Source organism: Tripterygium wilfordii, chromosome 21 (assembly GCF_013401445.1).
Source record: "Tripterygium wilfordii isolate XIE 37 chromosome 21, ASM1340144v1, whole genome shotgun sequence".
Taxonomy (NCBI): domain Eukaryota; kingdom Viridiplantae; phylum Streptophyta; class Magnoliopsida; order Celastrales; family Celastraceae; genus Tripterygium; species Tripterygium wilfordii.
Genome location: NC_052252.1, coordinates 9,528,892 through 9,655,458, shown reverse-complemented (window position 1 = coordinate 9,655,458; position 126,567 = coordinate 9,528,892). Strand labels below are relative to the sequence as shown.

The window sequence follows — 126,567 nt, the reverse complement described above, 5'->3', positions numbered from 1 at the left end:
AATTTGTATGCTTGGTATGGAAAAATTATACCGAACGGAGGAATTCTTAAAGGTGTATCAAACTTGGCATTATAAGAGTTGCGGCTACTAATTTTTGTGTTCGAATTTGGGAGGATGATGGAAGTGGAAGTTTTAAATGCTTGAATAATAGCACATAGCTCGTGCTATTATTCAAAAAAAAATGGGATAAGTATCTAAAAAAGTTCATGTATTTTTAAAAAAAGTTCAACTAAGCAGTTTTACTTGTTTCGGGATAAAAAAAGTCCATATTTTTAATGTTACTCATTTTCCTTATAACGATGCCATTAATGTCACTGACATGGTTTTTAAATTATTATATACTTGTCGACGACGACAGGGGAGGGAGGTCAAAGTAGTCGGCCTTGCGATCACCAACTGCGACGTCGACTATCTGCCTGTTTGGCAGGGCGGCTCCACAAGCGGAGCCGCCCACGGAGCCGCTTTGCGGCTCCGTCATGCCAAACAGGCGAAAAGCGCCAGCGGATCCGCTGGAAATTTCCAGCGGATCCATTGGGAGCTTCTTTTGCACAGCGGTTTTGCCGCTGTAGCTTTTTGGCGTGGGTCCCATGTCAAAAAGCTGCAGCTTTTTTTTAAAAAATTTTAATGTGTGGGTCCCACACTTTTTAGATAAAAGTATTATTATTTTATTAATGGGACCCACTTAATTGTGTTTAATGGTTTAAATAAAACTATTTTTTAATAAATTAATTATATTTATGCATTTATAACTATTATAACAGTAAATTTAATATTAAAATAAAATTAATTTAATTTAAAAAATACAAATAAAATATTTATATTTAAGACTTTTAATTTTATAGGTGTTTAATTTTAATACATAATGATAAATTAAAAAATACAATAAATATAAGAAAATTAATTGATTACTTAAATATAAATTAAAAAATACAATAAATGTAAGAAAATTAAGTTGATTAATTAAAAATTACTTCAAATTAATTTTAAATATAAATTATATTTGATTAATTAAATGAATACTTAAAATTAATTTTAATAAGAATTATATTTATTAGATTACTTTTAATATAAATATAAAAAACTAATATTATAATACTTTAATTCAACAGTTTTTCCGCTAGCGTCAGTTTTTATTTCACCAAACACCTCACAGCATATTTCACAGCTTTAAGCCCAACATATTTTTCACAGCATTTCCGCTAGCATTGAAAATCAATTTTTCCGCTGTGCCAAACGGAGCCTATAACTTTACTATAACTCTGGTGATTGGCACTACACCTACTGCAACTCCAGCAAAAGGCCCAGCCAACGTATGCCTTCTGCCACTGCAACTCATACATTCGCATCATCGGCTACAACTCCGGCCATTTCTCCTTCAAAGTAGGCCGTTCATGCTTCTGTATAGACACCATAAACAACATCCCCCATCATCAAAACTTTTATCAAAATCTAAAAATGAAAACCAAATAATTGGAAATTAATTCGGTTCATTCAACTCAGATAGAAACAAATAAATTATATGTAAAAGAATATAGAGATAATTAAATAGAGGACTTACTGAAGAGTGAGAACAATGCAAGACGGATGCTTGTTCTTCACCCTCAAATAAAACACTAGAAAACTTAAATTTTATTAATGGGTTCCTCAAACATCCCTTCTACAAAAACCCACCAAAAATATTTTACTTATTACAAAAATCATATGAAATCGCTAAAAGGTACTTTCCTTGATGAGAAGAAGAGAGTAGTCCTTCCCCTTGAGAGACAAAGGCTCGACTATTGATTTGACGGAGTGGCCCCAGCCACCATCGATTTGACAATTTCCTCATCGGCCAAAGAAGCATGCACGATAATTGATTCGACGATCTTGGGCTTGACGACGATAAAGGAGGGAGGAGGAGGAGGAAGAAGAGAGTGGTGGAGGGCCTAACCCACAAGATCATTTAGGGTTTTTTTTTTTTAATTTTTTAATTAGTTTATGATTTTTACGTGCTTGTTTGATTTCTAATTTAAGTAGTTATGTTTGGTTTTTGGTTTTTTTTTTGTCGTGAGGCATGTCACATTTTACACCTTATTTGCATTTTTTTCTTCAAATCATTTCACATATTAATTGACACACCAACATTTTTAATGTCGGTTTGCTATAAGAGTTTATGGAGATGAACATTTAAAGCAGAGTGACTTCTATAGTCAAGACAAAATAGAGGGACTTGTTTGAACTTTTTTTGAAAATACATAGACTTTTTGGATACTTATCCCAAAAAATTAATTTTTTTGGATACTCATCACCAAAAAGATTGATCTTTTTAAAAAAGGGTTTAAACTCATTATAGACCCGAAAGTATGCAATCAATGTGTAATGTCGAAACAAGACCTTCAATAGTCCTACAAGATCACACGAAACTCAACTGTGAAACTTAGACACTAGTGTGGTGCCTGTCGGGGAAGATCTGACGGTCAAGTCAGTGATGAAAAGGTAATTTATAGTGAGAGAAGTGAAATGTTATTTTAGAGAGAGATGGAGAATGAGGAGGGGTATTCACTTATTTATAGTGCTTTGGATCACGTGACAACTGCATGGATGGACATTGGCCCTTGATTGGGCCTAAGGCTTGTGAGAAGCTTCCTGGAGTTATGGGCTCAAAGCCTTTGAGGATGCGAATGGGCCTTGCTATAGTCCAATTTTTAAGGACCAATGACTTGGACCCTTGTGGGCTTGATGCCAAACGGGTATGGGCCCTTGGGCTTGTTTGACTTAGACTTTTCCATGATCGAATACCTGATTATAAGAGCTTTATTTAAGTGGGTGATTTTTGACCCATATAATTTGTCACCCACTCTCAAAGTCAAGTCCCTTGTCTTTGAGAGTAGTATTTTATTGAGATGTCACCTTGCTCGAACACGTTTTGAGCCATGGCTTGTTTCGCTTGACTTAGAGCATGATGGTGGGTCGGAGCCTATTTTCGTTTGACTTAGAGCTGAATGGTGGGCTGCAGCCTATTTTTGCTCGATTTAGAGCTGAATGGTGGGCTGTAGTTGACTTGCGCACCTATCATTTTCGAGATATTCGTTAGTTAGAAGGGTATGTTAAGTGTTGTATGTGACTGACGATCAAAATAGTAGATGGCCAGTCTTGGTATACGACGAATGTAGCTTCGTTCGACATATTGTATCTCGTAGTCGTAGGAATATGATTGGTGTCGAAATATCACCTCGTGTCGACCATCCTTGGTGATCTTCGACGTTCTGATTTCTCGTGCCACGTGTCAGGTGTATCTCAGAAGATATTTGCATTAAATGATTGCCAACTGTAGCACTAGATCATTAAATGTGCCTTTTGATTTTTCGAGGCGAGTCTTTTAGGGTTCTTCATTAAATTTCTCCTACGCTTGTCTCTAGGGCTTCCTCGTGTACTACGAATATCACCTATAGTAGTTAATGTGTGATAATGATTGTTTTCGGGATTTGTGTTTTTCTTTCTTTAAAATTGATTTTCCTTCCTCATTCTCTCCACTTCCCTTCTTTTTGTCAAAGAGCTTTCTTTGCACTCTCTTATGTCGGGGCTGTTCATCGCTTATTTTCAGGAGATTTTTTGATCTTTTCTTGTGTTTCTATTTGAAGCAATTCTAAGTTTTCTGGTGGGTTTTTTGTTACTTTCCCATGAGTTCCATAATTATTGCATGTTCTTTGGGCTATAATTGGTAGCGTCGTCTTTTTTGGAAGAAATTACAACTCTAAAAGAGTCAGATTTAGATGATGAGTTTAGGGAGGACAGAAGGTCTAGTAGTGTTGATAACGACATCATTGATCGACAGGGGGAAGAGGAGGTGGACAAAACTATTTCTTTGATTGGAGATATTGACGCTCAAGTAAAAACAAGCCTGCGACAAGTCGCTCGACACTGCTAAGAGTCATACGGCATGCTAAAAAAGACTCATGCCCTAGTAGGTCAACGATATGTTGAGATTGTCGACCTGTTTGGACCGAGTGGTAGGCAAGCCCTTCCCCTTCTGAGTGACAGGCCTGAAGACTTTATTGCTGATGAGAAACCTCCAAACTTCTTTTTTATAGCTCATGCATCGTCATTGAAAGGGAACAATGTTATGAGGTTAAACTACTCATTCAAGTTTTCACCCAAAGTGGAGGTGAAGGCGAAGGCGACGGTCGACTATCATCAGATTGATTAGGATATGCGGAGCTGGGTTGCTATGTACGAGGCGTCTTTCAAACTTGGTTTGCATCTACCTATACCCAAGCTTATTTAGGATGTATTGAGAAACTTTGGCATTGCCCCGAGCCAATTTATGCTGAATGGATGGAGGCTCCTACTTGTTGTGAAGTGCCTTAGTGAGCGATTGGGGCGTCCATTCGAATATCGCAAGTTTCGAAATTGCTACTATTTGAAGGAACATTATGGGGAGCATGGTCGAAATACCTTCAATCTTTTATGGAATAAGGAGCATCCGATATTGGAATTGACTACGAGCAATAGAGGTTAGAAGGAAAAGTTTTTCTGGGTTCGAGGAGATATGATTTTTGGTCCTGGGGTGCAGACGAAATTCCCTTATCTTGGAGATCTGCTAGTGAGTATCTTTCTTGCATTCGACTTTTAGACTAGTTGAGACTTATATTCCTCTTTTGGTAGGTCGTTTGAGAGAGATTTTGATCTGTGAGGGCTTCGACAAAACTTTTTATAAATTTATCGAGGGATTGTCGAAGGAGGAGCGTGATTGAAAGACGATTTGAGCAAAGTTAACCTCCATCGAAGCACAATGTGATCGAGTGTCGAGGAACTTCACCAAGGTATCCCCATACTCAAATGAAAAGATCTTGGTGTTGTTTTAACTGCTACCAAGTCATTCGAAATATTGGAAAATCAATTTTATTTTCTACGACATTGGACCCTAGAGGAAAAAGGCTTAGTGGACGATACAATGGCTGGTCCAGTCGTGTCAAGGATGCCAAGGCACCTTTTGAGAAGAGGAAAAAAGAAGCTTTGGAGAAGCGGAAAAATGGTGCTGGAAAGAAATTCTTAAAGAAGGTTGGTTCTTCCGAGGCCTTTGAGGTCATTGAGTCGGCCGATGTGGCTACTGTTGAAGCGGGGCCTTCTCCCTCTCCAAAGGAGAAAAAGAATAAAAGGAAGGGTAAAGATGCAGAAGAGTTGGCTGACCATGCTGTGTTTTCTTTCCCATAGGGGACAACAACGTTCGTTGAGCCAGCGTAATTTATGATTGTGGCGAGTGACCTTATCTTTTCGGCAAACTTGGAGCAGTCTACTAACTCTAGTACTGAGAGTGTTGCTGATTTCAACGCTGATCAAGCTTTTCAAGTAATTTTATTATGTGTTGTTATGTCATTAGGATAATTGTTATATGTGTATTCTATTTGTTGACTAGACTTCCACATGTTAGTTGTCAAACTGATTTTGCTAACATTTTTAAGCAATAACTTCAACTTCTTTTTTTTCTTTATCATACTCTTCCATGCAATCACTTTGTGCAGTGATACGAGTATATGGTATATACTTAGGAGAACTATTCTGCAAGATAAGATAGAATCCCTCGTGCTCCACTATAGAGAATGGATGCTCATGCATGAGAATAAAATATGTAATACTATTTCTGACCTTCTTATAATCATATATAAAAGTAGTAAGAGGAGATGTCTCACTAGTGATTTTACCTGAGCGGGAGTCCAATATCTTTTGAGACTTTTGATTTATCATCCTTCTTGTACATCCCTTTAAATGTATCCTGAAATGAGATGTCGTGCCACCACTAATTTGAAGTTGAGCCTTGCAATGTTTGCATTGCATTTTGTTTGTTCCTTTTACTTCATCGAACTCATCCCAAACCGCGGATCTCCTTCTCTCTTTTTTTATCAATCAGACTTTCAACGTTTTCGTTATCTCCTCCTCCTTCATCTCCCTCTTCAACTCGCTCTTCATCTTCATTTTCCATGTCCACTTCCTCATGCTCTTGTTGCTGCTTTTGTTCTTGCTCCACATCCATAGTCATATCCAGATGAATACAAAGTGTAGAGTAGAAAGCTTTTTTGTTAATAAAATCCGAAGGTACTACCTGAAGCACAATCTAGTTCTAGATGGTTGAATTCATACATTCACTATTTAGAACTCCAATTCTTAATACAATCAAGTAGCAAGACTATGCATCAGCTACTTTTTTTGACACAATACCAAATTCAAAAACTCAGAAAAGCATTATGGTAAATGCCTCCAAACAACCATTCAAGGGAAATAAAATCAGAACTGATATTTAAACAAAAAACAAAGTTCTTAGGCGTGTGACACCAATGAAAGAACAAAAGACTTGGGGCAACATTTAGTTTTATCTCAAATACCCAGCTATACAAAACCAAGATAATGCATTGGAATATTCATTTTTTCGCACCTTGCTAGCACAATACTCTCCATTCAAGAATAACAACCAACTTGTTTGTTGTTCCTCATTTTATCTTTTATTTCTCCATGAATACTATCTATTTTCATAAATCTCTCAATCTTTGAACCTTTTAAGAAAACTTAATCAAATAATAAACAGTTTTCTTATACTAATTATGTCTTTAACTTCATCCCAAAAGTCTTCAATGCTAATAGTTTCAGCAACTAAATTAAAGTACCCTTTTTTTTTGTATGTCATCTCCTTGTTTCACCTATTCCTTCCATGTTCTAGGCACAGTAATAGTAATTAAAGCCTCTCTACAATTAACCAGTCTTTTCAACAATATATAATGTGAGGCAAACCTTGTCTTTTCACTTTCAACAAGTCTAATTTTGATTGACCTCTAAATACTGATAAGGCATGGGTAAGGTTGACAAAGTACTTAACTATATTTTTATTTCTATATATATCTCTCAACAAGTCAAATGCTTGAAGAATATTTGATGGTCCCACTTCATCAATTGATACACATTGAGTGTGCTAAGTGTTTTTTGTTACAATTAGATCCTTTTCAACACTCCTTTTGCACTCATCTAATGACCTAATGCAAAGAATGATGTACACGGAAGCACTTAAAAAAAAGTTTGATATCAAAACAACCTAATTGGACATATTTAACCTAAGTGATCACAAATATACCACAACACACACAATATAGGTCCCTAAGTGATCAACCTAGTCAATATTCAAGCAATGCACACTTTGTATGCAAGTTAATACCCCTGGACCACTGCCTACTTTTAATACTCCCCTCCCCCAAATGAATTCTTGGCTCCGTCCTTGTCTCAAGGTTAGCACACGTTGAGAGCAATAATTTTTCTTTCTTAACAATGGGTTCTCCGAGTTTGCAATGAGAAAGAGACCCCTTCTAAGAGATACACTTTCCTTCATTCTTGACCATTGAATCAAAACAACTTTCAATCTTGGCCTTTAGCTCAACTTCTAATCTTGACCTTTGAATATTTTAACTTCATTAAATCTTGTCCATAGGAGTTCTAGCCATTGGGCCACATAGACTTCAAGATGCCATCTTACAACTTTAATAACAACCAATGGATCAAAAACCTTCTCCAAATATGGTCCATTAAAAATTCTTTAGTTTGTAGTCGTGAGATCATATGTACTTTCGAATCTTATCCATTGAGACTTCCCTCCAACCTTTGAGACATCTTTTCTAGAAGCAGCGTTCTTGATTAATTCTCAACCAAGGTCGGAGTCAAGAATTGAGGTTAGAAGGGGCTACTAGAAGTTGACGGGGGGATCCGGGGGCAGCGCCCCCATAATTTTTTTTAGGACTATTTACAACATTATACCTATATAAAATGATATTATTGATGTACATTCATCTTGATATTTGGAGGCATAAAATAACTCAAAATATTAGCATAAATATATATTAAATTGATGAAATTTAATCAAAGACCATGTAAGATTAAATAATATGTAAATGTATAATTAGAACATGTAAGTATTGTTATGTATTGTTGTTTAATATTAACAATTATAGAATGGATCATTTCAAGGTTTCTATTGTTATGTATTATTTCCTTATTATTCGATAATAAGTAAAATGAAACTTTTTAAACATTATAGTCTAAATATTCAAACACATATATACACTCCCTAAAGAATAAATATAAAAAGATATGTATACATAATAAATAAATATATATATATATAAACATATACATACATATACATATATATAGATATAGATATAGATATATGTTGTAGTGGTCATTTTTTTCAAAACAAATGGGAGGACTACAACCTAGTGTAGTCCCCTTCCCTCCGCCCTTCTCAACTACATATAGTTTCATACACCCGGTCACATATAATTATTTCATGCATAAAATACCAATGTTGCACAACATAGATCAATCGGGTCCAAAACATAGAACACATGGCCTAGCTGATTTCTTCACTGAATCATATGATCATGCAGCTCCAAATATCCAGAATTAATAGCTCTAAGGCTGGTTCAAATAATCTCATAGAATTCCTCAGTGGAAGTTACTGAACATAACTTTTCTTAATAGCGCCAATGCTCATAACTGAATGCTGGACCTGAAATCACTTTCCAAGATGATACTTGAATCATATAAGTTGACAATAATGATTACCTACAATGAAATAGGAGACGAAACTCCCAAATCGCATGTAAGCTCTAAGAGTTTCATTTAAGATCACTTAGGTTGATCATATCTAAAAAAGATTCAATAAATCATGAAAATTATGTGATAAATAATTTTAGACATAATTTGATGTGCATACAAAGTTTCAAGTCATTTGGACATCATTTGATAAAGTAATGAGACAAATAATTCAATATATGTAAAACCGATAAATCATTAAGTGTAGAACCTACTACCCTTGGACAGAACCTATGTGAAGTGAAAAAAACTTGTCTTTTAAGGATTAAACTCAAATATCATGTCAAATATAATTCTCATACGAAATTTCAAGTCAATTGGATCACAAATGAGCAAGTTATGGCTTAACCAAGTTAACTAGTCAATTTGGTTCACATATTGTGCTAGAGTGCTAGGGCACGGAAAAACTCAGCCAAGATGTCATATTTTCTTGAACCATCCTTAGTCAAATCTACTCATAATGAGTAAATTAAGGTGCACACAAAATTTCATTTCCATCGGAGTTGATTTGATTCATCACGTTCGCAAAGACACATATACACAAAACTTAGAGTTTACGCAAACATCTAGATTTTGGCGGAATTTAAATATATCTTCAAATCAGATTGTAATAACACTCAACTTCACTTGATTCTTCTTCTATATCGTAGATTAGACAATATATGAGTCTATGGTTCAAGTTTCAAGTCATTTGGACTTAAGTCGGTTAAGATGCGATCATTCAAAGTCCAAAACCCTAATAGTGCAAACAAATATGGTCATTTCCTAAGGCTTATTTTCAGCACTTTGGAAGGTGTCAAATAAGGTCAATTTCAAGTACGTGACACATGACAAACACTTAGCATAATAGGCACAATCTATCACTTAGCACATAAGGCCTTTGCCCACACTTCACTCAAGTGTATAAGATCAATGACTTGGCATATTTAAACATTTAAGCATAAACATTTAACACATGACTCAGTTAGAGAAGATATAGTGCACATATATGATCATAAATCCAAGGCATGTTATGCACAATTAAGATTAAACAATCAACATGTAGTTTGGCGAACAATCATTTAAGCGTTTTCTCTAGCATTTTAGGATATGTTTAAGTCAAGCATGCTCACACACATTTTGGCATACAATCATACACAAATCATCAAAAGCACAATGTTGACCAAGACACTAAGTCTTGGTCCAATAGTTAGTAGAAATCTAAGGATTCGCAGCTCTCCAAAGGTAGGTTAATCAGTCTATCCCTATTCTCATATCAGGTAACTAGGCGAAAGGGGCCACCATTCTCTTTCTTTCTTCAATCGTTCCGATTAGGACAAGTGGGTTGGTTTGTTTCGTCCTCCTATCTACGCAATTTTCTGTCTTCGTTCGTGATCATGTTGGGCTAAATGGGTGTCTAATATTGCATTCCTAAGCATCCTAGGTCACTAGTGTATCATATTTTGGGACACAAAGTTTGGTTCTGTGAGAGGCTAGTATGACTACATATATCAGTTCTTCGCCTTGGAACATCACTTTGATATAAAAGATTTGACCATCATTCTTTTGAAAAACTACTCAAGCAGGAACCAAAAAAAAAACCCAACATTATCGAATAGAAGCTATCTCGACAAAAAAAGAGGGCTTTGTTGGGTTATCCACTAAATGATTGAAAGAGATCTCATTGGGAGAATTGGTAAGAGAGAAGGCCAGCCTCCCACTATACGAAAGAAGAGATTTTCTCTCATATTCACTTCCATAGAATATTCACTTTAGATCTTGTTGGACTCCTCATTATAAAAAGAATTGCGAAGACTAGTTGTACATCAAGGCTTTCTTCAAAGAATGGGAAGGAGCATTTTGACTGGAGCCATAGACCAAAATCGAGTCTTTTCACTCTTTTAGGACATCTAGCTACGTCAGAATCTTACTTCGGTACCTGTGCTATAGGCCAACTTAGATCTCGACCGAGGTCAAATGCATTTCACTTTGGCTACGTCATAGAGAAAAGGTTCTTACCTCATTCCTATCATGTTTATAGTAATCTATGCTTATTATTATCAACTAGGGAGAAACTAGAGAGTGAGCATAGGGCAATAATTTCATATTGATCTAAACCAACCCATATTCTCCCATTTTAATAAGATTCCGGTTAGAGGCATACAAGTGCTATAATGTGCCTCTCCATGAGTATCTATAGTCACCATGTACGTAAGGGTATAATTGGTAATTTGATAGTCAAAGCAATAAGAAGTCCAATATACAATATTATTTTAAGCACTAACGGATATGGTAATGTTTCAAAACATGGTAGTACTTATTGTACATGGCCAAACATCCATAAGTCTCCATAATCCATGTGGCATCAGCAGAGTGACATGGCAAATTCAAAACAAAATACAATTTCGAATAAAAAAGGGCGCGTTGGTTGAAATGGATTCCAACAAAAAAGAAAACCCCAAAACCAAAGAGAGAATCTCTCAAAAAAGTCAAAGATTCGGGAAGACCAGAGAATCACGACCTTCGATCGTCTGTTCGTGGTGGTCGTCATAGTTCAATCATCTGTGCGTACCCATCTCGAGCTTTTATGCCTTTGTTGTCTTCATTTGGGAGTCACATTGAGAGGATTAAAGAGATATTTAATTTCGCAATTTCTACTGTTCTTGGGAATCTCTTCTCTGTGATCTTGACCTTCTACTTTGCTTTAGGTGGGTTTCTCTCTTTCTCTTCCCATTTGATTTCAACATTGTTTCTCGCTTTTTTAGATGCATGGAAATTTATCTTTGATATGTTTGTATTCTCTTAAGTGGGTTATTGATTGGTATTGGGTTTCTTGCAATTATACACATCTACATAATTACATTGTTATGCAATGTAAGTAATTTACGGGCCCATTTATTTTACTTCTACATTTGATAATTATACATTATGTTTGTTTGTTATTTTCAGGATGGAAAAAATTAGGGCGATAAAGAGCCATATGATACTACAACAGCACTATGGCTTGAAGATGAACCCGTAAAAATGTGCATTTGGCGTAACACGTAACAGCAGGAAACTGACTGAAGTTCTTAGTGCACAACAGAGGGGTTTAAATTGACAAGAAGAAATCCAAGGAAATCAAGGAATTAAAACCTCAATAAGCAAAAAGGAGTTGCGGCGCTTGATCGGACAGATCCATTTCCCTGGCGATTCAATGTTGTTAGTAAATGATCTCAAAGAAAAAATTATATACCATATACAAATTATATATGATTTAACCTTACAAATTATATACCATATACAATCTAAAAACTACAGAGCATCAGTTCATAATTACATTGTTAAAATCAATAATTACACATTAACACACTCTGAAAGATCTTCAAACCCTATAAAATCAAAAAGTACATCTAAAATTGAAGAACTAACATAGAACAATTAATCGCACTATGAAAAACTTATATGACTATCATCTTCAACTAAATAATGAGGACATCGGACATGACAGGACTGTACCACAACAACCAAATCGAGACACAATATTGCCTCCGTGAAATCGTTAACAGACCACTGCGTTGTCTGGGCAAAATCTTGTTGTGTGGGTAGGCGAAAGAAAAACTTAAATCGCTTGACATGATTTTAGAGATTTGGGGTTGAAGTTGCGCCTGAAGACGAAAAACAAGAGAGAGAAAAAAAAGTAAATCAATCAGAGTTGAAGATAAAAAGGAGAGACGTAAAACAAGAGAGAGAGAAGTAAATCAGATTTGAAGATAAGTAGGATAGAGACAAAAAACAAGAGAGAGAAAAAAGCAAATCATAGTTGAACATAAGTTTGAAGATAAGCAGGAGAGAGAAACGAGGTAGGTGAGTGAGAAACCTGATTTTCATTGATTTATTTTTTTAAATATCTAATTGGCATGTTAACATGTCTTGACAGCTAGATTATGTACAATTATGGAGGAATATTCCATATAAGTTTAGCATTTTCGTTCAAAATATAATGTTGACGCCTTAACCCTAAAACTCTAAACACTAATTCCAAAGGTCTAAACTCTAATATTGTATTTCCAAAAATAAAATCTTGATTTAACATAATGCTTGAGAGGGAATTAGAGCGTCTCCCATCCCCTTTTATAGTGACAACTGAGAAGAACAGGATTTAGCCCAACCCTAAGCCCTAAACTACCCTGTACGTCTTCTTGTTCATTGAAAATTCAGGTATCACAATCACGGTCAGCTCTTAGAAGTTAGAATAAAATTGTAAATTCTGAGCTAAAGCAAAAAAACTACAGATCAGAATCCAACCTTAGTGCGCAATTTAGACCTAAATACATTTTTCAAACAGAGACTAAATAGTACATGAATAAGTAAATCGTAAATTCACAATATTGTTGGTACAAGAAGGAAGATCCACCAATTCTCAAAATCTAATCCTGCATTTATAAGCAAAACTACTTCATTTTGACGCAGAGCTACATCTGAAACTTATATATATATATATTAAAACTATAACCTGAAACAAGTTACAGGAGTATAGCAAGACAATGTGACATAAACAAAAGAATGCTAAATAGTTTGTTTATATACATAAAAGAAAGGAAGCAGGACAAGCTTCTTAAGGAAAATAACTAAAAAATGAATGTATTCCAACCATAAATACCGTAACGTACACTTGCACAGAAAAACTGAAATTCTTTTATACAAACATCGATTTAGAGATTAACAAATCTAGATCAAAATGTACAAAGCATTTGTCTGTGCACATAGCAACCCTTGTTCTGAATCCCTCCCTCTTCGTTCCCTTTGGAGATGACTAGTAGAAGCATCATCAAACTATACCGAATATTTATTTACTACCAATGTTAATAGGGCCTCCATATTTAAGAATACAAAAAAATGAAAAAGAATTTTTTTTGAAATTTTTTTTCTTGGGGGGGAGGAGGGTTCGAAGGAAATAAACTGTGAATAGTTATCTGTACATATAAGATACATCGAGTTTTCTTAGCATCCAGCGGCTTTCAAGAATTTGTCATATGGGCTTGACGGTGGTAATCTGAAAGAATTTTGCCCATATTCAAGTGAACAGAGGGCAAGTCGATCCCGCGCAGGTATTTGCTCCTCTCTATGTACCTTCGGATCACCTTCTGAAAACTCGATTTTCTGAAACGAAACGGAATAGTGTACAAATATGTCAAGCATTACTTATACAATCCCTTAATTCACGTTACAGATAGCTGCCAACTTTCGTGCCAATTACACTCAAGGATCCTAGAACCAGAAAAGTATTTCTCAAAAAAAAAAGGCAAAGAAAACTTCCAGGTGGTTCATTCTAAATAACATATTAGACAGGAGTCCATGATGGCAACGGATCCAATATCAATTGATGGATAAAAAAGTTAAAAACAACTACTGTGCACAAGGCTCCCTTAGCGGAGGCGGAGGCGGAGTCGGAGAAAGGTAACATGTATGAAATCTTATCCATCTCATCATGCAGAATTTTTTACAATTTGAATATTAAAAGTTGGAAAAAGATTTTAAATTATCTGACCAAGTTTTGGAATGTGAAAGACATTATGTATGGCTATGATTTTTCTTTATATGTGAAAGTTGGACATCTTTGACATGTGGTCAACTCAATAACGTATAAATAAAAATTGGTGATAAAAACAGTAAGTGCCAGCACTTTCCTGTTGGAGAATTTGATGTTTGCTAACATCAAGATGAAACTGAGACAAGTGACATAAAAAGACAATCGGAGATGTCACGTATAACAACATTAATTGCAATTTTAGAAATTATTTAAATTAATATCTATTGTCATCTATTTGTAGAATCTGTTAAGGAATGATGCCTAAATTATGCTTTTGTTTTAAGAGAGTGAAATACCAATGGCACAAACATTCCATCTTCCTTGAGAAAATTAAATCCAAGGAGGAATGATCCCATGCACGAGAAATATATTTAACTCACCATGTTTGGCGACAAGGGGTCTTTGCTTTCACTTCCAGCTTCACTAAAAGGAAGTACTGCTTTCATTTCTTGTTGCTGCTTAAAACTGTGAAGCACAGACATCTTCTGCTGTTTACCCGTAACAAGGGCTTCACACTGACTCTTCATTTGGTCATAAGGTATGGGTGTTGAGGAAACTTGAGGGCTAGCAACTTGTCTCGCTGTTTCAAAAACCTTATTGGCAACATAAAACCATGCATATAATTAGAAAAGAACTATCGACAAAAGTTCTTATAATGATATAAGTAACACAAAAATCATGCAGAGTCTGTATAAGTAGAAAAAGAAAGAAAAAAATGCCAAAAGAATGAATACACAAACAGAAAATGTTATTTATACAAATGCTGGTTATACGTAATTTTTATTTGTGGAAAGTACATTGATAAAAACTCTGTCATCCATTCCTTTAAAATGCACCTGATAAGTGGAGATTTAAACCAGGAAAAATGCTGATGAAGGGTTTTGAAGCAAGAAGTTGATGTAGGACTTTTTGTCCTGTGTCATTTAATTTTTATGATTCCTATAAGTCTAAAGAAGGCAATATGGAGGTGGAAGATTGCATCTGGGATATAGTGTGAAAGTCTGTTATACACCTGATACTAGTGTATGGTACAGAATATAGAGCTGTTAAAATACAACATGCTAAAGCAATGGAAATAAGAATGTTGATGATGCACATCAACACAGGGAATCATAGGATAACACAGAGCTTGTAGTGCACCTATGTGAAAAGATAAAAATTCAAAGATGGAGATGGTGCAAGAAGAGATGGAGCCAAGTAGTGAAGAGGGGCATGGGTATTGTAGGATACTAGGATGAGGGAAAATTACGAAGTGCATTCAAAGTGCATTGTCGAAGGGATTTAAAAAGTTGACTCCAAAATGTTTAGGAATAGCCTTAAATAATGACAATGAGGATTTTAATTTGTACCATCATTCATTATTTTATAGCAGCTTTTAAGGCTTTTCACCGTTCTTTTTTAAGTTTTTAATCAATTTATGGTCTTTTACGATTTCAAGTACTGGGTCCTACTAGAATGACGAAAGCAAGTTTTGGTCTAATTAAAATTAGGGGTGAACAAAAATTTTATACTTCACTTATTGCAAAAGATATAGACAATAAAATCTAGAATATTTGGTTTATTTAGGGTTTAGGGATATAATATCAGTTTCTCATTCTCTCTCAACTTCCATTTTTAACTCATTCTGCACTCCAACCTGCCCTTCCTCCGCTTACCATTGTGATCTCAGGTCATCATTTACTTTTAGTACCTCATGCTAGTGGTCATGCCACTATCCATCACAACATCAAGTGCCAAAAATTCTTGAACTTTAAATTTAGCATTAGACTATAACCTCACGCATACTATTATTTCCCATAGACTAAAATTTTTCTGGTGCTTGTTCTATCCTAATTTTCCCTACGTAGATCACAGAAATTACATGTCAGAAATTACAAATAATGTCTTGCATCAACCTGCCTTTGTCTATTTCAACTGCTATATATACATTTTACTACCAATCTTATACAGTTGCTTGTTCTTTATTAAGAGTGAATGATAAATCCCCTTCCTTCCCAGCACCGGAACATACCTAATCCTATTTCACTCTTTTTTTTTGTAACATTAACCAGCTTAATTACCAAATGGACCAAAAACATAAACATACTGAACTTTCTTTTGCCAGGGCTATGTAATTCTTATTGCATATCTTTTGCATTCGGAGAAAGAAAGAAAGGAAAAAATAAAAAAAAAAGAGTTTCTCACTCCCTAAAATTCTCCAAATTTTCCTCCTCGGAGCATGCTCTTTTGTTTCCATTCACATCCACTTGAAACAATATTTAGGAATCCCCCACCCCAAAAGAACATGAAAAAAAATAATGGGAATGCAAGAGCTTAAAACAGAGAAAATGAAAATCCATGCAATTAGTAGATTCAACGCATTGGAACCCATTGATAAATTAAGCAACGAGAAAAAGTTTGAAATTTCAAACTAAAAATGCTCCTGTTACCGATTCCAAAAGCTCGTTGACACTTAGAACGTCAAGTGTATTGATGGATATAGAACTTTTACGATCTGAGTGGCTTCCATTAGGTTCAGTGAAGGTGTCTTCATCTGTCAAGGCACCTGAAGGCATGACCTGAAAGAAAAACATGGTAATAAAAAATTCTATCACCACAGCCTCGAGAGTCACAGAATTGAGATATTATCTCAGACAATATTTTACCTCATCATTATCAAAAGCCTGAAATGCCATTTGGGCGAGAGGAGAACATGGCCGTGGCGTCTCCATAAACAGTGAAGTTCCTGGGTATGCATCATCAGGCGAAAAGCTCTCTAGAAGTTGCTTCTTTATGCCTGATAATTCATCCTAAAGGAAGAATTTACAAGACTCATTACAAATCTTCGATAAGAACACTTTAAATGCCATAAAACATATAAAAAAAAGGCATGTTTTTCAGTCAATCGCTTGTCTGCACTCTGCAGAACTCGACAACTGAATGGGATACATCCAGATTGGCCCAGGCAACATTATTTTTCATGATTTCCCAACAATAACATAAATAGAAACTACAGTCTCTCCAAAATTAATTGCATTTTACTGTGTTAACACGATGAAATTTCTTACCAGCATCAAATTCAAGTTCTCTCCAGCATAGTTCATCACTAAAATTAGTATGTTGTGTAATGCTAATGTGAAATCATTACACAAGTTGAATTTCAACAGTTTCTTTGTACGAGACTCAAAAAGTAAACATCGGGAAATCACCTCTGACAAACTCCCAAATTCAGTCATTAAGTGTGATATTATCGTTTCCTTCAAATGATGTCCATCTGACTCTATCGCTGAGAGGGACCGCAATGCAGCAACTTCATCTTCCTGTGATCCATACACTATCTTTTCCTTGTCAGATTTTACGCAGACAGCCTGCAGTCTGATATCGTCTACTAACTCAAGATAAGGATCAACCTGTCAATAAAAGTCCAATGATCAAAGGAAATAATAAGAATACGAAAGAAAATATTCTTTACCAATTGAAAAAGTGGAGCAGCCTCTTGACATATGAACAAGAAACCTACTATTTCATCTGTTAGCGATTCTTTGATAATGGGAACCAGCTGTGGAAGACGGCCTGCCCTTGCTGAAAAAATAAGCATGTACATTGCCAATGTAAAGATAGACCTTCTCTGAGATGGTTGCAGGCCTCCTTCAAAATTCAAGCATGAAACATATGTCAGAAGAAATCTTCGCAAAAATAATAATAAAGAAAAATAAAGACAATGTCATTTGATAAGTCTCACTTTTTAAGGACAAAAAAAATAGAAGCTAACACATGATCATATAGATTTATATCAGGCATGTTATATAAAAATCACTCCACAAATGCACTGGACAGGAGAAAAGCACGATGTTTAATGTTCTAGTGGTATCAACTCATTGTTCATCTCAAAATTTCAGGTAAAAAAGGAAACAACACCCAGTACACAAGATTCCAGCAGTGGTGCAGGGTTGAAGAAAAGGAAGATGAGCCAAGGATTAACATTGAATTGTGGATTTGAATCTGTGACCCCACAGTTGCAAGAAAGCAACTGTACCATGGTGGCTGAGGTTTCCTCTTTTCATTTTAATTTAAGGATTAGACAAACTAAGGAATAATTTATATTCTAAATATAAAAGGTCAAATAGATATCTGGGGCCTGTCTCATATTTATGATACATGCATTTAAAATAAATTTCATTTGAAATATTAGGAAATCAATTGTAATTTTACATGCTCCCAACTAAACTCCATTAAATTTCAAGAAAATAACCATCAGAAATCATTAGCATATTCAAATTGCACCATAAGTCAATTAAAATAAATCATACAAAGTTCAGCAATGTAGATGGAGTATTCATCAATTGCTCATCTTGCTTTATAACATTAAGCTGGTGATGGACTGTCAATATTTTACAGATATAACACTCCATATCATGGGTATTACCTTCTCTTGAGTGCAAATATCATGGGTATTACTCGGTTAATCATCAGTACAGAAATGAACTCAAAGCATAGAACTTCAACTTTGGCAACAAAGGCTGGAATGATTTGTAAAACCATTAACTCTTTGACAATTTGATGAATATTATAGCGAGAAAGAGAAAAGGGGGGTGTATGGAGAGGCATATGTAACATTTGGTCAAACAACTTTTGTTTCTTGAATATTAGGCATTGCCATTAACACAAGTTTATATGTAATGGATGTTCACTCTTGTTGAACCCTTCAAGATTTATCGCTACAAGAGGGTGGCACCGCTAGGTACCTTTTTTCCATTGCAATTAGGCTTTTTAGCTTATGAACAAACTTGTATATTTATTCTTGATCAAGTTTAATTCTGTTGTTCACGAATAGGCATAGTTAAATGATCATTTTATTTACAAGCCTAGGAATGAGCAATAATCATAATTTAATGCTCCAAAAAACACACTTGTATAAGAACTCCATAGAAATATCACTAACAATCTACATGACTTTGTCCATTAGCTTGGGAATAACATTATTAAGAAGCTCGCTAAGAGCTCATGAACTAGCCTGAGCTTGATAATTCACTTAACAAAGCAGCTAAAATTAGATTTTTAGAACTTGGTACGAGCTTGGGCTCGGCTTGAGCTCGATAATTATTTTAACAACCAAGCTTGAATATAGTAGAGCTAGACTCAGCTTGGCCAATTAAAAAGAAAAGGAAAAGCTAACCTTCTTGATCCATAGAGATACTCCTAAGGGAGAATGCTAGCTGAAAACAACGCACCAGGGCCACGTGACTTGAGCTCTGTAAAACACAATCTATTATCATGCAGACTAAGAATAGCCAAATCTCATAGATAGACAGTATTTTTATGCCATTCAAGGGCTTTTTGCGCCATCAACATTCAAACAAAATGACGAGGCAACAAAAAGTTATCTTATAAATGTGGCAATACATGAATAAGAATTCCTTTTTCCAAGTTCCATGTCAATCAGATTAGTGTGTTGAAAGTTGTTAGAATATGTATAACTGATGTGAAACGCCCCAACCCATTCAAGCCAACTAGTTAGATCCAACATCTCCTATCTTCATCTGCCTATTCTTCTGGTCATCCCTAAACCCCACTTAACACAGTATCTTTTCCAGCTTAGAAAAGCAATCCAAAGAATGAAAAACACAAAATTTGTTGGCCCAAAGTTGAATTCAAAGCCCCAAAACATCCACTATGACCAACTGCTCATCAGTTGCTAGAATTGTCTAATGTCTAACCACAACAATATATGCCACAGCAGGCTCAAGCAGATATCACAGTAACAATTTTAGAATTAAAATTACTCCCATGTTGCTTGCTTGCTTTCTTTCCACAAACACGATGGGAAAAGATGGAGTATAAAAAGCAATCACCATAAAAATGATTCAAAGACTTGAAAAGAACGAAAGGAGATTAGAGCAACTGCAAACAATGATGGTACACGGTGTGAGCATGGACTGACCTTAGATCTGGTAAATAATAAGGCAATAGTATAAGTGTGAGCCATAGCTTCAAAATTTTCTGGGGTGTTCTCTGCAGAGGTTGCCTGAACCCATATTGATGAAAGCAGAAGACTAACTTGGTGACTGCTCAATCGGAAGGAAGCTAGCTGTTGTCAAAAAATTAGATGCAAAGGAGATTCAAATTCCATTTAAAGTTAATGTTACTCTTAACAACTAAACTAGGGGTATTGTTGCCTCCTAACAACTAAACTGGGGGAGTTTAAAAAATCCATACCATTTTTCCATTGGACATAGCATGCTTGAAGCTGTACAAATGACTATGAGATTGACTAACCGCAAGTTGCTTTACATTCATATCCAATACTTGACTTTCCTCCCTCAGCCCTCCATTATTTTTTTCTGCATTTCTCATGTGATCATCATCATCCTCAAAGCAGAAACTTTCATTCCTTATTTTCTGCGACTTAGCAATGAAAGGATGCCCAAGAACATCTTGTGCGGTTTTTTTGTTCTGTTCTGACCAAGGAGAAAGCATGGATGGCATAAGCACAATAGAGAAAATACTGTGCACCCCAACTCTTGTTTCATGGTCTGGGTGGGCCATCGCAAGAAGCAACTGGTGAAAAAGAGCATCAGGAAAAGCCTGAAACATAATATAACTGCAAACATTATATGGTTTGCAAAATATAAGAAGGCATCAGTATTTGTTGCAATCTAGTCTAAGCACTCGCCTTCTTGTAATATGAAATATTAGGGATGGTTGCAACAATATTTGCTGTTCGATGAATGGCAGATATCGTTGTCCTAGCAACAACAGTACTGGTTGAAATATTCTCTAGGACTACAGCCATTGTATCAAGAATGGGTCCAACATCTCCAACCTGTTTACAGATAGCATGTGGTCAGTGAAAATTAAAAATCTGAAAGAAAATCGAAGAATGGCACATAAATGAAACTAATAAAAAAAATATCACCAGCAAAGCATTATATGAGAATCTGATTCCTTGTTTTTAGTTTATTTTGTAAAGAAGCACATGAAGATTAGTTAATATCAATCAAAATTAGGTGCAAGTTGATTGAAATGGTTTTGACATGTGGGACAAAGTTACGGTGTGGCAGAGGCAAGGAGGAATTCAGTGCCAGTCAAAAGATGTGAAAGTTATGTTTTTAAGATTTTTTGTCCGGATGACTTTGGGATTTTCCGAGATGACTAAACAAGCGAACATCCTTCACGAGGTTGTCTTGTATCATAAATGGATGCTACAAATGACAGCGAAAATGAATCAATGAAACACATTCTACTTGAAGATATTAAGTTTAGAACATAAGTTTCTCTATGGCCTTGTTGTGAACCAAACTCCTAATAGGAACCCTGCAGGTCCTACAGTTCTTTCCCTTAGATTCAAGCTAAAGGTTAAGAGAGAACTAGAAGATCCACTAACCTTATTTGAGAGCTTTGAAATGCATTTTTCTAAGACAGACTGAAGATCTGCATTCCTCTTATCCAGTCCATCCATACGGCTGGATGATTCAGCCGAAGTATGCAAGCATTTACGCAGATGTTTTATCAAGTCAGATATTGCACCCAGAATAGCAACCGATGCCTGCTGCCTTGCACTATTGGCGAGTTGTATGATAACATTAACAATATCTATCTGTAGAAGAGGTTTTTTAGCAACATTCTTATGATCCAAGTGCTTCACCAAGACTGATAATAACAAATGGGAGTTTTCTCCTGGCACAAAGAATAAAATGCCAATTCTATGAACAACAAACATTAACTTATTGTGAGGAAAAATAGTTACTGAAGTTTCATTCTAACCTGATTCTTCCAAAAGCAATTGCAAGAACATCAATACAGAGGAAGCAACTCCTTTTTCTGGGGACCAATGATTTTCAGTATCAAAAATGTGAAATACGGGCTCAAGAACACGCCGTATTGTTGTAGCCTCCTTAGCCAATTTCGCAATATTGTGCAGGCAAACCCTAGACCAATAAGAAGGGCTCTTAGAAGTATCCCTGCAATAGTGGCACATGAGAAAGATGTTAGGTATTTACCAAAATAATGATTCCATAATCGGGCCGTCCATAAATGAAGCCTTACACTCTGGGATCGTGGAGGTCTTGTATGGAAGAAACCTTTTTACTAATATCTGGGAAAGATGAGCCATTCCCGTCAGGCATAGACACTTTTTGAACCCGTTGAACTTGAGGTTGAGAGTATTGTCCATCCTCTTTGGTGTTATCTGGGTCCATATGAAGATCCATGTAGTTCTCCAAAGTCACTGATATTATCTAGTTAAATATATAGAAAAGGAAGGGGCAAAAACTGAATCAATATTGCGAGCACTAACTGCTGTATGTAGTTTAAAATTCAGCCTTCAATATTATAAATTCCTCTCTTTTCTGTTAACTGATGAGAAATTCCAAGGTAAGTCAACTCACATTGTCAAAGTCCATTGATATGTGGGACTGCTCCCCCATGAAAGATACCTAGAGAGAACACATACAGAAAATCATATCAAAAAGAATGAAAAGAGCATGCACAAAACTGTAGATAAGACAAAAAGTTTGGGCTATAGATACTGGCGAAAGGAAATAGAAGTCATCAAAATCATATCAGTCCAAAGGGTTGAATAATTGGGGTATGAAACAATTAAAAAAAAAAAAGGTTACAAAAGATTACTCCTGTATAGCTTCCAAAACAAAAAAAGACAAATAAAATAAGTTGTCTCCCCAAAAGGGATACCAAACCATAATCCATATATCAATATGTCCAGGACCGTCGATAAATCAAATCACATTCCAATTTCAGTAAGTAGTGAAGATATACTTTCAGAAGAAAAAGTTAAGACTTTTAAAAAAAAAAGGAAAGAGAGAATATTCTTAGAGAGCAACTGCAATGGTTCTATTTTGTTGGGCCATGGGTGGTGTTTTTTCAAAATTTGTTGGGCCACGGATGTAAAATGTGGGCACAACAAAGTCAATTTGATGGCTTTGTTTTGTTGGGCCAAGCATGGCGGCATGGACTTTGGCTTGCTTTATGAAAGACCAAGGGCCCACTTGTCTCCATATTTGCTTGGCTCCAAATTTTTTTTTTAAAAAATTTTACTTGGCATTGGCTCCAAATTTCTTGGCAATCCAAGCAAGTAAATATGTATCGTTGTATGATCTTCATCTCCATTCATATGCCACATAAGCAAAACACACATCCCAATAATTCTAATGGCCCCAATGGCAGTTGCACCATTGCAATCGCTCTTAGTACTTAATATTTCAATTGTACATAATTGTTCACAGTATTTTCTAGTTAAAGTGGCATTTGAAACTGGAAGAAAAAAAATATACCATGACAGCCAGAGCTTGCATTCCAGCAGACTGCAAATGGAGACCTCTTTCATCATCACCTGATTCTTGAGCCATTTGACAAAATTTGGGAATCAAGCCTTCCAAGTTGAACATGTATGTGCTATCCACCTACATTCAATTAAATATCTTAGTATCACTTTTACAGTGGCAAAAGTAACACCGTGGTCTAGCTTTTGGTTTATGTGATATAAAATCTCAAGATTATGTGTAGCTGGCCAACAATACACAAGTCATAAGCCAAAAAGTGCACAAAAGCTCTCTGCAGGTCCTCTGACATCATCTAGCATGCAGAGCAAGTCCCTTCATCTCTCTCACTATTTTCACAGTTAAATCTCCAGAAAATTATGGAGGGTGTCTAATTCCAACAACTAAATTTTTTTTAATGATCGGCTGATCATTCTAGGTTCCAATCAAAAAAATGAATATAAAAATGACCCATATCTGTATCCAAGCTAACAATAGTCATATTGAAATTAATCCCACAACTCAGCTTTATGTCCTATTGATTATGCACCTGACTATTTATAAAGTCAACAAGAGTACTGCAACCCAGAATCCGCAGCTCATCCTGCCGAGTTTGCTCCAAAAGAATTCGAACAATCCCTATTAAACTACCTGCAAACAGTGGCCTGCAATTATCCAGTAGATGTTATCATTATTAATGAAAGTGCAATTCTCATGATCTGAATCAAGGAGGAACTTTAAAGCAGCAATAAAGCAAACAAAAGAAATTAATGGAACTTATCTAGAGTACTTCAAAAAAAGATTAGCTCTATCTGCATCTTTTTGGAAAGGAAAGCCCTATCAAAATCTTTGTGGCATTATGGCAAGGAAGTGAACACTTGATACTGATGACAAAGCACAATACTCATCAATTTGTCTCTATCCCAACTAAAATACAAAGTTCTCAACAAACTCATTTTTGTGTGTAAATGATGATGTAATCCCTGCCACGGTCCCTCAAAAGATATATTGAGGGAAAAAGAACAGACAACCTAAAAATAAAAGAAACATAGACAACTAGAAGGATGTTAAGAAAAGCAGAGAGAAGAGGGAGGATCTAGGAGGGTCTGGGAGATCCATTCCCCAACCCAGAGTCTTGCCAAACAGGTACCCAAAACCTACCCCAACAGTAATTTACCAACTCTAGAGTTTTTAAATTTTTTAGTCATGATATTAAACCTTCTACTTTTCGGTGAACTAATAGAGCATCTTCACTTTCTTATTTGATTATTGTTTAGCAGTGCTGTTAAGAATCATCTCCTATAGCATCAGAGGTAATTGTTCATGGAAGTGAGACAGAAATTCTAGAATCCCCTTTTTTGGGGAAGGTTGTGCATGTGTGTCAGATACCAGTGCTTATCGCACATCCATGACTACTATGGAAGAAAGAGGTAGAATAGACACTATACGATAATCACTAGTCACTACGAACTATGACCTTTATGTGACTCCAATCTGTGATGTCACCTTTCAATTTCCAGCCTTTTCTATCTCCATTCATCCTTCCAAAACACACATTGTGCTGCTCTATTCCTCTGCTTGCTTGCAGTGTTTTAACTTTAGATAATTCAGATGATCTTCCTGACTGGCTGTACATATTTTTAGCATTACTAAACTATATCTTACTTCATATGTGTGTATTTATTTTACACAGGGAAAATAGTACGTGATAAAACAACGGCCAAGCCAGAATTCCAGAGGCTGTATCATTTAAAAGTAAGGAGAACACATACCCATTTCGAAATAACTCATTTGAGATTGTCATATTAATTTGAAACTACCATCATCAATTAATTAGCACAAATTTACCAAAAAACAGAACTAATGAAATGCAAGAATAAATTACAGAAATAGCATATATAAAAGTATTCGCCAACTATCACCAAATTAGCCTGAACTTTCTAGTATTTAAAAGAATGCTAATTGCTCCTATTTAATTAGATGAACATAAATACCTCAGAAGAAAGTTAAACTTAACTCTAACAGCATATCTGGGTAAACACAATATGAAGGCGACAAATTAATCGACTGAGTCATGAATCATGACACATTTTAATTTATCATTCGATCTTTGTACAATGCATGAAAGTTTAAATGCCATAAAGAATTGCTCAGAACAATTAGGTTAGAAGATAAATAGTATGGCGAACTTACATCTGCTTCTTGCAAGAAGATAAAAGTTTCCTATATATGCATAACACAACTTTAACAGATCCTAAGTTCTCATGCCGGAGCTCCTTGTAACATCTTTGCTCTAAATTGCTGGTGATCTGTCCACGTACAACATCCAAAGAAATGAGAGTGAAACTAACCGAAAATAAAACAACCACCTGTAATTATTACAGGACAGTTAAACTATGAAAACTTCATATTTGAGCTTGCCCTTTCTCAAAATTAGAACCTCGATATTGTTGCTATTTGAATTTGGAACCACATCTTACAGTTTGCTTAAAGAATTTGCAACGAATCATCAGAAACAACGTTTATTTATGTCTTATCAATTCAAAAATGGAAAACCAATCATATAACAACTAGCAATCAACCACTTAACCTAAAAATTCTCGTGAAGAAAAGCATTTTAACAAAAGAAGATAGGGGGCTTACTCCAAAAAACTTTCCGTTACTCAAAATTATTGTCAATGGAACATGTTTCTCGGGGAAAAACTTGTTTTCAAGTCATTCCTAATATCCACAAGCATCGAAATTTACATCCCCTTCATTGATGATAAGTAGTCGACAATGATGACTAATAAGAATACAAAGTCAATAATGGTTGCCTAAACTGAAAGGAAGATTTTTGACACAGGTGGTACTACTCAGTGAAGGACAAGTGCAGTCCCCAATGATGGTAAGTCATCTTCCTATCATCATCACATCAAGCCTTTATCCCAATCATCTTTCAATCTTAAGCATTATTTTTCATTGACCACAAGAAAGTGCTTGCTACTGAACGTATTTTTGTTAAGGCACCAACTGCTCGAGAATGCACAATTATTTTCCACATAGCATACACAACCTTAAATAAATCAAATTAGAATTTCATTATTTCATTACTGCAACCAATCTGCTGAGTGGTGGCTTCTCAACAATGCAAAAGACAAACCTCACCTTAGGAATTCGTAATGGGTTCTTTGAAACATATTCACAAAGCTTCCCAATTTTCCTGTCATTTGGTTCAGCATCCTGTCAAATGCAATTAAAAAACAAGAAACACATACACATATAAGATTTCTTACTTGAAAAGAAACCAGAGTGAAATATCCGAGAACTAATCGAGCATATAGCAAGAAGTTCCTTAGTAGAAGCAAGGAAATATCACCATACTACTGAACTACCTCCATTCCATTTACTGAAAAATAAGCACAAGATTAAGAATAACAACAACAGGAAATATGATTGATGACCGTGGTTACAGCAACAATACCAACGAACCTCATAGTGACTGCTTCTTCATCCACATTTTCCAGACCTGAATATGATTTGTAAGCTGCATGCTTTTACATGAATTAGCACTAATTACAAAACTATACTTTGATAATGTTGATCCAGGGTATCAATCAGTGCTTAACTATTTCTCTATTATACTAACCTACTAATTTGTACCAAACAACCAAAACTCTGTTGTTTCAAAGACCAACTACAATAGACCTGAAAATCCTATCTATGTAAATTTTCCATTCAGAACCAAGACTCAAATATCATCAAAAGCAATAGACCAAAAAAAACACTTTGTAAACACATTATTCAAAGTATAGTTGCATTAAAAAAGCTCAAAATTCACCTGATTACGAGGGAAGATTTCAGCAAGTAGCTTCTTATATCGTTTTACAGGTTGTCTGGATCTGGCACGCAATGAAGGACAGAAGAAACAGAGGTTACCGCAGACAGGGACAACCCGCCTCGACAAAACCCCCATTTCTCAGGAAATTCAGAGGGCACTCTGTAAATCAAACCAAAATTCATTAACACTTCATTGAACCAGATGGTCAAAGCAGCTAATCTGCACAGAAATTTTGTGTCCCTGGAGTTGTATGAAGAAAATGAGAACCTAATTTGATTTTAGGGTTTTCGTAAAACCTAACGCACAATTACTGATCTTAAGATTGAAACTAATAAAATTCTCTAAAAGCACATACAATTTTCCATAAATTGAGCTACTAATATACAATTACAAGAGATTGAAAGCCAATTCTGAAGAATTAAAAGACATACCCACCAACTCATGTAACCGAAACTCCAATTTATGAAACAATTCAGCTGTTGAAACCACGATCTGGAGTAGCCAGTACGGGAGCCTAAATGAGAGAAGAATGAATTGGTTCAACAAATCATTGAAAATTATTTCCAAAAACGTCCGTATTACTTTTAGTCAGTTATTGAAATAAATAGCAATTGGGATTCAATTCGATCTCCAATTGAAGAATCAACAAACCCTACCTCAGGAAAATACCGAATGTAGGGGGAAGAACTGGCTTGATGTCGTCTTCCCCAGACGTCTTCTTTCTTTCTCTACAAACCTTTTTTATTTTTTCTGTTAAACTTTATTTTCACATATTTTTGAAAACTTTATGCTATATTAACAGTTTGTGTGTTTCCTTCATCGTCACAGCTTCATGATCCCCAATAGACAGAGGGTGGGCCCACGCAGTAATATCAAACTGTGAAGGAAAGGAACGGTAATGCATGGCCTGTGACGAAGGGTTTGGTAGTGTTCTGTCAGTGTAACCTTAAATCTATTAATTCCAGTTGTTATGAGTAGGAATACAATTGATTACCTAAAGCCCCCAACGGTCCCGCGAATTAAGGGAGGTCAGCTGCTTTTTTCTTTTTCTTTTTTTTGTTGTTTGCTTTACATGACAAAAGACTCCCTCAACTATTTACCTTTTGACTTCTTTGTCACTTTGTTTGGTTGAATTTCCAAACATTATTATTTACTTAAAATTAATATTTTATCATAAATCCGAACTCTCACACATGTCAATAATATTGTCCGCTTTAAATTATCGATTCCCTAGATATATCAGACTCGCACAGTTTTGTTCTTCCTAAGCCCAACTATCATAGGTCAAAACTCAACTCACTGGGTATAAAACTCAACTATTATAAGTCAAAGTCTAACTCATTTGGATTAAGAAAAAACATTGTTGTATGTAGGGAATGGGTTTTACCCATATATACTACTTGGTTGACTTTTTGTGTCATAACACATTTCACAAAGTTTCGTGAAGTGAAAAACATAAATTTTATTTGATAAAAAAAAGTGTTTTTTTCCATAAAATATTGGTCTTAAACCAAAGCAAAACAAGGAAAAAAACCTACACAGACTTTAATCACACAAAATACCATTCAGCCAAGAAATATTAAAAATGTTTTTTATTTTCTAGAAGCAAAATATGTACTTTTATCTTTTGATAAAAACCATGAAACCAAAGATGTGTTCTTGTGTTATGAGCAAATAGAAGGAGAGAAATGTCATTTAGAAGCAGTACAATAGGCCTGCTTTGACTAATAAATATTGGAAGAAACAGGTTGGATTTTGTCATGTTTTTGTGTCGTTTATTTTTTATTTAATTTTTTTAGGTTGAATTTTGTCTTATCACTAGCATATTTTTATCTTTTAATTGGCTTTTATTTATTGATTCACGAAATTATGGCAAAGGCCTCTTTTGACACCTTTAAATTATGGCAAAGGCCTCTTTAGAAAGACATCGAGCCACATTGAAACTAAAATTCTTTTTAGTCGATTCATCCATTGTCATATCCTCAATCATCAATCAATATCAATCAACACTAATACATAAAGTTGGTGGATTTGGGGGTGTTTTAGGTGGGGAGTTGGCATGTTTTATATGTACTATGCACAATTTTTTTGACATCTATGTTGACAAAATGGCGTTGTTTCATGGTTTGTATTGTCATGTGAATGGCCGAAACGGCGTCATCTGTCCTCGATCGAGTTTCCCTTTAGTTTGTGTATCACTGGGTGCATGCATCTCCACAGTTCCCTCACATCATGGTACTCTTCGATGGAGGTAAGGGGCGGACCCACCCACATCCAAGAGGATAGCTAAACCCATTTAAAAAAATTTAATACTAAATTATATGTAAAATTTATTTTTATATGTACATCCTCCTACATGTTCCCTTTAACCCATATGAGTTAAATATGTGGCCCGAATGATTTGGGTCTTTTACTAAGTATGTCCAAAAGTTCATATGAGTTAAATATGTGACCTAGATGAGTTGGGTTGTTGTTCGTGCCAATTTAGAATGCTTTCTCATGACAATATGAAAATACCTCTTTTGTTTCTATTCAACGAGAGGAGCATGAGATATTCCGTTTGATATTGTCTTCTTTTGTCGGCTCTCACACCTCTAGAAAGTCTCTTCTTCATCAATGACAGGTATTCTTGTGTGAGTTCTACTAAGGATATGAATTCCTCACCAATTTCTTACTTTTAAGGTGAAGGGAGTAACTCATAAGAGTACCTATTTGTAGGATGTGGATGGAATCAAAAAATTTCAACTACAAGCAGTCGTTGGTGCAACAATTAGAATATACTTTATACGTAATTCATTTCAAATATTTACATGACAGGTGAAACTTTGGAATTAGTTTTATTTTATGTCTATATATTGTTGTACTACAATTTTTAATCATGCTACTGGAACCAATGTACCTCGATCTCAATTTCTTCTAGTGAAGGCAATTTTGGATATGCTCCTTATTATGTTACATTCTTCTCTAGGAGCATATTAAATATACTCATTTGTTTTGTGTGATTGAAGGGTTTTGGAAAGCCTCAAAGAGAAAGGGTCAACCATTGACTCCTCCTCATTCATTGGTGCTACATATGTCGTCGCTAAGGAAAATATTAAATGGCCCAACTTTTTTTAACCCAAGTTATCCCAAGTCTTTGTGGCATTGCCACATAGGCATGATGACATGGAATAGATGTTGACATGACATATTTTTTGAAAATCAAATTTCCCTCTTCTCTTTCCCTCTTCTATTTTGTTCAAAATTTGAAAATTAAACACTCACTTTTTATCTCCCACTTCTCTTTTTCACTCCACTTTCATGATTTCATCATACCACAAATAGACAAATAAATCATTTATATTACATGTGATTGCATTGTTATTTTTATATAGACATGCAATTGCATTGTTTTTTTTAGCACAGACATGCGATTGCATTGTTTTTTACCAAACAAACCTGTGATTAAATTGTTTTGAAGGAATAATAATACTTTTTTTTTGCATACAGGTATGCAATCGCATTGTTTTTTTGCCAAACAGACCCGTGATTACATTGTTTTCAAAACAATGTAATTTTCAAAATGGACAAACATAAGTTGCAGGAAAAATAGTCCAAAAACCAATTAAGAATTATAAGGTAGATACATTGTTTCAGAAGCAATGTAATTTGTAAATAGTCCAAATGGTTGTAAACACAATGTTACACTGTTTTCAATACAATGTAACTTCCAAATATGCAAAAAAAAGGAGAAAAAAATTTACATTGTTGCTACAGGTGGCTGGTAATGTTGTTGAAGGTGGGTGGATGATAGGATCGACAAATTTCATTGTTTCTAAAACAATGTAATTTGCTCAGATCGTCGGAATCCGGTAGTTACTTGGCTGGAAAATGGATGGGTAAGGTGCATCTCGATGCCTGGAGTCCAAATATGAGGTTGGTTGTTGAAGACGTCGTCGGAGATGGCCGAATCGATGCATTTTGTGTCATGGTGTCTTCCTCCTTTGGGTGTTTTTTTCCGACGAAACGAGTTACGATAGGTGATGTGGTGGGTCTAAAAATGATGGTGGTGGTCGAGCGCTTCCATTCGATGGGTCGATGGCTCCGATCAGTGGCCGGACGATGATGCTACATTGGTGGTGGTGGTTGTTGTGAGAGGGAGAAAATGAGAGAGAAAGAGGGAAAGAGAGAAAAGGAGAGAGATGGTGCTTATATAGAGACAAATTGCTGAGGTGGAATCCTATATGTAATGCCACCTAGGATTGGGCTGAGTTGGGACAAAAAACCTTGGGCCATTTAGCACTACCGTAACACATTTTTAACTTTAAATCAATATTGGGTCTCACCTCTATTACACAAAAATCAAGTCAGCAAATTTACACCATTGAGCAAATGCAATAGGACATTTTTGTTGGGCCAACAAAAATCTCACTTCTATTATACAAAAAGTCAAGCTAAACACTTATTCCAATATATTCACATCAGCAAAACACATCTTCCAATACAGCCACATCTACAAAACACAAATTCCTATAAATTATCCATTCCCACCCAACATAGAGGCCAACAACATTCCATGTTTCTATGTTGTCCCCAACAAAACTACACCAAAACACAAAATCTCAATACAACCACATCAGCAAAACATGTCTGCCAATACAACCACATCAACAAAACATGTCTTCTAATACAACCACATGAACAAAACACAAAATCCAATACATTTTTGTTGGCCTAGCAAAATTTTACCATTGTGGTTGCTCCATGCCAATATATTTTGTTGACCCAGTCACATCAGCAAAACACATTCCCTAATACAGTCACATCAACAAAACACAAATCCCCATACATTACCCATGCCCCAGCAAAAAACTACCATTGTGATTACTCTTATAGTAAAGGTAAACAATACCCATGGACAAGAATCTGGCAAGGGGTGGGTCGGGGACAAGTGAGATATATGCAAACCTTATCTTTACATAATATGTGGAAGGATTGTTTCTAAGAATTGAACCCGTGGCCTATAGTTTGCACCCCTACAACTCCACCCGTGGGCGTCTGGATAGCATGAGGAGGGTGTCCGAACATCCAGAAAAGGATGTATAGACACAAATAGCAGGCTAAATCCCAATTCGAAATCTTCAAATCCACATACAATTATACAAATATACAATCCCTAACCCTAAATCAGTAAAACCTAATCCCTAATTCTTACTCGCAAAACAAAATCATAGAGAGTTAAAGAATAGAGATTAGAGACTACATAGATAGAATCATAGATAAGCGCCTAAGCCTTACGGATTACGGTTACCTGAGTTGAGTCACAAAAGATATTCGAAACTGAGGCCCTGAGACTGAGAGTGAACTGAGGACTGAGAAGCTTCCTTGTTGCCTTGCGGGATGAAGACAGACAAAGTCGAGACTGAGAGACTTCTCTGCCGTTTTGATTCTAGGGTTCGTCAGAGTTGAAACGATGAGAATGAGAGACAGTGAGAGTGTGAGACTGACTGAGTGAGTATGTGAGTGAAATCGTGATTCGTGAATATCCTTTGAAAATTGAAACTTTGATTCTTCGACAATTTGACCGATAATTTCAAGTTTTAAAGAGTTAAAGTCTTTGAGAGTTGAGACTTTAAGAAATGGGCTTGGGCCATTTAAGTTAGATGTTTGTGTTATTATTAGTTGGGCCATTTAAGTTGTTAACTAATTTAAAGGCTTTTGGCCCAATTTCATTAAATTGTCAGTTGGCCGATAATATCAGCCAACCGACATTTGAGTATTATTGAAACCATCAACCGACCCACAAATGAATAGGTCGGTGGCCATTACCAGCCCGACTCTATGGGTCGATTAACGATATAATACCGACTGGCCGATAATGGGTCGGCTAACCGATAATGGTAGATAATTCCGACCCAGTCCCAGCCCTAAGTGTCCTCAGGGTGGCAGAGCTTCAAGGCAATCACAGACACCGAGTTTACCACCACCAGCTCTTCTTTCTATTGTTTTGTCAGGAGGGAGGGGGCGAGGTGGGGTTAAGCAGCAGACAGCATTGACTCATGGGAGAACATTTGCATTAGGACACCAAGAGGCACTTGAGCATCCTAACTTTATTGGAGGTACCTTCTCATTTCAAATTGTTGGGCAAAGGTGTTATTTGATTCAAGAGCTACGACATCATTCATTTCTGCGTCCCTTGCACGTGCATTAAGTTTGAAAATCTCTCCAATGAGGCGAATGTTTACAGTAGACATCCCTTTTGGGCATTTCACCTCTTTGGAGGGTGTAGTTCTTGATTGTGTGTGCCGGTTTGGTAGCATAGCCCTAAAGGCTGATTTGTATGTCTTAGACTTCAAGGATTTTGATGTAATCCTTGGAGTAGATTGGTTAACAAAGCATCATGCGTTGATAGAATTTTGAGATAGAAAGGTCACTCTCAATGTACCAAAAGGAGCGGAGATACAGTTACACGGATCGAAGGGGGTCTCATGTCCTCACTTCATCGACAACCCTTCATATCAAAATTGTAGGATCACGAGTTTGATTACATCGACACCTAGGGGTGATGTAGCTACTCCGACACGTGTGGTAGAAGAGTATATGGATGTATTTCCAGATGAGTTACCCGGATTACCACCGAAGAGGGAGATTGACTTTACCATTGAATTGCATCTGAATGTTAAGCCAATTTCGATTCCAACATATCGGATGGCTCCGGCAGAATTAAAGGGATTGATGACTCAGTTGGAAGAGTTGCAAGACTTGGGATTTATTAGACTGAGTGTGTCCCCGTGGGGAGCACCGGTATTGTTCGTAAAGAAGAAAGATGGCTCATTGAGGATGTGTATAGACTATTGACAATTAAACAAGGTTACGGTAAAGAACAAGTATCCCTTGCCACGGATAAATGATTTGTTTGATCAGTTGAGAGGTGCAAAGCATTTCTCTAAGATCGACTTACGTTCAAGGTACCACCAATTGAGGATTAGAAATGAGGATATTTTAAAGACGACATTTTGGACACGATATGGGCACTATGAGTTTTTAGTGATGCCATTTGGGTTGACAAATGCTCTGATGGTGTTTATGGATTTGATGCAAAGGGTCCTTCGCCCATTTTTGGATAGATTTGTGGTTGTGTTCATTGATAATATTTTGATTTATTCTCCGACGATAGAGGAGCATGAGGAACACTTGAGGTTAGTGTTGCAAACGTTGAGAGAGAATCAATTATATGCTAAGTTGAGTAAATGTGAGTTTTGGGCTACGGAGGTGAAATTCCTAGGTCATGTGATTAAGCAAGAGAGCATTGCGGGAGAGACCTAAGAATGTTTCAGAGATTAGGAGTTTCTTGGGATTAGCGGGGTATTATAGGAGGTTCATCCAAAACTTTTCACTTGTTGCCACACCTATGATGCAACTCACGCGAAAAGGTACACCGTTTGTGTGGTCGGATGAGTGTGAGAAAGCTTTTAAGGATTTGAAGGGTAGGTTGACTTCCCCACCGGTATTAGTGGTTCCGGAGAGGAGTGTAGGATACCAAGTGTATTGTGATGCTTCTGGAGTGGGGTTGGGTTGTGTGTTGATACAAAGAGATAGGGTAGTGGAGTATGGTTCTAGATTGTTGAAAACACGTGAGAAAAATTATCCGATTCATGATTTGGATTTAGCGGCAATTGTAGTTGCTTTAAAGCAATGGAGGTATTATCTGTATGGAGAGAAATTTGAGGTATTTTCGGATCATAAAAGTCTTAAGTATTTATTCACCCAAAGAGAGTTGAATTTGCGACAAAGGAGGTGGATGGAATATTTAGAGGACTATGACTTTAATTTACAATGTCACCCAAGTAAAGCAAATGTGGTTGCGGATGCATTGAGTAGAAAGCATAGAGTTGCTAGTTTATTTATACATGAGTGGGGAATTGTAGAGACAATAAATCAATTTGGTTTGGAGTTGCAAAGTGTAGAGGAAATGGTGTATTTGGGTAGTATGACTTCTAGACCAATGTTGATTCAAAAGGTGATGGATGCACAAAATGGGGACCCGATTTTTGATACATTTGAGGAGGACTCCGAATGGGTTGGGGTGATGATGGAGGTGTGAGGTTTGCGGGAAGATTGATAGTATTTGATGACAAGGAGCTACAAGAGGAGATCTTGAAAGAAGCACACCATTCTCGATTTGCTATGCATCCCGGAGGCACGAAGATGTACCAAGATTTGAGAAGAAACTTTTGGTGGAGAGACGTGAAGGCCGATGTAGCTAGATTTGTGGCAAGATGCTTGACATGTCAACAAGTGAAGGGGGAACACTAAAGGCCGGCGGGTTTGCTACAACCCCTATCGGTTGCACAATGGAAATGGGAGATGATCACTATGGACTTTGTGACAGCATTGCTGATAACACCTAAGCAAAATGATAGCGTTTGGGTGATAGTCGATAGATTAACCAAATCAGCTCACTTTCTACCGATGAACAAGATGGACACCTTAGAGTCATTGAGCACATTGTACGTGCAGGAGATAGTGCGACTCCACGGAGTGCCACTATCCATTATGTAGGATCGAGACCCGCAATGCACGGGTAAATTTTGGGGCAGTTTGCAAGAGGCCTTAGGGATACAGCTAGATTTCACTACGTTGTATCACCCGCAGAGTGATGGGTAGAGTGAGAGGACTATCCAGATTTTAGAGGATATGTTACGTGCTTGTGTGGTAGATTTTGGGGGTAATTGGGAGAAATACTTGCGTTTGACAGAGTTTGTGTACAACAACTCATACCAGAGTAGCATTGGGATGACACCATTTGAAGCACTTTATGGGAGGCCTTGTAGGTCACCATTGTGTTAGGCAGAGGTTGGAGAGAAAGCAGTATCGGGACCCGAAATGGTGAAGGACTCGAGAGACGAAATTGAAAAGATTAAAAAAAGGTTGATCACAACTCAAAGTAGGTAAAAGTAATAGGAGAAGGCTATTGGAATTTGCGGTTGGAGATAAGGTATTTTTGAAGGTTAGTCAACGACGTGGCATTCAAATGTACAGCAAGCAAGGGAAGTTGGCACCGTGATTTGTGGGTCCTTTTGAAATCCTTGAGCTAGTTAGACCGGTAGCCTATCATTTGGCGCTTCCACCAAAATTGGCTAAAGTTCATAATGTGTTTCATGTTTCTATGCTACGAAAATATGAGCCGGATCCATCACATGTTTTAGATTGGACCACATTGAAAGTGGAGGAAGATGGAAGCTACACTCTTCAACCGATGAGGATTTTGGATCGAAAGGACAAGGTCACACGATCAAGTGCTATACCATTCGTTAAAGTCTTGTGGATGCATCACGACACGGAAGAGGCGACTTGGGAGCTTGAGTCGAAGATGAAGGAGAAATATCCGCATTTATTCGCAAGTCTAGGTACGTACATATAGGTATTGAAAACATTATCAAACAAGTTCTTCTTAATATGCATGACATCGAGGTTATGTCGTACGATATTGTTGCGCCAATAAGACAGATTTCAGAAGATGCACCCTTTTGTCCAATTATGTTCTTGGTCATATCCAGGCAAGGATAATGGCCATTGTAAAGTCTCACATCGTTAAAAGATGTGGTGATAATGCCCTTTATAAGGGCTAAGCCCACCCCTTACCTATAACAATACCTTTTCCTAGGATTGAGCAAGTTGGGCCTAGCCCACTTGCTTAAGCCTATGGAGAAACAAAGCCATGCGGGCCCGATGTATCCACAGGAACCTGACAACCCAAAACGGATAATATTGTTGGTGTGTATGGGGGTGTGGATTTACAACATGGTATCAAAGTAATTCAGTCCAATTGGACATGACCTCTACTCCACTTGTTGGGTCTAGCATAACCCAGCTCACAAGTACGGGGAAGTGTAAAGTCCCACATCGTTAAAAGATGTGGTGACAATGCCCTTTATAAGGACTAAGCCCACCCCTTACCTACAACAATGCATTTTCCTAGGCTTGAGCAAGTTAGGCCTAGCCCACTTGCTTAAGCCTAAAGAGAAACAAAGTCGTGCGTGCCCGATGTATCCACGGGAACCGAACAATCCAAAGTTATTGTTGGTGTGTATGGAGGTGTGGATTTACAACAGCCATGTCCCAGTAATCTTTGAAAATTTCCAAACTCGTGTCAAGATTGCTTCTCTAGACAAACATGGAGGAGGTTGTGACTTCTCCAATCTATTCTTGAAAATTGCATCATTGTTTCGCCTAAATGGATATGTCGTAGACAAAAATTGTCTGTGACAGTCAAACTAAGAATTTTTCCTATCATTCTTCAAGGTAAACGCCTTCGAACACTCAATACAGTAAGGACATGTGAACTTTCCCTATGTCATCCATCCAGAAAGCATGCCATAGGCAGAAAAGCCGTTGATAGTCCACATCAATGCAGCTCTCATAACAAAATTTTCTTTCATGTACATATCGTATGTTATGGCACTTTCGCACCATAATTGATTTAACTCATCATCAAGGGTCAAATATAGACATCGATTCTGCTCTTCCGATTTTGACGACCCAAAATAATTATTGTCAGGAACATAAACTCTCTTTTCATGCACATCCCAGGTGATCAGTTATAAGGAGTCAAAATGATATGCCAACATGAGTAGTTCTTGTCAGATTGTTCAAAAGGAGTGAAATCATCTGCGCTCAAACCTAATCTTATATTACATGGGTTTGAAGCGAATCTCTATATGTTCTGTCAAAATATTTTCATGCTTCTCCATCAGATGGATGACACAAGATGTCTAACCCTCTTTGATTCTCATAATGCCACATCATCTCCTCTGTTGTAATTGTTGAACTAAATAGCCTCTAAAGCCTGGAAATTAATGGCAGGTATCACATACGTTTAACCGAAATCTCTTTGAAATTTTCATATCCAGTTTTTTGAGGCTTATAACGGTTTGCCCCACAAGATTTACAGTACGTCAAATTCACGTCGTCCTACAGTATATCATACAATCGTCTGTACAACAATCGATTCTCTGACACCCAAGTCGAAGTTTAGATACTGACTTCTTGGCTTGATAAAAAGTTTCAGGCATCCTATTATTCGCGGGCATCGTCTCTTTAATGCTTAAAAGCCTCATCGCAGCTGAGAACTCCGAGTGTGACTCGTATGCATTCTGCAGTGGAGCTTGGGCAGTAGTCAATATGTCAAAGAAACATTGCACCTTAGGATTATGTGGTTTTGACATGAACTGCTGGTTGTAATTATCTTCTTATAAGAGCTCATCCTCAACTGGCGGTCCAACAACATCCATTACCATATGCTCTCGTATGGATTGAAATTATCCCGTTCACTACTTTATCAGTAATAATGTGCAACATCTGCTTGCACATCGACATCCGCCACATGGAGAATATTCAACATTTCTTCACCATGCCTAGTCCAGTAGTGATATCTAGGCTAAAGATCTTTTTGGTATAAGTGCATCCTTATATCATCCAACCCCCAATATTTTGTACATTTGCACCTAACACATGGATACCTTATTGTTTATGTATTTTGAAAATTTGAACTATTCTGACAAGCATAATCAATGATATCCTCAACCCCTTCAAGAACTCTTCAGTGATTCCAACTCAATTGGGTCCAACTCTTTTGTACATCCACGTTTGAGACTCAGACGCTTCCATGATGAATATAAAACAAATGTGAATGGAAGAAGTAGAAAGAGGTAGCAAGGAAGATGAAGTAGAGAAATGCGAGAATAAACGAGAGAGAAGGAAGCAAATGTGACTGGAGGTAAAAAGAAAGGTCTGTCAAAAAACTTTTTCTTCTTTAGCCACGGAATTAGCAATGGAGAACCATAATCCATTGCAAAAACTAAGGCTCTGACACCATTTGGAAAGTCTTTTTTTTAGGCCGATTAGTGGCAGAATGAGTGAGGAAAAAACATTTTCGTCACAGAAAAACTCTCTCTGACACATTGTTCTGATACCTGCTTTTTCATACAGATTTAGTGAGGGAATTAATGACATAACATATTTCCGTTACTGAATTTAGTGATGACAAATTACATCTGTTGCAAAAATTGTCAATTGGTGAACCTGTTGGGAAGACTTTTTTTCGATGGATTAGTGACGATATTTGAGACAAAAATACTTCCATCACTAATAATAGCGATGGAATTTATTTTGTCTTTAACATTAGTAACGGAATATTTTGTGACTAAATTCGTCACAAAATGGTCATGATTTTGCATTGACTTTTGCTACGGGAAATTGAAGATATTTCATCGCTAATTAAATTTTTTGCGACAGAAATATTTCTGACACAAAAACACAATTTCTTGTAGTGGATAATGCTAAATATTTAACACCATATATATGTCTACGGTATTTTGAAGGAAAGTTGATGTGTTGCATATTAAGAAGAAGTTGAACTAAGAGATGAGCACGTAAGAGCAAGAAATGAAAACAACTATTTAGCCTCACTACTTGAAGAAATGAGAATTAGGGGAGTCCAAGTATAGGCCTACTACACTTTCGGCTGAACTGAAAATAAAACTCGAGTTGGCCTAAATAGCCAAGTAGCTTCATGTCTCAACAAAGTCTTTAATGTTGGACCAAAGGTCCTACATTTTAATTTTGATGATCCAATATTATTGTGCTATTTGATTACATGCACTATGTGATGAATTTAAGATTGAATTTGAAATTGGTTTTTATCGATAAGGTTTAAACCTACTTGTGAACTCACTGATCGTTTTTATATCAAATAAATTCGGATTAAGCTGAAATTTGGTAGAGACATTATTTACATCATAATAAACATTTTTCATGAAGACATGATTAAGAAATTCTAACTTTTTCTTGCTCAAAATCGTTGCCCAAATATCTGTCCAAAATTGCTGCGTAATGTTATTATCCGATTGATTTATGTGACCTATTATATGACTATATGATATTTATTTGAGCTGGAAACTTACATGCACATTAGTCTATATATGTTATGATATTATATGCTTAGATTTTAATTATTTAACCTCAATTAACCTATAGTTCAAGCATGAAACTCAAATGAGTTTACAAGCAAATTTTCAGGAAAGTCGAGAGGGACTTCATCAAGAGTTCATTATAAAAATTTTTGTTACATATGCAAGATCTATATTAAAGAGGATGATTCAGTTTCCATGAGGAATTTTTTGACTTGGTGATATTTTGGAGATTAAAAGCAGAAGGTCTACTTTCCTTACTTGTTGTCCGAAATCGTGGAGAGCGGGAGGTCAACCTCTCATAAAGGAAATCTCCTACTTGTGCTGCCAAATTACAGAGACTAAATGGAAAGAGAGTTGGCTGACATTTGATTTCAAATGAAGAAAGACTTATCATATTTGAAGCCATTAAGCCAAGAATTATGGAGAATGATATCAAGTCTTATATGGTGCATGTCAAGTCTGATCTAAGAAGGAAACAAATCAAGAAGTTTCCTAATCTACATGGAGGTGAATTAGTCTTCGACAAAAAGAAAGATCTTTGAAGCATATACTCTTTGAGGAGTCAAGTTTCTATGTTAAGAAGGAGAATCAGACTTTGGTTATTAAAGGAAGTAAATCAAGAAAGGTTTCCTATTCTCTATGGTACACAATCAAAGTAAAAGTGAAGATTATCATTTCCTATTTGAAAGAGCTAAACGTGGGGTTACTTGTTGAATCAAATGGAAGTGATTGAAGGAGCAAATCAAAGCTATTATTTCAAGAATTAAATCACCGACGATCAAGAGGCAATCAAGGAGTCCTTGTGAACTATAAAATGAGCACTCGGGACATCACCAATTACGCAAGAAAGTGTTAGAATTATCAAAGCTATTTGCTCTCAATTTCTCACCCAAGCTCATATAATATTCTTCTATCTTGCTTCACCGTTTGCTTAGTGCAAACACAGGTGTGAAGAACTAAATCTTTATTGTTCATCTTCACCGATTGCTATTGCAATTCCAGGTGTGAAGAATCTTCTCTTCTTGTGAGCTCTTCTAAACTCAAATCCGATTTTCTATCCGTGAGCCTCACTTTAAAATCTCTTGAGATTTCCTCCTAGTTTGTTGAGTCCAAACACTGAGTGAGTGAATCATTGAGCCTATCCTTGTAAAACCCAAACCGGATACTATATTTGTGAGATTGTGGAAGAGTTGGGGTAATTTTGAAACCCTTGTGTAAGAGTTTTGTGGAGCTCTTGAAAAGCCACACCTTAGTGGAGGTTGAAAAATCCTAGGTGGTGAACCTAGGTAGTAGACGTAGGAGAAGGGTCTCCGAACTACTATAAATTACTTGTGTGCTCTTTACTTGATTTACTTTTACAGCTTTCATTAACTCTTCTAACCTAACATAACTTGCTTTATTTTATTTACTTCATATTATTGTTTATTCTGTTCATATTGTTATTGTCCTGTAAAATTGCACGTTAAGTACTTTCTAGTGTTTATCTTGTTAGAAGCTTTGCTTCAATTGGTTCCTATTGTGCAATTTATACATATTGCTCATATAGGTCCACTTGTGTGCAATTATACTTTGCCATTGATTAAATTGATAAGATTTTGCATCTAGACGCATTATATACGTAAGTTACAAGTCTAAATATAAGATTTGATTTGCTTGGAAATAAATTAGGGCAATTTTATTAGTAAGGCTCACTTTGTGTGCTTGGTGTGGTGCTTGATTTGTGAAATTGATATAAGGGGATTCCTATTCGGAATTTGGGGCCACAATTCCCCCCCTCTTGTGTAACCTAGGTCCAACATTTAATGGGTCACGAGTCCATGCAGCTGATGATTTTTGTGTTCTTTTTAGATAAAGAAATGAGAATCACGAGAGGTTTGCAGAGTATGTGACGGAAGCCTCCAAAAATTTTTTAGGACATCTAGACTTAGAAATTAAGGTTTTAGGACTAAATCTATATTGAATGGGTGTGGTTTTAACTTTTGAGGGAGCTTCCGCTTGAATGATCCACTCTTCAACTAAAATATAATTATTTATAAAAACTATTTTTTTTTAAATATTTTTCCCCTTTCATTGTTGTGGATCCACCACTGCGTATAAGTAGTTGTGATTCAACGATTGTGGAGGAGTTGATTTCCTCTGTGTTTAAGGTTCTGTTTGAAATCGTTATCGTGCTACATCAGTTGGTAGCAAAAAATGATTCGAGTATTGTTGCATTCTTTGTCTAAGTCCTATGAGAGATTTGTGAACATCTTCAAAGCAGCTAAAGCTAGGGCTTTGGGCACTAGCTAGCTCAAGACACCAATTTTACTAAAAAAAATTTTAGTATACTTTAAAAGGCCCAACCCAACATATTGGCCAATCTCCCTCATATATTCTCCCTCAAATAGGGCCTCATCTCATTTATAAGAAAGTTACCTTATCCAAGTTTTTTCTCTTTGAAAGTTCTTATGGGAAGAAAAGTCTTCTCTCTAAAAGTTCTCATGTGAGGAAAAGTGACAAATCTCTCTTTGGATTAATGTCATAGGGAAGTCTGATTTTGTTCGTTTTGATATGGAAGAAATCACAACAAGTAAAAGAATTTTGCCCTAACCGAGTATGAAAATCTGCTTTGATATATGGAAGAAATCACAACTCAGTGGAAGAATTTTCCATTGTAATCGTATTGTATATGGATTGGAGCATCTATTCTTTTGTGCATCTCATCCACCACGGGCAACTCCTATAGATTCGGCAAGCACTACCGAGGATAGACAGCCGTCAATCGACACTATTGTGGAAAAACTGCTTTCCTCTAAAGCGGAATTTCAAGAGATAACTGTTATTGATAACTGTTCTAAGGGATCAGGCAGTTGTGACCAGCAAAGAGATTCATTTAACACAAGTAACTCACAGCAAGTTGTAACAAATAAGGAGATTCATTTAACACAAATAACTGTCAGCAATATATTGATGGGTCTTACGTGGTTTTAATCAAGTGCTTAATTACTGGTTGATATATTTGTGTGTTGTTAGTGAACAGTTGAGTTCACTAGACATGTTTGTTTGTCAAGTTTTATCTTCAATGAAGTTTATGGCTATTATCCTTTCAAAAAAAAATTTACCATATCCACTCCTCTACTTTATCGATATGGGATTTAACTTTTTTTTAGTACTTCTTTGACTTTTTCTCAGCAAATTCACCGATGCCACAACACTCTATATATATATATATATAGACACACACACCCATACACACACACGTACTTTCTTATTTTGTGTTGATTCAGTGCGTGGATGACATATGATATTTACATTTCTTTCTTTTTATATTTGATTTTATTTTCCTATCTTCTTTTAAGTTTTAACTATTTATTTATCATTATTATTATATATATTTATAGAATTATTTTCTACGTATTAAGCATTGTTTTATCTAATCCTTATTTTTAAGTATTAATTATTATTGTTTATACTATTCTTATTATTATTATAAATAAATAATTTATTTAAAAACATGTGGTTCAACCTTCAACCCTTTCGAAATAAACGATTGAACCTTTGAAATTCATGTGAAGTGGATTGTGCTACTTATAAAACACAAAGACCAGATTTTATATTTATGTTTTATACTTAAATTTTGATGTAAGCTTATTGATCACTTTTGATATAAAAATTATGTGAGTACCGTCTCATTTAGTGATTTTTTTATAATAAAACACCACTATACCATGCCATTTTGAGCACCACAATAGCTAGGCCCGACGTTGATTATCGACCATCATAAATGGGTTGATAATGGGTAGGTTGGCGGATAAAACCAACCTATTCCTAGCCCTAGATAATTGCCAAAAACATTTTTATAGATATTTTTTATGAGATCATACCAATTCTTTTACATATATAAATAAGTATTGAAAATTTTAATTATTTGAGAACTCTTTAAGAATTGTTAAAGTCTTACCCTAAACTTGAAAATTATCATATTAATTATATACCAATTAGAGGTTTGAATCTATTTAATTATTAGTTTTTAAATTAAAATACAAATACTTAAAATATAAAAGCACTATGTGTCACATTCAGTGTAATACCTGGACCCTGAAGGATACTGATATTTTTTTATTAAATTTAGCTGGCACGTTCTTTGGGGCATTTGGGTACTGAATTACTGAAAATTTAGTTTGAAGAATGAGACATGCGAGGGTAAGAAGCATATTTAAATCGGAACTGAATTAAAAAAAATTATACTAGAATTAATTGATCGAAATTGTAGTGGCGAAGTTGTTAATAAGTCAATGGTAACTCTGTAAATTTGACTGTCGACAGGGGCATATTTGAACAAGTCATTTAGGTGGCAGATTGTAAATAGAGCTTGGTAAAATTGTAATTGATAGAAATGGTAAGGCAAAAATGGTATTATCTTATAATTTGGAAAATTTCATGAAATGCCATTTTTTAGAAATCACAAAAACAACCCAAAACTCATCTCTCCCGCCCACGACACTCTCTCTCTCTCACACGCACGGCCAGTGATGGATCTCTGCCATTCAACCACCGTTCCGGCCGCCACCACCCACAAAAGGACCGTTAGACCCTCTTAAGTGTAACCAAACCACCATACGACGTTGACAGCCACCCAATTGGTCGAAAAACCTCCGTGAAGCTGCGGTTATCTGCCACAAAAACAACCCAATGATAAATTCTGACTGGTTCGACATCCCTAACACAATTCCAATGATTTTGACCTCCGACGGACAACTCGGACAATTTGTCAAAAAAATTGGCGTCATCTGTACCTAACTTCCTATGGAATCAGGTATAAAAATGAACCAATACGATTTCAACTCTTAACTAATATTGTTGAGTATAACAATTGAGATAGGTTGGTAGGCTTCGACTCGTGACCCACATATTTTGGTGAAGGGTGAGTGTGAGGTATATTGGATAGTATTGCGTATAAATCGATTAATGTAGAAAATACTTAAAAATTGAATTAGTGTAAATTGGAGGATTGATTATTTTAAATAAATAATGATAATAATGGTATTAAATAATATTTAGTTAATATATGTTTGTATATTTAGATAGGTTGACTAAAGTAAACCCATTGACCAAAGTTGACCCAGGGTAATTTGGTACTTTTACTATAAGTGCAAAATAGTAATTTTAACCAGAGGGTAAAATGGTCATTTGGACTAGTTGAACATCTTGGATGTTTACTAATCGGTATTATGTTGGTATGTTGGTATAGATTATCGAAGAGTTGGACTTGATGTTTTGGACGCATAGGTATTTGTGCACAACTATTGAGGTATGGATTTTCCCCCTTTGTTAAATCATATTCATTCACTTGACTTGGTAAATTTATTTGGGTTACTCTCTATTTGTTCCAAAGAGGATCATAACCCCTATTACATATTCCATTATTGTTAAATTATAATTGCTTATTGACTGTGCATTAAACTCTGGAGATGTCGAGCTTGATTGACATATTGGAAATGCTCTTCATAAAACTTTGACGTATGTAGATATTACATTCTTTTTCAATTGTGCATTATTAGTAACATGGTGGATCACCGGTTCCGTACTCCTACTACTTATTTGGGCCACTCACTGAGTAACCCAAATAAATTAATTATTTTCATTCTCAATCAATCACTTATGAGATGCCACCAAATACCCATAAATTGTCATTATTTTCAATAATTTTTTAGAAACCCCACATTGTATCGTGTATCATAATCACAATAAATTCCGGACTCCTACTAATTATTAGTAACATGGTGGATCACCGATTCCGGACTCCTTCTATCTATGGGCAGAGAGACAGTAAATATGTTCCGGTGAATGAGGCAACATCATGAATGCCTAGGAACCAGAGACACGCAATCGGACACTCTACTTCGCCGTCGTCACGTCTTGAAAAGGGTGAAACCCTTGAGTGCTTTTGATTTTTCATAGGAGCCCAGTACAAAGAAAAGAAAAGGCAAAGACCCAGATCTAGAGCCAACCACCTCAAGTAAGTATACCCTTCCCAATAAACATGTAGATCTCATTGCAAACATGAGGAAAAAAAACTCTGATGATCGCCAATCATCATAAAGGTGGAAGTCAAATGATATCTTGCATTCTTGCATCTCATATAATGCATCCATTACCCGTCCATATCACGTATGCTTTCACACCATGATAGACGATTCGAATTAACTTCATATGCCAATGTCCTCTATTCATCAATTACGAAATAAGCAATGTTTCACGTCCAACATCTTTTCATGTTTTCTCTATCATTCATATCGCCACACCATACATTTATATCCCACTTACATCACATTTGCATAATCATATTACGATGGACATCACCTAAGGCGTATCATGAACACCCATGTCCCTTATTCATCCACTCGAAAATATGCGACGCATCACGGGTCTAGCATTCACCTAGGGTTTCTCTATCATCATCGCATCCAACACATAGCCATATCTCTACACACATACTCGCACCCAGGTAGAAGATTCTTGACAAGGATCGCATGCCATCCGTGTCCCCTATTCACCCACTCGGGTATAGGCAATGCCTCATAGATGCAGAATTCTTTCATGACACCGCTATCCTACCCAGAAAGACATTATTGCCAAATTCTTGCCCAAGTATATTATCGATCTAACAGACAGAGATTTTGCCAAAATATTGCCCAGGCCACTTGTCGTGGGCTAGTCAAATTTCTTTCCTAATGAATCATATGTGTGGCTCTCGAACACTATCCTTCTCCTTCACTTTTTACACTTTTCATAATATTGTTTTTCTTCATACTAGTGACTGAAATACGTTGTTTGTTTCATAGTTTTTTTTTAGACCCAACCATCATTCATCAATTCCTAGAAATAGTCTAGGAAAAATTGGGCCCAATGGATAGAGAGAAAAAAGAGCGGAAAAGGATCCTAAAAAGAGGCAGGAAAAGAGAAAGATAAAGCACAATGCATCACAAAGGAAGTAGGTGGTTTTAGCGACAAAGAGCCCAGAATAGAGAAAAGAAGTGACGAAGACCCAGATCTAGAGCCAACCACCTTAGGTAAGTATATCCTTACCAATAAACATGTAGATTTGGTTGCATAAAGGGGGAATAACTTTGATAACCCCCGGATTCATCATGAAGGTGGAATTCAAACAATATCTTACATTCCTTCATCTCACATCATGCATCCATTATCTATCAATCTCACATGTGCTTTCAAACCTTGATAGATGATTCGTATGAACTGCATATGTTTGTGTCCCCTGTTCATCAATTCCGAAACAGTTAGTGTTTCATGTCCGGACAACCTTTCATGTCTTCTCTATCATTCTTGTTGTCATACCATACATTCATAACCCACTCACATCAGATATGCATATTCATATTATGATGAACGCCACCTATGGGCATTGTGAACACCCATGTTTCCTATTCATCAACTCGGAAATAGGCAGCGTATCACGAGTCTAGCAATCTCTTGGGGTTTCCCCATCGACATCGCATCCAACACTTAGTCATATCTCTACATACATACTCGCACCCAGGCAAATGATACGTGACAAGGATCACATGCCATCCATGTCCCCTATTCACCCACTCGCCTCATAGACGTAGCATTCTTTCATGACACCTCTGCCATCCGTGCATCATCTTTTCACCCCTTATCATCATTTTCATCATGCATACATCGCACCTCATCAGATAGCAAAACATTCTCCAATAGCAAAGGCTTTTTCGCCACCACTTGGAAGGCACGTGCACTCTCTACATAGAGTTTTATAAGCTACGAATGAAATATCGGTCTGACCAACTCCCAAACACTCTCTCTCAATGTACTACTCGGACAGATGTCGTGGGGTGCTTAACACATTCCCCACACATAATTAGACCCCCAAACCCTTTTAAATTTCTGGTGTATTCATGGACCAAGCCACGATTGTCAAACGTCCAATTGCGTCTATAAACAAAAATGTTAGGGATCCCAGTCATCCCAGCGATTCATCTTGTCCCTTAATTGAAGTGTTGGGGTCTACAAAAGCTTGTGATTGAACTAGAGGATAAGACTTTGTATAGTATAAAATTATCCTTTCATTAAATGATCAGGTGTTTGATAATTTTTTTAAAAAATAAGGATGGTATAACTTCATTCAAAATGAGGCTATTATACGGTGCACGCTGTATAATATTAAAACACCTCTAACACATTTTAATTTTATACGGAGCGGTTCGCATAAGAGGTAACACATCAAATGACAAAAAAAAATACCCTTCAAAAAATAAACTCTAGCCACTTGTCATTTTAAATATTGTCTGTATTCTAAAAAAATAATGATTTTTTATCTTTAAATTTCCATAAAAACCTTATACGAGTAAAATGATTTTAAAATAGTAATTGTTTTAGATGAGGTTAGGAGTGTCCATTCGATTTTTAACCATAATTGAAATGTCCGAATCGATTCGATTATGATATTTTAGAATCCATAACCGAACCATATATGTTCGGATAACCAAACCGAAATAACCATATTTTTTGGATCGGATCGGTTTTCGGTTTTTGAAGAAATGGAAAAAGTATGAATAAATCTCAAATAGAGTGAGAAAATAGCTCATGATCGACTACAACTCCATCTAACAAAGTTTGATAAAAATTCAAGATAATGATAATAAATATATTATCTCATCACAATTAAAGAAAAATAAATTTACAAGACCGAGAGAAATAATATGATCAAGAAAAAAAAAACATACATGAAGATGTCTCCCCACTTTCGCTTTAGCAATAATCAATCTTAATTTATATAAATTTTAAAATGATAAAGCCACCATGAGTTTCAACTAATCAATCTTAATTTACAACTAATCAATCTTAATTTATAATTTGTGTAATGATTAGGTTAATTGGTATCTAAATTTATAATTTGTTACGAAGATATAACCAGAGTTTTACAAATACTACTTGACCTCCCATAATCCCATATCCCAATATGTAACTTATATATATATATATTATTTGGATAACCGAAATAATCATAACCGCAAAATATCCAAACATTTACTAAAATCATACCCTTATCCAAAACCATAACCGAAAATCGAATAACCACAGTTACGAATTGGTTGTGAACTAGTTGAGGTAGTTCAGATATACTATCACAAATTTTATAATATCATTTTGTGTGACAACAGACCAAACTATGTATTGTATAAGAATTATACTATACTAACAAGCCTAATATCAAATTTTTTCCAAACACTAGATAAGATTAAAATGCATTAATTTATCCAATGATTAACTTATAAATAGGATAGTAAAATTATACTATCCTATACGGAGCACCAAATAGAGCCTAAGAGTGTTTGGATTAAGGGATCGAGAGATTTGGGAGGAAGGAAAGAGAAGGAAAATAGAATTTTCTTCCAATTCTCTTATTTTGATAGTTTAAAACAAATTAAGGAGGAGATTTGAAGAAAATTATTACCAACATATTCCTCTTGAAAATGAGGTCATACATTTCGGAGGGAAGGAATCAGTGTTATTAAATCGACTCGGCTCATTGGTTGGCCCAAGTTGAACCAACTTTTTGATTGAAGATGGGGTCGAGTCAGTTGTCAGCCCGTTTATGCATAAGGCCCACTTAAAAACGAAAGGTTACGGAATTACCCACAACTCATGAGGCGTGTCGGATGAGCGGGTCTCATTCTTACACATAAACATGGTGTAAACCCAATTCTTACACCCAATTCATATCAGTTGACTGTTAGGGTTGTAGACGGTCCGGTTAACCGGACCGTGGAGGCCAAACCATCACCAATTCAGAAATTATATATTTGTATTTTCTGAAACCAAAACCATCAAAACCCATTACTACGGTTAACGGACTAACCGGTTCGGTTTCGGCCCGATTATGGTTTTTAGTAAAATATCCATTTTGTAAGTAAATCTTAAAGGATTGATAAAAATGTTTCAAAAAAAATCTCAAGGAAAGATATTTCTTTAATTCTTTTCAAACAATTGCACGTTCGCTTGAGTCATTTCAACTCAAAAACAAACACAAATAAAAATCATAAAAAGAAGGCAAGGTAAAACACTCTTTATTTACAACTTTGAATCCTAAAAAAAAGAGAGGACTGATTAATATAAATACAGAATAAAAATAAATTCTTATCATATCGAGATGGGTTTTGAATAAGGCCAAGAAGTGGGTTGTATGAGTCCATGTAGACAAGCCTCAAATCTGATTTTTTTTTTGTTCAAAGTATTAATTTCTGAAGAAAGATTTTTGCAGCATAGTTAAGAAGGAAAGGGGAGAAGAAAGTCCATAGCGGATAAGGACAGACGCAAAGAGACAGAGTAGTAAAGTAGTAAACAACTAAATATTCTAAATAATATATATTATATTAACATTTCATACTTAATCACTTAATCTAATGATAGATAGCATTAGTAATTATATATTATATATAATGGTCCATATTTGAAGACATTATAGTATTAAATATTATATATTATATATACTGATTCGGTCTGGTTCGGTCCGGTCTGATTAACCGGTGGTTGCAAAAATTCCGAACAATGTCCGGACCGACTTAACTCGGCTGGTTTCGGTTTTTAAAACCGTTTGACCAAACTCAGTCAACTAACCGATCCAAACAGGATCGACCGGTCTAGTTATCGATTTTGGTCCGGTTTTCGGTTTCATTTGCTTATCCAATGATTAACTTATACATAGGATAGTAAAATTATATTATCCTATACGGAGCACCAAATAGAGCCTAAGAGTGTTTGGATTAAGGGATCGAGAGATTTGGGAGGAAGGAAAGAGAAGGAAAATAGAATTTTCTTCAAATTCTCTTATTTTGATAGTTTAAAACAAATTAAGGAGGAGATTTGAAGAAAAATTTTATCGAAATATTCCTCTTGAAAATGAGGTCATACATTTTCGAGGGAAGGAATCAATGTTATTAAATCGACTCGGCTTATTGGTTGGCCCAAGTTGAACCAACTTTTTGATTGAAGATGGGGTCGAGTCAGTTGTCAGCCCGTTTATTCATAAGGCCCACTTAAAAACGAAAGGCTGCGGAATTACCCACAACTCATGAGGCGTGCCGGATGAGTGGGTCTCATTCTTACACGTAAACACGGTGTAAACCCAATTCTTACACCCAATTCATATCAGTTGAATGTAGTAACTGGCTTTATAGACAACTTTCTCTTCATTTCCTATGTTTTCTATCGAGGTGGGATAACTTCACCACTCAACTCATTTCCACCATTTTCTTTTTCTAACTTCCAAGTGTGGGACCCTTCAAATGAAAAGACGAAGATATTTAAAATGGAGAGCGTATTTTCACCCCTCAAATTAGTAATCCCACCCTCCACTTATTAAATTTTATTAATTTATATATGATTAAATATCTGATTTTTTCGATTTGTGTGTGATGGTAACCATCTGGCATGAACGTACTATTATCACAATAAGATTTGTGAATGGTAATCAGTTCATTCAATTGGTATTGATAGATGGTTACTCGATGCCTTCTATTATGATTTAGTGGTTTAGATACAAGTATGATTTTACAAACGAATGGGTCACTTCATACAGAGAACAACTTGTTGCGTACATTAAATGTACTCGTCAATCTACATTGATGTGATATAATAAATTTACTTTAATTAATTGATGAGGGTGGAAAACTAATTTTTGAAATGTAAATCACACGTAAATCGAAAGAATCAAATATCAAATCATATATAAATTACTAATAAAATTTAATAATGGGATGAGATTACTAATTTGAGGGGGTGGGAATACCCTCTCTCTATGTAATTTCACTAAATAATTAGGTCTCATAAAAAGAAAGGGACACTAAACAAAACCTTTAATTAATTAAAAGCTACGCAGCTAACATCAATTGTTTTTTTGCATAATGAATTAAGCAATTCTTTAATTTAACCTTTTTGTCTTTCTTAATTTTGTAATCCTTCAATTGCAATACATGTGTATATATATGTATTTTAAACTTGTTCACATGACAAATAATGTATATATAAACTTTTATATTTCTATTATTATTATTCTTATTATTATCATTTATTTCTTATTATATAACATTTATCTACTGACTATGTCATATTTAGATCTGAACATTTGTCTCTGATCGACGTTCTTCAGGATGAAGTCACAATTCCAAATTTGCGTTGTCTACGAAAAATGAGGAGGAATCAACGCTGAAGAAACGACTATCTGTTGGAATTATTGGGTTGGGTTAATCCAATGTGGGCTTGAGCCGACAATTGACATCGGCCCAATATGTAATAAATGGATGAGTGAAATAATCATGTCTAGATAAGAATCATAAGATATATGGATCAATGAAGTGTTTAATCCCGTTAAAGGATTTATAAAGACAAGTCCAGCCAGAACTAAGAGTTCTAGTAGGACACACCAGAAAATTGACTACTCTTATGCTTCGTTTGTTTCACGAAAAATAGAATCTTGAAAAATGATACTTACATTTTTCAGCGTTTGTTTGATGAAAATTGATAAGATCAAGGAAAAACAATTAACAATCGTCATGAAAAAATCACTTTAACCTAAGGAAAACAACATCCCATTTTAAAGATGGTATGTCATTTTCCAATCCTCCTTCTCAGCTCTATCCATCGTTGCACATGACTGTAATCTTATGTGCTTATAATTAATATGTCTGATATAATATTTTTTGCTTATTGATTCTAGAGTTCTAATACGTACCTTTAGGGTATGTAATTCTATATCCATGATGTTGTAGTAATTTGTTTTTTTTTGTTAAATTTACGTTTTCCACCAAACAAACACCGAAAAATATTAACAACTTTTTTGTTCAAACACTAGAAATTAGTTATTTTTTCATGATAAGTTTTTACTTTTCCATGAGAAGTTGATTTTCTTCGAAACAAACGGAGCATTAGTCTTTACTCTTCTCCTACTATTATTTTGTTCTTGGTGAAACGTAAACTTATTATTGGAAATCAAAAAGTTCTTGCGCTGTGGATTCATTCAGATATGATCTAGTATTGTATTTGTGACCTGAATGATCTTGGTGTTTTTATTATTCTACAAGAAGATCAAATTCTGCGAGTAGATCTCTGTTGTTATTCTCTTGAATTACTCGGCATTATATTTATTATTCAACAGTATCTCTCTGATATAGAATGTACAAGGGATGGTAAAGGGGCTTTAAACTCCTGTTTGCCCATTAGTTAAATAATCGAGGTATTGATAATATCTGTAACACGAGGCAGAGAAATTATTACACCTGGCCCGTTTCCCTTCAATTGTAGAATTTGTTTTATTGAAATAATGACAACTTTGTCTATGCTTATATAATGATGTGTCCAGTTGTTGACCATCAAAAGAGCTGCATGGATCAGGTGGTTGATATTAAACAAAAAAGCACAATAATTTTCTTCCATATTTTAGAAATTTTTTTATTGAAATAATAATGACTCCTTTGTCTATGCTTATATTAATGAGGTCTTAAGTTTTAGTCCATGCTGTATGGACAGCGTGGTTGATATATTAGATGGAGAAAATTTGTTGTGATTATGATACACGGTACAATGTGGGGTTTCTAAACAATTATTGAAAATAATGACAATTTATGAATATTTGGTTACACCTAACAAGTGATTGATTGAGAATGAAAATAATTAATTTATAATTCAAATTTAATAAATAACTATAATTTCCGATCTCCCCTATCAATGAGACAATGACTCGGTATAATTCTATTGATTCTGGAATATTATTATATCAACATATATACAACAGTCATGGTGGATCAATATCATTAATTTAGAGTGTGTTTGGATTGAGGGATTTGGGGGAAGAGAACATAAGAGAAATGTGATTTCCTTTCAATTCTCTTATTTGGATAGTTTATAAAAAAAATTAAGGGAGGGATTTGAGGGGATTTGGGAGGAAGATTTCATTAAATTTTTGTCAAAATTCTTCGTCCCCAAAATGGAGTCATTCGGAGGAAATGAATGACTAATTAAGTTATTTATAAGTTAAAAATCTATTTTACCCCTTATACATAACATTTTAACATAAAAATAAGGATAAATTAGTAAATTAAACTAATATTCTTCCCCTTCTTTTTATATATATCCAAACATGGGAGAGAGAAAGTATTATTCCTTCCATTTCTCTTCGCTTCCCTTCCCCTCCTCCAAATCCCTCAATCCAAACACACTCATCATTTCACTCATCCACACCATTAAAAAGTGATACTTATTTTAAGTGCGCAATTTAGGTGCGCATAGGAGAATTTATATATATATATATGACGTGGGTTTTCCAACCCTAGCCCAAGATTTTAAATTGAATTAAATCCTAAATATTGTATCCCAAACATATTTTTAAAATTGTATTGTACATCAAATCGTCTAAGCTGAAGGTTCAAGGATTTCATGGCTCCATCGATACGATAAAAGATGGAATCGTTGATTTATAATACACAATAAAATAACAAATATTTACCTATATAGTATATAATATATACTACCAATATATTATATAGTATATGAAATAACTCCATAGACAAAAACATCACACATTTTCAAAAATAAAATATAACATAATTAATATTATAATCTCATGTTGGAAATATTCTCTCTCATGAGTCATCTTCACATCATAAAATACAACTAAAATATCACACATTTTTTTTTAGTTTAAAATATTTTCTCTCCTATTCTCTTTCAACATCACAACTCACGACATTCACACATTTTCTCTCTCCCATCTCCACATTATAAAACATTTTTTTTTAGTTTAAAATATTCTCTCACCTATTATCTTTCAACGTCACCACTCACGTCATTCACACATTTTCTCTCTCCCATCTTCACATTATAAAATAGTAAAATACAACTAGAATATCACACTTTTTTTAATATTTTAGTTAAACTTCTTCTCTCTCCTATTCCCTCTCAACATCACAAGATTCAGGTAAAATAAATCGAGTCTTTCTCGTCCCTCCAACGGTGGCTTTGGATCTTCCGCAGTAGGTTTCGGTGGTGGTAGGTTTGGGCGCTCCTTCATTTTGCTTGTTGAGATCCAAAGATGCACCCCATACTACCTCTGGTCAATTTCGTTGGTCGTGGCTGACTGGTTGTCAATGGCGGATTCAGAATTTGAATTTAATAGGACACAATAAAGGAGCAGGGTTTTTGGGGAAGCCGTTCAAATTTTTTTTGGAAAAATTAAAGGAAAAGACAATATGGTAGTTATATATTCAAGGAATAACAAAGTAGAAAAAATATTAGAAAAAAATACATTTGTATTGTGTTGACAAAAATACCCCTATAGATATTTTTAAAATATATCTTAGAGTCACACATGTGATGTCATTCTTTTTCCTCCTTTTTTTTTCTCTCTCTTCTTCTCCTTCTTCTTCCTTCACGTTGATCATCGGAAATTGGTCGTCCGATCATCGTTTTTGACGAACAAACTATCGAAATAAAACTCTAGGTCAGCTCAATCCAAGCCCAATCATCATTGGTCATTGATTATTACTTGATTTGCCAAAAAAGCTTCTTGAAATCATGGCTATCATTTAAAAAGAGCTAGATCCGGCCAATAAGACCAACTTTGATGACCATCAACACCACCAATCAACTCCATGGATCAAGACGCATCACCTTGGAGGTTTTATTGCTTTTTTGAGCTCTTTTTTTTCCTTCTGAAATTGAATCTGAATCTACAGATAATATATCTGTTTTGGATCTGTTCTTATATGTTATTTGTTTTGGAACTTCAAACTGATAATATTTTATTAAAGACAAATAACATTTTAATAAGACATAACATTTAGCAAGACATATAACATAACGACAGATATCAAATTAATCGAAACAGATAACATATCACCTCTAGTCTGTAACCAGAATCATAACAAAAAAAACACCAAAAATCACCACAAAAACTGTCGAAAATAATGATGTGATGAAAGATCGAAGGAAAACTAATAGTCCCATGGTGAGTATGATCAGATCTAAAAATTCAAACACCCAGAATATCCAAAATCAACAGGATCGCAAGATGAATCATTATAGAAATTCAAAATTGATGCAAGATTCATATTAGAAAATCAATTTCACGAAGAAAATTGGAAAGAAAAATATTCCTTGCAGTTATAGTCTTGAAAGATGAGCTTTCGTAAGTGAGAGGAATTTCTTTAAACTTTATGATTAATTTTTAAAATTTAAATAATTAAACTGAGGTTATTTTAGTCATTTAAAAAAATTAGGATAAGAGTTTATCCTTTTTGGAATATTAGTTCAAACTTTAAAGTACATGGACTTTATGAAATAAGACTTTTAAGAATGTCTCTATTGGAACAAAACTCTCCCGTGAAGGACTTATATTTAATTTTCCCATTTTTTTATCATTTATATATTAATAATAATTTCAAATAATAAAAAAATTACATCTTTATTTATCACACTTATTCTTTATTTCTCTACGAATTTTATATTTTAAAAACACCTTACTAATTACAAAATGATTATTAGTAGTTGCAAACAACTATTTTTTCCTATGAAACATACAAGATAATCATTTAGATTAACCATTCATATGATTGCCTAATCTAGATTTGCACTAGCAATATAGAAAGATAACCAAGTCTCTTCAACTGACTAAATCTGTCATATGTCCGTACATGTGCAAGATATATCTCTAGTTGATAAGCACGAGTCATGCACATTTCTAAAATGATATATTGTATTGTCTACCGTGTACGTGTTCCTTTAGGCTAGAGTAGTAGAGACCAAAGCTAGGAGCTTAGACCACTGGATTAGAAAAGAGAAGATTTTTATTGTTTCATATAGGTTGGGTTTTAGCATTGGAGGCCTTAAAGGTATAACCAATGGGGGCTCATTTTCTTTTTTATACATAAGTATAATTAAAAAAAAATTCACTGGGGGCTCGGGTCCCGGTGACTATAAAGCGGCTCCGCCACTGGTGGTTCTCATGCACTGGTATTTCTCCCTATTGGGCATGTCTTCCTCCTTGGTGAGCCATCTCCTCCGATCTTCGTTTCGGCTGTGGTCTAGAGATCCTCTAGTCTCCTATCGTGTTTCTTTGTATCTGTTAGATTTAGGGATTTAGATGCATTAGGTAAAAAATGGGAAGAGAAACACTGAAAAAGGATTAGTCAACTATCAAAGTCAACTTTTTGTCCAGTATACGATTAACATTTCTGTCTCAAAAATCGCCAGTGTTGTCGATTCAAGATTTTACCGATTTAACTGGCTGTACGGTAGGGTTTTTAAAACTTGATCCCAATTCCTAAGGTGTATAGACGAAAATTAAAGTGTATGTGATGGGCTCCACCTGCACTTTAAATGCTATCCATACACCTCAACAACTGAGATTCCAATTACTGGGACGTCTATCACTGCTGTTCATAATATCCTACTATACTCTCCCCTCAAATCCAAATAGGGTGAAACCGTCTTACCCCCTATTTAACCCTCCCTACTTAACTATAGCCTAAATATATTGGTTTCACACCGGTTGAGCGGTGCAATAGATTCGCACCCTCAGTTCAAGTTAAGACTTAGAGTGTGTTTGGATTGAGGGATTTGGGGGGAAGGGAAGAGAAGAGAGGGCAGGGGGAGAGAAGGGAAGGGAGGGGAAGGGGAACTATTTTTCCCTCTCCCATGTTTGGGTAGATAAAAAAAAGAAGGAAAGAAAATTTGTTTAATTTACTAATTTATCCTTATTTTTATGTTAAAATATTATGTACAAGGGTAAAATAGATATTTAACTTATAAATGACTTAATTCGTAATCCCTTCCCTCCAAATGACTCCATTTTGGAGAGAGAGAATTTTGAAAAAAATTTAAAGAAATCTTCCTCCCAAATCCCCTCAAATCTCTCCCCTTAATTTTTAATAAACTATCCAAACAAGGGAATTGGAAGGAAACTTTATTTCCCTTTATTTCCCTTCCCTCCAAATCCCTCAATCCAAACACACTCTTAGAGTGTGTTTGGATTGAGGGATTTGGGGGGAAGGGAAGGGAAGGGAAGGGAGGGGAGGGGGAGAGAAGGGAAGGGAGGGGAAGGGAGACTATTTTTCCCTCTCACATGTTTGGATAGATAAAAAAAGAAGGAAAGAAAATTTGTTTAATTTACTAATTTATCCTTATTTTTATGTTAAAATATTATGTACAAGGGTAAAATAGATATTTAATTTACGAATGACTTAATTAGTAATCCCTTCCCTCCAAATGACTCCATTTTGGAGAGAGTTTTTTAATAAAAATTTAATGAAATATTCTTCCCAAATCCCCTCAAATCCCTCTCCTTAATTTTTAATAAACTATCCAAACAAGGGAATTGGAAGGAAACTCTATTTCCCTTCCTTTCCCTTCCCTCCAAATCCCTCAATCCATACACACTCTTAGAGTCTCTATAAGAGTGTGTCATCTTCTCTGGTCTTCACTTTAGCTGTGGTCTGGAGGTCCTATGGTCTCCAATCGTATTTCTTTGTCTTTGTTAGATTTAAGAATTTAGATGCATTAGGTCGAAAATGGGAAGGGAAAGATTGAAAGAGGGTTAGTCAACTTATTTGCCTGGTATATGATATTTTTGTCTCAAAAAATCACTGGTGCTGTTGGTTCCTGATTTTTCCGATTTAACTGGCAGTACTTAAAACTATGAGGCCAAGTCCATGCGACATAGTTTATGCCAATCTAATCCAATTTATATTATTATCGTATTGAATTATTTTATACTGTGTTAGATATGCAACTTAAAAAGATGAATAATCGTTTCATTGCCTCTTTTTGTCCCAATGATGTCACCATAGTGGAAGTTATAACTCTTGAAAATCAACTTGATACATACATTTTTTATGTGCATGATAGTAAAGAGTTTGAAGGGTTTAGAGTGCTTGGTGATTTATCTGAGGAAATGACTTCAAAAAAATCACGTGTATCCATTGAAATGACATTATTTTACAAGTTGCCACAATTACTGTACATAGAACATTTTATGCTATAAATAATTGCGAATAGTTGTTTACGCAATCGAATGAAAAATCCATTATTAAGTAATAGTATGATTGTATGTAACGACAAAAAATGTTCAATGATATCAGTAATGAATCCATCATACAACACTTTTAGAAAATGAAAAATCGTTGAAGAATTGTAATTTGTAAGTATTTTTATAAGTAATATTAATATAATAATTTATATTTGATATGGTTATAAATCTGACTGCCACGTCCTTGGCGAGTGGATCATCTTTACTTATCCTACTTGGATATAAGATGGAGTTAATGAATGCATTGAATAATGAAGTATGAGCCATTTACTTATTTACTCACATTCGTAATGTAGGTTTCAAAAAAATGAAGGGCAAATATGGAATGAAGGAATAGTTATTTTCTAAAACCCCACAAATATCCCAATTTGGAGTAACAAATATGGACAAATTGGGATAACAAAATATGGCCAAATAAAGACAATAGAGGGAGAATTGTAATTCACCCATTCATAATACTCCATTCGTCCCATAAAGATAGTCCTACTTTCTTTATTCGTCTGTCCTAGATTATAGTCTTGTTTCATTTTTTAGAATGTAATTAGTTCATTTGTTATCACAATTAAATTGTCTTGGGATAAAACATGCTTTATTATCTTAATTGAAATACTATCACAATTAAATTGTCTTGGAATAAACAAACTGTTCCATCTTCTATGAGTACTCAAGTGAGATGTATTTGGACTACAAAAAGGCTCCAAGTTCCCTTTATATTTTGCTCATCTGCTTTGTCGTGTCACACGAATCACATCTGCCTTGTTTGTTGTCACGTCAATTAATTTAATTATTTTCATTAATTAATTATTTTTTTGTTACTATCTGGTTATGATTTAAATGTTTGATTTTTATTGGCTGATATGTAGGAGAGTAAAGAAACCAAGACAGTCACTTTGGTGGCACTCATTAGAGTCATCTAAGTATTAATTAAGGGTATATTAGAAAATATGTGAATAAAATTAAATGTTGTTATTATATTAATTAGATTTTTTTAATCTGTACGAAAAAAGAAGTAAAATTATTTTGACGGGACGGAGGGAGTATCCTATTAAACTCACCCCTCAAATCCAATAGGGTGAAACTCTCTTACCGGCTATTTAACCCCCCCTTACTTGGGCACTGCAATAGATTTGCATCCTCAGTCCAAGTTAAGAGTCCCTACAACTATAAGAGATTCAAAAAAGGGGAAGGGGAAAAAAAGGTCCCTATAAAAGGTTAGAAACTCAGACCCCACACAAAGCTGGAGAAAAAAAAGGCAAAAACGGAGTCGAAAAAAGTCTCCCGAGGGGGATCAGTGAGTGTAGGCTCCGCACATGAACTGTTCGAGTTATTGTCAGACCGAAACTCGTCAAATTCACCGTCAAAAGTAGTCCTGCGGTTGATTTGGACCGGTTGGTTTTCAACACATGAAACTCACTCATCGTCCCTTCGTGATCGTTTCATTTGTTGGGTTTCTTTTTGGTGGGGTCTTCAAAAGCTGAACAATGGTTGCATAGTTGTCATTTCATTAGACGACGTGTGTATGATGTCTTTTTGTGGTGGCGCCGTACATTTTTGGCATGTAGTTACAAATCCCGTTGTTGTCTGTTCTTGAAATGCAGAATAAAAATAAACTTGCGTTTTCAAGTATGGTTCTTGGCTCTTACACTCTGAATTTTTGTAAGGATTTGATTTGGTAGAGGAAAAGAGCTACCGAATATGGCACAGGAGAGCAAGAAGCCGCTCTTGGAGAAACATTATTATGAGAACTGCCCTGGCTGTAAGACTGATCTACTCAAGCAATCAAGAACAGGCATACCTATTCGACAGCTTGTTTCAATATGGATTGTTGTGCTTTGCACTGGTTAGTGGTCCTTTCTCATTCTTTCTTGACATAAATATTAAGACATTGTGTGTGGATATCAGTAGCCAGAAGATTGTTGTATGTTAACATCTTGACTCATATACTTGGAAGATTGAACATTTTTGTGCAGCAGGCAGTTTCAATCATTGGAGATCCGTCTGAAGTTGTATACATTTGTGACTTTTTGCTCTGTAATCCGTGATATATGACTTTTTGTATTGATTCTGTAGCATATTTACATTACCTTATCCCGTATTTAGTTCCATGTAAACTAACTCTGGTATCTCTACGATGTCGAACTTTTGCAGCTCTTCCAATATCGTCTCTCTTCCCATTTCTTTATTTCATGGTAAGTAAAAACAAATTGAATTTATACGACTTTTTACCAGCCACATGGCTCTGAATATTAGAGAGGAAGATCTATGGAAAGCCACAAGTTTCATATGTACCAGAGTTTATGCTTCTCTCTTACAAAGCCCTTCCAACGATACTAGTGTGTCTATCTTACTGGATCTTTCTTTATTTCCCCTTTCCAAACAATTTATGGTTAGGATTGTCTTTTGCTTCTCCTTTTTTGGAAAGAAGAAACTTATTTTAGATTGGACAATTGACAAGTTTCCCTGCCTTTGTCTCCTATCCTTCTTCAATCCTGGTTCCATTTTTAGTTCTCTTATAACAATAGCCAATGGGTGATGTTCTGAAAAGAGGTCATGAACAGTATAATTTGGGAGATTTTCATTTACCTAACCAAATTTAATTTAAGCAGCTTAATTCTGGTTCATCTTCTCCAAATAATATTTTCTTTACAAATTTTCACACAATAGCAAGAGGTGGGAAGTGAGAAAGATATCATTTTCGTTCTTTTTGAACGGAATGAGAATTTAAAGCATGAAGAAGGTGCGAAGAAGAACTACAAGGAGACTAAACTAATGGCCTCTTAAAAGTTTAAAGTTGTTACAAAGTGAAGGCGAAGTTTGAAATTCGGATATAACTTTCGATAAAGATCAACAATATAATGGAAATTGGGATTAGGAAGATGACCTTTTTCTTGCTCTAGTCAGTGGTTAGAGAAAGATATATATATATTTCAAGACCTGATTGTTTATTCCTTGACCTACAGTATTTTCTGATTACAGAAAATATCAAACCATACCTGGTTACGATGAAGAATTTCATATGATGTACTGGTATAATACCTTTAAATTATGCATTGCATATTCTTTCTCACAAAGTTACTATTTCTTTTCAATAATTGATACTTGCAGATAAGGGATTTCCAAATTGCAAAAAGAGAGGAAGATATAGGTTATTATGCTGGATTTGTGGGTAAGCTTATTTTTCTATATAACTGCTTATATTTAGTGGCATATAATTTTCTTTTCAAGCGACCTAAAATTTTTTTCAGGCAGTGATCCCAAATCCTAACAATCCCTCTTTATCTTGAAGGATCATCATTTATGTTTGGCAGAGCATTGACATCTGTCTTATGGGGTGTCATGGCGGATCGATATGGTCGTAAACCTGTTATAATTATAGGAACTCTCTCAGTGTGAGTTACGACTTTCTTCCTATGGATTTTGTATTTATACTTCTGAAATCAAGTTGTGATGTTATGTATACTTTTCCTTAATGATTTGAATTGTTGATTGGTGTCGGGACTACTTTCAACACTTTTTTTGGCCTTAGTCTTAAGTCTTAACTTTTGGATTGGCTAATTTTCTGAATCATTGGTTGGTGTCAGGGTTATTTTGAACACACTCTTTGGTCTTAGCCTTAACTTTTGGATGGCTATTGGTACAAGGTTTCTTCTCGGGAGTTTTAATGGTTTATTGGGTCCAATAAAGGTACTGTTTTGTACCAAATGTCATAAACATCATCCTCATTACTGAGGATTTGGCTTAAAATATGCCGAGCATTTAATGTTCTTGTTTCTTATGCTTTCGTGTGCTTCTCTTGAATTAGTATATCAAAGAGATAATATCATTTTTTTCAACGACCAGGCTTATGCAGTTGAAATTTTCCGTGAAGAACATCACGCTTTAGGACTCTCAACGGTGAGCCTACTTATATCTAAGGGCTCTTCAAATTGTTCTGCGCCATCAGAGTTGAGTATTCTGAATTAATTTCAGGTCAGTACATCATGGGGTATAGGACTGATCATTGGTCCTGCGCTAGGAGGTTTCTTGGCCCAGGTAATTCTATTTTTTCACATCATAAGCTCAGAATATACAAAGATAACTTCCTCATCTTAGCGCTTGAACATGGCCAGAAAAGTTTCTTATATTGTGTCAAATTTTCGTGCTGTTGCTTTAATTGATTAGAACATCCAACAAATTTCATTACAGAAGCCTTAATCTGTTCTTCCATTACTGTGATGGAAACAATTTGATAACATTCCAAGTGCAGCCACAGTAGTGGAATGGACGATATTCTAATTGGGGGAGGTGTCAAATACTTTGTAGTGCAGATGAACAAAAAGTTTGGTCTTACAATTTTTGAATAATATCTTGAAATCTTGAGGAGTTTTGTTGGTGAGTTTTCTTACAATCTTAGACACACTAAACTAACCATGTTGGTCTCTTTGTTACTTGTGTAAATTTACAAGTGAGAGGGTTTGTTGAAACACTATAATGTCTGGTACGTTTTGTTTGTTTGTTGAGTTGGATTTTTCTGGTATGGTGTTGTTTGGCTAACTCAAGGTTGCGAACTTGAGTTTAAGGGGGAGTGTATTGAAAGTAGCACCAGAAGTCAGCACCGACTGAAATTAGTCTCGCCTACTCCTTTCAGTAATCTTATCTACTCCCACTCACCTATTCCATCCTGTTAGAATATATTAGTATTGGGCCCAGCCCACTTGATGTAATACCAGTAGGGTTTATCTCTAGTGCTATAAATAAACAACTCTTACAACCGTGAGAGTAAGACCTTCTATTCACCATCACAACATGGTATCGGAGCTTTAGGTTTTCTTTATCGTGTGCCGCTGTCGTCACTGTTTACCGTCACTGTTCACGAGTCACTGTTCACGAGTCACTGTTCACGCAAGTCGTGAACTAAAATTCTGGTTTTCTGACAGTTTTTCCAGCTCTCCTTCCCATCATCTTCTGGGCTCTTTTCAGGTGGTTTGCTGGGCCTTTCCAGCAGCAATATGGTCTTTAAAATATTTTGTGACTACTTTGCTCAGATTCGTACTCAATTTTCTGTTCCTATTCGTGTATTAAGAAGTGACAATGCTCGTGTATATTTCTCATCCTCTTTTCAATCCTTCTTTGCTACACATGGTTTGATTCATCAATCTTCATGTCCCGATACCCCCCAGCAAAATGGGGTTGCCGAACGTAAAAACAGACACTTAATGGAGGTTGCACGTGCACTAATGTTTCATATGAAAGTTTTGAAAGTATTTTGGGGTGATGCGGTTTTAACTGCAACTTATCTTATTAATCGAATGCCTTCTTCTGTTCTTCAGGGGGAGATTCCGTTTAAGGTGTTGTCACCACACTTAGCTCTTCATTCTCTCCCCTCGCGGATTTTTGGGTGCACTTGTTATGTTCGGGATATCCGTCTGTGACAAAGTTAGATCCAAAGAGTCTTCGTTGTATTTTTCTGGGTTATTCGCTTGTCCAGCGTGGCTATAGGTGTTACTCACCTGAGTTGGGGAGGTATCTGGTTTCCGCTGATGTGTCATTCAATGAGTCATCTCCATTCTCTTTCGTTTCCCATCCTCCGGTGTCTCTGAATCTTCCATTGATGATATCCTACGGTATGATCTTATTCGTGTTACCACTACTCTTGCTCCTTCTGCTCCATTGCAGACATATACCCGTGGTCCCCGACGTGTGTTTGGATCGAGCACTCCTACGAATCCTGCACCACCCCCTGCTATATCTGATGCTTCGACGTCTGATCCCTTTGATGCTGATTTACCTATTGCCCTACGCAAGGGAAGACGGAGTTGTGGTAAATACCCTCTTTCTGCACATATTTCCTATGCTGGTGTTTCTTCATCTGTGCAGGCTTTTATCTCTGCCTTGGACTCTGTCTCTATTCCTCGGAATCTTTCAGAGGCTCTATCTTCTCCTGGTTGGCGGCAGGCCATGCAAGAGGAGATGTCTGCCCTTGAACTTAATAAGACATGGGATATAGTTCCCTTACCTCCAGGGAAAAAGGCTATTGGGTGTAATGGGTATATGTGGTTAAAATGAAACCTGATGGATCCGTGGATCGATTAAAATCTCGCTTAGTTGCGAAGGGGTATGCTCAAATTTATGGTATTGACTATACTGATACGTTTTCTCCCGTTGCTAAGTTAGCTTCAGTTCGAGTTTTAATTTCTCTTGCTGCTTCTTTGGGATGGCCTTTACATCAACTAGATGTGAAAAATGCGTTTCTTCATGGTGACTTGCGGGAGGAGGTGTATTTGGAGTAACCTCTTGGGTTTGTTGCTCAGGGGGAGTCTGGGAGTGTATGTAGGTTAAAGAAATCGTTATATGGCCTGAAGCAATCTCCTAGAGCGTGGTTTGGGAACGTGAGAGTGCTTGGTCTGAACATTTGGATGTAGAGACGAATGCCATCTCTCAGCCCGCAGACAAAAGCACTTCTCTTATAAGGAAGGCCTAAGCCCTACCATCGCTTGGCAACCTTCTCAAACCAAACTCGACTTCATACTCCCGCAATGTGGACACCTGACCGAAGCTTAGCAAGTACACCAGCATGATCGTCATACTTGCTCGGCCAAAAGCCTTCCGGGTTTGTTGCTCAGGGGGAGTCTGGGAGTGTATGTAGGTTAAAGAAATCATTATATGGCCTGAAGCAATCTCCTAGAGCGTGGTTTGGGAAGTTTAGTTCAGATGTCTTGAAGTTTGGTCTTCGCCGATCAGTGAAGGACCATTCGGTATTTTATCATAAATCTGGTGCAGGGCATATTCTTCTGGTTGTGTATGTTGATGATGTTATCATTACTGGCAGTGATAGTGCAGGGATTGCATCATTGAAAGTCTTTCTTCAGAGTAGGTTTCAAACTAAAGATCTTGGTCCTCTTCGGTATTTTCTGGGAGTTGAAGTTACGCGTGGTAAGCGTGGAATTTTCTTATCCCAACGGAAGTATGCACTTGATCTACTACGTGATTGTGGTATGAGTGACACAAAACCGAGTGATACCCCTATGCTCTCGGGGGTGAAACTAATGCGTGATGAAGGTGAAATATATTCGGATCCAGATCGTTATAGACGGTTGGTGGGTAAGTTGAATTACCTAGCGGTCACTCGACCAGATATTGCATTTTCTGTGAGTGTTGTAAGTCAATTTTTATCTAGCCCTCGAGTACCTCATTGGGAGGCTGTGTCTCATATCTTGAGATATATTAAAGCTCATCCGAGTAGGGGTTTGCTTTATAGTAATCATGGATACAAGCAAGGTGACAAATTATCCATTGATGGTTTTTCTGTTGAGGGGTTTGATGGATTTTCTATTGAGGGATTTTCAGATGCAGAATGGGCTGGATCTCCTTATGATAGGAAGTCAACCACGGGTTACTGTGTGTTTGTTGGTGGCAATTTGGTGTCTTGGAAGAGTAAAAAGCAACATGTTGTCGCACGTTCCAGTGCTGAGTCAGAATATCGGGCGCTTGCTCATGTCACGAGTGATGTGGCTTATTTACGACAGTTTCTCGAGAAGGTGGGGGTTTCAGTGTCTGGACCTGCTAAGTTATGGTGTGATAGTCAATCAGCTATGCATATTGCGGCTAATCCAGTGTTTCATGAACGTACGAAACACATCGAAGTTGACTGTCACTTAGTTAGAGAAAAACTCGAATCAGGGGATATCTTTCTGAAGCATGTAAACACAAAGGATCAACTGGGTGATATCTTTACTAAGGCTTTGGCTGGGAGTCGAGTTGAGTACATTTGTAACAAGCTGGGCATGATAAATATATATGCTCCAGCTTGAGGGGGAGTGTTAGAATATATTAGTATTGGGCCCAGCCCACTTGATGTAATACCAGTAGGGTTTATCTCTAGTGCTATAAATAAACAACTCTCACAATCGTGAGAGTAAGGCCTTCTATTCACTATCACAACACATCCATTGTCAATCTGTCACAAGTTTATATATATCAATGTGTAAGACTGTATAATCAAGTAATGAAATTAAGGAGTTACTATGTGCAAGTGATTCCTAACCTTACGATTGAGTTATACATATACAGTAAACAAGCTGAGCTAGGTAACGCTAGCTATACAATGTGAGACTAAATAAAAAAAAGAGAAAGCTATACACAACTATACAGAGGAAGCTATACACTCATATATTCAGCATAAAATTTAGAGAAATTATGGCAGCTACTCATGTAAGATTAACTGCTGTAGTTGGACAACATATGACATCTTCAGCTTCAAACAGTAATCAAATGTTAATGATGGGCTTGTTTGCACCTTTTATGCTAAATTATATAATTTTGAAAGTTAAATTTGAAAGCTTATGTAAATGCATTCAGATTTAGAGATTCGTGTTAAAAAAAGTTTATAGATTCCATTTGAGTCTCTCTCTCTCTCTCTCCTATCTTTTAAGCATTATTCTTCTAATTTTTTGGATGATTTGGTATCTCAGCCAGCAGAGAAATATCCAAGTATATTCTCTAAAGAATCTTTGTTTGGGAGGTAAGCTGCCTTTTACTAGTTAAGTTTGGTTTGTGTTGTGGCTCGAGTATCATACATTTGTATTTTCTCCTAGCACTGAAATTATGACGGTATTCCAAATCTTAAACTCAATGCAGATTTCCATACTTCTTACCATGTTTGTGCATCTCGCTTTTTGCGTTGGTAGTAACCATTGCTTCATGTTGGTTGCCGGTATGTATTTTGCTTACTTTGGAAACGATGTAATTCCTTTTACTGTTTTGAATGACTTTGATTACATAGTCAACATTATCTTCAGTTTGCTGCAAGTTCTTTGTGGGTACTAACTGTCCCCAACAGAGTACACCGTCTAATATATCTGTTAGAATATATATATATAAATGGTGTGAAACACCCTAACCCAACAAGTTAACTTATTGCATTGAATTGAATGACAAAGTAACTAATCTTAACAATATCGTTTAAGAATTAGCGCATTGAAAGCAATTCTGTATCCCCTTATTTTCAAGAAAGGAAATTCTATCCTTGTAGTACGATATTCTATAAAAGACAAGGAAAAACCACGACACTAAATTGTCATGTTCTGTCTATTGAGCCGGCTTACTAGTGGAAATTGAAATTGGTACGTTACTGTTGCCAACTATCCACGACGAAAGGATATCATGTTCTGTCTCTTCTAAACCTAACAACACTATCCAACTAGATATAGAATTCCTGTATGAAAATATGACAAGGAAACTCAATGCTTGTTATGTTTTCCATGCATTAAATTATTGTTATCTTCGTAATCTAAATACACCAACGCACTTGTATATGGTTCTCTTAGATTTTAAGGGATAAGGGGGCCTTTAGTGGCAAAGCTCTATAGGACTCTGTAGTATTAAAATGATTAGTTTAAAACTTTTTACTTTTTACTTTGTTAAAAGTTTTCCACTTTAGTAAGTTCAAAAGTAAATCTAAGCATCTCGATGGCATGATGGAGTTCTTGTTGAAGGAAGCTGCTGTTGTGTTCTCTCATTGTTTTTCCATATGTGTGATCATGGGTGCATGTGTAATGCTATCTTTGGTTATTTATTGCAATTTTTTGGTTCCCAAAATGTTCATTCCAGGAAACATTGCACATGCACAATGAAAGCAATATGTCTCACGATGATTTATGTGCTGATCTGGAAACTTCATCAAATTGGAGTTATGCAAATGAGAAAAGGGATGAAATTGAAAACAATGAATCAACGTCCAAAGGGAGTCTCATAAGAAATTGGCCTCTGATGTCATCTATCATTGTTTATTGTGTGTTCTCACTTCATGATATGGCTTATGCAGAGGTACATTCCATATGTAATTTTGAGTTCTTTAGTTTACATTTTTATTTAGAATTTTAGATTAATATGTTCTGTGTAGATCAATTTTGAATCCTTTGGTTTACATTTTTCTGTGTATGTTAAATATGTTTTCGTGTACGTTTTATTTGAAATTTCCTCCCATGGCTTTTCCTTGTGATGACCACAAACTTAGTTAAAACTAATAGTCTCAAAAGACATACTGTAAAACACTTTCCCTTGTTGCAAGCTCACAGCCAGGTTGCAGAACATAGTAAGTCAAACAAATCCCTCTTATAACATTAAGAATTGCGCAAGTGAAGATACTTCCAAAATTTCTCCGATCTTATGGCATAATTCTGGTACATTACATATGTTACATGACTGTTATGCTTGTAATTTATTAGTTCCTGTGTACATGCTAATACATGTACGTAAGAGAGTGATTCAATATTTTTTTTAGCTAAATGAATTTATTATTTCTCCATTAATTATTGTGTAGTTGGAGACAAGATGTAGCTTTTGAAATCATGGCCAGTGTTTTTTGGTGAAAAAAGGGAATACCTTAATGAACCAATATTTTGTAATTTGTCTCAATATACTGTTGAGAAAAAACTATTTTGTAGTTTGTGCTATACAAACTCGTGATCTGAAATTCATGGCAATACAGGAGTGGTTCAATCTTTACCCAGATTCGTTCTCCTGGTCAAGAAACAACCTGAAGTGCTAGTTGCATTTATTGAGTCTTTTGCTTAAATGTAAATACTGTAGATTCCTTTGGATCATGAAGTCTTCAACGACATATCATTTGATTTGAATTTGTATGATAAACAAAGGCAATTTTGATTTTATTTTTGACAGTGTTGATTAAATCAGCTTTCTAATAGTATATTTGGCTTTTAATAAGGCAACCATTTTCTTTTGTTCAGTTATTTTCACTGTGGGCTGAGAGTCCTAAAAAGTTTGGGGGTTTGAGCTATTCAACTGAAGATGTCGGAGAAGTCCTTGCAATATCAGGTACAAAGTAGATTCTTACATTGTTATACATATGAGTAATGATTCTAATCATGCTATGCATTTTTCATTTTTTTTTTTCTGTCTTGTTTGTACCTATCAATGCTCTCCCTAAAGCTTGTGAAATGCATTCTTCGATTCAAAATGAAGGATCATGAACTTTATCCTAGTCAATTTTCTGAAGAAAATGAGTTCTTCATAAGCATATGACAACTGACTGCAGGGCATTCTCATTCTTTTGATTTCTTTAGTTTGGATCTATAGAACAAGTAGACGATATAGACTATGTTAATTAAATCTATGAAAATAACGATTTGCCATTTCTAGTAGGTCAAGCTTTTAGGGAAAGTTGTTGTTCTAGATAGTATAGTGCTCTAGGCAAAAGTCAAGGTCCTTGGCTCGAAATTCACTACTATCCATGTAAAATAATTAAAAAGTGCCCCACTTGTTTGGCCTTCCAAAAGAGTTTTTCCGGCACACAAGTGGTAGGGCATTTGATTTAGTATGTTAAAGGTAAAGACTTACAATTCATATTAGCTTATGCTTTTACGAAAAGAATTTGTATTATAGATTTTAAGATGGGGGTAAGAGTGCTACTCTCTATATGGACCCCTCAACTAAAGACAAAGATGAATAGAAGATGATATACCTAAATTTCTAGTCATTTGATCTGATGCATTGATGTAATAATTCTCAATTCTCGCAAGTGTACAAGAGTACTGATAGCATAGTGTATGCAAGTACGAGGTCGATCCCACAGAGACTAGTTAATTCAATTGTTGTACTTAACTAGATGTATGAATGAGAAGTGGTGATGAATGAGAATATGTAAGATGTAATTAAACTAAACTAACAAAGGAATTAAAATTCAGGTTTTTGAGATATCAATATGAGAAGAACATTAGGGCAATGACTTCACCTAGCAATCCTAGCACAAGCATTCAATTAATTAACACATAATTATGGTTCTAATTCAAGGGTTGATTCTTTCTTAAATATGCTAGTTCGTGTTGAAATTAGGAGAGAATATTACGTAGAATATTACGTTTCTTGTAATTATGGGTTGTAAATATTCCCTTTGATTTGGTTTCCTAGAATTAGGTTGATTTGATTGATTCGGTTTCCCTAATTTAGGGCTCTCAAAGTAACTATATAATGTGCAGTCTCACAATATGAGTATACAACACAATTTCTCATATTCGTTTGTTCACGGTGCTAACAAGTATTATCAACAATGGATTAATCCTGCTTGTTCACAGTTGTTAACCCTTAGCTAATAACTCATTACGATATAAAGAACTGTAACAACCAATCAATCCTCTAAACCTTGTTCATGGCAGTCGACAATTGATTTCCATAATTCCGGTTCCACTAAGACATGTGAATTTGGTTCGTTCTTAGTCTTAGCTAGATGAGCCTAATTGAGCATTCAATTGGTGATCTAGCAATGAAATAAATAATAAGCATGAAAATTAAAGACGTGAATCATTGAACCAAAATTATGCATTCATTACATCATTGAAATACTTGCAATATTCATACTAGGCTACATCAAGTCCTAGCAAAAAAAAATTAAGTTACAACCCATCATCCAAGATGCAAAAACAATTTGAAGAAAACTCCTTGAAATTTGATGAAATTGAGGTTGGGAAAAAGCATTAAATCCTTAAAATCCTTGCAAAAGCTTGAAGAAGATGAGAGTTACTGCCCAAAAACTCAGGAAAATATTGTGTAAACCTAAATTTCGTGGTCCCGCTTTATATATTAGTTTTAGAATTAAAAAAACCTAATTCTAGACAAATTTGGAAAAATTGTCTTGAGTCGATGGATCTGTCTTGAAGTATGCCTCTGTTCCAGAATGGTGTAACCAGGGCGATCGATCTATGTACATGGATCCATCCGCCCTATATAGTTTGCTTGATGTAATTTCATTCATCTTTGTCTCTTTTCACTCCATATTTTTGCATCGACGCTCCTATGACAAAAACACAAGCAACGAAAGTAATTCCATCTAAATTCCATCAAATTTACTAACAAAAACACAAACAATACTGTTCGTTGAATGAAAAAAATGAGATCATTCATGAATTTTAGACATGCTTGTTCCAAAACATAAGCGAGCCAAGCTCACTTCCAATCATGTTGGGCTTGTTTATGCCTAGGCTAAGGACCGTGTTCGTGCGTGTTCATTTACTTTGCCAATCAAACATAAAACAAGCCCTTCTCGATGATTATTGAGCTTTTCATCGAAGGTACCTGTTCACTTTCACCCCTCTACAATCACAACCATTCTGCCTACCACTTCCAAGAACAGGTTCCATTGGTTGATTAGTCTGAGCAAAACTATCTACTAACTTGCTTTTAGATTTTTCATGATTACTTCCATACACAACGGAATATGTCAGCAAGGATATTATCTTGTGTTGTTAATTCTTGGGGTTTCTAGTTTTGTTCATATTGTACAGATGAAATAACTTTGTTGAAGTTCATTCTATCGAAAGTGGTTTCAGTGTCCTGAACTTGCCTTATTTCCTTTATAAAAAACGGTGTTTGTTATGGTTTATAATGTAAATCACTTATTGTGTATGTCAACATTGTGAGGCTTGATGCAGTTGATGAACTTGATGCCTCTTGTATGACCACTGAGCAGATGATGCTCTGTTTATTGGTTCTTTAATCTATCTTTCATTAAATGTTGGTTCTATCTACCTTTTCTTTCATTTTCTATTATTATGAATTACTAAACATTAGTTGGTTCAGTGTGGCATCACTTCTCACATCGACAAAGAAATATGTTGTTATTTATTAATCTTGGGCTCTGGTAATAATTGATGGGACTTTTTCCCTGTACTGAATGCTGATTAAGATTATAAAATTATCATCTAAATAAGATAAATCATCACATTATGTTATTATGCATACATCCAGTCTGCATTTTTAGTATAGACAGGTTTTCCTCAGTCTTGATAAAAATTCTATTAGGCCTATCATTGCTCCTGAATTGGTTAGTTGTTTTTTCTTTATTTTGTTATTCTCTCTCTCTCTATATATGCATTATTTTGTCTTTTTGCTTAAGCAATGTCAATTATTGTTCAAATTAAACAGCCTATTAACAAAATTCATGCCATGAAGAATCCCCTAACTAGCTATCTTAGCAATGCTGCATGTTAAAATATTATAGTCAATCTGACATCATTTCGTTTTCTTTTTTTCAGCTCACTTGAGAATGAGTTTTACCGAAATATATGTGATAATTTTTTCTATGTGAATTATTCATGTATTGGTCTTTTGCAATTATATCATATGACTCCCTAAATATTCGAGAACCACTGAACAATCATTCAACTATTAGGTTTCAGCCTTCTTGTCTTTCAACTTTTGCTCTATCCATACGTGGAGAGGATTCTGGGCCCAGTAATGGTATCTCGCATTGCAGGGGTAAAATTCAACTCTCAACATTTCATTGTTCTCTTTTTGTTCCACCTATTATATACCTACATGTTGTTCTGTTGAATTACCACTTCTATCTATGCAGATTTTAACCATCCCATTGCTGACTAGTTACCCTCTTTTAGCCACGTTGTCGGGGTTCAGCCTTGCCGTGATGTTAAATTGTGCATCTGCAATTAAGAATGTTTTGTCGGTAAGTTCGTATCAGTTAAATTTTCTTTTGATGCATCTTTGGGTAGGAATGTTCTACCTGTAAGCATTTATCAGTCTTCAATTAATTTTTTTTTAAAACTGATTCTGACAAATGCACCAGTTATGGTCATGTAATTTTATGGTTTCTAAGTTGACTGTTAAATATTACAGTTATCAGATTACCTAGTATAGGCATTCAGGCTTATCCAGAGGAAAATTGGGATATTATTAATTTTTATAGTATGACAAAAAAAAAATTGTTGATGCTTGTGCTTAGAAAGAAAATCTATTCCTCAATGTTTTCTTTTGTTAGAAGGACTTGTTCACTTTCAACATTCCAGGTCACTAATGGGAAACAAGCCAATTGCTATTGATGTTACAGCATGATAGTAAAGTGACATCTTTGTTATTGATTTCCTTATGTTCTCCTGCATGACTGTATCTACACTTATGGTTTTGGTATCTACGGCTGTCCAAAAGTCCTCCATTAAAATAACAGCATACATCAAGCAGTACTTCTGGAATTTGTACTCTTTTGAAAGAAGTATAAGTTAGTTGATATTTCAACATGGTAAATTCATTCACGTGCCATTTTTTCTAAACCATAATCTTCATAGCTTGTTTTCTGGATTATAATTTCTCCTGATTGTTGTATTTTTTTCATAACTAGGTGTCTATAATAACTGGCATGTTCATCCTGCAAAACAATGCAGTGGTAAAGTTCTTTTCCTGTTTCACTTTGTGTATGATTTCCTTTTTAACTTTTTTTTTCTTCTCTTTAGTTTGTGAACTCATCATTCTTCATTTAAGTAATTCTTTACTAATTTAATCGAACATGGAATAACAGGAGCAACACCAAAGAGGAGCTGCCAATGGGATTGCTATGACTGGAATGTCTTTGTTCAAAGCAGTTGGTCCAGCTGGAGGAGGTGCCATGTAAGTATCTTCTTGATCTCTGTATATTTTTTTTTTCGTTTAAGATGGGTTTGGATTGAAGATATCACAGTAGGCATTACCAAATGAGTGCTAGGGTGATGATGAATTGAAATTCCGAAGTACAATCATACTAATGCGAACAGTATCGTACCTCTCTTTCTTTTGGGTTGTAAATATAAATATAAACATCCACTTTCTATATTTTGTTTTAAAAACTCCCTCTTATACAACTTTCCAAATTTAATTTTATTTCTAAAATGATTTCAAGTACACTACTACTGTGGGCAATAGGCATCTAATCCTCAAATAGGCTATTAATGGTTGGAGGATTTATAACTGTGTTGTCTACAGCAGAGGCTTTTGTACACCTTTTGAGGTGATAATACGTTGATGGAGGGGACAAAAAATGGAAGTGGGATTAACATGCTACATTTGTAGGAATATTGCGATTGTATAGCTAGTACGATTGTGTCAAAGTTTTAGGTATTGTCCTTGAAAATGAAGTTGAATGCTCTAGGAAGTACCTTCTTGGAGACTGCAGTATGTGCACTACTATCTGAAATATTATGTTGATAACATCCTTCTTGTGTCCGGGAATGATAGCTCTTTCATGGCTAAGAATAATGACTTTGGCTTCGCCATAATGTGTTTTTGGGACTGTAAAAGGTTTGAGTGTGTAAAGCATGATTGGCTACAAGCCGGCGGCCAAAGTAGGTGGGCTATAAGAGAGGGCAAAACATGTGGCTGATATATTGAACCTTATTTGATGGTCGTATAGATGTTCCTAATTCAGCATTCATGATCATTTTCCATAGGATTGGTGATATTATAGAGATGTTTGTGATACATAATGGTATGTCTGTGGATGGACAGAATTTATTCAGGAAATGTTAAGTGAGAAATTTTCATAACAGATGCTTCGCTGATCATTTACTTATCACCTATCTTTATTTTATTTTGTACTGTTCAATGGGGATGGTAATTTGAAACCCTGCCCGCAGTTAGGGTGGCGAGGAGCTTGACCATTTGAACTAGGGGTGCTTCTCAGGCAATCTTTATTTAGATATTGATGGATAATTATCAGGGAAAAAATTGCTAGTGATTTTTATATAAGTTTCACGGTATATATTAATTTTCAATGAGAAAGGGCCGGCTGTGCATGGCTCCTGGACTTGTGAAAATTTTGGGATTGCTTTTATTATGGTCATTGAGAACAATATTGTTCTTGTTTAAGGTCTATTACTAGTGGAAGCTAAGTTGCTCTTGCATGACATATCAATTTACATTGCTGTGCCACCACTTGCCTAATGATGTTTTTTTTTATCCTCTTAATGATGCGAACGAAAGATAGGTTTGTGGTTCGTACAATCGTTATTACAAAACCACATGAATTGAAACCCTATTTTATGCTTTGCATCTTCTTGAAGTTCTATATTTTAGCAAAACAATTCCGTATCATGCAATCATATCACCCATTCAGCAATTATGTAATCTGGGCATTGCAGATTTTCTTGGGCACAAAAGCGTCAACATGGTGCGTTTCTTCCAGGTAGGACTTTCTCCTGCATTTGCGATTCTAAAGATACGCTGGCTTGACTATAATGTAGAAACTTATGCCAATGTTTGGTTTTTCTCAAGTTGTTTGTTATCATTTGATCAGTAAGTAGAATGGATTTATAGTGTAAGGTAAAGGGAAAAGAGCCTATTTTAAAGTTAAGATGACATTGCAATAGCAAAAAAAATGCAATAACTCCTTTTCGAATTGACTCACATTGTTGATCTTGTGCTGATTGAGGGCAACAGTACTGGGTACTGTGTTAGGACAGTATTTGTCTTAGTAGGACCTGGACTTAAAAAATAATCAACTTGATTGCGAATATGTATTTAGCCTTGGGTTTACAACTTATTTTGTTGCGAAATATCAAAAGTATTGCAATCCATCCCCTAGGGGACCCTCCAAGAAATTCAAACTTGGAAATTCCATTCCCATGTCCTTAGTGGATAGTGGGAGACCTGAACAACCCACACCCTCCTTTAATCCAGAGACGCCCTCAAGCGGTTCAGTCCAAAAAAGTCCCTTTGGAATAAGAGAATAGAGTTTGTTAGATGGAGTCCAAGCTGTATACTCTGTGGCCGGTAGGCCTCTTTATGGGAAAAATAAATTTTAGAAAGTAATTTGAATCTTAGAAAAACAGTTGGACAAATAGAACTTGTTGCTTGCAGCATGCAATGCTAAGAAACTCAGATCATGTGGTTGCTACAAATGTGTCAAGGACCGAGTTACACCTACCGCCATTTTGCACAATGTGTTTGCTTTGAGTACTTTAGATGGGTTTTAAGGGTATAAAAAATATTCTTGCGCAGGCTTTTGAAGAGTGTTTGTTTTAGTTAGATCTTGAAATAGGGCATATCCGAAGGATAATAAGATACAAGCTCAAGAATCACACTAATTTTCTTTGAACAACTCCTAACTAAGAAGTGTAAAATACCAAATTAACACGTCAAAGATAAAAAGTTTGGTAAGGTACTGAGTAACGTGGGCCTAAGCCTGAGAACCCACACACTAACACTATCGAAATCCAATGTGACTTGTACATATTCCTGAAAACTCGGTCTTCTCTTTTCTTATTCTAATGTGAACTCTGCTTTTTCAATTCTCATTTTATTTTACTTCCTGAGTTCTCTTTCTAATAATGCATGTGAAATTACCAAATTTCATCTTCACTTAATAATATTAGTTCAGTCTTTACCTGTATACTTTTAATTATGTATTGTTCCAGACTGGAGGAGAAAACTAAGAATAAAAACACAAAAACGGCATCACAGTATTCTTTTTTTCAACGTAACGGTTTTAAATTTTTGGTTTAGAGACTGAAGATGAGAAAACAAAGAATCATCATACTAAAAGGGCAACTGGAGTATATTTTTTTTTAATGAACGGGACATTTTGTGAAATGCAGAAACGTTTTTTTTGTAAACGCAGGTGACCAGATGGTTTTCTTCATCCTGAACGTGGTCGTAGCCCTTGGAGTGATAATGACTTTCAAACCATTTTTAAAGCAAGGGCACCAGTAGAGAACATGGATTGAATTGATTTCATGCAAAAGCTGGGACATGTAACCTCAATCATTCTTTCCTAAGCAGGGGCCTATATATATATATGACATTATGCATAAGAGGAGTTGCAATGTATTGGGATGCTGTTGCTTTGCACTGTCCAATATACAATTCGATGTGTTCAGGGTCATTGTTAGCGAGCATTATGATTTCTTAGGTTGAATCTTACAGGTAGCTTTTGTTGTTTCATTGAACTTCTACCCTAACCAGAAGAATAAGAATACTGTCTTCATTATTTTAGATTTTTTAATGTTTTTTTTTTTGGTTGAAATTGTTAATCCTTACAACTCTGAAGGGCAGTTTTGGAGTGTTGTGAGAGAAGAGTCACATTGAGGATGCCTCATGGATTGGGTTTTCATGTTCGCGGATTGTGAAGTATGTCATGTCCACATTTCTTGGCTAACCCTTCTTACGAGGATTGCATGGTAGCATGCTTAGCCCTCAGCGCACTAAAAGAGGGGACGAGTCAGTTGTCGCCTTTGATTGATGAGTTTATGGATGTCCTTCAGGATGACTTACCTGGTTTGCACCACAAAGGGGGAGAGAGTTTTAGATTGATTTGCATCTGGTTACTAATCCAATTTCTATACCACTACATATAATACAACCTACTGAGTTGAGAGAGAGATGAAGACTCAGTTAGAGGAGTTACAGGATAAGGGGTTCATCATATCGAGTACTTCAATTGCAGAGCTTTTGCATTGTTGGTGAAGAAAAATAATGATTCACTGCGGATGTGCATTGACTACCGATAGTTGAACATGGTGACAGTGAAGAACAAATTTTTGTTGTCACGGATAAATAATTTGTTTGATCAGTTAAGAGGTGCACGTTTATTTTTGAAGATTGATTTAAGGTATGGTTATTATCAATGGAGGATAAGGGGTGGTGATGTGCCTAAGACTGCTTTCAGGACTCGATATGGACACTATGAGTTCCTAGTGCTGCCGTTTGGTTTGACCAATGCATCTCCAGATTTTATGAATATGATGCATCGGCTTTCCAGACGATATTTTGGTGTATTTAACTATTATTGAGGAGCATGAGGAGCCTTTTTAGACAGTTATAAAGACTTTGAGAGAGCATCAGTTGATGCCAAGCTAAGCAAGTGTGAGTTCTAGACTCATGAGATGAAATTCTTAGGCCATGTGATTTCACAGGAACATATCATGGTGGATCTTTCTAAGGTGGAGTTGGTATCTAGTTGGTAGAGGCCTAAGAGTATTGTTGAGATTCCAAATTTTATTGGATTTGCGGGCTACTATTGTAGGTTTGTGATGGAATTTTCTAGGATTGCAGCCCCGATGACTCATTTGACTTAGAAGTGGGTCGCATTTGTATAGAGTCTATAGACAGATATATGCGAGGTCGCATTTCAGGAATTGAAGATGCCTGAGAGGGATGTTGGGTACCATGTGTACTACGACGCTTTTCGTATCAATTTGGGTTTTGTAATGATGTAGCAGGATCAAGTGGTTGAGTACGGTTCTTGATTATTAAGATAACATGAGAAGAATTATCTGGTTCATAATAAGATTAGAGTCCATAAGGGGTGTATAATGACATGGCATGCTGATTGGGTAATTTCAAAATTTGAAATCAAAAACCCTAACAGGATGGACGAACATGCTTTTCAGTTTTCGAGACAGAGCTTCATCATATTTTCTCCCAAATTTCTTCCAAACCTCATATCTAAACCTCCGACCTAATCTAGACCGCCGTCGACGAGATACTAGTCCGACGGATTTTATCTATCACAGACGACGTCGACTTCTAGTGTATTTAGTAGATCCGACAAAAATCAAGCTTTGTTTGGTCTGGTATTCATAACGCTTGGATTCGATCTAAAAACCTTACAAAAGCACAACGAAGCAAGGTAAATCAATGACTTTTGTTGCCATTTTCAGTGGATTTTGTTTGGTCTGGTATTCATATTGCTTGGGTTCGATCTTCAATGGATTTTGTTTGGTCCGTAATTCATAATGCTTGGGTTCAGGGGCGGAGCCAGGAATTGATCATGGGGTGGGCTGACGCATTTTGGTTTGTTCGAAAAATTTCCGAGGGGGTTCCAGGGTTGCGCCCCCGAAAATTTTTTTAGAGCTATTTTACAACAATACAACTTATTAAAATGATATTATGGATGAAAATTCATCTTAATGTTTGGTATCATAAAGTAACCCAATAGTTTAACATAAATACATATTAAAATTAATGAAAATTAATTAAAGACCATGTAAGATACAACTAGAACACGTAAGTATTGTTATGTATTATTGTTTAATATAAATAATAATAGAATGAAAGTTACTATTTTTTTTTTGGCAAAAGAGTACTTTTTCTCTCTCAACTATTGGTCGGGCTTCATTTTCGTCCCTTAACTCTCTTTTTTCCCTTTTTCGTCCCCCAACTATGGGAAAGTACCATGTTTATCCCTCAAATAAATTCGGCCATTGAAAAATCCTACGTGGCATCATATTGTTCGTCAGATCAAGTTTTTTCCAACTTCAACCTCACTTAAAAGGACGAAAATGATACTTTTCAATAGTTGAGGGACGCAAATGGGAGAAAAAAAGCTTAGAGACAAAAATGAAACTTGTCCCATAGTTGAGGGACGAAAAGTATATTTTTGCTGTTTTTTTTTTTTAAATGTCATAGACCAGGAATATATTCGAGAGCCCCAAACTGAAGGACAAAAGAACTGGAGGCCAATAAAGGCACTCGGGTCACCAATCTGGTGGAATTGTCTAGCTACATTATAAGCAAAAGTAGACTAACCTATAGTGCATGGCTATGAAGCTACAACACAACTCAAACGAAAATACATCTCTTCGCCACCAATTGCCGCTACAATAATTGAAGAATCACCTTCCAAGATAAAATGAGTAAACCCCAAATCACATGCTAGTTTAATAGCATGTAGAGCAGCAAAGCCTCCGCAAGAGTAGAGTCCAATATAGATTGTCTTTCAAGTGTACTACATGCCATAACATCCCCATACACATCTCTAAAAACAACACCAAACCCAGTTCGCAAAGTTTGGGAATGAGTCGCCGCATCCCAATTAGCTTTGATATAATTTAACGTAGGTCCCCTCATATCTGTGTATCCACCTGGGAATTTTGTTGATAAGATGTTAATTGTGCAACCTCCTCTCTCATAGATGCCGAAGTAAACTCATCAGCTATAAGAATACCATTCTTTGCCACCTGCGTTGGGTGCAAAAACACATCATCATGAATGAACTTGTTTCGCCATAACCATATCATTCGCATAGTAATAGCCAAAATCGCTCGTTCACGAGGTGAGAGATTTTGAGACATATTTAACCAGAATTGAGCAAAGTCTCCAACTTGCAAGGAGTTCATTTTTTGTAACTTTTTGATGCTGGCACAAGAAACATCTCTTGCTCTCGGGCACTCCCATATATCGTTGGCCCGAGAGTGGGGGACAAACTGTATGGGCCGAAAATCGTTGGCCCAAAATACTTTAACATATGGACAGAAGCCTAATATGGGCCCTGGTTAGACCAGCCCAAATATGCGCCTGATGGCCAGTTTGACCCAGGTCCTGGCAAAGTCCAAGGCCCATATAGGGATTGGGTGTAGAGGCATATCAAGGCCACGATATCCTATAGCTGTCAGATTAAGCCACAAGCCCAATCATGGCCTAATGAAGAAGCTCATCCGTACGGTCAACACGTGCTGACCACGTGATTGGAAACACTATAAATAGGGGAGAAGTCCTCCTCATTTACTCTATCAACTACCTGGTATCTCTCTCTCTATCTAAAAGTCTTTCACTTCTCTCACTTAAATATCTCCCACCGTTGACTGACTTGACCGTTGGAGCTTGTTCGGCCGACGCCACACCAGTGTCCAAGTTTGATGGTCATCCTTTTTTGATCTTGCAGGATTGTCATAGGCCTCGATCGACGATAACAAATTAATTGCAGATTTTAGGATCTATAATTTGGCGCCCATCGTGGGGCCTTGACAATCATTCAGCTAGATCAAATACTTCCGGACGACTCTCCATTTCACTATGTCTTCGAATGATTCAATGATTTCACTACTCAACTGGCTGCGTTGAAGGCTCAAATGGCGAAAGACAAGGCTGCAGCAAAGGCTGAGAGTGCCTCCGTCCGGGCAGAAAACATTGCCCTGAGGGGTAAAGTAGAGCAGTTGATGGCCCAGCTTTCCACGCCGCCCCCAACCTCACAGGTCCGTCTCAACATCGGCTCGATGCAGTCACTGGACTCTCCCAATCCAACTGAATTTTCTTGTCGGTCGCGATCTCAGTCATTTAATACATCGCACCTCCCTCTTTCGGTTGGCGAACAATCTAATGCCATTGATGGACTTCCTCCGCCCCCACCAACTCGTCCGACCATGACAACCAGTGCCGGATTGTCTTACTCCTCAGAGGGTTTAACCGACGACCAGAGGCTGAGCGAAGTCGAGACCTTCCTCAGAAGACTTCCCGGAGTATCGGTGCCGATCTGAAAAAGCTTGCCTGATAGTGATTCTGACTCTCCATTCGCCGATCGCATTGCGTTGGTGGAAATGCCGAAAAAATTTCATCTTCCTAACATGCACTCCTTCGATGGAACCAGCAATCCGGACGACCATATGGCTCAATATAGACAGAGAATGCTCACCCTCACTGTGTCGAGGGAGTCTGATAAAACTTGGTCTAAACGGAAGTAAAGAACAAGAGTTTGTGAGAACAAATTCTCGGTTTTCTTGATTAATTGAATGAATCCAAACTAATAGGCTTCTCTGGCTTATATAGCCGCAATATCACTCCTAATTCTATTCTAATAGTAGTACGAATACCAAAGGAAGACTACGTCTAAGTTACTTAAATAATAAGCAATAACTAGAGAAAACAAATTCTAAGTAATATTGAACTACCAAATCCTTATTCTGCTATGCCTACAATCTTGGATGTAATTCGTTCCTCATCTTGCATGGTACTGACTTCATTAATGTTGTCATCCACACGTGAGTTTGCGTGGCTAGTACTAGCACGTGCTTCCCACGCTTCTTTTAACTTAAGCCTGTGAGCACAATTATAGGCATTTTTTAACTGTGTACCTTGATCCTCATCATTCCCTCCTCCTTCAAGATTACACTTGTCCTCAAGTAAAAATTGGGGAAACTGCAATTTAAGTAAGGCTAGGTCCTCCCAAGTAGCTTCTTCATCATCCAACAGTTCCCATTGAACTAATACTTCCCATCGGAAGCGATTACCTCGCTTGATCCTTCGGTACTCGACCGCCTTGCGTGGATTAATCATAATATGCCTATCTGAACATAGTGGTGGTAATACCGAACCACTGATTTTAGCATCTCCTACCCGACGTTTCAATTGTGAAACGTGGAACACAGGGTGGATTTGTGCTTCCGCCAGTAGCTCAAGCTTATACGCAACCTCACCAATCTTTTGCAACACCTTGTAAGGCCCATAAAAATGACTACTTAGCTTGTACAATGCCTTTTGAGATAAAGACTTTTGTCGATGGGGCTGAATCTTAAGATAGACCCATTCTCCAGGTTCAAAAGTCTCCTCAAGTCGATGTTGGTCCGCATAAGTTTTCATTCGATTGTTGGCCTTTTCCAAATTACGTTTGAGCTCCGCAAGTAATTCATCTCTTTCACGTAAATCACGGTCAACTTCATCATTGGGTGACGACCCATCAATGTAATTGATTAGATGTGGTGGAGTTCGACCGTACAAATATTCAAAAGGTGATCGCTTAATGGATGTATGAAAAGTAGTACTCCCTCTGTCCCATTTTAATTGTCCCCTATTCCTTTTTGCGATGTCCCAAAATGCATGCCCATTTCAATTAATTAAAACTAATTTCATTCATTTTTCCCATCTTACCCTTATTTACCTTTAAATTGAAAAGTTAATAGAGTGAATTCCCAATGAGTCATTGACATCTTAATTTTCCTCTATAAATGAGGGTATAAATGTCAAATTGAAGGGAAGTAATGCAATTTCTTAAACTGTGTGTAAAATTGAAGTGGACAATTAAAATGGGACGGAGGGAGTATTATACCAATACTCTGCCCAAGCCAAAAAATCTTCCCACCAACGCGGGTTCTAATGAGTGAATGCTCAAAGATACTGTTCAAGAGAGTGATTGGTTACCTCAGTCTATCCATCGGTTTGAGGATGATATGCAGAACTCATGGACAGCTAAGTTCCTTGGAGCTTGGACAATTCACCCCAAAAATTACTGAGGAAGATTTGATCCCTATCCGATACAATAGATCGAGGTATACCATGTAATTTAACCACATGGGCAACGAACAATTGAGCAACAGACTTGGCGGTGTAAGGGTGCACCATGGCAACAAAGTGGGCATACTTAGTTAGTCGAAGATAATGTTCAAGAGAGCGATTGGTTACCTCAGTCTGTCCATCGGTTTGGGGATGATATACAGAACTCATGGACAGCTGAGTTTCTTGGAGCTTGAACAATTCGCCCAAAAAGTTACTGAGGAAGATTCGATCCCTATCCGATACAATAGATCGAGGTATACCATGTAATTTAACCACGTGGGCAACGAACAATAGAGCAACACACTTGGCGGTGTAAGGGTGCACCATGGCAACAAAGTGGGCATACTTTGTTAGTCGATCGACTACTACCATGATCCCATCAAACCCATTAGAACGAGGCAAACCCACTATAGAGTCCATGGAAACATCTTCCCAAACTTGATTTGGAATTGGTAATGGTTGTAAGAGACCACTCGGTCGGCGTGAATCACTCTTGATTCGTTGGCAAACATCACAAGCCGTAACATATCGTTGAACAACCTTCTTCATTCCCGACCAATAAATTATTTGCGCCACTCGAACCCAAGTTCGATATACCCCAGAATGCCCACGAATAGTTGAATTATGGAAGTGATGCAAGATTCTCCTTTGTAGATCTTCCACATCAGACACTAGTATTCTTCCCTTAAATCGAATCAAGCCATGCACAATTTCATAATCTGGTAGCGCTTCAGGATGTGCCTTTATCCTTTGTTTCAATTGCTGACAGCGCATACAATTCAACGTACAGGTCCGAACCTCATCCCATATAGGCCAGTTGGATCCGGATATGGCCTGCAAGACTGGGCTATCTTCTCGATGTGACAATGCATCGGCAACTCCATTCTCTTTACCCAGATGATAAAAAATTTCAAACTCATAGCCTAATAACTTGGCAACAAATTTTTGTTGCTTAGGAGTAATAATCTGCTGCTCTAAAAGGTGTCTCAATGGTCGTTGGTCTGTGAAGATCTTGAATTTCCTTCCTAATAGATAAGGACGCCACAAACGGATTGCCTCAATAATTGCAAGCATCTCCTTCGCGTAAACTGACCACCCCTTTTTCTTTGGACCTAATGCCTTACTAAGGTAGGCTAATGGCCTCTGACGTTGAACAAGCACCGCCCCAATGCCAATTTCACTAGCATCTGTATGAACTTCAAATTCTACTTAGAAATCAGGCAAGGCAAGGATTGGAGTTTGAGTCATGGCCTTCTTCAGTTGAAGAAAAGCTTTTTCTCCTCCCTCGGTCCAACGAAATTCTCCTTTTTTTAACATATCGATAAGTGGCTTAGCTATCAACCCATAGTGCTCGATGAATTTTCTATAGTAGCCAATCAACCCAAGAAAACCACGTAAGGCTGAGGCATTGGCTGGTTTTGGCCATGAAACCATTGCTTCAATTTTTTTGTTATCAACGTGAACCTCGTGCCTCGAGATAATATGTCCCAAATACTCCATCTCATTTTGCGCAAAAGTACACTTTGAGGGTTTAATATGAAACTGGTGACTCTCCAAGATACCCATCACCGTGTGGAGATGACTCATATGTTGCTCCCAAAATCGTGAATATACGAGTATGTCATAAAAAAAAAACGAAATAAATTTCCTCAAGTGCATGCCAAATATTGAATTCATAGCAAATTGAAACGTCGACGGTGCATTGCATAATCCAAATGGCATTACCAAGTATTCATAGTGGCCGTGATGAGTTCGGAATGTGGTCTTGTGTATATCCCTTTCATGTACTCGGATTTGGTGATATCCAGAACGTAAATCCAATTTAGAAAAATAACTTGCTCCGCCCAATTCATCAAGCATGTCATCTATTGTCGGAATCGAAAACCGATCATTGATTGTTGAGTCATTCAATGCCCGATAATCGTTGCAATAACGCCACGACCCATCTTTCTTTTTTACCAATAGAACCGGTGAAGAAAAAAGACTATTGCTTGGACGAATAAACCCACTACGTAGCATCTCATTGACTTGTTTCTCAATTTCATTTTTTTGAAAGTGTGCATACCGATAAGGGGCCACATTGACAGCCTTAGCTTCATCCTTAAGGGGTATCTTATGATTAAATGGACGAGATGGTGGTAAAGATTTAGGCTCCTGTAAAATAAACGAGAACCTTGCAAGCAGGTCTTGGATGGCTTTGGGTATTGTGACTTCATCACCCTTTTGTTCCTCATCACCGGTAATTTGTGGAATTGAATAGCATTGCCCTCCCCTTCGACACAATTTCTCCAGTGATTTTGCTTGAACTGGCTTGGTTCTGCTTGTAGGCTGCTTGGAAAATTTTATCCAACCATCACCCCAAGCAAACTCCATTGTCATGCGTTGATAATCCGACACGATCCTTCCCAAGCTCTCCAACCATTGAACACCCAAGATGACATCCAACCCCACCAAAGTTAATACAAATAAATCCACACATAAATGTATTCCTTGGATTTTGATGGCTACCTTATTACAAACCTCACTGCATGACAATTGCTCTCAGTTAGCGACTCGTACATCAAAGGCCTCTATGGATTGTACGGGCAGCTGAAGTTTTCTCGCAGTGGTGCTACTAATAAAATTGAGTGAAGAACCATTATCAATGAGAACGGCCACGGATTGGTTCCGTATTTGGGCTTGGAAACGCATGGTCCTAGGACCTCCAATTTCGGCTAAGGCATGCATGGATATAGTTGGATTAACATCCTCTCTACTTTCATCAATTCCGTGTAATTGAAGCTCCAGTTCACGTGATGTTGTTTCGTCCTCCTCATAATTTTCAATTACAAATATCTGGGGTACCTTACACTTATGGCCTGGGGTAAATTTTTCATTACAATTGAAACAAAGGCCCTTTTCTCTCTGCCTTTGCATCTCTTCCCAAGATAGCCTCTTAACACCAGGCGGAATTGGTTTCGGGGTTGCTCCTATGGGTTTGGCCAATGGCAATTCATATGGTAAATTGTTAATTCACCTAATTTCTCCCCGTCCGCTTCTGTGCATATCATTCCAATAATCATTCTCCAGACGTGCATATTCGATGGCCTTCCTTACTGTTCTGGGCCATCGGGCCTTGACTTCCTTTGCCAACTCTGGTTTCAAGCCGCTTATCAAGGTTTCTATGAGAGCTTTCTCAAGCCATCCATGTACTTGATTGGATAACCTCTCGAATTCTTTTAAGAATTCTCGTAAACCGCCAGTCTGTCATACTCGTGATATTTCAGCATCGTGATCGACAAATCCTGTTGGACCAAATCTAGTGAGCAATTCACATACAAAGTCCTTCCATCTGATCTCTCTTTTTTCCTTCTGATAAATTCGTTCAATCCACTGCCACCACAAGTTGGCTTCTCCTTCCAAGAAAAAAGCCGTATAATTTACTCTTATAGCTTTCTTAATTTCGTGGAACTTGAAGAACTGGTTGGCCCTACTCAACCATGTTACGGGATCATCTCCCGAGAATGATGGAAAGTTCATCCTCGGTTTGGTGGTTGTTGGAAATTTTTCTTGGCTCTTTACAATCGGTATCTCTTCTTCTGACGATGTTCCCTCATCAGTCTCTAATTCGGAACTTGAGTCACTGCGGTGGAGTTGGCGATCATGTGGTTTGGGGTCATCTTGTGGTTTGTTAGGCAGCTGATTTACCATCCCTTTCATGATTAATTCCTCCAAACGTGCCATCTGTTGACGAACTTCTTGGAAGCCCGCTTGCATCTCCGAGTTGGTGGCTTGGAGATTGGTCTCCAAAGCCTCCAGGCATTCCTTTTGAGAGCCCATTCAAAGGAACCTCTCAACGAAACCACCAATGATAAAACTTAGTCTAAACGGAAGTAAAGAACAAGAGTTTGTGAGAACGAATTCTCGGTTTTCTTGATTAATTGAATGAATCCAAACTGATAGACTTCTCTGGCTTATATAGCCGCAATATCACTCCTAATTGTATTCTAATTGTAGTACGAATACCAAACGAAAATTACGTCTAAGTTACTTAAATAATAAGCAATAACTAGAGAAAACAAATTCTAAGTAATATTGAACTACCAAATCCTTATTCTGCTATGCCTACAATCTCGGATGTAATTCGTTCCTCATCTTGCATGGTACTGACTTCATTAATGTTGTCATCCGCACGTGAGTTTGCGTGGCTAGTAGTAGCACTTGCTTCCCGTGCTTCTTTCAACTTAAGCCTGTGAGCACGATTATAGGCATTTTTTAACTGTCTACCTTAATCCTCATCAGAGTCTCGCGAAGCATGCATGTGCAAAGCGTTTGGATGTTGTCTTAACGGTCCAGCACTACAATGGTTCATTAACCTCCCTAATGCTTCTATCAATTCGTTCGCCCAGTTGACAGTTCTTTTCATAGAGTAGTTCGCTAGCAGCAGGAGGTTGCCCAAGGCTTCATACGACCTTTATAAGGTCAAACGCGGGTTGGACGAATCTCTTCGTTCATACGTTGGTCGTTTCTTGGCGGAGAAGGTATTGATCCCTAGTTGCAATGTGGAGACAGCTGTCACAGCTTTCAGAAAAGGTTTGTCACCCTCCGACGAACTCTACAAGGAGTTGACGAAGTTCCCGTGCACCAACATAGAAGATATGCTAGCTCGTGTGTGGGCCCAGGTGAAATAGGATGAAGATGAAAGCAACCAACCACCACCTTCGGTCGGGAGAAGCATCGGGAATACCGGGGTCGGCAAAGTCCATAGCCCAGATCATCGACGCCGAGGGCCAGAGTGATCGCGCCATGACAGATGACAATACAATCGATCTCGATCCGCTTCGTCCGGATTTCGGAAGCCAGAGTACGCTTTTAATATCGAACCGGCCGAAATGATATCCATTCTCAAAAGCTTGGGAAACAAAGTGCAGTGGCCTAGCAAAATGAGGTCCCCCACGGATCGGCGAGACTAGTCAAAATGGTGTGACTTCCACCAAGACCACGGCCACACCACTCGGGATTGTCAAGGTTTACACGATGAAGTGATTGAGTTGTTGAATCGTGAACACTTCAAGGATGTGCTGACCAAAAAGGGGAAAGAGACCATGGCCAGAAGGAAGGAGCGAGAATTGACCCCACCAGTTCACCCCAAACCGAAGGGGTCAGTTGGAGTAATTATCGGTGGGTCCGAGATCAGTGGCATATCGTATTCAGCTGCAAAGAGAAATGCTCGGAAGGCCGTCAATCCAGTCCTCCGTTCGACCGAACCTGTTACACCGCCATCCTGTCAGATCATACGTTTCATTGACGACGAAGCCTTGAAGTTACTCAATCCACACCACGATGCTTTGGTAATCTCTATTCTTGTTGCTAATTATACGATTAAACATGTCTTAATTGACAATGACAGCTCGACGAATGTCCTCTTCCTAAGTTGTCCCAAACCATTGGAAATCGACGAATCTAACATTGTCGGTCGGTCAACAATACTCTTTGGGTGAGATTGCCTTGCCGGTCTACACTGAAGGGATAAACCTCAATACTAACTTCGTCGTGTTGAACAGTGCCTCTCCGTATAATATCATACTCGACCGGTCGTGGATCCATGAGATGAAGGCAGTACCTTCCACGTACCATCAGCTGATACGGTTCCCTACAAAATGGAGAGTCAAGGAGATTAAGGGAGAGCAACTTACTTCCCGGAACTGTTACACCAATGCTTTGAAAGGCAAAACAAATTACTTATAGCAATTATAGCAACTGGCGACCTCAGACTACCAATCCGCCACATTCAACCGTGGTGCGCCAGAAATGGAAGAATTGGATGACATACAGATCCATCCAGACCATCAGGACCACAAAGTACAAATAGGCGCGCGCCTTGACTATGATATCCGAACGAGGTTAATTGAATTTCTCACGGAGAATCATGAGTGCTTCACATGGTCGCACGTCGATATGGTCGGAATAGATCCAGAGGTTGTTGTCCATCGACTCCAGGTCGATCCAAATCACGAGCCTGTCAGGCAGAAAAGAAGAAAGTTTGTTCCCGAGCGTAACCGTATTATTAACGAGGAAGTCCAGAAGCTTATTGACATAGGCTCCGTTCGTGAGGTCCAATATCCGGATTGGTTAGCGAACGTAGTTGTGGTTAAAAAGAAAAATGGAAAGTGGAGAGTCTGCATCGACTTTACTGATTTGAACAAAGCATGTCCAAAGGATCCCTTCCCTCTCCTACACATCGACATGCTGGTCGATTCTACTGCTGGGCATGAGCTCCTCAGCTTCATGGATGCTTTCTCGGGCTATAACCAAATTCTCATGCATCCGGACGACCAGGAAAAAACTTCATTCATCACTGAAAGAGTTATTTTTTGTTATAAAGTCATGCCTTTTGGTTTAAAGAATGCAGGATCGACATATCAAGGGTTGGTCAATAAAATGTTCGCTGCTATGTTGGGCAAAACCATGGAAGTCTACATCGATGACATGCTAGTGAAATTCTTGAAAGCTGAATGCCATCTGGAGCACCTGTGGGAGGCATTCGAAGTACTTCGAAAATACAACATGAATCTAAACCCAAGCAAATGCTCTTTTGGAGTGTCGGCCGAAAAGTTCCTAGGATACATGGTAACTCAGAGGGGAATAGAAGCAAATCCTGACCAAATTCGGTCAGTTCTTAACATCCCATCGCCAAGAAGCAGGAAGGATGTGCAGAAGCTGACTGGAAGAGTAGCGGCCCTCAGTAGATTCATCTCCCGCTCATCCGATCGGTGCCACAATTTCTTTGACATTCTTCGCAAGTCCAAGCCTTGCAACAGCTGAAGAAGTATTTGATATCAGCACCACTACTTTCCAAACCAAAGCAGGGTGAGTCACTTCTATTATATCTTGCAGTTTCTGAAACAGTCGTTAGCACGGTATTAGTCAGGGAAGAAGACGATCGGCAACTGCCAATCTACTACGTCAGCAAAAGCCTACTTGATGCAGAAACAAGGAAACAAGGTGTTCCGAACTTGAAAAGTTAGCCTTGGCACTCATGGTAGCTGCCCAAAAGTTGGGCCCATACTTCCAATGTCACTCGATCATCGTTGTGACAACCTTCCCGTTGCGTAGCATACTCTACAAGGCCGAATTGTCTAGCCGATTGACAAAATGGGTTGTGGAACTCAACGAACATGACATTGTGTTCCAGCCCCGGACGGAGATGAAGTTTCAAGTACTGGCTGATTTTGTCGTCGACTTTACTCCGCCAATAGAGATCCAAGCGAAACACGAATTGCTTTGCCTGATGGAACGTCCAGGAGGAACATGGTCCCTTTCGGTCGATGGTTCAAGCAAAGTAAACGGAAGCGGGCTCGGAGTCGTACTCATTTCACCTTCAGGGGAAATAATGCAACAGTCCATCCGTTGTGGGTTCTGAGCTACCAACAACAAAGCCGGATACGAAGCTCTGATTGCTGGTTTGGAGCTCGCAAAGGAACTTAAAGTGAGAAAAATTATCGTTCGATCGGATTCATAGTTGGTTGTCAATCAGCTGCTTGGGACTTATCAGGCTCGCGGAACCAATATGATGACATATTTGGAGTTAGCAAGAAGCTTCGAGACACGTTCGAGGAATTCGTTATAACGCTAGTGCCACTTCTCGAAAACTCGCATACGGATGCATTGGCCAACCTTGGCTCTGCCCTACGGACGAACGAATCGCAAATGATACCAGTTGTGCACCTCGAAGTCCCGACAATCCAAGTTGTAGATAGAGCTCTTGCAATTTCCACTGAGGATAGCTGGATGACCCCTTTGATTGAGTACATTGACAAAGGAGAATTGCCGCTCGACAAGAATGCTACCCGACGATCAGAGCAGGAGCCGTCCGGTTTACCCTTTACGAAGGTCAACTTTATAGAAAATCGTACTCAGGTCCGCTACTCCGCTGTTTAATGACTAGGCAAGGTGGAAACATTCTTTCTGAATTACACGAAGGAGAATGTGGGAACCATTCAAGGGGAAGGAGTCTGGCCAATCGAACTTTAACAAGCGGCTACTTCTGGCCAACAATACAAGCTGATGCTTCCAACTTCGTCCGACTCTGCCCTTCATGCATTGGGGAATGGACATTGTTGACAAATTACAGGTCGCCTCTGGCCAAAGAGTATACGCCCTCGTCTTGACGGCCTACTTTACGAAATGGGTTGAGGCAGAAGCTTTCAAGCAAGTCCGGGACCATGAGGTGAAAACTTTCATCTGGAAGAATATTATCTGTAGGTTTGGCATTCCTAAAAAAATTACGACCGACAACGGCTCTCTATTCCTGAGTCATCAATTTCAAGTTTTCTGCAGCAAGTATGGGATTGAATTACACTATTCCACTTCGCATAACCCATAGTCAAACGGACAAGCTGAATCTTCCAATAAAACAATTATGAACACTCTCAAGAAAAGGCTTGAAGGTGCTAAAGGTAAATGGGCGGAAGAATTGCCAGGTGTACTATGGTCTTATCGAACTACGGCCAAAACTCCGATAGGTGAAACTCCATTCTCCCTAGTGTACGGGTCGGAAGTGGTCATTCCCATCGAACTCGAGCTGCCCTCAGCCAGATGTCAATGGATCAGCCAGAGCACCAACGATAAATTATTACAAAACAACCTTGACACGATCAATGAACTCAGAGAGGAGGCTAGGGTTCGAACGGCCATCTATCAGCAAAAGATGGCACACCACTATAACAAAAACGTTCGAGCCCGAATGTTTCGAGTTGGAGACTTCGTACTTAGAAAAATCTTTTAGAACACCAAAGAGCATGGAGCAGGAAAGCTTGGACAAACTTGGGAAGGACCCTATCAGATTAGGGAAGTTGTCGGACGAGGAGCGTATAAGCTGACATCCAAAGATGGTCAGGAATTGAACAACTGTTGGAATGCTATAGACAAGTAAAACAACCAATAATACCAACACGATCGAAACTAATACTAAGAAAATAAATTGATTTCCAAAGTTACATCACCAAAAATCATATTTTCCCTTGATTGTCCCAAAAATTCTAAGTATTCTACGCCAAAAAACGGGTGACACTAAGCCGTATTACAACCAGTCAATTACAGCTAAAGTGTATCTAAAGTTCAGGCCGTAGGGAGAGTATTGCCATCGCCGTCATTCTCGTCGCTCACCTTATCTTCATCATCAGAAGACTTCCCCCTCTTTGAACTCCCTCATCAAGTTTTCGGTCATACAAATGACCACATCATCAACCGCAGACTCCAGTTGTTTCTTCAGGTCTGCTATCTCGTCTTCAGAGGATTTGCGGTCAACGCTCATGGATTGAATCTGAGATCGAAGTTCCTCAATTTCTTTCTCAAGTGACACATTCTTCTCTTCCACGATCTTTGCACTGGATAAGGCCACCTACTCTTTCTTCTTCCTTAAAGAAATCTCGGCCGACAATTCTTGAACTTTGCTTGAAGCATTAATGTACTTTTTCTTAAGTACACCGTACTGCTCGCGCATATAGAGACAACCCTCAAATATCTTCAGAAGCAAATAGGAAATAGTAAGATGGTAGGAATTTGCACTTCTACATTAACTACGATCGATAGAATACTTACCCTGTACGCATGCATAGCGTTGAAATCAGTAATACTCTCGGTTGTATAGTCAGTGAATTCATTTATGTCTGTCGGGAAAACCAGGCCACCGGCCACTATCATAAATGTTCTGGGGTCAGAAAAAGCAGATGTTCCCGCTGGAAAGGTAAAGGTTATGTTGTCGGACGGCTCCTCCGGCTTCTTCCCTTTCCTCTTTGGCCTGTTTGATGGGGGAGACGAAGGTCAGTCACCCTCAATAACATCATGCAAAGTAGTTTGCGCAACGTCCGGCCCAACCTCGATGGGGATCTTTTTTGAACTTTTTTTCCTCGAAGCCTTCGTCCTTTTTGCTTCCTGAGTAGCTCTTTTTCTCCGCTCGAAGGCATCACTTGCTTTCTTGACATCGACTGGACCGGCCATTTTGTCGTCCGATAATCCCTTCTCTTCTATAGTCAAATGTCGTAGAAAAGAGAATTGATACGCTAAGAGTTCGTATGACCTTATTGTACATAAAACATTACTTAAATCTTTAAGCTTAGGTACAAGGGTACCTTCTTGAATGTCTTTGACGGAGGACCACAAAGAACTCCTGCACAAGCTTGCTTCCGCCAATATATATTTCCAATCCCTCTGTTCGTCGGTCAGACCCCCAACAAAGCTATTGAAAGCTCGCTCGTAGTTCTCGCAAACTAGTTTTGTGCTCAAATTCACTGCCAAAAAAGAAATATAAGTTCCAATTAGTAAAGCACGCATGGAATAAACGGTAGAGTACACTTACTAGCTTTTCTCCAAGAAGATGGGATTTCGTCTGATCTATCAGGGCCGAATACCATTTCCCCTTGTACCCAAAAGAAGTAAGGTTTCCAGCCTCGGTCGACTGCTGTCAAGTTTAAGATTGGATGGCCTTGCTATTTCCTATATAAATTGAACGAGTACCGACCAGGATCTCTGGGGTGCTCTTTCAGGTAATAACAGTTCAACAACTCTCTGTATCCAAACGAATGTCCTAACCTCTCGCTTAAGCATTTAATCGCCAACAGCAATCTCCATCCGTTCGGCATAACTTGAGCTGGGGCAATTCGAAAGTAACACAGTACATCTAGCGTTAGTTTTGGTATTGGGAAGCGGAGTCCTAGTTTAAACGGAGCCTCGTACATGGCCGTCCATCCCAACAAATCCCAATCAACCCTTTGATAATAAGCGGGAGCCCTTATTTCCACTCCGGTCGGAAATTTGTAGCAATACTTTAACTTTAGAATGTCATTTCCCTTTAAAGTCAGAGCATCGGTTTTCACTAGGAAATTCAACGATCTGTCCTCAGCAATAGTAGGGCTGGTACCATGTATAGGAGGGATAGCCTGACCACTACTCGGTCCAACCTCTTCAGCTGGCTCGACTTATCTCAATCCGGACGAATGATGAGTCTTCTTCGGGCGACGAATTACGATCAAGGGACTTGATTGACCAAAGCTAGGCCCATCGCCTTCCTCAACTTTCGTAACTGCAAAATTCGTCATGGTCGGACGATCAGAAATCATTTCATCTTCACTACCCAATCGGTCACCTCTAACCTCATCTAGGTTGGATTCTCGAAGATTGGCAATCTCCTCTAAAAGAGACGGCAAATCCATGGAAATCAGTCACCGGAGAACCTCTTTGAAGGCCAAAAAGCAAAGAGGAGAAGGGCCAAAGGCACTCCGAAGAACGAAAAGCAACCAAAAACCAGGCAAAACACCCAGAAAACTATCCAGAAGACTCAGAAACCCTTCACCAAGAGCAAGAAATAGACTAAAATAGAAAGAAATTCAAGGAGGAAATCAAGAGAATCACCTGAACTTGCAGAAGGATGAAGAACCCGCAAGAAGAATGGAAAAAGGGAGCACTGAAACGGCAAAGCTTTGGAGAAACAACGATAATCTCGTTATATAAAAGGAGCATGAAGAACAAAGCTCATTTAATGCCCCATAATGATTACACGGTAAAGACTAAACGACGGCTCCCATCCTATCCCTGGTACATTCTCTGAGGAGGCATGCTACAGGGGGCAACATTTAATGAGAAAACCCTAAAGGTCTCAGCTTGAAACACCAAACGACAGCTAGGCAGTTGGCCTGCATTTACTAACAAGATCTCGGCTTGGTGCGTATAACACGTGGAACCGTGAAAATGGATCTATGCCTAACCACACACAAACTCTAGACCCATGAGTCTAACGTTAAAGCCTAAGTGGTCAAGGACCTTCGTCCGACTGAATAGTTAGACCCACGAGAGTCTAATGATCAAAGCCCAAGTGGCCAAGGACCTTCGTCCGACTGAATAGCTAGACCCACGAGAGTCTATTGATCAGAGCCTAAGTGGCCAAGAACCTTCGTCCGACTGAATTGCTAGACCCACGAGAGTCTATTGATCAAAGCCTAAGTGGCCAAGGATCTTCGTCCGACTGAATAACTATACCCAGGAGAGTCTAATGATCAAAGCCTAAGTGGCTCCAGACTTCTGTCCGAACGAGCGATTAGATTTGTTAGTCTAAAATCCAGCCCGAATAACTAATGATCTCCGACCGATGACTTGACTATTCTCAGAGTCGAGAAACTCGACTCCGAGAGTTGGGGAAAAACTGTATGGGCCAAAAATCGTTGGCCCGAAATACTTTAACATATGGACAGAAGCCCAGCGTAGGCCCTAGTTAGACAGGCCCAAATATGCGCCTGATGGCCAGTTTGACCCAGGTCCTGGCAAAGCCCAAGGCCCATATAGGGATTGGGTGTAGAGGCATATCAAGGCCACGGTATCCTATAGCTGTCAAATTAAGCCACAGGCCCAATCATGGCCCAATGAAGAAGCTGATCTGTACGATCAACACGTGCTGACCACGTGATTGGAAACACTATAAATAGGGGGTCCTCCTCATTTACTCTCTCAACTACCTGGTATCTCTCTCTCTATCTAAAAGCCTTTCACTTCTCTCACTTAAATAGCTCCCACCGTTGACTGACTTGATCGTCGGAGCTTGTTCGGCCGACGCCACACCGGTGTCCAAGTTTGATGGTCATCCTTTTTTGATCTTGTAGTGTTGTCATAGGCCTCGATCAACGATAACAAATTGATTGCAGATTCTAGGATCTACACCAAAGAATCAGGGTTTGTAAGAATTCTCCAACCTTGATTTGCTAACAAAGCATCATTGAAAGCTTCAAAGTTTCTAAAACCCATACCTCCATCTTTCTTCGCCTCACAAAGTCTGGACCACGGTAGCCTGCTTTTTGGGTTATTTTTAGCATTATTTCCCCACCAAACCTTACGCTAGACTTGATCCATTTCACAGCAAAGATTTTTAGGGAACTTGAACAATTGAATGGCAAATGTAGGAATGGCCTGTAAAACTGCTTTGATAAAAATTTCTTTCCCAACCTGAGATAAAGTGCAATGGGACCAACTAGTAACCTTCTTGTTTATTTATCTAGAACATAAAGGAAAGCACTTCTTCTAGATCTTCCAACAATTGCTGGCAATCCCAAGTAGCGATCATACCTATTGGCTTCAATAGCACCAATCATTGACACTAGCCTTCCTTTTTGCCGTATAGGTGTAAACCAGCAAAAGAAAATACTAGTCTTATTGAAGTTTATTAACTGGCCAGAAATTCTTCCATATTCAGACAATAAATTATAGAGACATATCCAATCTTCATCTTTGGCCCGGCAAAAAAGAAGGCTATCATCCATGAATAGTAGATGTGAAATCCGAAGTCGGCCTCTACCAAAAGGGATCCCCCGGAACAAATTCGCATTGTGCGCCATATGCAGGTTACTACTAAGGGCCTCAGTACATAGAACAAAAAGAAGCGGAGAAAGAGGATCACCTTGTCGAATGCCTCTCGTAGGATAAATAATATCTAAAGGAGAACCATTTACAAGGACACGATAAGTGACAGACTTAATACATTGCATTATCCACCCAATCCACTTATCTGAAAACGCCATACGCGCCATTACCTCCTGCAAAAAATTCCATTCCACTCTGTCATAAGCTTTACTCATGTCAAGTTTCACCACCATGTAATTGGTTCTACTTCTAGCTAACAAGCTCATGGAATGCAAAGCCTCAAACGCCACAATCACATTATCAGTAATCAACCTGCCACTATTAAAAGCTGACTGATTCTCTTGCACAATTTTTGGTTAAATAGTCCCCAATCTAATGGCTAGAACTTTGGAGATAATTTTGTAAGATACATTGCATAGACTTATCGGTCGGTATTGTGTAACCCGAATTGCATCTTTCTTCTTCGGGATTAAAGCAATAAGGGTACTATTAAGCTCAAACTCCATCCTTCCAGTTTCCAAAAAGTCATTGGCAGCTGCAAATATACTATCACCCACAGTATCCCAATGAGTTTGGAAAAAACCTTATGAGAATCCATCATGTCCAGGGGCTTTTTGAGAGCCAATATTTTGCACTGCACTCCAAACTTCCTCCCTTGTAACTCGATGACACAGGGTATCATTCATATCATTATCAACAATCCTCAACAATAGATTTAGAAACGAGAGCTCTGATTGACATGGACCGGCCGTAAAAAGCTTTGAGAAATATTGGTGAAAGGCACTACAAATATCAGCTTCTGACTTCCATTTACATTCATTTTCATCTAAAATTTCATCAATACACTTTGATCTTTGACGATGCTTCATGCTTCATGCTGTGATGGAAAGTTACTATTGTTATGTATCATTCATTACTATCATAGACTTATGGGTTGTGGTCTACTAAGCATGTGTTTATGTTTCTAATCCTAGTTTATGTTGAAAAATTGATTCTAATCTATTAACATGATATAATCTTGCACAATTATTGTGTTTGCTTTTCATAGTTCTTTGGAGGTTTTAAAAAATTATAATTTTGTGAAATATTAATATGTATATAAATAAATAATAATCATATTTTTTAATTTTTTATTACCTATAAACTACAGTATATTATATCATGTTAATTATTTATTTAGAAATAAGTAATTATATTATTTTACATTTATTTTTTAAATTGTATAAAATCTTACAATTTTACGATTCAATTTTGTAAGTCTTCCACCGATCTTATATAAGATCCCGATTTTGACAACCTTGTGTGTACATATATATGTTGTATATATATATATTTAGTATTGGGGTGTGAGGGTTGGGGAGACTACAACCTAGTGTAGTCCCCCCTCCCTCTGCCCCTGCTTGGGTTCAATCTTCAGTGGCATGTATTTTCACATTTTTTGTTGCCATTTTCAAGGTGAATCAATGGATTTTCTGAACAAGCAAGGTAATGGTAGCATTAACTCAAAAATTTTCTGCCATACAAAAAAAAAAAACTCAGAAATTTTCTTTAAAGGTGTAATAACATGGTTGCTATATGTATATATATATGTTAGATCAGGTTTAATGTAATATTTAGCAAAAAAAGTTTAGTTGATTGAACCTCTTATGGATTATTTGTGCTGCTTGACAGTGGATTATTACACTATCATGATTCATGACTTAGAGTGTAATTATCTAGAAATTGAACCGAAATGGGTGGACTGACTGGAACCATTTTGCTATTTTTTTAACATGGTGTAATAGGATGACAACATTGTTTAAGACAATATATTTAGTTTTTTTCAATTGATTGTACGTCTTATGGATTACTTGTGAAGCTTGACAATGGATTACTGTACTGTCATAACGAAAAGTGTAACTATCTAGAAAGTGAATTGAGTTGGGTGAATTGATTGGAACTATTTTGCTTTTTTTTTTACAGTGTAATAGGATAGTAGCATTGTTTAAGATAATGTATTTACCTTTTTTATTTATTTATGTGGCTTGTCAGCGCATTATTACACTGTCCAGTCAAAACAATGTAATTAGAATTATGATGGACTAATGGTTGCCTAATTATTTCACATAGGTTTTTAAATGATCACAACTATTCTAACTGAGCGATATAACATAAAATTATCTTATTACATTGTTGATTAATAGAAGTATAATTATTTGATATGCCGTGATTCTTTTCAAGAAGGCAAAGACAAGAGCTAAGAAGCCTCAATTTGAGCCAAGCGAAATATCAACCAAGAATCGTAAGCATAACTTCCTGCAGTACATATCAAACTTGTTAGGAATAACATCCCTAATAAGAAGCCTCAGGTTGAAGAAGAGACGTATAATGTGTCTGTGAATGTAATTATGTGAGAGAAGACCTCTCAATGTAATTGAGTTATTTGGGTTAGGGTGATGGTATCATTAACTCAAAAAATTTATTTATAAGTGTAATCACATTGTTGCTTTGTCATATTAGTTTTAATATTATTAGATTTTGTATTTATCAAGTGCAGATGCAATGAGCATTTGTTTTACCTATTCTTTTTAAGCACATGCCACATAGGTTATGGATATTATGGACACCTAATTTTATGGACCTATATCATTTTCCTAAGTCATAAGTAGTAAACCAAATACTAATGTCTAATCATTATATACTATACAGTGCATATAAATATATTATAATATTTATTATGACGGTTGGAAGGTTTTATAAAAATATTTAAAACAGACCAATTATTTTTTTTATTTTAAAAAACTGATCAATCGATTTTCAAAAAAGAAAAATAGTGAAACTGACCAAACGGTCGGTTCAGTTTTCTCAAGTTTTTTGACAGCCCTACTCTTGTTACATTTTTTATTAACACAGACATTTATTACATTGTTTCAGCCTCTTATTATATTATTTCAATCTATTATTACATTGTTTCATCCTTTTATCATCTGACAATTATGGGTTCACGAACCTTTTGCCATATTTTCTTCTACATGAAGGCAAAATGCAACAAAATGTAAAAAACTTGGACAAGAAAGAGATATGCTAGCGAAGGAAACAAGTGGCTCTAACTTCAATCTCCTAGAATCTGGTCTCATGGTTGTCGAAAAACAAAAAATCAGCACGATCCAAGTCGGGTCAAAAAATACCCGTTCGGGTCAAGAACTGGATCAAACACTTCAAGTAGTTGTTATGGCCGAAAAATGGTTTGGAAATTTTGTCCTTGGTCCGGTGAGTCAAAAGGTACCTACAGATGGCCAAAATGACGATGTCGTCGGAATTGACCGGATCGAACTCATTTAGGAGGCTGTGGCCACATCCTTTTGGAGGATTTTATGGGGATTCCGACAACTGTCCACGATTGGTGATGTATGGGTTCTGTTCCTGGGGACAATAACGCTTTTTTTAGGAGTGGTGGCGGTCGATATGGTGGCTATATTAGAGAGTTTGTCCGTTGGCTATGGAGGAGAGAGATGCAAGGTAACTGTGCATGGAGAGAGAATGAGAGACATGAACGAGAGAGAATAAGAGAACTTATGGAGAGGAAAAATTGAGTTGTGGGCTATTAACTTTTATTTAAAAAGGTTATGTACAATAATTCTATGTACAAATGTCATTTTTCATATAGAAACTAGTTGCATGCTCGCGCTTCGTGCAACACATAGTTAATTTAAAAAATAAAGATTTTTGATAATTTTTCGATACTTTGTTATCATGATGAACAACAGAGTTTGAATTATAGAAAATGAAGATAATTGTGAGATGAACAAATAACTACAATACTTTTTTCTCAATATGTTAAGAAATAATTTTCTAAGAGGGAGCGAAAAATTTGATGCATAAAGACAAAATATGCTCAGAGTTTAACAATTATTGTTTGCGTTGGTTTTTTGAACAAAGTTGTAAAATAACTACAAAACATCTCATAAATGCTAAATTCTATAGAAAATATAGCGCACCTCCTTTGTCTCCTAGTTTTTACATCTTATTTATTATTGCTTCTTATATCAGCAAGCCACAATTTTTCATACTATGTCAATAAGCATATATAATATATAATTTGTTATACTCTATATCTCACATTTGATTAAATTCCTCATTTGTACGATCATCCACTAAGGGATTATCTTATACGGGATCATCGGGATCATCCTCTATGAAATCTCCTAAGAATGCATCCTAAACTAGATATTTTTCATCATTAGAGTTTATTGAATTGTATAATTTGGTTGTTATTTGACAAATAATTCCATGATTTGTAGGGTCATATCGTTAGGAATTTTGTTGAAATTGTTCATTTTTCCCATGAAGTTTTTGTAGTATCTCTTAGAACTTTATTGTGATCTTGTATGTTTTTGTGTGTTATTTTATACCTATATTGTGAATATGTTTCATTTAAGCTTTTATCTTTTTGTTTTTCTATGCAATTAATAGGTGATAATTGATATGACTATTTGTTGTATTATTAAATATGATTTTAAAATTATTTGTATATTATTAATTGTATGTGCTTGTGGGTCTTAAAGTTATTCAATATATTTAACTTTTTTTTTTGTCAGTTACTTTTTGTTTTTTGTGTAGGTTTTTTTTAGAGACATCCACATGGCACCAAGGAGAAGCCTTTTGGATCATTCGTTATATATATAGATTGATGATGATGATTAGCTTGATGACTCCTCGATCCATGGTATTGGACTATAGCGTTTTTTCGCCCTCCTTAATCAACTCTTTTTGACTTCCATATTGTTGCTACTTGGCTCTTCTAATGATTCACTGATTTGTTGCCAAGAAATCCTCCTTAGTATGCAATTGCTTGCTTAACGGGTACATTGCTTGGTGTTATGATTTCTTCTTTGTCAATCATGAAATTTGGCATGTTCACTGACTTATCATAAATGCCTTGGATCCACAAATTAATAGCACAAATAGCTTATCAGCCAAAGATATCAGATTTGGTGCGGTCATGCTCATCATTTTCGGTACACCTGCATCACATCAGTTGGTTGTGGAGCCCCACTCTTATACATAAGTTGCTTCTGACATATCCCAACTGACAACATGCAATTAAAACTTTAGACCATAAACAATATGTTAAATCTACCTCAGACTAGTTTGTTTCTTCTCACCATTGCCACCAGACCATCCCGCCATCTTCTGGTCTTTCTCCTTCTCTTGTTGGCGCGACAGATCGTGCTTTGTTCTCGAGCTTCGCATGTTAGTAACCGTGGTTTGTTCACTCAAGTTAAGTTATTGAAGTCAAGGTTATCTTTAGTTAGTCAAACACTGAAGGTGTTGCGTTTCATACGGTGCGTTTCATACGGTGCGTTTTGTCTTTTAATATTGTTGTATTATTTATTTATGATTTCAAATGTCACATCATTGTGACCGTTCACTTTGTACATGATATACTGTAAGTTTTGTCTCTCTTGGAGACTTGATTTGAATATATAGCATATTTGAATCTTTCTGATATTCTCTCTTCTTCTCCTTCTCCCTTCTAGTCTCCGCTGCTACTTCTTCTCCTCTTTATCTTGACGCTCTGCAACACAAAAAATTAATCATCAATTACAAACACGGTATCGGAGTAGGACACTGCAAATGTCGATCTGCCTACTTCATCAATGGTCTCAGCTGCTATATCTAAGGCTGCAAATTTTATGAGGGGAGTCACAACACTACCTCCTTTATTATCAAATATTCCTATGACTACACTCTCATTTGGAGGTACTCATAAGGCAGGTTTGCCATTTTCATTCTCAAATGCTCAAATTGGAGCTTCATCTTTTGAAGGTTCTCATCCACAAATTTTTTCATCATCACAGCCACATTCTCAACCTATTTTACCCACCCATTCTCTCTACTCACACCACCATTCCACCATATCCATACTCTCAAACCTTCTGTGATGAGTAACTCTGTAAACACTATGGCACAAAATCCTTTTTCAAACCCATACAATTTTTTGCCTAGTGATTTTTCAATCAATAAGTTGATTTCACTTGAACTAACTAGTTCAAATTATCACATGTGGAGTGGGGACTTCCTCAATGCATTAAGGGCTAGAAATAAGCAAGGTTTTGTTGATGGAACCATACATGTCCCAGATGCCCAAGGTCCTCATTATACTCTCTAGATACAAGCTGATTGTCTACTGAAAACTTGGATAACTAACTCTGTATCTTCCAGATTCTGGGAAGTATCTCCTCCTGAAAAACGGCAAGGGAGGTATGGTTAGACCTTAAAGAAACATATTCAGTGCTCAATGAAGCAAGAATTTTTGAAATTTACAGAGAACCATCCACCATCAGACAGAAGAGTATGTCTTTAACTGATTATTACACTAAGTGTAAAGCATTGTGGGATGAGTTCCAGGAATATGAAGAAGTTCTAGTTTGCAAGTCTTGCAACACCCACAAATTATTTATGAGCAAGAGGAACAGAGAAAGACTCATGTAATTTTTAATGGGTTTAAATGATTCTTATAGCCACATCAGTAGTCAACTTCTAATGATGAATCCAATTCCAGATGTAACCAAGGCATACAACTTGTTGAGTCAAGAGGAAAGAAAGCAAAAAAGTCTCTAACAGCCAAGGAACAATTTCAGAGGAGGCCATAGCTATGGCAGCCAAAAAGTTCACTACTACAGCTACTGGAAGTCGGAATTCAAGAACAAATTACAAAGGAAATCAACAAAGGTATTCAGATAGACCAAAAAGAGAGTTGGATTATGCATCAAAGTCATTTCCAACCAACAAGAAGAGCCTATTTTGCAAGAACGAGAACCATAGAATTGATAAATGTTTCAAGTTGCATGGTTTTCCTCCCAATTTCACAAAAAGGTCCAAGCCTAATAAACCAAACAACAAACAGTACATAGCAAATCAAGTGGCTGCAAGTACAAATGAATCACCATCAATTGTGGAGCTCACAAATGATCAATGCCAACAGCTGATAGAGTTCTTGAAAAGCAAAAGCAACAATGCAGAAGGCTCCATAGAGAATCAAAATGTCTTGGCTACTACAACAGTAGTAACAGGTAACCAAATCCTTAATTTTAAGCACAATTCTATTAAATGGACACTGCATATTATCGTGCATATCATACAATGAATGACTCATATGTTACGCTACCTAATGGGCAAAAACACCTAATAACTCACATAGGACAGGTAGTACTTACAGATCAATTAGAATTGAAAGAAGTACATTGTGTGCCCACTTTCAATTTTAACTTGATTCCTATAAGTAAATTAACAAAAGATAATAAGTGTTCAATAACATTTACAGAGGATAAATGTGAACTGCAGGCAGCAGCCACATTGAGGAAAGCTAGAATGGGAACTACTTTTTTTAGGGGGCTCTACCTTTTTAATCAAGCTGGTAGGGATGACTTAAGGCATTTTGGAACAATTAATCTTGTAATAGACTCTAGAACATGGCACAACAGACTTAGACATCCCTCTGGGAATGTGTCCAAGCTTGTGCCCTTCCCTGTAGACTATAATGTGCACAATTGTATTGAATGACATTTAGGCAAGATTAAAAGAAAACCATTTTATGTTAGCACAACCAAATGCAATGATATTTTTGAATTAATTCACATGGACATTTGGGGTCCTAGTTCAATTCCATCTATAGATGGATACAAATATTTCTTGACTGTAGTTGATGACTACACAAGAATGACATGGGTTTACCTAATGCATTCTAAGGATGAAACTAGGAATAGCATCAAAAACTTTATAAAATATGCCAAAATACAGTTCAATAAATCTGTCAAAACATTAAGAACATATAATGGAAAAAGAATTTATCATGCAATATTACTAAGATTTATAAAATATGCCAAAAATACAGTTCAATAAATCTGTCAAAACATTAAGAACAAATAATGGAAAAAGAATTTATTATGCAATATTACTAAGATTTAGAAGGAATAATACACCAAAAATATTGTCCTTACGCACCACAACAAAATGGTGTGGTGGAAAGGAAGCATCAACACCTATTAAATGTTGCTAGAACTAGACAAAAAATCCCCATATCAAATTGTTTATAATAAATCAGTTGATTACAAAGAATTTAGGACTTTTAGATGTTATTGCATTGCCAAAAATAATAGACCTTTGAAATCCAAATTTCAGCCAAAAGGAACTCAATGTTTATTTTTAGGATATACCATGGGTACCAAGGGTTATAAAATGCTGGATCTAAAAACACATGTGGTTTTTATATTTAGGGATGTGTATTTTATGGAAGATGAATTTCCTTTCAAAAGTCAAGATAAAGAATACATCCTGACTTAAGAAAATTACATTCAACACAACACAAACAATAATTCAGAAGAGTATGAAGAAAGCACCAATGAAAATAACAGAGAACAAAATGCTAGAATTAGAAAGAGACCATCTTACTTGGTAGATGACCACTGTGATTTAGCATCTGCATCATTACATGATCATCATGATACATTGCATGATAGTCATTTTACAGCTGCAATACCTGCTTATCAAGAACCTATGAAGTATAAAGAAGCAATTAAGGATAAGAATTGGTGTAAGGCAATGAATGATGAAATGCAAGCTTTGAAAGAAAATAAAACTTGGGCATTGACTAGTTTACCTAAAGGTAGAAAGACTATTGGTTGTAAGTGGATTTATAAAATAAAATATAACTCAAATGGGACAATTGAAAGGTATAAAGCTTGATTAGTAGCACAAAGTTTTAGTCAAAATGAAGATTTTGATTACAAGGAGACATTTGCTCCTGTGGTCAAAATTACTACTATTAGAATTTTCTTAGCCCTGGCAGCTATGCACAAATGGTAATACATCACTTAGATGTTCATAATGCCTTTCTTAATGGAGAATTAGAGGAGGAAGTTTACATGAAACTTCCTCCAGGGTATGAAACACAAAACAATAATCAGGTTTGCAAATTGAAAAGGTCCATATATGGCTTGAAGCAAGCTTCAAGACAATGGAACCTAAAATGTAGAAATGCTTTAGTTGAGTTTGGTTTCATTCAAAGCAAGGCAGATTACTCTATGTTTTACTACAACAATAAAAATAGCAAGATAATCCTCTTACTCTATGTAGATGACATGGCAATAGGGGGTAATGATATTAACCTTATTAACAGAGTGAAGAAATACATAGGATCATGTTTTAAAATTAAGGACTTAGGAGATTAAAATACTTTCTAGTACTGGAAGTACAATATACAGGTGAATGATTAAATATTTGTCAAAGAAAATATGTTTTGGATCTAGTTAAAGATGTACGTTTTGCTATTGCAAAACAAAGTAATTCACCAACAGACACTAATATTAAACTTTCAAGTTAGAAAGGAAAAATTCTGGAAGAACCCTTTACATTTTAGAAGGTTAATTGGAAGACTCATGTACCTCACAATAACTAGACCTGATATTAGCTATGCGGTGAATATATTGAGTCAATTCATGCAAAAGGCAACTAAGATTCATATGAATGCTACCATTAGAATAGTTAAGTATATCAAAGGCACACCAGCACAAGGTCTTTTTTACCCTACCACTAACACTTTGCAAGTCAAAGCATATTGTGATTCAAATTGGGCTACTTCCCTAGACACCAGACGTTCTGTAACAGGTTACCTCGTCAACATTGGAACTACACTCATTGCTTGGAAATCAAAGAAACAAAAGACAGTGTCTAGGTCTTCGACAAAGGCCGAATACAGAGCCATGACTTCCGCAACCAGTGAACTGAAGATTGAAACTATGCTTCCTATGTCTCTATGCTGTGACAGTCAAGCGACCATGCATATTGCCATCAACCCAGTATTTCACAAGAGAACGAAGCATATTGAATTAGACCTACATTTCACCAGAGAAAAGGTTGAACAAGGCTTAATTAAACTGTTGTACCTGAAATCTGCTAATCAGCCTGTCGATTTGCTCACCAAATCTCTTCCGATTCATCGAGTGCATCACTTGCTTTCCAAGCTGAACATGAACAATATTGTTCATCTTACCGGGGGTGTTAAATCTACCTCAGACTTGTGTGTTTCTTCACACCATTGGCACCATATCATCCCGCCATCTTCATCAATGATCTTTCTCCTTCTCTTGTTGGCATGACAGACCCTAGATCGTGCTTTGTTCTCGGGCTTCACATGTTAGTAACCATAGTTTGTTCACTCAAGTTAAGTTATTGAAGTCAAGGTCATCTTTAGTTAGTCAAACACTTAAGGAGCTATGTTTCATATGTCTTTCATGCGGTGCATTTTGTCTTTTAATAGTGTTGTATTATTTATTTCTTTTAAAGGACACATCATGACGGTTTACTTTGTACATGATATATTGTAAGTTTTTCGCTCTTGGAGACTTGATTTGAATATACAGCATATTTAAATCTTTTTTATCTTCTCTCTTCTTCTCCTTCTCGCTTCTACCATCCGCTGCTACTTCTTCTTCTCTTTATCTTGATGCTCTGCAACACAGAAAATTAATCATCAATTATAAACATAACACTTGAACTATCATGTCTTTTCTCTCTGATAAGGTATCAATTGGCTATAAGTTGATTTACAAAATCAAACATTATTCCGATTGTTCCTATCCATTTTTTATGTGGAAGGTGTCTAATTCCTCATTAAGATTATGAATTTAATGATACATTTTTCAATGAAAAAAAAATAGAATTCGTACCGAGAAAGTGACAATAAATTTGAGTTTTTTTCTTGAGCAAAGTTTCTAACATTGCCATAACTAATTTTTGAACACATGATTGAACGTCAAAGTACTCATGCTGTCCCGCATGCATACATGCCATTTGTTTATTGTGTAAAAGTCTCACATCTAAAGATGTGGGCACTCATGCCTTGTTTATAAGGCTAAGCCCACCTCTTACCACCATCAATGCCTTTTCCTAGGCTTGAGTGGGTTGGGCTTAGCCCACCTGCTTGGGTCTAAGGAGAAACAAAGCCATGCGGGCCCGATGTATCAACGGGAACCGGACAACCCAAAGCGGACAATATTGTTGGTGTGTATGGGGGTGTGGATTTACAACATGGTATCGGAGCAATTCGTTCCTGTTGGACATGACCTCTACTCCACTTGTTGGGCTGGGTTAGGCATAACCCAGCCCACAAGTGCGGGGGAGTGTAAAAGTGTCACATCTAAAGATGTGGGCACTCATGCCTTGTTTATAAGGCTAAGCTCACCTCTTACCACCATCAAGGCCTTTTCCTAGGCTTGAGTGGGTTGGGCCTAGCCCACCTGCTTGGGCCTAAGGAGAAACAAAGTCGTGCGGGCCCGATCTATCAACGGAAACCGGACAACCCAAAGCGGACAATATTGTTGGTGTGTATGGGGGTGTGGATTTACAACATATTGAGGGAGGGTATTGGCACCCAACAATTTAGTAGTTGCACCCACATTTTTTTGAAACAAATGCCAATACCACACATCTGGATTCTGGTGGGTTTGTGGTATTTGTACCCTTTTGTGTGGGCACCGCTTTCAATTTATTATATCTCCAATTTTTAGTGGACAACTCAACATACGGAAATTACTTTTTTGACCATTCTTTTCACCTTTTTACATTTTTACTTCGGCCTTTCCTTGGCAGGGAGATAGTTCAGTTGCTATGTGCAGCAGCTACGGCACCTCCAGCGAGGCCACTCCACCTGGAAGAGTGAAATCGCCATGGCCGCCGATCTTCAAATCACCATGGGCGCCGAACTTGGTAGGGAGAAGGAGAGATAAGTTCAGTTGCTTCTCCTTTTCTTCTCTCTCATATTCCTCTACTTCCTCATCTCTCCTTCTCCATCTTCAAATCACAGTGGTGTTCATCCATGAGGAGAATTGCCGTCACTGGAGATTTATCGCCGTCGCTAGAGAGTCAGCTCTCCTATCCCGATAGTCATTGTCTGATTGCATCTTTTAGTAATTTTCCAATTTTAATTAGAGATTTAATTAAAGATTAGACGAGTGCTCGTCATTGGATTTTATTAGATGCTTCTCTCCATGCGTGAAATTGTTTAAGCCATTGAGCAATACAACAATATACTTTTTGTTGGCTCATGGATCATAGATTTTAGCAATTTATTACTCTCCAATAATACACTTATATTGACTTAAATTTGATGGGGCAAACATGGGGGAAGGGTGTTTGGATTGCCCCCATACTAGTTTGCTTTTACTGAAACCTGACCCACACCAACGACTTGTCCTCCAGAGTAAAGTTAAAAAGTGAAAGAGAGTTAATCGCGAAAGTGAAATCGCGTTCGACGCCACTGCTATCCATGTACGATTGATCTGGCATTACCGATCGAAAGACCATCGTCCACTGTTTTGATCACTCAATACACGAACTCGCCTAATAGGGTTTTTATATATTTTCTGGATCTTCAACCACAACACACAGCGCTTCCATTCTGTGGGTTTTGTTGTCTTGCTTCTTTCATCAGGTTTCTTTCTTGTCTTTTTCTCTCTGCGTGTTGTACATATGCTTGAATCTGGTCATCAGGCTTCATTCATTAGGCTTGATTCGTGCGATTTTGATTCACAATCTGTGATTTGATTTATTGAATTTTGAATTCATTGATGTTTGATCATGAATCTAGCTAGGATGATACTGGATCATCGTTCTAGCAATGTCAATTGTGTATTTGTGTGTGATTGTATGTAACCTTTGCTACTTATCTTTGCATGTGGTGGAAATGCTAGATCTGTTGATAATTTGGCTTCGAATATTGTGGGTATGTGATCTTCTTAGCATTTTTAGATATAACTGAATAAGGAAGAAGTGAAGATACATCTGTATCATTTTGTTTCAAATCAAAAAGATCATCCTTTAATCCATAACCATCTTTTGTTTATCTCATAAGAAGATTTTGTGAATTTCGAGTCCCTTTGTAAACAAATTGTTTTCTTTTATTAAATCTTGAAATCATTTAATTTATCTAGTATTTCTTACTATTTATATATTTGTCTATTATCAGGTTATATTATAAAAGCAAAGTGGTGAAGATCTATTGCATTGAAGCTGGATAGGTGGAACTTTTTATTTATGTGACTGTAATTAGCTCTACCATGTATAGCTATAGCATGTATAGATATAAACTATAAAACTGTGCACATGTGAACAAAGTCGATCAGAAGAACTATGATAGCAACCTACAGGAACAGGAAGGGGCAGTATGAATTCAACAAGTATTTTGGCAGTGATCCGACTTTGTCCAGCACCTTCTTGCGACAAAGAGAGGAAGCACATGCAAAAAAATCAAGTAAATAGTATTTACCTTTGACAGTGATCCAACTTTGTCCAACACTTTCTTGTGACAGAGAGAGCAATCACATCCAAAAAAATCAAGTAAATAGTATTACCTTTGCTCAAAACTGCCTTAGTATTTTATTGTTGGTTTATGTTGTTTTCAACAGATTTTGACAGTTTATTTATACTTTTCCCTCCAAGAAATGGCACAAGTGAAGCCATTAGAACATCCACAGTGATAAAATTTGTGCACATACTCTAAATTTCCCTAAATTATATTCTCTCTCATCTCCTCTCTCTTAGGTGGCACAATTTAATTGGGTGAGTGGATCTTACAACCTGCACTATTCATCAACACTTCATACATTCCAACACTCTATATTTATTTTCTTTATTTTCTCTCTCTTCCTTTTTCATCATCTCTCTTCATTATTCATCAATTATCATAAACTTCAAAGATCAAGCATGAACTAATTTTTCAAGTGTCATTTTTTATTATAAGTGTGCATGTAATACTTAATTTATCAATGAATTATTATCTCAAATACCCATTGTGAATATCTAACACTTAATTTATCAAAAAAGTATTATCTCAAGTACTCTAAAATAATCTCATTGTGAATGCTCTTGAACTTTAATCATTGTAGAGAAAACTTATTCATGTCTTACCACATCACATATGCATATGTCACAATGTGTTTTGTTGTCCTAAACAATGGTAAAAACCATTGCAATTGCCCCATCATGCTTGACTTGATTAAGGCAAATGCAACGGTGAAGTGGTATTGGGCCAACAAAGATGTTGTCTTTTGCTGATGTGGTTGTATTGTAAAATGTGTTTTGCTTATGTGGCTGTATTGGGATAAGTGTTTTGCTGATGTGGATGTATTGATATTTAATGTTTTGGTATAGTTTTGTTGTGGATAATATGGAGGAATGAAATGTTGTTGGGTTGGGTGGAAAGAGAGAGTGTGTGGGAAGAAAAAGTGTATAGAAATTTGTGTTTTGCTGATGTGGCTGTATTAGAATACGTGTTTGACTTGACTTTTTGTGTAATAGAGGTGGGACCGGGCCAACAAAAATGTTGGCCCAGTAAATTGTTTCTTATTGCATTTGCCCTTAGCGAGAGCTCACCACAAATTGGTAATGGGACCGACCACAAATTGGAGAAATAAATTAAAAGCGAGGCCCACACAAAAGGTGCAAATACCATAAATCCATCAGAATCCAGATGAGTGGTTTTGACACTTGTTTCATAAAAATGTGGGTGCATCTACATCAACTTAAAGATAAATATTATTTACACCCCATTTTTTATTAAATACATCCCATTTTAATATGTTTTTAAAGAGTTAATGAAATGTATTTAATAAAAAATTGGGGTATAAATAATGTTCATCCTACTTAAATTGTTGGGTGCCAAAGTGTCAATACCATCCCCTTGTTTATTTGACATAAGAAAGCGAAAGATGTCTCAATCCCGTCCTTGGACTTTGGAGCCTCAGTCATTATTATTATTATTATTATTTTATAAAAGCCATTGTTATTCTTACTTAACTCATTATTTATATCTTTTTATCATATTTTATTTAGTTTACAGGTATTGAAATGACACTATACTTCTTTTTGGCATTGTTGTTATTTTTAAAATCTCAACCACAAAATTTATGGAATCACAAAAATACTTAACACGTGGCAGAGAATTTACACCTCACGTTCCTCTTCAACTTTAGAAAACACAGACAAGTATGCAGATGCCTGGACCATGGTCGCTATTAAACACAGAACATAGCAGTGCTTATATTAAATATTAGTGAGTTTTTGACCATCAGACCAGCTGCACGGTTGATATTAAACAAAGGTACATATTGACAATCCATATGATTATGATACATTGTACGATGTGGGGTTCCAAATTTATGGGTAGGGGGGCAGCTGACAGCGAAAATAATTAATTTATAATTCAAACTTAATAATAAATATAATTTCCGAATGACTCAGTACAATTCTTTATTGAACTCAACTGTCAAAGTCTAACGTAGTGCCCGTTTGGCACATATTATATTGCTGCAATATATGACTGTAGTACCATATATGGTATTTATGAACTAAATAGCAATATGTGGACTCGGATTCCAAGCATGTTCATGACAATTTATTACCCAATTTGGAATTGTCCACTTTTCAACCGTTTCTAAACAATTTCATAACCCACCTATTACTTTACCCTCAAAGTTGTCCTAAATTATTAGTATACGAGAGAGTCCATTTGACATTGTAGTCATTCACGTGAAGCTCCACTTTCGTGTCAAATTTACATTTTAATAAATAGGTGTCAAATTTACATTTTAATAAATACCCTCAAAATGTCTTAATTTACGTTTTAATAAATATGTGTCAAATTATTTGTTCATTAAAAAATATATAATTATATTTTAAATATTTTTTATTTACTTATTAATGCCATAATTAGTTTTATAAAGTATTTACAATTAAATTTGCTATTAATTTAAATTTGTTACCACTTAAATGTATAATATACCCCTAGACGTAATTTGCACAATAATTAGAATATCATATATGCTATCAGCAAAAGTTGCACCAAACACTTACCAGCATTTTAGGAACCATTTATGCTATTATTTATTACCACCATTTATCATTTGTAATATATGTTACAATATATGTTATTGTCAAAATTGTGCACCAAACGGACCTGTAAATTGTTATTGGATTGAAAAATGAAAAGTTAAGTTTGGTTTAAGTAAAAGAGTTAAAGTGAGTGAGAGTTATGAGAGGTGGACCAACTCTACTTCTCATTAATTGGATATGAGGTAGAGTTAATGAGAGTAGAGAATAATAAAAAAGAGTCATTTATTTGTTTATCCAAATCCCTAATATGAGTTTCAAAAAATGAAGAGAAAATAGTTATTTTCTTCCACCTCACAAACTCTCTTATGGATAAATAAGAGAGTAGTCGAGGAGAGAATTTACTCATTCAATATTATCTTATTAAACTCTTCCTCTTCAATCTAAATAAGGTGGAACACTTGCCACCTATTTAACATTTCTTACTTAACTATCAAAAAAAAAAAATGTATTGGTTTTGCACCCACCGGTTGGTGCACTGGATTCGCACCCTCAGTCCAAGTTAAAGAGTCCCTATAAAAAATTAAAAACGGCTCCTGAGGGTGACAATGAGGGGGTGTGGGCTCAGCATTTTCTGGAAGAAGGGTCCGCCATTTTAAGGCTCCGCATTTTTTGGACAAAGGTCGCGAGACATCTTTCGTGACAATGACAGTGGGCTCAGCATTTTTTGACAAAAGTTGCGAAATAATTTTAAGGCTCCACACAATGCACACCAGCTGTTCGAGTCATTGTCTGATCGAAACCCGTCAAATTTACCGTCAACAATCTACACCCATAAGCAATCATGTGGTTCACGCGTTCGATTTGTACATGCAGGGGCGGAGCTAGGAGTTGTTTTTAGGGTTATTTACTGAAAATTTAACTAATTTCTCATTGATCTTCCCTTCTTGATTGTTTTCTTTGACGGTGGAAAACAAAATGCAAGGCTTTTGTCCTCTTCATATTTTCAACGCATGGAACTCACTCATCGTTCCCTCGTGATCGTCATTACCATGGGTTTGTTTTTGGTGGGGTCTTCAAAAGCTGGACAATCATTCACCGTTGTCATTCCAGTGACGTGTACATTTTTAGCATGAACTATGATATCTTGTGGTTGTTATGTGTTCTTGAAATGGAGAATAAAAAATAGAATTATGCTTGTTGGCTCTTGCACTCTGAAGTTTTGTTAAGTCCTGCATAAGGATTTATTTTGGTAGAGGAAAAGAGCTACCAATAATTACTATGGCACGGGAGAGCAAGAAGCCGCTGTTGGAGAAACGTTACTATGAGAACTGCCCTGGCTGTAAGACTGATCTACTCAAGCAATCAAGAACAGGCATACCTGTTCGAGAGCTTGTTTCAATATGGATTGCTTTGCTTTGCAATGGTTAGTGCTCCTTTCGTATTCTTTCTTGACCATAAATATTAAGATATTGTATTTTCAAGTTTCTCGTCTTTGTGTGTATGGATATCAAAAATTGTTGTATGTTAACATCTAGCTAGACTGAATTCAAATATAGCACAGAATTGGAAGATTGAAGATTTTTGTGCAAAAGGCTGTTTCAATTATTGGAGATCCATCCGAAGTTGTATACATTTTTGTTCTGTGATCCGTGATATATGACAAATAATTTGTTAAGTTAAAGTCATAAAAGTGCTGATTGTTTCTTTGTCAATATCCTTTTGTATTGATTCTCTAGCGAATTTACATTGCCTTATCACCTAATTACTTCCATGTATACTAACTCTGGTATCTCTACTATGTCGAACTTTTGCAGCTCTTCCAGTATCATCTCTCTTTCCATTTCTTTATTTCATGGTAAGTATAAACAAATTGAATTTACGACTTTTTACCAGCCATATAGCTCTGAATATTAGAGAGGAAGATGTATGGAAAGCCATAAGTTTCATATGTACTAGAGTTTATGCCTCTTTCTTACAAAGCCCTTCCAACAATACTTGATACTTGCAGATAAGGGATTTCCAAATTGCAAAAAGAGTGGAAGATATAGGTTATTATGCTGGAATTTTGGGTAAGCTTATTTTTCTATATATATAATTGCTTATATTTAGTGGCATATAATATTTTTTTTGAGCGACCTAAAAAATTTCTCAAGCAGGGATCCTAAGTCCTAATAAATTCCTTTTTATCTTGAAGGATCATCATTTATGTTTGGCAGAGCATTGACATCTGTCTTATGGGGTGTCATGGCAGATCGATATGGTCGTAAACCTGTTATAATTATGGGAAGTTTCTCAGTGTGAGTTACAACATTCTTCGTAAGGATTTTGTTTTTATACTTCGGAAATAAAGTTGAGATGTTATGTATCCTTTTTCTTAATTAGCTGGATCGTTGATTGGTGTCAGGGCTACTATCAACACTCTATTTGGCCTTAGTCTTAACTTGTGGATTAGCTAATTTTCTGAATCGTTGATTGGTGTCAGGGTTATTTTCAACACACTCTTTGGCCTTAGCCTTAATTTTTGGATGGCTATTGGTGCAAGGTTTCTTCTCGGGAGTTTTAATGGTTTACTGGGCCCAATGACGGTGATATTTTGTACCTAATGTCATAAACATCATCCTCATTCCTAAGGATTTGGTTGAAAATATGTCGAGCATTTAATGTTCTTGTTTCTTATGCTTCTCTTGAATTGATATATCAAAGAAATAATATCATTTCTTCCATGACCAGGCTTATGCAGTTGAAATTTTCCGGGAAGAACATCAAGCTTTAGGACTCTCAATAGTGAGCTTACTTATATCTGAAAGCTCTTTAAATTGTTCCGCAGTATCAGAGTTTGAGTCTTCTGAATTAATTTCAGGTCAGTACGTCATGGGGTATAGGCCTGATCATTGGTCCCGCGCTAGGAGGTTTCTTGGCCCAGGTAATTCTATTTTTTCGCATCATAAGCTCAGAATATACAAAGATAAGTCCATCATCTTAGATTGCTGTATTAATGTACCCATCTCTCATAAATTCTAACGGAAAGTAGCGCTAGAAGTCTGCACCGACTGAAATTAGTCTCACCTACTCCATTCAATGGTCTTATCTACTCCCACTCACCTACTCCATCCATTGTCTTTCTGTCACAAGTTTATATATTAATGTGTACGAGTGTATAATCAAGTAATGAAATTAAGGAGTTATTGTGTTTTATTCCTTTCTCTATTTCTCTACATAGTAAATATGCGTGAGTGATACCTCACCTCATGTTTGAGTAATATATATATAGTAAACAAGGACAGCTAGGTGAAGCTAGCTATACAATGTGGGACTAAATAAAAACAAACAAAGAAAGCTATACATAGCTATTCAAAAGAAGCTATACACAGCTATAAACTGATATATTCAGCATAAAATATAGAGAAATTATGGCAGCTACTCATGTAGGATTAACTTCCATAGTTGGACAAACATATGACATCTTTAGCTTCAAACAGTAATCAAATGTTAATGACGGGCTTGTTTGCACCTTTATGCTAAATTCTAAAATTTTCAAAGTTGAATTTGAAAACTTTTGTGAATGCATTCAGATTCAGAGATTTGTCTTCAAATAGTTTACAGATGTAACAAATTCCATTTGAGTCTCTCTCTCTCTCTCTCTCTCTCTCTCTCTCTCTCTCTCACTTTTCCCTATCTTTTAAGCATTATTCTTCTAATATTTTGTGGATGATTCGGTATCTCAGCCAGCAGATAAATATCCAAGTATATTCTCTAAAGAATCTTTGTTTGGGAGGTAGGCTGGCTTTTACTGGTTAAGTTAGGGTTTGTGTTATGGCTTGAGTATCATACATTTGTATTTTCTGCTAGCACTGAAATTATGATGGTATTCCAAATCTTAAACCCAATACAGATTTCCATACTTCTTACCGTGTTTAAGCATCTCGCTTTTTGCGTTGGGAGTAACCATTGCTTCCTGTTGGCTGCCGGTATGTATTTTACTTGCTTTGGAAACGATGTAATTACTTTTTACTGTTTTGAATGACTTTGATTACATAATCAACATTATCTTCAGTTTGCTGCAGGTTCTTTGTGGGTACTAACTGTCACCAACATAGTACACCGTCTAATATTTCATTTTAAGAATTAGAGCATTGAAAGTGAATTCTATATCCCCTTATTTTCAAGAAAAGAAAATTGTATCCTTGTAGTGTGCTAATCTATAAAAGATATGGAAAAACCAAAATCCTAATTGTCACGTTCTGTCTATTGAGCCGGCTTACCATGGAAATTGAAATTGGTTCGTTAATGTTGCCAACCATCCACAACAAAAGGACATCATATCTATTTTAAAATTTGATTTAGGTGCTTAGAGCATACCAGTGATTTTTGGATCATTTTCTCTTCTAAACCTAACAACACTATCCGATTAGATATAGAATTCCTATAAGAAAATATGACATGGAAACTCAATGCTTGATATGTTTTCCACACATTAAATTATTATCATCTTCGTAATCTAAACACACCAAAACACGTCTATGAATCACTTAGATTTTAAGGGATCAAGGGGGCCTATAGTTGCAAAGCTCTACAGAACTCTATAGTATTAAAATAATTGGTTTTAAACTTTTTTCTTTTATGTGGTCCCTATCAGAATTCAAATTTTTTATCAACACCATCCGAGGGCTAACAAGTGCACTACTCCCTGTAGTGCAATACAAGGCACCCTTATCCTATTTTAACTTAACCTTGATGACAAATAACGATATTTTCTACAAGCCATTCATCACCTTAATTTCTATTAGTGAGTAATCAATCTAGTTTAATTTTCATTGTCATTGTTAATATTTTCTTTTCTTTTTTTTTAATTTCTAGTGATAATTAATGTGTGCATTTAAAAAAAGTTTCCTTAGCACACTTGATTTTTTTTTCTAGTTTGTTAGAAGTTTTCTGCTTTAGTAAGTTCCAAAGTAATTCTAAACATCTTGATGGCACGATGAAGTTCTTATTGAAGGAATATATAACATTTGCGTTGCTGTTGTGTTCTCTCATTGTTTTTCCATATGTATGAGCATGGGTCATATGTAATGCTGTATTTGGTTATTTACTGCAATTTTTGGTTCCCAAAAATACTCAATTATTCCAGGAAACATTGCACATGCACAATGAGAGCAATATGTCCCAAGATGGCTTATGTGCTGATATGGAAACTTCATCACATTGGAGTAATGCAAATGAGAAAAAGGATGAAATTGAAAAGAATGAATCAACGTCCAAAGGAAGTCTCATAAGAAATTGGCCTCTGATGTCATCTATCATTGTTTATTGTGTGTTCTCACTTCATGATATGGCTTATTCAGAGGTATATTCCATATGTAATTTTGAATTCTTTAGTTTGTATTTTTATTTAGATTAATATGTTTTGTGTGGATTAATTTTGAATCCTTTAGTTTACATTTTTCTGTATATATTAGGTATGTTTTAGTGTACATGTCATAAGAAATTTCCTCCCATGGCTTTTCCTTATGATGACCACAAGCTTAGTTAAAAAACTAAACGTCTCAAAAGACATACTGTAGAACATTTTCCCTTGTTGCAAGCTCACGACCAGGTTACAGATATACTAAGTGAAACAGATCCCTCTTACAACATTAAGAATTGCAAGTGAAGATACTTCCAAAATTTCTCCGATTATATGGCACCCTTTTGCTACATTACATATGTTACATGACTGTTATACATGTTGCTGTATACATGCTAATACATGTACGTACGAAAGTGATTCGATATTTTTTAACTAAATGAGTTTATTATTACTCCAATAATTATTGTGTAGTTGGAGACAAGATGGAGCTTCTGAAATCATTGTAGGTGCTTTATTGTTGAAAAAAGGGAATACCTTAATGAACAAATATTTTAGAACTTGGCTCAATATACTGTTGGAAAAAAATCAATTTTGCAGTTTGTGCTGTACAAACTCGTGATCTGAGAATCATTGCAATTCATGAGTGATCAGTTTTTCAATCTTTTCCTAGATTCGTTCTCCTGGTCAAGAAACAACCTGAATTGCCAGTTGGATTTATTGGGCCATTTGCTTAAATGTAATTCCTATATATTCCATTGGATCAGGAAGTCACCAATGACATATCATTTGATTTGAATAAGTTAATTTGAATTGGTATGATAAACAGATGCAACTTGATTTTATTTTTGACAGTGTTGATTAAATCAGCTTTTTAATAATGTAATTGGCTTTTTACAAGGCAACCCTTTTCTTTTGTTCAGATATTTTCACTGTGGGCTGAGAGTCCTAAAAAGTTTGGGGGTTTGAGCTATTCAACTGATGATGTTGGAAAAGTCCTTGCAATATCAGGTACAAAGTAGATTCTTACATTATTTTACATCTACTTAACGATTCTAATCATGCTATGCATTTTTCATTTTCTGTGTTGTTTGTACCTATCAATGCTCTCCCTAAAGCTTCTGAAATGCATTCTTCGATTCGAAATGAAGGATCATGTACTTTATCCTCTTCAACTTTCTGAAGAAAATGAGTTCTTCATAAGCATATGACAGCTGACTGCAGGACAGTTTCATTCTTATGCCATCTTTAGTTCAAATCTATAGAACGAGTAGACGATATAGACTTTGTTAATTAATCTATGAAAATAAAGATTTGCCGTCTCTAGTAGGTCAAGTTTTAGGGAAAGTTGTTGTTCTAGATAGTATCAGCGCTCTAGGCAAAAGTCAAGGTCCTTGGCTCGAAATTCACTACCATCCATGTAATATAGTTAAAAAGTACCCCTTCCAAAAGTGGCATTTTCCGGCACACAAGTGGTAGGGGCGTTTGATTTAGTATTCGTAATAGCTTAAGCTTTTAGGTAAAGAAGTAGTTTTACAGACTTTAATCGGGGGGGTAAGAGTGCTACTCTCTCTGGACCCATTAACTAAAGATGGCGATGATATACCTAAATTTCTAGTCATTTGATCTGATGCATCACATGCAATAAGATTCAGTTATGGGAAGAAATGGGAAGCACATAGTATGATTGCCTACCTGGACAAGAGTAAACCTGTTAGAAGATAAATAAAACTACTGGTAGGATTGAGATACCTTAGGTAGCAAGTATACTCTTTTCACATGGACAATTAAGATACAAAAAATGACTATTTTTCTCTGGAGTAATTGCCATATTAGCATATCGAGAGGATTGAGATTGCTCTTCAGAATTTCCAACAAGTCCTTTATGATTGTCTGTCTGCATCATGATGGTACCTATCTTTGATAAAGCAAGTGGGGGAATTTACCTTCCTTTTTGAAAACCTCTTGGAGGGTGTAAACATCTTTATCTAAGCCAAGCTCTTCCACATTCAAGCTTGTTCAATAAGAGAATTATTCAGGGCAAACTGTTATCCAGAGTGGGAAATCCTATTCAAGATCGTTTATTGAGAAGTTAATCGTGATCCAGCTCATTTGTTGGCACGTATCAAGTTTCTTAATAAGCATGTTCCCAAGTGATTAATGAACTCATTTTTTAGTTTTATCCCATCTCTCTGTCGAGCTAATGAACTATCTTGTTCACCACATATTCATATTTTTTTATAGCTCGTTCACAAGTATATAAGTGAGATTTCAGTAGAGTTCATTTTTGCTTTAAGATCGTAGTATTCATTTAGTAATTTAATTATCTAAAATGATCATTAAGGAAGCTAGCTCATGATTAAGCTTTGATCATGTCCCTATAGTCGAGCCCTTCATAATGCAAAATGAAGCATGCTCGTGAACATATATACGAGCTCATTCATGATAACAAAACAATGGCGTTCGTTGAATAACAAAATGACATCATTATTGAGCTTTTCATTGAAGGTACATGTTCACTTACACCCTCTGCTAAACATTAGTTGGTTCTGTGCGGCATCACTTCTCACATCAGCAAAGGAATATGTTGTTATTTAGTTATCCTGGCTCTAGTAATAACTGGTGGGACTTTTTCCCTGTACTGAATGCTGATTAAGATTATAAAAATTGTCATCTAAATAAGATAAATCATCACATAATGTTCTTATACATACCTCCAGTCTGCATTTTTAGTATAGACGGGTTTTCCTCATATTCTTGATAAAACTTTTGTTAGGCCTATCCTTGCTCCTGAATTGGTTACTTGCTTTTTCTTTATTTTGTTATTCTTTATATATATACATTATTTTGTCTTTTCTGCCTAAGCAATGTCAATTATTGTTCAAATTAAACAACTTATTAACAAAATTCATGCCATGAAGAATCCCCTAACTTGGCTAGTTAGCTATCTTATATGGTTGAGGCAATGTTGCATGAATATTAAATTCAATCTGACATGTCATTTCCTTTTCCTTTCCTCAACTTAATTGAGAATGAGTTTACCGAAATATATCTGTGATAATTGTTTCTGTGTGAATTATTCAAGTATTGCTCTTTTGCAATTATATCACATGACTCACTAACTATGCGAAAAAACTGAACAATCATTCAACTATTAGGTCTCAGCCTTCTTGTCTTTCAACTGTGGCTCTATCCATACGTGGAGAGGTTTCTGGGCCCAGTAATGATATCTCGCATAGCAGGGGTAAAATTCGACTCTCGACACTTCATTGTTCTCTTTTTATTTCACCTATTATATACCTACATATTTTTCTGTTCAATTATCACTTTTTTCTATGCAGATTTTATCCATCCCATTGCTGACATGTTACCCTCTTTTAGCCACGTTGTCGGGGTTCAGCCTTTCCCTGATTTTAAATTGTATATCTGCAATTAAGAATGTTTTGTCGGTAAGTTCGTATCATTTTAAATTTTCTTTTGATGCATCTGTAGTTAAGAATGTTATGTTCTACCTATAACCATTTATCAGCCTTCAATCAATTTTTTTTAAAACTTCTCTGACAAATGCACCAGTTATGGTCATGTAATTGTATGGTTTTTAAGTTGAATACTTGAATGTTGAATATTAAAGTTCTCCTGTATCTGATATCTGATTACCTAGTATGGGCATTTGGGCTTATCCAGAGGAAATTTGTGATGAAATCAAATTTTATAGTATGACAAAAAAATTGTTGATGCATGCTTGTGCATAGAAAGATAATCCATTCCTCAATGTTGCTATTGATCTTCTGTACGATGCAACTTTTTTCACATTAACAGTATGCAAAAATGGCAGGTTATAGAACATAACACAATGGTTTTAAAAAATTTGTGGAGCTGTACATTTATACGTGCAGGATTGCAACTGACATCATCCCCAAATCTTACTAGATTGAATTTCACTATTTGTTTGTTGGTTCTCATTGTCTTTTTTTTCTTCGTTGCTTTAGATTCAGGACTCTGCCTCAGATGATGAGAAGCAACACATATTTCTACTGCTACTTTATTAACTGTTTTCCAACTTTCAGTTCTTGGTTTTGGGTTAGGATTTTGTTGAAGGACTTGTTCACTTTCAGCATTCCTGGTCACTATTGGGAAACAAGTGAATTGATGTTACAGCATGATAGTAAAGTAACATCTTTAGTTATTCATTTCCTTGTGTTCTCCTGTATGACTGTATCTACACTTATGGTTTTTGTATCTGCTGGTGTTGAAAAGTCTTCCATTAAAATAAAAGCATACATCAAGCACTACTTCTGGAATTTCTACTCTTTGGAAAGAAGTATAAGTTAGTTGATTTTTCAACTTGCTAAATTCTTTCACGGGCCATTTTTTCTAAACCATGATCTTCATAGCTTGTTTTATGGATTACAATTTCTCCTGATTGTTGTCTTTTTTTTTCCCAAAACTAGGTGTCTATAGTAACTGGCATGTTAATGCTACAGAACAATGCGGTGGTAAAGTTCTTTTCCTGTTTCACTCTGTATAATTTCCTTTTCAACTTTTTTTCTCCTCTTTAGGTTGTGAACTCATCATTCTTCACTTAAGTAATTCTTTAATAATTTAATCGAACGTGGAATAACAGGAGCAACACCAAAGAGGAGCTGCCAATGGCATCAATATGACTGGAATGTCTTTGTTCAAAGCGGTTGGTCCAGCCGGAGGAGGTGCCATGTAAGTATTTTCTTGATCTCTGTATATTTTTTTTCATTTAAGATGGTTTGGATTGAAAATATCGCAGTATTGCGATTGTATAGCTAGTACGATTGTGTCAAAGATGTAGGTATTATCCTTGAAAATGAAGTTGAATGCTCTAGTAAGTACCTTGTTGGAAACTGCAGTATGTGGACTACTATTTATGGTTGATAACATACTTTTTGTGTCTGGGAATGATAGCTCTTTCATGGCTAAGAATAATGACTTTGGCTTTGCCATAATGTGTTTTTGGGACTCTAAAAGGTTTGAGTGTGTAACTCATTCAGCAATTATGTGCTCTGGGCATTGCAGATTTTCTTGGGCACAAAAGCGTCAAGATTCTGCCTTTCTTCCAGGTAGGACATTCACCTACATTTGTGACTCTAGATGTACACTGGCTTGACTATAATGTAGAAACTTATGCCAATGTTTGGTTTTCTCGAGTTGTCTGTTGTCTGTCATCATTTGATCAGTCAGTAGAATGGATTTATAGAGTAGTAAGGTAAAGGGAAGAGAGCCTATTTTAAAGTTAAGATGACAACGCAATAACAAAAAATGCAATAAATCCCTTTTGAATTGACTCATATTGTTGATCTTGTGGGCAACAGTACTGTGTTAGAACCGTATCTGTCTTAGTGGGACCTGGACTTCCTTAGAAAATATTTAACGTGATTGCGAATATGTACTTAGCCTTGGGATTTCGTCTGAGTTCATTACTCTTTGGAAATCTACTGTGACTTATGCATAGATTTGTACATATTCCTGGAAACTCGGACTTCTCTTTTCTTTTTCAAATGTGAACTCTGCTTTCTCATTTGATTTTACTTCCTGAATTCTGGTTCCAATAATGCGTGTGAAATCTCCAAACTTCATCTCCACTCATCAAATATTAGTTCAGTCTTTACTTGTATACTTTTCATCATGTATTGTTTCTAAAGACTGAAGTAGAAAACAAAGAATGATAACACAAAAATGGCACCATAATATTCTTTATGCTCAACATAACGGTATTTTTTTTTTAAATGAACTGGACATTTTGTCAGATGCGGAAACATAGATGCAATTTTTTTTTTTTGTAAATGCAGGTGATCATATGGTTTTCTTCATGCTGAACGTGGTCGAAGCACTTGGAGTGCTAATGACTTTCAAACCATTTCTAAGGCAACGGCACCAATAGAGAACATGGATTGGGATGACGTTGCTTTGCACTGTTCAATATACAATTGGCTGTGTTCAGGGTCATTGTTAGCGAGTATTATGACTTCATTGTTGGACCTATGGTCATACATGTTGATATTAAACCATTTGTGTTATTTGAATGCGGTTTGAATTATGATAATTGAATTTAAATGAGTATGCCAAATTGTATCAAGATATGTGTTATATATGATTACATGTGCCAAGTGTTATATATGATTACATGTGTTAAGTGAGGCTTATGCCTATTCTAAGTGAATTTGACACTTATATGTGCTTGAGTATGGTGTTGGAATTTGTGCTTTGAAATTGACAATATATGTTTCAATTAGGGTTTCAACTTTCAATCTTTGCTTGTCCATAATTTAACCGACTTAAGCCCAAATGATTTGGAACTTGAATCACACATCTATAAGAGTCTAATCTTTGATTTAGAACAAGAATCAAGGGGAATTAAGTGCATTACAATCAGATTTGAAGATACACTTAAATTTCGTCAAAACTTAGGTGTATATGTATTCTTTTGTGAACATGATGAACCAAATCAACTTCGATTGGAATGAAATTCACCATAATTTCTTCATTATGAATAGTTTTGACTAAGGATAGATCGAGAGAATATGTCATTTAAGTTGAGAAATTTTGTGCCCCAACTCTCCAGTGCAAATGTGCCCCTATTTCACTAGTTAACTTTGTTAAGCCATAACTTGTTCATTTGTAATATAATTGACATGAAATTTTTGTATGTGCATTATGTTTGCCATGAACTTTGATCTAAATGCTTAACGGCCAAGTTTCGCTCACTGCCCATAGGGGTTGCACAATGAACAGTAGACTGTACACTTGGTGTTTTATCCGTTTTAAATATATTGAACTACTTGGCTTCATTGAGTGATCAAACTTTGTTCAAATGACTTGAAACTGTGTATGCACATCAAATTATATCTAAAATGATTTATCATATGAGTTTCATGATTTATTGAATCTTAATTTTGTATGATTAACTTAAGTGCATGCTCTTATATGAAGTTCTTTGACCTTACATACAATTAGGGAGTTTTACCTCCTATTTTTTTGTAAGTTAATCATCGTGATCATCATATAAGATTCAGAATTTTGAATAGTGGATTGAGGTTCGGTTTTCAATTATGAGCTTTAGAGCTCTAGGAAATCAAAAAAATAATAATCTTGAGCACTAAAAACAATATAATAACAATCTATAATGCTAACAAAAATAATGGAAATACATTGTTGGTCAAATTAGGTCTTATAAGGTAAAATTTAGACAAATTAACATTTCAAAGAAGCATAAATCATTATTTTTTATATTATTACTTAAATTACATTATTTTTTATTTGTATGGCATGAGAAATCTCATTGTCTATTTTAAACACATTAAAATATGAATAATGCTTGAGACCCCTAAAATTTGACCCCCAAAAGACTCTCATTTAATGTGGAGGGTTGGATGTGAAGTGGGCCCTACATGTGTGGTTTTAATCAATGGCTATTTTAATGCCACATAGATTTTGGGGATTTTTGGGGGTCTCTAGCATTGCCCTTAAAATATTTGTACAGCTAAAGAAATTTCATTATTTTATGATGAACACGTACCTTTATTACATTGTTTCAGCATCTTACTATATTGTTTCTGCTTCTTATTACATTGTTTAACCCTTTTATTACATTGTTTCAGTCTCTTAACTAGACTATTACATTGTTTTTATGGGTGACACTGAATATAATTATATTGTTTCGTTGTATAGATTTGATAAAATTACATTGTACATCTCTGTCATGACGAGATCTAAAAGACCCATGAAAATCCAAATCCAAATCACATTTAAAAACCCAAACCAAGATGTCAAAGACCCAAGAATGAATTTATTCAAATAAATCAAATGCGTATCTGATTAATAAATCTGAAACATATATTCATTTAAA

At 36.4% G+C, this 126,567-nt stretch overlaps 4 protein-coding genes and 1 long non-coding RNA gene across 7 annotated transcripts; 3 read left to right on the top strand and 2 right to left on the bottom strand.

The window, feature by feature from the left end:
- Positions 1-13,189: 13,189 nt before the first annotated feature.
- LOC119988841 (protein SEMI-ROLLED LEAF 2) lies at positions 13,190-27,976 on the bottom strand. Of its 2 annotated transcripts, none has more exons than XM_038834044.1 (21): positions 27,895-27,976; positions 27,674-27,752; positions 27,239-27,397; positions 26,566-26,640; positions 25,612-25,727; positions 23,969-24,083; positions 23,434-23,562; positions 22,531-22,578; positions 22,190-22,380; positions 21,908-22,104; positions 21,528-21,820; positions 20,817-20,966; positions 20,360-20,728; positions 20,085-20,231; positions 19,320-19,395; positions 17,664-17,791; positions 17,353-17,553; positions 16,810-16,953; positions 16,594-16,722; positions 14,545-14,757; positions 13,190-13,734 (listed from the first exon to the last, which is right to left on the bottom strand). In XM_038834044.1, exons 3-21 carry the CDS (start codon positions 27,371-27,373, stop codon positions 13,576-13,578), a joined length of 3,015 nt encoding a protein of 1,004 aa, XP_038689972.1. In that variant the 5' UTR covers positions 27,374-27,397; positions 27,674-27,752; positions 27,895-27,976; the 3' UTR covers positions 13,190-13,575. The 2 variants fall into 2 exon arrangements, with proteins under 2 accessions (XP_038689972.1, XP_038689971.1); XM_038834043.1 differs by having other exon boundaries at positions 27,670-27,752; positions 27,895-27,972.
- A 32,565-nt stretch (positions 27,977-60,541) lies between these two features.
- Positions 60,542-78,026, top strand: LOC119988585 (protein ZINC INDUCED FACILITATOR-LIKE 1-like). Its single transcript, XM_038833668.1, has 17 exons — positions 60,542-61,130; positions 61,439-61,479; positions 62,396-62,456; positions 62,577-62,679; positions 62,872-62,974; positions 63,131-63,184; positions 63,260-63,322; positions 67,741-67,790; positions 67,907-67,982; positions 68,879-69,094; positions 70,018-70,105; positions 73,455-73,540; positions 73,638-73,745; positions 74,415-74,459; positions 74,592-74,680; positions 76,186-76,229; positions 77,664-78,026. The coding sequence occupies exons 1-17, from the start codon at positions 60,986-60,988 to the stop codon at positions 77,753-77,755; spliced, it is 1,464 nt and encodes a 487-aa protein (XP_038689596.1). The 5' UTR covers positions 60,542-60,985; the 3' UTR covers positions 77,756-78,026.
- Positions 78,027-92,492: 14,466 nt separating this feature from the next.
- LOC119987881 lies at positions 92,493-92,952 on the top strand. Its single transcript, XM_038832784.1, has 2 exons — positions 92,493-92,783; positions 92,881-92,952. The coding sequence occupies exons 1-2, from the start codon at positions 92,493-92,495 to the stop codon at positions 92,950-92,952; spliced, it is 363 nt and encodes a 120-aa protein (XP_038688712.1).
- Positions 92,953-102,825: 9,873 nt separating this feature from the next.
- LOC119988518 lies at positions 102,826-106,036 on the bottom strand. Of its 2 annotated transcripts, none has more exons than XR_005465623.1 (4): positions 105,903-106,036; positions 104,677-104,735; positions 103,591-103,701; positions 102,826-103,034 (listed from the first exon to the last, which is right to left on the bottom strand). It is a non-coding gene; the product is annotated as an uncharacterized LOC119988518 (long non-coding RNA). The 2 variants fall into 2 exon arrangements; XR_005465622.1 differs by having other exon boundaries at positions 105,911-106,036.
- Positions 106,037-114,164: 8,128 nt separating this feature from the next.
- On the top strand, positions 114,165-124,770 carry LOC119990201 (protein ZINC INDUCED FACILITATOR-LIKE 1-like). The gene is made up of 17 exons (XM_038836074.1): positions 114,165-114,770; positions 115,162-115,202; positions 115,356-115,416; positions 115,542-115,644; positions 115,830-115,932; positions 116,078-116,131; positions 116,208-116,270; positions 117,073-117,122; positions 117,240-117,315; positions 118,476-118,691; positions 119,615-119,702; positions 121,850-121,935; positions 122,033-122,140; positions 123,143-123,187; positions 123,316-123,404; positions 123,738-123,781; positions 124,511-124,770. Exons 1-17 carry the CDS (start codon positions 114,626-114,628, stop codon positions 124,600-124,602), a joined length of 1,464 nt encoding a protein of 487 aa, XP_038692002.1. The 5' UTR covers positions 114,165-114,625; the 3' UTR covers positions 124,603-124,770.
- The last annotated feature ends 1,797 nt before the right edge of the window (positions 124,771-126,567 follow it).

Bases quoted from the DNA above. Each gene is read 5' to 3' on its own strand.
- LOC119988841 (XM_038834044.1), bottom strand. From the start codon at position 27,373: ATGGGGGTTTTGTCGAGGCGGGTTGTCCCTGTCTGCGGTAACCTCTGT. The intron at 20,232-20,359 runs GTATGGATTTTT...TTTTGACAACAG, and splicing joins CTATGTCCAATGGAAAAATG to CTAGCTTCCTTCCGATTGAG. The intron at 16,954-17,352 runs GTGATTTCCCGA...TTCTTCCTTTAG, and splicing joins AATTTGGGAGTTTGTCAGAG to GATGAATTATCAGGCATAAA.
- LOC119988585 (XM_038833668.1), top strand. From the start codon at position 60,986: ATGGCACAGGAGAGCAAGAAGCCGCTCTTGGAGAAACATTATTATGAG. The intron at 61,131-61,438 runs GTTAGTGGTCCT...GAACTTTTGCAG, and splicing joins GATTGTTGTGCTTTGCACTG to CTCTTCCAATATCGTCTCTC. The intron at 70,106-73,454 runs GTACAAAGTAGA...TTCAACTATTAG, and splicing joins AGAAGTCCTTGCAATATCAG to GTTTCAGCCTTCTTGTCTTT.
- LOC119987881 (XM_038832784.1), top strand. From the start codon at position 92,493: ATGAACACTCTCAAGAAAAGGCTTGAAGGTGCTAAAGGTAAATGGGCG. The intron at 92,784-92,880 runs GCACACCACTAT...AGCATGGAGCAG, and splicing joins CCATCTATCAGCAAAAGATG to GAAAGCTTGGACAAACTTGG.
- LOC119990201 (XM_038836074.1), top strand. From the start codon at position 114,626: ATGGCACGGGAGAGCAAGAAGCCGCTGTTGGAGAAACGTTACTATGAG. The intron at 114,771-115,161 runs GTTAGTGCTCCT...GAACTTTTGCAG, and splicing joins GATTGCTTTGCTTTGCAATG to CTCTTCCAGTATCATCTCTC. The intron at 119,703-121,849 runs GTACAAAGTAGA...TTCAACTATTAG, and splicing joins AAAAGTCCTTGCAATATCAG to GTCTCAGCCTTCTTGTCTTT.